Source organism: Dermochelys coriacea, chromosome 2, assembly GCF_009764565.3.
Source record: "Dermochelys coriacea isolate rDerCor1 chromosome 2, rDerCor1.pri.v4, whole genome shotgun sequence".
Classification (NCBI taxonomy): Eukaryota; Metazoa; Chordata; order Testudines; family Dermochelyidae; genus Dermochelys; species Dermochelys coriacea.
The window spans coordinates 251,631,409-251,755,808 of NC_050069.1; the positions used below are offsets into that span (position 1 = coordinate 251,631,409).

Genomic DNA, 124,400 nt, shown 5'->3' on the forward strand with positions numbered 1-124,400 from the left:
TGAGGCATGTTCTGTAAGAAGTTTATTTCTTCATAGTTATTATTTATTTAAATCAACTATATGTCTTCCTAAAAAGAGATGCTCTAGTTGAAGCATAAGCTACTGGGCTAGATGCAAGAATTAGTAGGTGAAATTCTGTGGCCAGGGTTGTGTTCCAGAGATCAAACTGGACCACAGTGTTCCCTTTCTGGCCATACAGATCTTTTAAATTATGTATAAATCAGGATTGGAGCCCCATTGTACTTGGGGCTGTACAACCACAACCTCAAAGGGTTATGTTAGGATATAGATATTCAGGCCCGTCTGTAAAGGCCTATACTCTAAGAATTTAGGTGTATTCTTATCACTTGGCTAGTTATAGAGGTAAAAAAGAAAGAATCAAAATCACTGTCTGCCGGTGTAAGAGCCTTCTCTCACTGTGACAGTCTGAGGCCCTGTGCTTAGGCTAAGGCCTTTGGCTAAGCAGCAGAGGCAGCCATAAGCTGGGAAGCGACCGGTCACCTCCTCACATTCCAAACCAGTCACATTGAAACAAGGTGCTATTGGGCTGTTAGGCATTCCTGTCACCTCAGGGAAAGGGAAGTGACTAGAAGATGTAAAAGGAAAACTTAGTTTGATAGCATCCTGTTTGACAAGAACTCAAGTATCAATAGCTGGGATGTGAAATCCTCACTTCTGTATTGTTTTGTCATTATAGTTCCCACTTGGCTATCGTTTGTCTGTATAATCTCTGTCTGGTTCTGTGATTGTTTCCGTCTGCTGTATAATTAATTTTGCTGGGTGTAAACTAATTAAGGGGGTGGGATATAATTGGTTAAATAATCATGTTACAATATGTTAGGATTGGTTAGTTAAATTTCAGTAAGTTTGGTTAAGGTATCCTAAGCAGAACTCAAGTTTGACTGCAGACTATACAGTAAATCAGGAAGTGGTGGGGGGGGGGAATGGGAACAGGGAATGGGGGTGGGGAATTGGAATCATGTTTTGCTAAGGGGCGGGAGATGGGAACAGGGACACAGGTAAGGCTCTGTGGTGTCAGAGCTGGGAAGGGGGACACTAAGAAAGGAAACTGGAATCATGCTTGCTGGAAGTTCACCCCAATAAACATCAAATTGTTTGCACCTTTGGACTTCAGGTAGTGTTTCTCTGTTCATGCGAGAAGGACCAGGGAAGTAAGTGGGTGAAGGAATAAGCCCCCTAACAGGTTACATTCTAAAGCCCACTGAGAAAACCCCTCTTGACTTCAGTGGGCTTTGACCCAGGCCCTTAGGGGTATCTCTACACAGCCATGGCAGCAAGCCTCTCAGCCTGTGTTGATAGGATGCATGCAGCTCAGCCTAGTGCTCTGAAAGTAGCTGTATAGGCAGCACTTTGAAGTTGCAGCTTGGGCTGGAGATCAGGCTCTGAAGCTCAGGACCCCTCCCTCAGCTTCAGAGCCCAAGCCCACTTCCAAGCACTATCTACACAGCCATTTCTAGAATGCTAGCATGAGCCCAAGTCTGTTGACCCACAAGAGTTCTGTGGACTGTGTTGATGTACCTGAAGTGCCAAAATTCAGTTCATTTAATTAACATCTCCTCGATTCACGCAATTCCCATCAAACATGGCACGGAATGGCACAAAGAGGAAGGGAAGATATTTCATAAGAACAGCCATACTGGTTCAGACCAAAGGTCCATCAAGCTCAGTATCCTGTCCTCTGACAGTGGCCAATGGCAGGTGCCCCAAAGGGAATGAACAGAGAGGTTATCATCAAGAGATCCATGTCCTGTCACCCAATCCCAGTTTTGGCAAACAGAGGCTAGGATAACCATTCCTGCCCATCCTGGTTAATAGCCATTGATGGACCTATCTTCCATGAATCTATCTAGCTCCCTTTTGAACCCCGTTATAGTACTGGCCTTCTACAACACCCTCTGGCAATGAGTTCCAGAGGTTGCCAGTGCATTGCGTGAAAAAATACTTTCTGGTGTTTGTTTTAAACCTGCTGCCTATTAATTTCATTTGATGGGCCCTTGTTCTTGTATTAAGAGAAGGAGTAAATAACATTTTCTTATTTATTTTCTCCACACCACTCATGAGCTTATAGACCTGTATCATATCCCCCCGTAGTCGCCTCTTTTCCAAGCTGAAAAGTCCCAGTCTTATCAATGTCTCCTCATACAGAAGCTGTTCCATAGTTTCGTATCATCTGCAAATTTTGCCACTTCACTGTTTACCCCTTTTTCCAGATCATTTATGAATATGTTAAATAGGACTGGACCCAGACCCCTGGGGGGACACCACTATTTACCTCTCTCCATTCTGAAAATTGACCATTTATTCCTACCTTTCATTTCCTATCTTTTAACCAGTCACCAATTCACGAGAGAACCTTTCCCTATCCCAAGACTGCTTATTTTGCTTAAGAGCCTTTGGTAAGGGACCTTGTCAAAGGCTTTCTGAAAATCTAAATACACTATATCCACTGGATCCCCCTGTCTACATGATTGTTGACCCCCTGAACGAATTCTAGTAGATTGGTGAGGCATGATTTCCCTTTACAAAAACCATGTTGATTATTTCCCAACAAAATTATGACAGGTTTCAGAGTAACAGCTGTGTTAGTCTGTATCCACAAAAAGAAAAGGAGTACTTGTGGCACCTTAGAGACTAAAATTTATTTGAGCATAAGCTTTCGTGAGCTACAGCTCACTTCATCGGATGCATGCAGTGGAAAATACAGTGGGGAGATTTATTTACACAGAGAACATGAAACAATGCGTGTTACCATCACTCGTTACAGTGTGTAAGGTAACACCCATTGTTTCATGTTCTCTGTGTATATAAATCTCCCCACTGTATTTTCCACTGCATGCATCTGATGAAGTGAGCTGTAGCTCACGAAAGCTTATGCTCAGATAAATTTGTTAGTCTCTAAGGTGCCACAAGTACTCCCCTTCCAACAAATGATGTTCATCTAGGTGTCTGACAAATTTGTTCTTTATGATAGTTTCAACCATTGTGCCCGGTAGTGAAGTGAGGCTTACTGGCCTGTAGTTGCCAAGGTTATCTCTGGAGCCCTTTTTAAAAATTGGCATCACATTAGCTATCCTCCAGTCATTTGGTACAGAAGCTGGTTTAAATGATAGGGTACAGATGACAATTAGTAGACCTGCAGTTTCACATTTTAATTCCTTCAGAATTCTTAGGTGAATACCATCAGGTCTTGGAAACTTATTGCTGTTTAGTTTATCAATTTATTCCAAAACCTCCTCTAATGACACCTCAATTTGGGACAGTTCCTCAGATCTGTCACCCAAAAAGAATGGCTCAGGTTTGGAAATCTCTCTCACATCCTGAACCATAGAACCCGATGCAAAGAATTCATTTAGTTTCTCCACAATGGCTTTACTATCCTTGAGTACTCCTTTAGCATCTCAAATCATCAGTGGCCCCACTGGTTGTTTAGCAGGCTTCCTGCTTCTGATTTATTTAAAAAAAAAATTGCTATTACTTTTGGAGTCTTTGGCTAGCTGTTTTTCAAATTCGTTTTTGGTCTAATTATATTTTTACACTTCATTTGACAGAGTTTAAGTTGAGCCTCTATTATGGTGTCTTTAAAAAGTTGCCATGCAGCTTGCAGGAATTTTACCTTTGATACTGTACCTTTTAATTTCTGTTTCACTAACCTCCTCATTTTCATGTAGTTTACCTTTCAGAAATAAAATGCTACAGTGTTGGGCCGCAGTGGAGTTTTCCCCGCCACCGGGATGTTAAATTTAATTATATTATGGTCACTATTACCAAACGGTCCAGCTATAGTCACCTCTGGAACCTGATCCTGTGCTCCATTTAGGGCTAAATCAAGAATTGCCTCTCCTCTTGTGGGTTCCAGGACTAGCTGCTCCAAGAAGCAGTCATTTAAGGTGTAAAGAAACTTTGTCTCAGCATCCCTTCCTGAGAGGATATGTACCCAGTTAATATAGGGATAGTTGAAATCCAACATTATTATTAATTATTGAGTTTTTTATTTTAATAGCCTCTCTAATCTCCCTGAGCATTTCAGAATCACTAACACCATTCTGGTCAGGTGGTCTGTAATATAGCCCTACTGCTATATTCTTATTTTTCAAGCATGGAATTTCTACCCCTAGAGATTCTATAGTACAATTTAGTTCATTTAAGATTTTTACTTCATTTGATTCTATGCTTTCTTTCACATATAGTGCCACTCTCCTCCTCCCCCACATGACCTGTTCTATCTTTCTGACATATTTTGCACCCTGGTATTACTGGGTCCCATTGATTATCCTCATTCCACCAGGTTTCTGTGATACCTATTATATCAAGATCCTCATTTAATACTAGTTCATGTATTTATATTCACCTCCAGAGGTGACTCCAGGTGCTTTAAATGTTTAAAAAACAAACAAATTCAGTTTTATAGAAGAACAATCTCAAATTTACATTTAAAGAAAATGTAAATAAATGTTACCCACACAACAGCATTTAATATTAAATGACTAGTAAAGTGGCCTCTTACTTAGAAACTACATTATTGGATTTTGTTGGCTTTTTTGTTTGTTTTTTTTACACACACTACCATAAGTGTGCGTGATCCTTTACAGAACATAGAAAAAGGACAAGGGATAAATTCTGCTCTCAGCTACATGCATGTAAAAATCAGAAATTTCACTGAAGTCTATGGAGTTACTCTAAATTTAGGGTCAACTCTGCCCTGAAATGTGTGTGCCCCACCAGCATGAATAGGAGTTGTGCACAGATGTAAGAGTAACACCAACACCTAGTTCTTACTACAGGGGTTTTCAGGGTAGAGGAGACAAGTGGTCCATTGGCTAGAGCACTAACCTGGGACTCAGGAGACCTTGGTTCAATTCTCTGCCCTACCACCAGGGAAAATTGCTCTTTGTGCCTCAGTTTCCCATCTGTACATTCAGGATAATGGTACTTTTAAAGGGTGTAGAGTTAAAAAACATTAAAAATTGTGGGGGCCACACAAATACTATAGATAGATCTCCAAGCCTTTTCCCTTTACAAAGGAGGGAAGCATCAACCCTGTGCTACAGGTGGGGAAATGGAGGTCCACTGACATACTCAGCATCACGCAGAAGGATAGTGGCAAAGCCAGGAATAGAATTCTGAGTTCTACAATAGTGCTGTACCTCAGAGGGCAGAATTTAGCCTTGAATGCAAGTGTGATTGGGGGTAGGACTTGTTGAAAAGTTTTTCAGAACAGTTAGATGGAAAATCGTGTCTGCTTTCCATGGAAAAATTTCATTTTTTCAACCAAGTATTTCAGACAAAAATCTTTCAATTTTCAAGCTGTTGCTGAAAACTCAAATTTTCATGGAAAAATCTTGGATCGGTTCTCAATGAGAGCAGAATTTAGTCCAGAAATGGATCACTGAGTCCTTTACACAACAGCAGCATGAAGAAACATGGGTATGGTGAGATCCAAATATCCACGTTTACTAACTATATACACACCACATGCAAGGTCAAGATACAAATATACACAGTGGCTCTGGCTGGCTTCTAAAGAACAGAACATGGTAAACACCGTGAACTTGCAAGGAGCCCACTGAACTCGGTGGGGTTAATCTGCACTGAGCTCACTGTAGGATTGAGGCCTAACTCAGAAACATGTACTGCATGTACCACAGTACTGTCAGCCCCACACGTTCAAGAATCGTTAGCCAGAGCTCTACATTGTAGCATTTTATTTGCTTTCTGGTTTTTGAGCCTGTAGGGTTCATGTTTCCAAGCTTTTCTCTATGAGGGTTAGAAACTCACTTTTAAAAAAAAATTAAAGCTGAGAATTCTCATGTAAAACGTGACTCCAGGTCTCTAAGATAAACACAGAGAGCGCACACGCACGCAACACATCACTGTTGTGAAAATTCAAGTCTGGCCTTTTTTGGCCAACTTGCTCTTTCACAAATGATTTTAAAAGACTGTGAGCAGCTCCTCAGATGTCATGAATGAACATTGCTCCACTGACAAGCTGAGGATCTGGTCCTGATTGTACAAGCTCTGGAGAAGCTGGCTGTCCAGTAGGCCCTTTGGTGGGACAGATTCATTAGAGGATCTTCCCTAGGACCATTCCCACTGCTGCATGAATCTCTTTTGCCATTGGATTGGCATCATGTTCTCACAAAGCGCATGGGGCCTGGGGTCAGACAGCTGTTAGATGGCTCTGTCATTTCTTTGCAAAGTCATCATTCCTCAGAGAAGAGGATTACCTTCCGTAACTGGTGTTCTTCAAGATGTGTTGCTCATGTCTATTCAACTTAGGTGTGTGTGCTTCTTGGAGTGGCATGCACATGCCACGGTATATACGATGCTGCCGGCTCCCCCCACGCTCAGTTTCTTCTTGCTGGAAACTCCAACCGTGGGGAAGGAGGGTGGGTTGTGGACTGGACATGAGCAACACATTTCGAAGAACACCAGTTACAGAAAAAGGTAACTGTCCTTTCTTCAAGTGCTTGCTTATGTCCATTCAACTTAGGTGACTCCCAAGCAGTACACCGAGGAGGTGGGTAGGAGTTTACGGACGTGTAGATTGCAACACAGCGTCTATGGCTTGCTGAGTGATGGCATAATGGGCCATGAACATGTACACAGAGGACCACATCATGACTCAACAGATGTCCTGGATCAGAAAGTGTACCAGGAAGGCTGCTGAAGATGCCTGCGCTCTGGTCGAGTGGGCTCTGACGATCGGTGGCAGAGGGACTCCCGCCTACTCATGGTACTGCAAATGCAAGAGATGATCCAGCTACATAAATCCTCTGCGTGGACACCTGGAGACCTTTCATTCTATCAGCTATAGAGATGAGAAGCTGAGTCAATTTACAGAAAGGCTTTGTCCGATTTAAATAGAAAGCCAGGGCTCTTTTTACATCCAAAGCCTGAAGGCACCAGTCTCATCGGGCTTAGGACAGAAGACAAGAAGGAAGATGTCTTGGCTCATGTGGAAAGTGGGAAGGAAGACCGGATAGGCTGGAGCTGGATCTCATCCTTTTAGAAGACCGTGTACGGTGGTTCTGAGGTCAGGGCTCACAGCTCGGAGACTCGCCTTGCCGACATCACTGCCACCAGAAAAGTTACTTTCCATGATTGGTCTCCTGCTCCCCATCTCACCTAAGTTTCAAAGGGCGGGCCTGTAAGCCTGGTCAGAACCAAGTTGAGGGACCAAACTTGTGGAAAAAGTCTCTCAAGGCCTCTGAGGAACCTGACTGTCATGTCATGGGAGAACACCATCTGTCCCTGGATTGGCGGATGAAAGGTGGAAATGGCTGCCAGATGCACCCTAATAGAGGAGTGTGCCAAGCCCTAGTTCCTCAAATGAAGCAGGTAGTCTAAGAGCGACTGCACGGAGAATGCGAAGGGAAGATGCCCCATTCGGCCGCACCGCAGGAGAACCTTATGCACTTTGCCAGGTACGTCTGCCTAGTCAAGGGCTTTCCACTCTCGAGGAAGACCTTCTGGACCCCTTCCAAACAAACGCGTTCCTCAGGCTTCAGCTACGCAACATCCATGCTGTGAGGTGGAGGGAACGAGAGGTTGGGTTGCAAGAGTCGACTGTGATCCTGTGACAGCAGGTCTGGATGGTTCAGCAGGGGCCACGGGGGGACCACTGCCAGTCTCTACAGCATCCCAAACCGGTACTGGCAAGGCTATGCCGGGGCGATCATGATAACCTGAGCCTGGTCTCTCAATTTTTGCAAGGACCTTGCTGATGAGCGGAATTGGGAGGAACGTGTACATCCTGCTTCCTGCCCACAGCGGGAAGGAAGGCATCAGAGAGGGAACCCTTGCCCAGACCCAATCTGGGGCAAAACCTGTGACACCCCCTTTTCTGCCTGGTGGTGAACAAATTCACTTGGGAAACTCCCCACCTCTGGAAGATCACGCCGGCTACCTCCGGGTGGAGCAGTCACTCAGGTGAGAGGCAAAATCCCTGCTTAGGTGATCTGTTAGTGTGTTCTTGGTATGTGGAAGGTGACATGCTTCTAGATGGATGTGTGGTTGATGCAGAAGTCCCAGAGATGAAGTGCCTTTTGGCAGAGGGCCGAGGATCATTCTCCCCCTCGTCCGATGTAGAACATTGAATCTACGTTGTCAGTCAAGACTCTGACCACTCTGCCTGACAGGTGAGGCAGGAAAACCATGCATGCCCTGTGCACTGCCCTGAGCTCTTCAACATTTATGTGTAGCCTCATTTCCTCTGGGGACCACATACCCCGTGTCTGGAGAGTGCCGAGGTGTGCCCCCTAGCCAAGGTCTGAGGCATCTGAAACCAACTTGAATGAGTGAGGAGTGCTGACAAAGGGAAGTCCTTCCAGGACTTTCCCAGGGTTGGTCCACCATCGCAACGAGGTAAGTACCATCGCGGGGATGGTAACAACCCTTTTCAGATGGTCCCTGGACTGGTAGTAGACTGCTAACCATTGCTGCAGGGGTCGCATCCGGAGCCTGGCGTGGCCCACCACATATGTGCACGCTGCCATATGACCCCTGAGGCTCAGGCAAACCCTGGCCATGGTCAGGGGAAACGTGGAGACTTCCCCGATGAGGTCCATCAGTGCCCTGACTCTCTCCAGTAGCAGGAATGCATCCGATGAAGTGAGCTGTAGCTCACGAAAGCTTATGCTCAAATAAATTTGTTAGTCTCTAAGGTGCCACAAGTACTCCTGTTCTTTTTCCAGTAGCAGGAACATCCTGGCACAGGTTGAGTCGAGCACCACTCCAATGAACTCTATCCTCTGTACCAGAACTAACATAGATTTTGTGTCATTTACCAACAGGCCGGGCGACAGCAAGTTGCTAACAGCTTCGCGACATCCCTTTAGACCTAGAGCTGCCTCTGACTAGCCAGTCGTCGAGGTACAGGTAGATCTGGACACCCTGACATCTGAGGTAAGCAGCCCCTACCGACATGCACTTGGTAAATATCCACAATACTTTCGCTAGGCCAAATGGGAGGACCGCAAATTGATAGTGGTTGGGTCCTACAGTAAACCAGAGGGAGCGTCTGTGTCACATCGCTATCTTCGAGGGAAAGTATGCATCTTTCAGATCAAGGGTGGCATACAAGTCTGCCAGATCCAGGGAGGCGATGATGGAGGTCAGGGAGACCATGCAGAACTTCAGCTTCGCTAGGAAGCGCTTCAAGACTCGCAGGTCTATGATAGATTAGACTGCCATTGGCCGTTGGGATTAAAAAGTAACGGAAATAGAACCCCTTGTTCCTGTACTCCGGAGGAACGATCTCCACTGCAACTAGCTGTATTAACCCCTCTACCTCCTGTGCGAGGAGACTTTTGTGAGAAGGGTCCCGAAAAGAGGGTGGGTAGGAAGAAGGGGTAGAAAGCAACTGAAGGGTGTAACCCTGCGCCACCATACTGAGGACCCATCGGTCCAATGTTATAGATGCCCGTGCAGAGAGGAAAGAAGAAAGGTGGTTGGTGGGCCGAGCTCGACTGAGAAGTCTGCGAAGGCTGTTGGCGAGGACACCACTTGTAGCCTTTGGGGGTCTTATGGGGAAGCTCCTGGCGAGGGTTGCTTCCCGGCCCTGAGGCTGCTGTGGCTTGAACCATTTGCGGGCAGGGCCGGGAACATACAGGCCCAACATTTTTAGGGTCATGTAGGAGTCCTTGATGCCATGGAGTTTATTGTCCATCTGTTCCATAAACAGGGCTTGCCCATTCAACGGAAGGTATTGCATCGACTGCTGAGCCTCTGTGGACAAGCCAGAGAGGAGCAGCCAGGATGCCCGGTGCCGGCTGAGGCCGTGGTTTGAGTGGCAGCATCCGACACTGCCTGGAGCGTTGCTCTGGCCGCAGTCATGCCCTCCTCCATGATTGCCTGGAACTTTTTCCTAGAAGCCTCAGGGAGGGAGCCCTCAAACTTGGCCATGGCTTACCACATGCTAAAGTCATAGCGTTCTGGGAGGGCCTGATGGTTGGCCACCCTCAACTGTAGACTAGAGAATGAATAAACCTTATGCCCAAACAAGTTTAGTCTATTGGAGTCTTAGGGGTAGCCCTGGGTTGTTTCCTGTGCTTAACCGCCTCTATCACTCGGGAGTTGGAAGCAAGGTGGGTGTACAGGTACTCGTGGCCTTTAGATGGCACAAAGTACTTGCACTCAACCCACTTGGAGATGTGGGGGCAGCAAGGAGGGAGTTTGCCACAGGGCATTGGTGATTTTTGAGACCCCTTCATGAAGGGGCAAAGCTACCCTGGCTGTTGCCGTGGAGCAGAAGACATTGAAGAGAGAGTCCGAGGGCTCCTCTAACTCCTCCACCTGAAGACTCAGGTTGGCAGCGACCCTCTTCAGTAGTTCCTCGGGAGTGGGCCCCATTATGGCCTTGTCTGGCAACGACAAGGAGGATGCCAGTGCCGTAGGGTCCTCCACAACCATTCGTGGCCCAGTGGCTTGTTCCCCTATTCCCTTTTGGGCCTGCGGGGTCCTTGTGCCCAAGGCTTCATGCACCGGAGGAGGGCGGGAGAGAGAGGCAGCTGGTCTCTCCAAGGCTCCAGACACTGACCGGGTGGCCTGGGGGGCTGAGTGAACCCCAATGTGTTCCATGGGTGCCACAGGGCCGCTTTCAGTGCTGACAATGTAGCCAGTACCAAGGCTTGTTCCATCAGGGAACCTCACTCCAAACCAGGGCTGGATCTTGAGTGGTTGCTCTTCAGGTGACCAAGACAGAGTGGAACGGTGGCTCTGCCCCGACTGATGCCGGTCACTGCATCTGGAGTCCAATCTGGAATGGGGTCTTGGGGACCAGTGGTGCTCAACGGATCCACTACAGCCTGGAGCTGGCAATCTGTGTCTCATGCTTAATGAATGGTACCGGGCTGAGGAGCGGGACTGGGAGTCTGAATGGACTCGGTGCTGGTAAGTGCCTGCACCTGGTGATGCCCTCCTAGAGGGATTGGTGAGATGCAAGGAATGGTAGCATCGATCCCTTGACGGGTCTCTGGAGCGGTACCATGGTCTTGGAAATACCAGGTGCAAGGACCAGTACTCTGGCTGGGGGGCGCATGCCTCCAGGGGTCTGTGCCCAGTAACTGGCAAGTGGCGTCTTGAGCATCTCTGCCTGTGCCCAAGGTCTAGGGACTGAACGGGGCTGCGTCTGCTTTTCACAGTCAGATGCATGGTGGCTACGGGAGGGCAAGTGCTGGTGGGACATCCCCTACCAAGGGGAACAGTGCCGTTGGGGGTGACTACTGTGGCAGTGTGAATGCGGGTTTACTCAATGTACAGGGAACCTCGGAAGCCAGTGTGGGTGGCACCGGGAGGGACAGGATCTCCTGTGCCACCTGCAGGGCCTCCAGTGTGGATGGTACCCAGAGCTGGCAAAGGCCTCTGCCACTGTCCAAGGTGGTTGGCAGAGAGCTAGCTGGGGCTACACTGCTCAACCAGAGCTTGGGCCCGAGATGACCGAAGAGTTGTCTGGCATGGGACCTTGCTCGCACCATGTCTTATCCTTTCCCTTGTGGGAGGTTGGAGACTGACCTCGCACCGTCTTCTTGGTCTGAGCCACGGATGAGAACCGGCGCTAACCAGTGGACAGTCCTGGTGGGGCATTGTGTACCAAGGTCATGGTGCTTGGTACCGTGTCGGAGTGTTGCTCCAGTGCTGGAGTCAGGACTGACTCCATAAGGAGCGCTCTTAAGCAAATATCGCACTCCTTAGTCCTTGGCTTGAAGGACTTGCAAATCTTGCACTTTTCACTAATGTGCCCTTTGCCCAAGCAACACAGACAGCTGCTGTGTGGGTCATTACTGGGTATGGGCCTCTTGTAGCAATCACAGGGTTTAAAGCCTTGATATGGTCTCCCACAGTATTCTTGCCAGCAAGTTAAAGAAGTATGGGCTGGATAAATGGACTATAAGGTGGATAGAAAACTGGCTAGTTCATCGGGCTCAACATGTCAATGGCTCCATGTCTATTTAGCAGCCGGTATCAAGCAGAGTGCCCCAAGGGTCAGTCCTTGGGCCGGTTTTGTTCAATAACTTCATTAATGATCTGGAGGATGGTGTGGATTGCACCCTCAGCAAGTTTGCAGATGATACTAAACTGGGAGGAGTGGTAGATATACTGAAAGCTAGGGATAGGATACAGAGGGACCTAGACAAATTAGAGGATTGGACCTAAAGAAATCCGATGAGGTTCAACAAGGACAAGTGCAAAGTCCTGCACTGAGGATGGAAGAATCCCATGCACCGCTACAGGCTGAGGACAGAGTGGCTAGGCAGCAGTTCTGCAGAAAAGGACCTAGGGCAGGGGTAGGCAACCTATGGCATGTGTGCCCAAGACAGCACGTGAGCTGATTTTCAGTGGCACTCACACTGCCCCGGTCCTGGTCACCAGTCCAGGGGGCTCTGCATTTTAATTTAATTTTAAATGAAGCTTCTTAAACATTTAAAAAAACATATTTACTTTACATACAACAATAGCTTAGTTTTATATAATAGATTTATAGAAAGAGACCTTCTAAAAATGTTAAAATGTATTACTGGCACACAAAACCTTAAATTAGAGTGAATAAATGAAGTGAAAGGTTGCCGACCCCTGACCTAGGGGTTACAGTGGACAAGAAGCTGGGTATGAGTCAACAGTGTGCCCTTGTTGCTAAGAAGGCTAATGGCATTTTGGCCTGTATAAGTAGGAGCATTGCCGGCTGACCGAGGGACATGATCATTCCCCTCTATTCGACATTGGTGAGGCCTCATCTGGAGTACTGTGTCCAGTTTTGGGCCCCACACTGCAAGAAGGATGTGGAAAAATTGGAAAATGTCCAGCGGAGGGCAACAAAAATGATTAGGGGACTAGAACACACGACTTATGAGGCGAGGCTGAGGGAACTGGGATTGTTTAGTCTGCGGAAGAGAAGAATGAGGGAGGATTTGATAGCCGCTTTCAACTACCTTAAAGGGGGTTCCAAAGAGGATGGATCTAGACTGTTCTCAGTGGTACCAGATGACAGAACAAGGAGTAATGGTCTCAAATTGCAGTGGGGAAGGTTTAGATTGGATATTAGGAAAACCTTTTTCACTAGGAGGGTGATGAAGCACTGGAATGGTTCCTAGGGAAGTGGTGGAATCTCCTTCTTTAGAGGTTGTTAAGGTCAGACTTGACAAAGCCCTGGCTGGGATGATTTAGTTGGGGATTGGTCGTGCTTTGAGCAGGGGATTGGACTCGATGACCTCCTGAGGTCCCTTCCAACCCTGATATTCTATGACCGGGGCATGCTCCATCCCAAGGCAAAGTCCCATTCAGGACCTACAAAGACTAACTATAGCTAAGGGAATTAATAACACTAACAGAAAACTATACACACTATAATACAAGAATTACAGAGTTCGTACAAATGAGAAAGCAACAGCACTAGCTGAAGCAGCAACAGTTCCAGCATCGTCACTGGCAGCAAGAAAGAACTGAGGGTGGGATGGGGGGCGTGGGAGACAGTCCCCTCCGGATACTGCTGAGGGAAAAAACTTCTGGCACCAGTGCAAGTGGCGAGCACACGCTTAAGTTGAAGGACATGAGCAAGCACTTGAAGAACTAGAATTTCCACCCAAAGGATTAGCAAGATCCAGGCCCAATGGCTAATTCCAGGCATTCAATCATGCTTATGGATGTCCTTAGGTATGTGTCCCTCCTCCTCAGCCCAAACTCCGGCTATTAGGCAGGAGCATTCTTCTGGCTGTTCAGCCGCACTCCCTTTGATACAGGAGCAGCAGGTACCCCCTGTGCTCCCTTTCCTGCCCATCACTCTTGGCTTCATGTGCCATGTTGGAACAAGTCCTTAAAACTACAAATGAGGTTTATTTGTCATTTAAAAGTTCTTAATAAAATCTGAATTGTAACCAAAAATACTGCATCTGTGCTATGCTAAACAGCTGTGCCTCCCTCTTTATCACTGGTAATGACATTATTCCAGTAAAGCGCATGCCATGATTGTAAGACACCGACAGCTATTGGTTGCTGCTCTCATAAAGCAAGTTCACTTTGACAACAGGAAGAGTCATTGTTTCCGGCTAGGCAATGTCAGTTGGTAATAGGGGCCAGTCAGAGGAACCGTAATTTTTGTCTCCTAAAATGAAAAATTAAGTTTGTTCACTGAGTAGGATGAATGTTATTGATCAAGGGGAAACCAGAGATCAAAAAGCAAAAGGAATTACGGAATGATATAGGAGACATGCAACGAAAGGTCTGTCAACACTTCCATTGTCCAGGCCCTCCCCCAAACACCTCATTTTTCAGGATCTTTAGCCACCTGTACTTATTCTCCTTAGACAGGAGTCACAATGGGTTAATAGGCTGAACTTTTCATCTCTGGAGGGGGGAGGTCAAACTGCTGCAAAAATGAATTGAATTGTCCCCACCCCATGTCTTCATTTATCAACTCCACAGAGCATTTGGCATGATTGGCAACTTCTACATCAGTGAAACCTAGGGCTGGAAGAGCACGGAGTGCTGAAAATCAGCAATAGGATGTAGTAGCAGAGGTAGAGCAGGAGAAACTTGCATCATACCTGCCTTGGTCTTGTGCAAGTGAGGGGTTAACAAGATTGGCTCTAGCACTGAATTCACTCACATTCAAAATAAAATATAATCCGGACTTGAATTTGGTATACATATGCTTATTCGCCTAGTTAGCCACACACATTTAAATGTGCAAGAAATGCATGCACAAATGTAACCAGCTCTTTGCATATGCAGTCATGGCAAATGTTTTGCCTTTGTGCAATGTGTCTTGCTGAAAGTCTCCCAGAATATCAGGGTAGAGGCAGGAATAGAGCCCAGGTCCAAAGTCTGACATTCCAGTAGGCCATACTACTTCATGCAGCCGTATGTATGGAGTGCATCAGAACGTGTGCACCCTCTCTAAGCATTATGGCCCGCAGCCATGTAAATGCAAAGCATACCTAGAAAACTCTTCCCCGGTTTGAGTTTCTTCCAATTCCTGACCCAGACTATAAGATACCAAGCCAGCTTTAGCCCTTCGGGCAACTCCTTTGATTTTCTGAATTTGACCCTAATATTTTAAATGGGGCTTTAAACTCTAAGATATGCAGGAAAAAAATGAAATCATACATGGGGTAGAACATTTGGAACAGTACTGTAAAGATTAGTGTGCCTTCTCCTAGGGCCAAATCCTGTTCATTTTAGTCAGAGAAATGGGCATAAAGCAAGCCTTTAATAAACAGAGGCAACCTTGCCCACTTTCAGACATGCAAATGGACACATTTTAATTTGAATGACACAGATACTAAGAAAGGTGAATTCTAACTGACTAGGGGCCTTTACCCATGCAGATGGGAAAAGTGGGTGAGGTAGACCATTGTTAAACAATCTTTTATTTAACTTGCTAGCTACGCAGAGCAAAAAATTCACTTAGTAGCATAGGAAGCATCTAGTCAATTTAGCATATTTGTTTCGTAACTGGGGTTGGTTGAATTGCTCCAGCTTTGTCAGCTGACGCACAACAATAAAACATGATACTAGATAGAACATGATACGAGTGAGTCAGTCACATTCCATCCCTTAATGCGACAGAACACACTGGCTGAACAATGTTTTCCTAAGCACTCATGATGGGAAAAAGGCGTTGTTCTGAGGAAAACTTCATCTTGTTGATTTGAGGGGAAGAAAAAACCCAATGTCATCCACCAAAAAAGGCTATACAGGTGTGTATTAATATATTTTCAGCCCAAAATTCAAACCACCATCTTACAACCACAAAATGGAATATTAAATCTGGTGGGTTTTTTTTCCCCTGTTACTCTGTGGAGGTTTCTGAATGTATTAGGCCAGGCTGCACTAGAATTGAAGCCATGCTAGGCAAAACTGTATTTAAAACTAGAGATGGATCAGAAGCAGAACTTCAAACTGAAACACCTTCTGAAAATGGCAGCTCTTAGAATCACCTTTGGGTTTTGGATCTGGATGCCAAATAGACAAATACTTCTGCAATTCAGGAGTGGAAATTAAGCTCAGTCCCTTGGCCCTTCCCCCTGCTTCCATATCTTCCCCACAGACCCTTGCTTTTCTAGGAAACTAGATCTGTAGTCTGGCCACTTCTCCTACAGCCTCTCCAGGGGGTCTGCCAGGTGAAGTAGGCAGCCCTGAAATCCAGTGGGGCAATAGCCAACATACACAGGGGAATGTTATGGCCAGATCACTTCAGTTATTAACTACTAATGTGAGCTGGATAAAAAGGCTACTAAATTGGCCTAATGTTTCTTGGAAGTAACAGCACTACTGTCATTTCTGTACTCATAGCTCAGCAGAAATTCAGAAAGCAATAGCATTGCTTGCTAGTTAGCATTCCAAGTACTGCCTATCTGATGAGACAGCTGCATAAATGGACATTCCAAAAAGGAGGAACAAGTTACCTTTCCAAGGTTTATTAGCACCTGATGGTCCCAGAGGTAGTCCTCATAGTCATAACCCTTTATTTCCTAGGAGCAACCTTGCTGACATTTTTAACATTACTTATTAAAAGAATATTTACTTCGTATGCCTTGTGCTGTGACTGTCAGCTCTCAAGCTAAGCAAGGAGATACTGGGCCAATACCACATGTGAGACATTTAAAGGAACCTTTAGGTGTTGCAGGAAGTCAGTACAGGGTGCTCTGAGTCAGCAGTGAAGGAATACCCAATGTAGCGTTTGAGGAATGGAGAGGGAACAAGGGAAGTGCAAATTGTGTAATGAAGGTATCCGCTTTTGTATGAGATGTGAAAAACCAAAGCTCCTGCTCATTTGTGGTTATGACTGAGTCCAGTGGCATATTTGCAAGGGTTGAGGCATTAGCCAATGCTACAATTTCAGTCTGCTTTCTCAAATTCCCTGGAGCCCCTGTAGTTCCAGTTAGATACACCATTCTTCACTTCCTGTCTCAAATTAGTATGGAGCATTTGTTAAAATGGTCAGTGCTGTTAACAGGTACTGTGCTTATTTGGACAACCTCAAATTCCAACTACAGCATTGGAAAAGCTACATAAATAGCCTACACGGGGGAAATACACAGCTTACAACAGTGGGGAATGTTTCAGTACCTCTAACTGCCCGTTTGTCATTGGAGACACAGGCAGCAAACACCCTGACAATGCAAAAGGGTCCAACCAACCCACCTTTACTGCAGGTTACTTACATCAGTATGCACACCCGACAGCCACATACAGCCAGTTTCTGCTTCTAGTTATATACAACTTTATATAGTATAGAGTGCAGCTGCTTTCAAAGGATAAAAAGCATGGTCTTTAGTAGAGACAAAGTAGGTGAGGTAATGTCTTTCTCACCAGCAGAAGCTGGTCCAATAGAAGATAAGCTTTTGAGCTTATCTAGAGTTCTTCTTCAGGTCTGGGAAGGGAACTCTGTCATGGTTCTTTAGCAAAATACATACGAGTTTCTTCGAAAGGAAACAAAAGGATGAGAGAAATGTTATCTAGTCAGAACTATGCTTCAGGTTGGTGTACAGCACATGCCAAATATATATTGAACCCCACAAAAAACAGTTGATAAACTTATGACTCATCAGGGGCTGCTAAAGCCAGGATCCGTGTCTTGTTTGAGAGTACAAGACAGAGGGCAGGGTGTTCCCATCAAATGTCACAAAGTCCCATATACTTCATGGAACCTAAACTATGCAGCAAGAGGCCCCCCATCCCCACTCCCTTGTGCTCCACTGTGGCTGGCTAGACATTCTGCATCCTCATTTAAAGTTAAACTATTGCAGTTTTCTGAATTAAATAGGAAGAATATATGCAATACAATAGTCCATGTCATTTTGGATACATTTAAAAAAAGCACTTTCAGCTTTGCACATGGCAAAGATTTTCATATTTGCAGAGTCCTAGTGTAGAAATTGGCACAGGGGAAGCAAGAAGTTTTGGCAGTTGGATGGAGACAGCTGAAGCTGTTGGCAGCAGCAGAGGTATGGGAGATAGTTCACGATAAGCACATCTGGAAGAAGTTTCTTCTTAAATGATGATCAGTTAAAAAATTAATGTGGACAGGGACATGTTTGTGATTAGGTTTCAGAGTTAACACTGTTCCCCGAGAGGAATGGAGGCAGTTGGCTCATCTCAATATCATTTCAGGATGTAATAAATATTAAATGAGGAGAGGGTGCTAAAGTCACTGATGACCCAATGGGATACTTTACAAATCTGACATTAAAAAGTTAAAGATTTCTTGTAGAAAAGGGGTTAGAAGAAGAATGAGAAACTGAACTTAGCTCACACAGAACAATTGAATTTGCTGCAGTTTCAGACCTAGGTACTTACTCTTGTACACCTTTTGGGGACTGAGGTGCCCAATTTAAGCAGCCAAATCTAGAAATGTAAACGCAGCTTCCTTTCCTTACCCAGTGACTCCCAAAACTAGACCGACAGGCAGCATGATTAGTGGCCTGAGAATTCCAGTAAGAGCCATGAGTGGAGCTCCTACATTGACTCATGGATGGCCTTGAGAAATCACTTAAAACTGTTTAACTCATCTGTCAGAAAAGGGGGATAATTCAATTTACCTAATCCCCACAACACCGTTTGGAAACTGTAAAGTGGCAGTATTAGTTTGTTCTGTTTTCTGCCCCAATGCAAGAGTCAAAGAGAAGGGAAAAGGTTCAATATAGAGGAAAACATGGAAAGTAAAACTAAAATCGTGCACAAAGCAATGCAATAAAAGATCCTGCAGAGGATTGTGTGTCAAATGATAGCTGCATTTCAGATCTTGGTTCCTATCATACTCATTTAGATTATCTATTTCTCAGATTCAGGAGGATCAGACTGGAGAATTAAAAGTGCAATTAGAGATGTAGAAACATGCTAGGGAGAAAAACACTGGGCATTAAATGTAATAATTAACCAAGTCTCAGACTCCAAGACCAAATGCATGCTCTAATTTGGTATCCTAATTCAGGTATCCTGAAATACATGTTGGAGGGCAGGTGGGTCACAGCAATTGTGAATTTAAGAAATAGTTTTGAAAAAGGCAATGTAGAGCAATCTTCATTTTACGTTACAGGTAGGGGATATACATTGCATGTCTTTAGGTGTCTGACTTCTCCAACAATAGCCTTTTTCATAAGAAAAATGTGAAAGCCGCATCTTTAGAAACACAGTACATTCCGAATCCACAGAAAGGTCACGAACTCTTCCTGCAAAAGGGAAGCAAGGAGGGGAGCCTCTGTAGGGGCTTCCATGGTGACAAAATAAAACTGACTTATTTGAGTCAGTGTAACGAGTCTTCACAACACTCAGCCAATTCAAACAAGTGAACGCACAGCTGAAGGCAGCAACACCGATCACCCAACACGGGAAGTTAACTTGGGAAATATGCCCCTACCTTGTAGCAGAAACATTTGCTGAGACCGTTCTGCTAAGATCAAGTTCTGTCCAATCTCCCAACTGACCGAACATCAAGCAGCCCTTGAAGCAGATGGTGTATTGTTGGCTGGAGTCATGGGATCCCAGTGGCCCGGCACTAGGCAAGAAAACTATTCCTTGGGCTTAGGAAGGGCTGTGGGGTGCAGCAAGTCTTTTCTACTTCGCACTTAAATGCACTCCCCTTTCCTGCACTTGAGTCTACATTTATGCTGAAGCACAGGCAAGAGCTCAGTCCTTTCAGTATTACAGCTAACCACCAAGCACATGCTGTGACGCTCTGTACCTGGGGGGAGCGTGCTGTAGTCCCCATATTCCTCATTTACATATAAACATGATCTTACATATAAAGCATGCTTTGTAAGGTATCAAGGGAAAGGTTACGATCTGCTGAAATTCATTTCTCTATCCGTGTGTATCATTAATGCATATGACGTTATGAGAATTGGGTTGTATGGTTGTCACTAAAGCATGCTGTAAACTGGCAATGACTCACCTGCATGAGGCCACACCAGAGGAATTGCTCAACCTTGCTTGGAGAAACTCAGCAATGCCCTCCAGACATCCCTGGACTTGTGTCTTACAAGAACATGGACTGAGGGTATAAAACGGACCAAGTGGACAAATACTGGGCCCTTTTCCTTCCCCCACCTATGCTGCAAGCAACCAAGACACTGAGAAGAATACAAGACTCCAACACAGGAGATTGGCCTAGGTTTAAGGAACAAACCTGTATATCAAGGACTGCAATATCCAGTGTGGTAAGAAACTCTTTAATCTAGTTGCTGCTCAGTCTAATGGGGTTGAGAGTTTAGACTGTGTACTTATATTTTCTTTTGGTAACCACTCTGACTTGTTATGCTTTGACTTAAAATCTGTTTATTCTACCTGAAGCAGTGTGTTTGGTTTGAAGCATGTCAGACTCCTCCTTGGGAAAAAATGTGTGGTACATGTCAATTTCTTTGTTAAATTGATGAACTCATAAGCTCGCAGCATCCAGCAGGCATAACTGGACACTGCAAGATGGAGGTGCCTAGGGTTGTGTCTGGGACCGGAGATATTGGCTAGTGTCATTCGCTTGCAACTAGCTGGGAGCAGTTTATATGCCAGAGGCTGTGCATGAACAGCCCAGGAGTGGGGGCTCTCACAGCAGAGCAGGGTAAGGCTGGCTACCAGAGTCAAGGATTGGAGTGGCCTAGAAGATCACCGGTCTAGATAACACCAGAGGGGAATGTCACATGTACCATGCAACTTCTTAAGAATGAATATGTATATTTTCTCTCTCTCATACACCCCCACCAACCCACCCATCCTGCAGCCAGCATTTGAAATACTCATGAAAACTTTTAAACAATGATGCAGTAACTATTGTTCTCTTCTTGTCACCCTTCTGTTACTGTAACATACACGTGTAAGTCATTAGTACTCACCATTTAAAAGAATCTCAGTGTGTAGTGCGGAGATTCCCAAAAACAATCTTCAAAATCCCACAGAACAGCTGAATTCAGAGTAATCATGTGGAGTTTATATGAATGCCATGCTTACAGCAGGTGCATTTCCATCAGAATGAACTCTACAATATTTCTAGTTTTAGCAGTATTAACTATTTTAAGTGTAGGGAATCTCTCTGGAAACGATACTCTCAAACTAAAATTAACATTTGTGTTCCCATTGTAGCATGTACAAATATACAGTATATTGTTAATCTTTGCTAAAGAAACCATTCCTTGTGGGTACTTGAATGTCTTGTGAATGTATAGCCTTCATTTTCTTTAATACCCTGATGCTTAATACAGGCATAGCAAACTGATGTCAGAACACAACTATTTTTTTATAGTTAAAAATGACAAAGAATAAAGAGAATTGTCTTTATTTTTAAATATTAGTAACACTGCACAAAACAAGTGGTACTTAAGTGACAAACAAACTGTTCTCAATCTTAAATTTCAGATAAACCTAATTTAAGTACCCTAACAATCTGCATACGGTTATATTTTCCTTATGCAAGCATCATATGCTAAACCATCCAAATATTGTAGATTACCAAGATTTCTTATATTTTAACAGTCATTCTAGAACAGCAGATTTTACTTTTCTCTTTAGCATCTTCCTTACATTGTGTGCATTGCTACTTTTGTAAATACCAAGGATGAGTGAATTTCTCCAGGAAATTTGGGTTTCTAACAGTGCCAGGTTTAAGTCAGTTACATCAACATAATAGCAAAAAGAGCAGAGACAAAAGAACAAAATGAAAACATGTCGGATAACTAGTATTCATAAGTTAAAGAGAAAAGGCAACCCACTGGCAAGGGACATGCAGGGAAGTAGTTAAGACAATAGAAAGATTCTACTTAGTGCTCAGTTAAAAGGTTAGGAGAAGCAGTATGACATGCACATAGAACAATTATGGGAAGCAAGGAAGCAATCTTGCCAGACTCAAAATATTTCTTTTAAAGTGAGGAAAATGTTTCCAAACTTAATAGTTTAGTCCTGCCATATAACTGATGTAAAATATACTTTCCTCATGTGTGACTGACATTCTAGATATATTTCTGCAAAGAATTACTTGCTAGAATCATATGGAACCTGAAAAAAAGTGTTCAGGATCTGAAATCACTCAGCAGAAATCAAGTGTAAATTTAAAGTAAATTAACATTTAGATAATTTGTCTGGAGATACTTTGTAGAAATTGAAAATGATGAAAAATGCAAGGAATGATTTCACTTAGTGACTCACTGGGAGTCTACCATGCATAATGAATCAGTATGAATATTTACACAAGACCAGAATCACACTGGCTTTCTTAAACCACCAGATGTAACTTCAAAATGCAATATAAATGTGACAGCATATTTAAATCATCATAACAAATAATTTTCTGCCCAAGTTAGAAAAAAGTTAACATAAAATGCAATTATGAAGTGTACATACTTATTACTAGATTGTTTCTTAAAGCTAGTTTCTAAAGGCTTAGTCCTACTCTCACTGAAGTCAATGGGAAAGCTCCTATTGATTTCAATAGGAATAGGATCAAGGTTTAACTCAGATATTTTAACAGGCCTGAGGATACCAGAAGGAGTAGACCTAAAGAGACATTGTTACAACCCCTTATATCCTAGAGGAAAACACTAGACTACAGTAGATCTAGTTGCTGGGAAGGAAGTAGTAAGTGATTCTGCAAGATTTTCCAAGTTTCAAACACAATGCACCTCTAACCAAGATCAGCCTACTTTGAAGTCCCCAGTCTGACTGGCAAAAAAGCCACTCTGTGCTGCTAAAGGGTAATACAGTGCAATTTTAGTGTAGTTTTAAACACAAGTCCTCTTCCTTACTAACAGTGTATACAATCAAAAAAAATATACACAAAAAAAAGTGTGCTCAAATGTAACATATGGTATCATTGTAAAGGTACTGAATATCGGAGGAGTCCATTTTAGTGATTCCCTTTGGTTGGCTTCTTCTTCTTCTGTTCCTCTCTCTGCTTCTGCTTCCTCCTCTTGCTGCCTTCTTTGTGTCCTGAGGAGATATGGCTTGTAAAACACAATTCATAATATTCAATTGACTTTTCCTTTATAAACGCACACATTCTCTGAATGGTTTAGATAGTCTTTCAAGAAGTCTTGGTCTAATTTTGTTTCTTTAGTGACCAGTTTCACTAAGTCTAATACAAAGCTAGAAAAGAAAAAGCTTTGGTATCTTTGAAGTTTGGAAAGATGTAAAAACAATCAAAGAACTTCAAAGCCATTCAGGAACAGCCTCAAAAATAAAGAGCTTACAAAATGGACACAACAATAAACAAACCTAGAGTATATGCAGACAGTGCTATTGTCTATTCACAGCATTTGAACTTAGCATAGTACTTGCACTGTCTTCCTCATTCTAAGGATAGAAAATAATCTTAAGAACGATTTGCTATACGTTAACATTTAGTGGAGCCCACTGTGTATGCCGAACATCAGCTAAACTAGGTGGATTTATATTGTACGCCTTGTGCAAGAGAACAAGGATTAGCTAACAGTACTAAGCTACTTATAAACTCAAGTAACTATCTAGCTCCACTTCAGAGGAGCATATGCAAATGAAGTCTGTTTTTGCAGCACCTAATATGCTTTTTCCCTGATTCTCCATCAGCTCATGTGATCACACTGCAAGAGTGGCCCTAGCCATTGTATCAGCAAGGGTAGAAAATTCTTTGGCCCCACTTCCACCAGCCAAGAAAAAAAAAGGGTGGCCAATCAGAGTGGAGCAAAAAGGCCAAGCAGTATGGCACCGCCTAGAAGCTAGCGACTGGGATGACTGCCCTGCTTGCCTACCCCTAGAACTGTCACGGTCACACTATCCCATGCATTTAAGGGAGATATGAAAACCAGAATCATGTATCAGAACCCACCTGCTTCCTCTCAAACTGAGTAAAATGGAACTGTCCACCCAGGCTTTTGTTGTATACAACTCACCATGGGAAACAGAACCATCTCCATTCAAATCTAATGAAATCTATTAATTCTAATCTGAACTAAAGCCAATAGATTTAGACTGATGTTTACAATTCCCTTAAATATTTGCTACACAAAGCTTTAAGAAAAAGAATGTGCTTCTAACTCAGCAATACTGTGTCACTGAGCAGCAGCATGATCTGGTAGACGAGGCAGACAAAACAGTCTCACCACTACATATCAGATATAGGGTTGAAGAGGGAGAATGGGATAAGTAGGATAAAGCACCAGACTGGGAATGTGGAGACCTATTCTGATCCTGATTTTGCTAGTTAACTGCTACGTAATCATGAGCATATCACTTCATTTCTAAATCCATTTCCCTCATCTGTAAAGTGTGAATAATGATACTTCCCTACCTGTGTATGTACTTTGAGGTCAACTGATTAAAAGCACTAAGTAAGAGCTATGTATTTACCATCGTGCTTTACAATCTCTCTTGGGGGCTCTATCCTTAAGTCCTCTTAAAAGTAGAATGCGTATTTAAATCAATGGAAGCTTTGCCCACCGTACAACTGCTGTACTTAAGGGAAAGTTTCCAGCTCTAGGTCAGCAGAACTATACAGTATTCTTTTGGGCCAAATTCACTTCAGGAACAAGCAGACAGCTTTTGAATTTGCTGGAGTTGAACCCATTTATGCCAATGGTGAATTTGTTCCTTGGCTATTATTTCAGCTCCTATACTGTGTACAGCAGCATTATTTCATAATATATGCTTAGTAACCGTAGGATTTAAGAAACTGTGCTCCTTTATTTAATAGTTTGGCTATGTGCTATTAGCCTGGGCAAGTTAAAGAAGAAACCAGTTTTGCTATTTAAAGGATGAGAAAAAACAGTGTCCTGAGTGGAACTTGTGGAGATGCTGACTAAGCTTTTCCTATTCAAACGCACCATACCACCTTGATGTGCACAGATGCTGCCACCAGACAGGTTTTTGAACATGTGCATACTACTAAGAATGAAGCACCATCAACACTTTGCTTCATGTATTAAAGCAGTTCACTCTGAAAAATCAAGCCCCTTCACCAACTGCACTTGACCTACAATTGTAAAAACTCCTTGAGTTGCCTTATATCTGAATGCAACAGACCAGAGGGATCTTATCTCAGAAGGGCACTAGTGGCCCCCTTAGTATAAGGGAGAGAAGACAGTGCAGAATAAGGTGGTCAGGCGAAGAATCTCCTATAAAAAAGAATCAGTTAGCAATAGGCTGAATTCACAGGATTTCCCCTTTTAGTGAGAAAAGCAAAATCAATAGCATAATTAGCCACTCCAAACTAGTCAGTTTAATGACTATGTTAGCAATGATATTCTGAAAGAACCATTACAGCCTAATGATTTACACCCTTATTCTCATTTTCCCTTCACAAAAGAAGGTCAGTAATTCTGAAGGGGCTTTTACATACCGGTGACACTGATTCTACATGGCTTTTAGGAAAAAAGCTCATTCAAACACATAGGAATCCTATATCACTTATATTGGATTGTCTGGTTTCAGAGTAGCAACCATGTTAGTCTGTATTCGCAAAAAGAAAAGGAGTACTTGTGGCACCTTAGAGACTAACAAATTTATTTGAGCATAAGCTTTCGTGAGCTACAGCTCACTTCATCCGATGAATGCATCCGACGAAGTGAGCTGTAGCTCACGAAAGCTTATGCTCAAATAAATTTGTTAGTCTCTAAGGTGCCACAAGTACTCCTTTTCTTATTGGATTGTCTGCATCCTGGTTAAGTTAACTTGTTGTATACGGATACAATATGCTTCATTACGTAAATTGACCTAAACTAGCACTAAATGTCAGAATAGATGGGTACTAAGGAAATGAGAGACTGACAGCAAGATCTCCGACTAGTCTCTGGAATGATCTCTCACAGGAAACAGTGAGATTTAAAATTAGACCGCCAAAACACTACAATAAGGACCATTCCTGGAAAGACAGGACTAATGGGTCTTCTCCATTTCTAAGCTTCTGTGATGAAGAAGTCCTTCTCCCCCTGTCAAAGTGGGCTAGAGTCTCTGCTGGGATAAATCCACGTCACTCCACAGATAGTGGTGCTATGGTCATTTGCACCGCAGAGAATCTGCCCCAAACAGGCTCAGTAATGCCTAATGAGACAAGGTGCTCAGCCCTTTAACTCTTATACGAAGAGTCCCACCGACTTTCCCAACTGAAGTGTATCTAGTAATCTTCAAATGGGATGCAAGATTGCCCCCAAAGTCAATGGAAAATGAAGTTATTTGAATGACCAAGCAGCAGAATTTAACAGCAGGCAGGCAGATTACAAATTGTGGTGAAATAATGACACTGCTGCTTCATTAGTTAATATTTGATTAATCTGAAAAATATTTGTCTCTGGAGAGTCAGAGACAGTCAGTAGCCAACAAGATGAGAAGTCACACAATCAAGATTTGGTGAAATGGGCTCAGTGTTTTTACAGTCTCTCTTCAGTCAAATAGTTTGTTTTGTGGGGGATCAAGGGGGAGGAGAGGAGAGATAAAATTCTCACATCTAGAAGCGACCATGGTACTTTTCTAAAGGTTAGATATTGCAACACAGAGATTACACATGGATAGAGAGGCTGTAAAGGTGGTTTGTCAGAGCTTCACAAAGCCACAATATGTAGAAAATAGGCCTATTTAAAGACAGATGGCAGCCACTAACTTGGTGCTTTCTTGCTTTTGTCAACTCCTGTCAAACAGAGCCAGGTGAAGCAGTCCAGCCAACGTAACCATCGAACTGTGACCCATTTCTAGAACCTGAAACCTTGGTTACACGCCACTATGTCCCACCTGTACCCACTTCTCCACAAAGCTTCCACCTAATGGAAGACTTCAAAAGACTGTGAAAGCAGTTTTATCCTTAAGTAAAGTAAAACTGAAGTAAAACTGAACTTTTCTGACTTCAAACAACCCCCAATCCCCACCCGCACCAGGGATCAACAAATCTGGCAGCCTCTTCATTGGGTCCAAGTCTGCCTCCTACTTTAGTCTTTCCAATGCTCTGGGTCCTCCATTTAAGCGGGCTTCAGAGCACACAATGTTTCTGAATCTCCAGAAGGCATGAGATAGATGTATTTAGTCTAGGGCTTCAAAGCACATCACACCCTTGAGAAGCAACAAGGAGTGACGTATGGACAGAGTGTTTACCTAAATATACTAACGCCCTGCAGAGAGCACTACTACCCAGCTCCCCTGCGGTCCTCTTCATCCTAGAATCAGATGGGGGGAAGAGGCAAAAGGAGGAGGTGCTGAATCCTTTGCTCTGCTAAGACAGCAGAACTGTGGGATGGTGAGAGCAGCCCCATTCCCTTTCCCCTCAGCCTGCAGAGAGGAGAGTAAGCCAAGTAGATTGGCAGGCAGCAATAAGGAACAATACACTCAGCAGGCTGGTTTCACTGCCTGTAACTAGTTCAAAATGCATCCCTAGAGCAGCTTCTCTACCTCTTCCTGCCCCCCCCAACCCATTGTGGTCAGCAGAAAAGAACACCTCCTGATCTTTTTACTTTGGCTTTACCACAGAAAATCTCGGGAAGGCAGGGGATGGATGTGAATAACTTCCCTCAGCTCCAGGTTGGCAGCGTTGCTCCCTGGCTGCTGCTACAATCTGCTTGAAGTATGGTAGCAGCTGCTCTCCTGTGTGGGCAGAGGGTGGGAAGGTTGGCCAATGGATTCAGTCACTGGCTCACTGCCTGTAGTCCCAGAGAGACAGACATTTAAGTACTGCTCTCGGACTCTCATAAGGGTGGAATCCCCCTGCACAAAATCTCCCCATGAAGTGAAACAGCAGTGGCTCAGTTCTGCACATAGGGCTTCTGAGGCCGACATATGACTGTGTATGGGGCTGAGGGGATTGGCCTATAAATATTAAGAAAAATATTTTCTATTATGCTTTAAAATATATTTGATTAAATCCAAACTCAAATGCTAACAAGGTGCGATTTGAAAGTTATTACTTACTTTATTTTGTTCACACCTTCCTATGAGCCATTACAAAGCCCTCACATCTAATTAGTTATACCACAAACAATTTAGGTATGATTTGATTCAGAGACACATTGTAACATCAGGAGGGTGTTTAACCCCCTGCATAACACAGGTCATAGAATTTCACCCACTAATGCTTGCACCAAGTCCATAACTTTGTTGAGCTATAGTGTATTATTTAGGAAGACCATCTTTATTCAAAGACTTCAACTGATGGTGAACGTACTTCATCCCTTGGTAAGTTGTTTCAATTGTTCACTATCCTCACTGCTCAAATGCTGCACCTTATTTGTTACCTGAGTTTACTTAGCTTCATCCTTTGAAGTAACTTAGCTTCACTTAAGTTAAACAGGCTTTTAAGCAAAAAAGCTTTACCCACCAATTTAGGCCTCCCTTTACATTCTTCACCAAGCTACGGGTTACCTATTTTTTATAGTCAGCCTAGCAGAACTGCCATGAAAATGTAATGACCTAAACAAAGTCTACTTGCCTGCCTTTTGCAAAGATACTGCTAATGAAGAAATGATTTTTTTTTTTTTTAAAACTCACCCTGGGCAAGCAGAAGCTTGCAATGCTATGCAGCTTAGGAAGCCCTACACGCACAAGTGACTCACCCACATAGCTCTCCATGGAGGACAATTGTGCAGGGGGATGCCACCCTCATGAGAGCTAGAGAGCAGTGCCTGAAAGCAGCTCCTTCTGAGCTCAGGCCAGGAGGCAGCAAGCCAGCGACTAAATCCACTGGCCAATTTTCCCGCCCTCTGCCCACAGAGGAGTGCAGCTGATACCACATCACATGCAGTCTAGAAGCAGCTAGAGAGAGTATTCATTCAGCTCTACCCCTGCCTTCCAAAGATTCCTTGCGTTAGGTCTCCATTCCTACCTTCTTTCCCTCCCCCACCCTCCCCCCCCCAAAAAACCCCAGCAACTCTGCTCATGCAGCTTGCCAAACATTCTTCCATCCATTGTACAGCTGAATTGAAATAGCTTGGTAAATTAGAGAGTAAGAAGTTGGGGGTAACATTATTCGGTGATTTTACTACTTAGTAACATATTTCATGATATTTGCAAAGAAAGACTGCATTGGGGATACAGTAAATTCTAGGAGCTTGACTTCTCACCTGAGGAATCCATGCCAGAATTAGGTCAAGATTAGTTAAGCTAGGTTTTTTAAAATGGTTTCTTTTTCAATAATGCCAGCAGATGAAAATGGGTGTCAAGTAATGAATGGATTAGGGTTTAAGATATAGGTTAATACAGGATACTTGATCACTCAAAAGGGAAAACACAAACCTTGCAGTATTAATTTACAAGTTAAGAACTTTTAATTTATATGTATTATTTACACACTATTTTCAACAAAAAAACATTTAAACCACTTCACTAGGCAACTCAGCTTTTTAAAGTTCAAACACTGATATACCTGGAGAGTATCTGGACTTCACAAATATCAAATGAGTTTATTCTGGTTACAGAACTGTTTGAGGTAAATGTGGTTTCAACATGGATTTCTGTATTCTAAAAGGCAGCTAAGCCATCTATCCACTAAAAATCATTAGTAATGTGAGAGTTAACACATTTCTATAGGAAGGCAACAAGAAGCTGATAAAAATGTGAGTGCAGATTTGTTCCATCCCAACACCTTTAACCCAAATGATGTTCTGTTTGTGTGACAAATTGTGCCACTGAATGGGAAACTTGCACTTAATTTCTCCCAACCATACTTATCAGGGATATTTTTATTTATTTATTTATTTATTAAATTTGCAACAGTCTTGCATGATGGCCACAAATCTAATCTCACTTATGAAGATTGTTTGAAGTTATTTGGCTTCAACAAAAATAGTTCACTAAATTATTTTACCTTAATCTTATCTCAGGTGGTGTGCTACAGCAGTGGTTCTTAACCTGTGTCCCACTGGTGGCCCATGGACATTTGCTGGTGGTAACATGGTGCTAGCTTCTCCTCCTCATTTCAAAGCTGATTGATGTCAATGGTAAAACTTTCATTGACTTCAATGGGCTTTGGATCAAGCTCTAAAAGATGCCAACAGTACATTAGATAGTTTAACATTTTTCCATCAAAGCAATTTATGTAGTTGCCACAGTGCTGTCTGGGATCCCAGCCAGAATGGAGGTCATCTGCATAATCAAGGATGTGAGGGGCCGCAGGTGCACACAGAGTCCACTTCCAATCATAAAGGCTCATTGTGCAGAGGTTTATAACCTAGCAGTAAGAAAAGCATTCTTGGCTTAAAGCTTCAATTACAAAAAAAAAAAAAGTCCTAATGGAGAAGGGTGGGGTTTTTTTGTTTTTGTTTTTTGAACTTTGAATCCTATCATGTAAACCTACAACCAGCTTCTTCTGCAATCATGGTCTGCCAGGGAAACAAGCAGTAGCTGTAAAATATTTATAGAATGATAGTGAAGTCCTGACCCCACTGAAGTCACTGGCAAAAAACTTACTTTAATCGGTCAGGATTCCCCCCCACCCCAAGTCCTTCCATCTGTTGAATGAATACAAAAAACATGACAAGGGATTATATGAGAGATGAGAAGATTCTGTGCAGCAGTACATTAGTTACGTTTAGGTCTGTGTGCACATATTCTTGGGACTTACTTTAATTACAGCCTCATGGACATAGGGGTGTAAGGAGATTTGCAACTAAAAACTTTATGTAAATGGTGTTAAGGTTGCAACAAGGAAATTCAAATGTTTTGTCAAACTTGGATACTGCTTAGAAAGTGTTCAGTTCCCATTCCAGTTAGAGGAAATGGAATCTGAATTCCCTCAAAGGTCAGATCTAGGGTTTGGGAAGTCCCAGACACAGGGACAGCCACACAATTCAAATCCAGATTCATTTCAGATCTTCAGCTCCAGGGTTTGGTTCAGACTCATCCCTAGAAGAGTTTTTGCTACATCATATATACACATTAAAGGCCCGATTCTGCAGTCCTTACGCAGGCAAAACTCCCAGGGACTACAGGATGCCAGGATCAAGAAAAGGAGGTTTCTCATTCACTCATTTCTGCTGATTTCCCAATCTAAAAGTAATTCTGTGTTTGACATCTCTTGGGCTGCGTGCAAGACAATGTCACAAGCAGAGGATCATAGGTGGAGAAACACAGCAGGAGCTGAGGCACTTAAGATAGGTTTTTTTGTCCATCAGTGTTGATGAGCAGGGAAATCGGATCCATAAATAGAAATATTTCTGCCAATGTCTTTGGTATTTTTAAGGAGTCATCACCTCCTCTACTAGGCCCTGTTCAAGTTCATTTGCTCCTTAAGGCAAAACTCTTGTTGAAAGCTATGGCAGTGGGCCTGCTTCAACACGGCCAAAATTAAGGGTCTTTTTCAGCCACTAAAATCTGCTGACCTTGGGTAGGCAAATCTCCAGCTAACTTTAATAGGGGTTTTGTCTTATATTGTGCTGAGGACTGCAGGGCCAGGTTCTATGCATGGCCAAGGACTTGCTATTCTGACAAACTGAAGTAGTCAAATGGATTTTGTTGTCCTAGCTACCAAACTTATTGTAGCCATAAATATTACAAGAGGCAAGAATACAGGGGGATCTAATCAGATCTAGAATTTGATGGGTGACAGGATCACATGGTCAAAATTATGGCAAAAAGTATCCATGGAAATTGTTGGGCTTCCTTAGTTACCTTTGGAGGCTGCTCAGTTCTCAGCACTAGACATCAAGATGCACAATCCATGCAAAGCACCTTTGGTATATCCATGCTACAACTGGGAGCAAGCCTCCCAGCCTGGGTAGACACACCTGTGCTAGCTTCATTCATGAAAGCATACTAAAAATAGCAGTATGGATGTTGCAGTGCTGGTGGAGACTCAGGCTAGCCACTCAAGCTTAGACCCAGGGAGCTGGAGAGCCCAAGCCACAATGGTCACACTGCTTGCTACTTTTAGCATGCTAGTACAAGTCTACCTGGGCCAGGAGCTGTCTACCTTGCTCCCAGCTGCATTGTAGACTTAGGCCTCAAGGAATTCCCACTTCCAGAAACAATACTCAGTTGCTGAAGTCTGGACTTATTCTCATTTGGGGAAGGAAAACCAAGCAGTTTATTTAAATAAATATGAAAGCACACTGATTAGTTAAGGACTTCCTGGTCTTTAAAGGCAAAAGGCATGGATATTTTTTGAGAGCATTACTTTTTGCTCATTCCTACAGGGTCATACTCACCCCCTTTTGGAGGATGTGCCTTATACAGTCAGGACATTTGTGAATTTAGACTGAAATGCGTGGCACAGTTAGTACAGAATGAAAGCCCATAAGCTGGCATTTGTTACCCGCTGGGGAGCTAGCATTAAGTCAGTATACAGCAATGCTTTCTTTCTTGGGTTTTTGATTCTCTCTTTTGATTAACTGAGTCATTTTCTGTACATTTCTCATTAACCTTTATGTGCACACCTGATGTATAAAAAGGGGTCTCCAAGCTGCTTGTAACCCGAGCTCTATCTTGTTCTTCCACCTCATCGTTATGATAGGCATGTTTGGGGAAAGTGGCAGGCTTGTGGGACTTCGGGAGGCGAATATTGGTAGACTGGAAAGGTAGGGCCTGTTGTCCTCTACGGTTGCACTCCTCAGCAAGAGCTTCCTCATCTGCCACACCTGAAAAGCAGACAAGTCAAGAGAAATGAGCTGGAAGCACATCAAGGCTTTAGCTTAACCTGAAACAACTGGAAATCAGGCTGGAAGTCAGGAACACTAAGTTACACCCTGATATTGACAGACTCAGTCTGTTGCCTTGAGCAAGCCATTTAAACTCTTCATGACTCAGTTTCTCCATGGTAAAGACAGGGAAAACATTACTTTCTACCACCGACCCATGTTACTGTCCTCTGAGCTACTGCACAAAGTCTGGGAATTTCCCCTTCCCCCCTCCACACACAGAATCTTACTACAGTGGACCCACCCTGCCAGATTCTGGTGGACAATCAAAATACTCTAGCCTGAGCAGCAGAGCACACAAGCTGAGCCCCACTGTACTGATCAAGGGCTTTTTCCTGGTTTCCCCTGCTGCAGCTGAAAAAGCCATCCCACTACAGCTCTGATTGAGGCCTCCACAGAATGGGTAAGCACTGCAGCGGAGAGAAGCACAGCCTACTGCCAAGAGGGAAAGAGTCCAGTTAGGCTGACTCCAGGGATGAGGAGAGGGTGAATTTGGCTCTCAGAAAGGAAGGAAGAGAGCTGAGATTCTGAAACTGAAGAAAAAGAGGAAAGAAAGATCAGCAGGAGGTAGGAAATAGGGTTGAAGAGAAAGGGAGAGAGAGAGCATGCGCACATATGAGAAGAGAAGAAACATGATGGAAATAAAATAAAGAGTTCAGGAAAATATATAAGAAAGTCTTTCAGAGTAGCAGCCGTGTTAGTCTGTATTCGCAAAAAGAAAAGCAGTACTTGTGGCACCTTAGAGACTAACAAATTTATTAGAGCATAAGCTTTCGTGAGCTACAGCTCACTTCATGCAAATGCATCCGATGAAGTGAGCTGTAGCTCACGAAAGCTTATGCTCTAATAAATTTGTTAGTCTCTAAGGTGCCACAAGTACTCCTTTTCTTTTTATATAAGTAAGTCGTATCACTATGGGAGTTCAAGCAAATTTGCCTTGCTGCACTAGTTGTGACGTCAATACAATAAAGCAGAGAAGTCAGCCCCTTCTGCTGGAGCTAGCATATCAAAACAACATTAGCAGTAAAAATGCTTACAGGAACACAGTACTGAGGGAAGAAAAAGACCTCAAACAGGAACAGAAGGAAAAAGGCATAGAGAAGCTAAAATCTATAATGGGAAAGAAAGCTGAAGACCTGAACAGTTACACATTAGGAAAAATACTGAAGGAAAAGAGGGAGGTGACTAGGAGACAAAGGAGCTTTTTTTGTTTAACTTTTATCAATCAATTACTTGATCACTTAATATTTGATTAAATGTGACATTTTATATGCATCAAAACTGGCATGTCACATTCTGTAAGTTTTTTTCCCCCACACTATTTCATGCATCAGCTGCATAGGGATGGGTAAGTTGCATTAATTAATGTCTAGAAAATGCTTTGACGATGGAAAAGCACTATGTATGCATTAAGCAACAACAGTAATCCAGGGTCAGTTGTTATCCAGTTACCTAAGCAACTCTCGTGTGCTTTAAAACAGTGCTGGGATACTTTCACGTGGAAGGATTATGGTTTTCTTTTTAAACTTATCATTGCATATGGAGTATTACATTTAGGGATCAGGAAGAGGAGATGGGGTATAATGTTTTACTTCTTCCACAGGACAATTCAGCTCTCAGCCACATGGACCAACTAAAATCCTACATAAGTGGCAGATGTGTTTATCATACTTGTATTTAAATGAATTTAGCTTGCCGGCAGTTTTGAACATACACCGAGATATAGTCAGGAGTATTATAGAGGTGGCAGAATTGATCTATGTTTTGGTTAGGCCTTGGCCTCCTTCGTAGATTTAACAGCCAAACCTCCCCCTATTTGAAAGGCACAAGCAAGAGGGATACACAAAAGAGAAGCTGTGTAAAAAAAAAAAATCAGGTATTTCCACATGGAGGTGCAACCTGGCTGTGCCTGTTATATTGACTTTAAGAGAACACAATTGGCAAGCTGTTCCCTAAAGTTTTACTGTGCTGTCAATAGAAGATCCCTGGCAGTATGGCTTCACCCAACAAATTCAATGGCCTCGATCCCATGTGGAGCAGAGTACCTTCAGCTGCAATTGTGAGCAGCTGAGAGTGCTCTTCACTATGCAGGATCAAAGCCGATGAACAAACATTAATTCAAATCTTTAGCTTCCTGCAGGAGAAACTAGAATCCTTGTGAAGGCTTTCACGTCCACGCTATCATGCGAGATGCTGTCTATGCGGCACTTGGCACAGGCACTTCTTACACATGTATCAATCTCATTACACCAGGTCTGTTAAGAGGAATCCTTTTAAAAAATGGCAAGAATAGAAAATCAAACTCAGTGGAAAAGTCCAATGTACCAATTAAGCTATCATGGCAGATCAAGGGAGTTGATTTCCTAACAAATTACTTTGCAAGCTCAGTAAGAGATTCCTCCCCTCCTACAGGAGCACAGCTCTCTTTGATGTACATCAAAATTCTCCGGTGCACATTTATATCTGAAAGCAGATGCACATATTAGAAACGTGCATTAGCCATTAGTTGTAGGAGTTTTATGTTTGTACCCCTTTCAGGAAAGGCTGCTTCTTACCAGCTGAAATGAAAATGGACACTATTGTAAATACTGGGGTAGGTGTTAAATTACCTACCTATATGCTACACAAACATGGACAAACTGAATTCACTGAACTATTCCAGCTAGGTCTTTGTCACACCCAGAATTCCAGAGTTTTGACTTTTATTCAGCCAATATGAAGGAAGAGTTTGAAAGACCCAGAATTCAGAGTACTGTAATCTCACTACCCAAGCAGCACACTCCTCAGCATGATTTTGTGCGCAGCCTCTTACACCCTAACCCCCTATCCCGTAGTTACCCTCCCTTCTTTCTGCATGTGGGTGTGTCACACAGATACTGCAGCTCACTCCAGGAACTAGCAACAGCACTAAAAAAACGTCTAACAAAGCAGCAGAGAAGTCCAACAAGTCCTCTTGACTCCAGGCTTATAAAATGACATTTCACACACAAAAAAGTTTTAAAATGGACTAAAGTATTCTGAAAGATGACAAATGCCCTCAACTCCCACTGAATTCACTTACATTCTCGGCAAGACATAGGCTACAACTCTCTGGCTTCTACTGAATTCCATGGCAGACCCTCTTCCTATTAGACCTCAGTTGTACCAAGTGCTGAAGGATGGTCTTTAGTTAAAACTGTAGACTTGCATCCAGGAAATCTGGGTTTAATCCTTGGTCGTGCCAGACTGTGACCTTAGGCAAGTCACTTACTTTGTGCCACCATTCCCCATCTGTAAAATGCTCTTTATCCTTATAATTTAGGATAAGCCATTTGGGAAGGACCATCTTCAAAGAGAATACTGCCTAGTCCTTGAAGGTCTTTGGTTAGTTCTTTTAGGTGCTATACTGTGATACAAAACATTAGGAGATTTCTCTGGTACTTATTTAGGCTAGTAATAACTATATAGCCATATCAAGGGCACGTGAGTATGCCACTGCAAACTGCCACAGGCCCACTGAAGCCAGCTGATTTCTCAGCCATGCTAGTTGCTGTGTACCAAAAGTTGCACACAGAAAGCTTCCTAATACCTGATTTGCCAAAATCAAGTCAGCAACACAAGACAGGTTTCACCCTGTCTGGGGCTTATCTGAGTGATGCAGCTGCACCTGAAGCACAAAAAGACTTCGCATGCTGTGGAAAAACAGTATGAAATATTTAGGCATTGTCAGCCAAGAGCAAAGCCGGTAAGGAATGTTTCCAAACTAGCTCAAGCCTCTCTCTTGTCTAGAAGGGGATAGCAATCCACAGTAAAACAGAGTACAGCTCTGTGATATGGAATGCAGCAATACAGTACCTGTTATAGAAATAAATACTTTTATTTATAAGCCCTGCCTACTATCCTGGATTTAAGGTTTCCTCAAGGAATTTTGATTAGCGTCTCATACATTCCCTCCAACAAAGGAGCTACAGCCCTCTAGAAATTGTAATCTTAAACCTAGTTTAGTGAGTGCTTTATTGCAAGAAATTGCATTTTCTTACATACTGCCTAGTGTAAACGCTGAAGGACACAACGTTAAGTAACTGCACAGACATCACATATATACTGAGTTAAAATTGCTAAAGAATACTATGTGAAATATTTACCCTAATTAAAAAAAGTAAAATATACTGCTAGCTGTCTCATTAAGCTACAAACACCTCTCCCCTTCCCTTCCCTCCCCACCCAACCAAACAAACTAAGGATCTCCACAAACTTCTGTGTTCCCTATTTCTAGTACACAAGGATTTAGCTTATCTTCCTCTGAACCAAATGCACTGGAAGTTTCACTCCACTATACATTGAGAAAAACACATTTTCCCCTTCCTAGATTTAGGACATCTGGAAGCATTTGATGTTCCTCACAATTAGCTATACGCAGTAATACTAAGTGTACAGTGCACCAAATATTGTATTGATGACTGTCTGTACTCCAGTTGACTACTTAAGTTTTTGTATTTGTTTCCCATAGTATACTAAAACAGATTAAAGCTTACTTTGCATGTGCATGCTGTATTCTTTTCTACCTACTTTGTTTTTTGCAGTTGTGGATCTTTATTTTGTTTGTAAAAATTCAGACAAGTGGTGAATGCAATACAATAAAAGTACTGTATAAAAACAGCCATTGCAGGACATTTAAAAATCAATATATTTGTATATATACACAAACGAGAGTGTTTTCACAAACATTCAGAAGTTATTTGTCAGCTGCAATGTTTGTACTGAATAAATGAGAGGCACAGTATCCATGTTTTTGTGGGAAAGGGTAATCTGAAAACCGATTATATCTTAGATCCTCAGTCTGCTAAATACTACCAGAAGATTAAACATGCATATTTATTTTGTGAAAACCGATTTTTGGGGGGGTTATGTTTACCAGTAAATGTGAAATATTTAGACCCTTGGAATCAATAACTCATTATTTGCTACCCCTAGTCAAAATACTTTCACAGTTTAAGGCTATACAGGCTGGTATTTATATTTAGAAGCACCAACCTTCAAATAGAACAAGGCTCCTGGCGCTTTGCATATCTGAAAAATCAGAACCACGTTAGAATGTATTTAAAACTAATCTAATTAGGGCCAAATTCTGCCTTCTGTTGCAGGCAGGAAAATGAACTCATTGGGCAGAATATGGTCTTATAATTTGTTAGATCAAGGTGCTGTGCTCTAGAAGGGAAAAAGCCTTAAGTTCATTTAAGCTATCATTAACCAGCAGAGGGCAATATTGCATATCAAAGGGAAAACTCACATCTGTGAACTTAAAAGATAGCTGTAAAGCCTTTCATTTAATAAAAACAGTATTTGCATCCTGTAGGTACTACACACTTAAGACTCTTTCAATGGGGATGCCACCCAGGCAAAAGCTTCATTTGCTCCTGGAAATACCTCTCTTCCCTTGTAACTTTCTTAAAGTGAAAGAAAAAAGTACTTGGTAACCAGCAGTTCTATATGATAGGTAATATTTTATGCAGGTGCATTAGTAATGCCGTACCTTCACGCAGTTCATTTAAAAAAATCATTCATAAGAGTAAGGTTTTTGGAGAGCAAGAATATAAGTTTTCCTGAGTACTTCACTAAAAAGTGAGTGATTATTGCATTTTAGTCTCTTCTGCATTAAGGGGTTTGCAAACAGTTATTTTAACACCTTAATTTAGAAGCCAAGGTAGAATAATTTTGATTAAGGCACAAGACTGGGAGGCATGAAACCTGGGCTTGGCATTGCCACAAGTTTTCCCCATGTCATTCTGGACAAGTCACTCACTGTGCCTCAGTTTCCCCACTGTAAAAGGGGGATAGTGATACTTGCTTACCTCATGTGCATATTGTGAAATTAAGTTTATCTTCACAATGCACATTAAGGTCTTTGGACAGAAGAGGATATGGAAGTGGCAATTTTATTTAAATTTTCTTTGCCCTGTGGATTGCAGTTTAGAACTAGCCCTCATTTAGTAGCCATATCTAAACAGAGAACGGCTATATATTACGACCACAGGTAAATTACACAGAATTATATATTCTCATTTCCTAATTGCAAGCTCTTCCCAGCTCCAATGAACATCTGAATGTTCACACAACGTCCATTATAAGCCTTTTAAAGGGAAGGTTAAATTCTCCTCTACATAGCTACATTTTAAGAAGGCAAGATTAGTATGGGCACTGGCTAAGCATGACGGGCCTTGAAAGCACAACTTTACTGGTACAAAGTGATGTAAATATGCAACACCTGCATTAGCGGGGAAACCTTGAAGACATTGCATCATTTATTTCCTTCTCAGTAGGAAATAATGACACATGGGAAAATTATCTAAGTTGAAAGAGGAGTTTGTTCCAGTAGGGAAGGGTTAGAGAATGCTCGTTATTTTCTTACATTACCAGTAGCGTAATGTCCTGTCTTGAGCAACAATATTACAAACTGGCCTATGCACAGCCCAATGGAAGAAAATTTATTTTTTTTTGAGTATGTGAAAGTACATACCCTTATTGGGAGTACTGTTAAGAATAGGTGCACATTATGACACATGGAGACATAATGCACTAATTCACAACTAAAGTTATGCTGAGGCTCAGAAATTACAAAGTGTCATAAAAGCATCTTAAAATTAAAAGATTTTTTCCCCTCCACCTTACCTAGATTCTTCTAGTAGTGCCCACAATATCTGAGCACCTTTGTTTAACATATATTAAATGTTCCTCAAGAGCTGCTGATACAACATGACACATTAAAAAGAAAACTGTGGAAACAATTCTGCTTCTGTTTGTTTGTAGAGATAGGGTCAAACTGGAACTATTTTATTCAAGCATAGCCCCCTGGAGACTTCATTTGTACCAGTGCGGATGAATGACCAATAAGACTTTGTAAAAGACCTAGAGTAGTCCTAGATTACTGTATACAGAAAAACCCAAGTGGATAAATTTGTTCTCCTGTTCCCCTCTTGAAAGCCACTTATATAAATATATATTTATATATTTAGCAGATGAGGGCATAAGTAGAAAGCAGACTATGTGAAGATTAGAGATATCCTGAAACCTAGAGACACAAAGCAGTATCAAGGCCAACTTTTAAAATTTCTGATTTTGGGTGCTGAATTTAAACCAAATTTTCAGAGTTGCTGCACACCCACAGATTCCATCAACTTCAACTAGAGTTATAGATCCTCAGTTCTGGAAAAAAGAGCAGACCCCAGCTTTTTCTAAAATTTGGAACTCAAAGTGAACCGAACCCCCCGCCCCCCCACCAAAAAAAATTCAGAGGCCACTTTAAGTTTTGAGCATAATATTTCAAATAGAGAAATGGAAAAGTCTGTGCTGAGGGTATGCTACTGCAGACTATATTGTGCAACTTCTTTTGAATAATAATTGCTATGTTTGTTTTTTAAATTCCAGGAAATGCTAATACTGCAGCAAAGCTCAAGATGAAGAGTTATAAAATTCACTTAAGTACGTGCTTTGCAGATTTTTGCCATGCTCAACAGAAGCTAAGTTTTCATTAAATCTTTAGAAAAAAAGGTAGCTCTGTGTTAGGCAGGCAATGAACATGTCTTAAAAAAAGATGCTTGATACGCGATATATTCATATGAAACAGCCAGCTATTTTAAAATCTACTGATAAAAATGCAGTTATAGCTTCTTAGCCAAAAGGGCCTGAAATCACTCAGAAGCTATCCATGGAATGTTAGAGCAGCTGCTAAGTCTGCACCATTTCTCATGGCAGCATTTCCACAAACTGTAAAGGGTGTAGCTTCAACATAGCAGTTTATCTGATAAACTACAAATGAAAGTCTTCAGAGTAGCAGCCGTGTTAGTCTGTATTCGCAAAAAGAAAAGGAGTACCCGTGGCACCTTAGAGACTAACAAATTTATTAGAGCATAAGCTTTCGTGAGCTACAGCTCACTTCCGATGAAGTGAGCTGTAGCTCACGAAAGCTTATGCTCTAATAAATTTGTTAGTCTCTAAGGTGCCACGGGTACTCCTTTTCTTTTTACAAATGAAAGTGTGAACTTCGACTGGTCTCGGATAAACTGGTCACTGACCACTATTCACTACTATGGATTTTCCTTTGGGCATAAGTAACTCCACCTTAGTGCATATATTCACTATCATTGTATACAAGAACAGAGAACTCAAAAATAATGGTTTGCTTGCAAGAACAATGTAATAAGCCTTCCTATCTCCATGGAGATGCTGTTCACCCTCTTTGCTCAGTGGAAAACCCTTCACACACAACACTCTGCAAGTGCACCATTTAATCCATTTCCAGGCATTTCTGTGATGCTCAACAGTTATTGGTCTGGGTAAAGGTATCAGAAGGCTTTACCGTTTCTTGACCGATGTTCTATCCAGAAGCTTGCCCTGGCCTGTCTCATTCCGTCCCTTCTACCAACAGAAGTTGGTCCAATAAAAGGTATTACTTCACCCACCCTGTCTCTCTCCAATCCCTTTTGGAATTGCCACCCTGCTTTTAACCCACACAAAACACTGCCCTAGGAACCTATTCCTATCAAGTCCACTTTCTTCATCCACAGAAAGGGACTTTATGAAGTCCAAACTGGATTTAGAATGGTTAAAGCTGCTCTCTCAAGGTTACCACCTTCTGAGGTTCTGACATGGGGACTCCAGACACTGAATGACACACATTAAATCCTCACCTAAGCGGTAGGAATGCTGCTCAGAAAAAACTCCCACATCCACCAATCTTGTTGTATGTGCAACTTATGGTGTAAGTTGGGGATTTCCCATTAGGGGCATAATGGAACCTTGGTAGCATGGGAATTCCAACAGCAATGTACCCACACTATAGATTGGAGCAGGACTTCAACAACCACTTATGAGCCAAAGGGGGTGGGGGAAGTGGCTAGAGGAATGTTACTTGTAACAGACAGGGAATGGAGAGATCGGCAGTTGTGCGAATAAAACAGTAAGTCAAGAGGAGAATAGCAGGCAATCTGGGACAACGAAAAGGAGTGGAGAGTGATGAAGCAAGCACTACTGTTCTATTTCTGTCATGGAAAGGCCATTGCTTCAGCATGGTTCAATCGCTGGGAAAGGGCAGGGCTCACTGTTTCTTGCTTAACAGAATTAAAGCAATCCTCTTCCCTTCCGGCTCAGAGCTGGCAATGGGCTCAGTCCTTTTATCTCAGACTTCATATCCAGCTACTCCCATACCAGCTCACGCTGTTCCTACAGTCCTGACTTTCTGTAATGGGATGAGGGGCTGGGGAATTCCCATTTTCCCTTTGCTGCCCCTCTCCCATAACTGAGCAACTTACTCTATGACAGGTTTCAGAGTAGAAGCCATGTTAGTCTGTATTCGCAAAAAGAAAAGGAGTACTTGTGGCACCAGACTAACACGGCTGCTACTCTGAAACCTGTCATTATGCAAGGCACTGAATTTAGCCGTATAGAGTGGAAATCTGTCAACTTCATGAAAAAACTCTTACAGATACAGACAGACATCACCTTCCTCTCCAAATGCAAACAGATGGACATCATACCAAAAGGACTGAAGGTAAAAAATCTGTTAGTCTCTAAGATGCCACAAGTACTCTTTTTTTTGCAACTTACTCTAGTTAACTTTGCAGTAAACTCACCCCTTTTCACCAGCTTATTCAGCACCAAAGAACTAAGATAGATAATGCCATAGATTCAAAAGCACTGAGGTAGTGTGTTCACCTTAACACAAACAGCATTTTCTGGACAGACAGGCAAACAAATGCTCCTTAAAGACTAGAATGTGCTCTGTAGTTTAACGTAACATGTGTTAACATGCATGCCACTTTCAGAATGAGAAACTATTTAGAAAAGAGCAGATACCAAAGAACACATTAAAACAAAGTTCCTATTGCTTTATATTATGAAAGTTAATCAGTATGCTGGATATGAGCTGTACAAAAAAAATCAGCACTAATTTAGCATGGTACAGTACTATAAATATGGTGAAAGTTAAGGTTCTGTTCCTGTAATGTTCTCACAGTGAGCAGGTATTAGCAGGATAAGATAAAGGTTGCCTATTTGGTTTGCCTCCAGTGTGTGTTATGGTACTGCTCATGGGTTTTCCATCTCACAGCATTTGATAACATTGAAATAGTGCAGCCTACAGCATAGAAATGCCAGCAGATGAGTGGCAAATGATTCTGAATTTACCCTTCCACTACAAAAGTTTACTCTGAGAGGCAGCTGAAACTTTTCTGCTGAAGCTTTCACAAAGGAAGAGTATTTGGGTCTGACACCCTCAAGCAGCTCTTAAGTTTACTGTGAGCACAAAAAGCAACTAAAACTTGCATTATGAAATGTAGTAACATGATTTTGCTAGGTCTTGGAGAATCACATGCAACTGTCACTCCTATAAGAGCAGTCATAATAGGCCCCAAAGAGGCTATTTTAGCTGTCCTTGTACAGAAGGAAGGTCTCTGAGATGGCACATTAAGAGGGAGACAGAATATAAATCCTAATATCTCCAGTAAGCAAGTACAGAGACCATTCTATTGACAGGCCACTGAGAGTTTAAGGGCTTGTCTACACTGATCCAGTGGGTAGTGGGCAGCAATCAATCCAGTCGGGGTGGGGGGGGGGGGTTCGATTTATCACGTCTAGTATAGATGTGATAAATCAACTGCTGAGCACCCTCCCTTCGACTCCGGTACTCCACCAGAACAAGGAGCGCAAGGTTGATAGCGCAGAGGATGAAAATATTATTGATGCATCTCAAAAGGAGTCTGGAATACACACCTATCACACTTAAAACTTCCTTCACTAAACAAGGCCACTCCACTGGAGAAGCAGACTGCATCATGGAACGGGCCACCCAAGTATCCTGAGAGCCCCTGCATCAATACAGAAAAAATACACCATTGACCACACCCCCCCTAATTGTCACCTACTACCCTCTACCAAAACCTATACAGGATATCAAACAAATTACAACCCAGTCATGAGGGGGAACCATATCCTGAAAGACGCCTCTCCCAAACCTGCAAACAACCCCTCAACCGCACCAAGATCATCAGAAATAAACTCCCCACAGACCAGGACACCACTCAAAGCGGCACCAGACCCTGTCAGACATATCTTCATTGCTATGATGATTAATACCCTCCACAACACACTTTTCAAAGATCCATGAGTCCTACACATCCTTAACACAATGTGTAGTATACCTCATTCAGTGGATCAACTGCCCCAACAACTATGTGGATGAAATCAGTCATTACACTTTAGAATGAAAGTAACAAATGACAAAACACACTGTCATGTTGGAAAACATGTCAAAGTGATCATTTCATATCCTAACTCTCAGTCCTTGTCCTCAAAGGAAACCTGCACAACACTCTCAAAAGATGAGCCTGGGAACTTAAAATCATAAAAAACTAAAAAAACATGGACTTAAGAGACCCCAGTTTTGTGGTTGATTACAACAATTTGTAACATTTTACTGCCTACTCACTCTTAATTGCCCACTTCATTTTAAAATAGTCTTCTACAGTATGTGTGAATCCCTTATTCTTAACCTGTCCCACCTTGTATTTAGCTTGGACACGCTAGTAACCTTGTCCAGATCTGAAGAACAACTCTGAGAAGCCTGAAAGCTTGTCCCTTCCACCATAGAATCATAGAATCATAGAATATCAGGGTTGGAAGGGACCCCAGAAGGTCATCTAGTCCAACCCCCTGCTCAAAGCAGGACCAAGTCCCAGTTAAATCATCCTAGCCAGGGCTTTGTCAAGCCTGACCTTAAAAACCTCTAAGGAAGGAGATTCTACCACCTCCCTAGGTAACGCATTCCAGTGTTTCACCACCCTCTTAGTGAAAAAGTTTTTCCTAATATCCAATCTAAACCTCCCCCATTGCAACTTGAGACCATTACTCCTCGTCCACCAGCAGAAGTTGGTCCAATCAAAGATCTCACCTACCTTGCGTCTCAAATCCTGGGACCAACGCAGCTACAACACTGCAAGCTCTACAAAAAAGCCTTTAAAATGGTTTAAAACAATCTTTTAGGACATTTTTCGTAGAGCTTTTCTGCTCCTCTGTGGCTGTCTAACAGCCACACCAAACACAGGAGGTCCTCCCTCCATTTTGCTTTATGATTTAATGGCAAGTGTATTTCAGGTCACAGTTCCGAGTCTTTATTTTCTGACTCTTACAACTCAGTGGATAAGATCTACTGTTCAAATAGTTCATGCGGATGTTGATCAGCTCCCTTGTGTCCAATTTGCGGCTAATACTTGTTTCTGTATCACTCAGCATTTAACTGATGCGTTGGGCAAACAGGAACTTTGAGTTAATGAATAGAACAGAGGTCCTCTAACTCAGTACAATGCCTCATCTTTGTTCCCACTTTCTTCATGGCAGGCTTTGATTCACCACTCCTATACTAGTTAGAGGTCAGACTGGAAATGGTGGTACTTTCCCCAGGCACTGTCTACAAATCATGCTCCATCCACATGACACTAAAAATGCCATGCCACTCATGAGAGGTGCAGATGTATATATTAATGAGCTGTTGTTGCAAGCTTTCTCCCACAGCACCAAAACAGCTGACACTAACATTTAAATAGTTATTAGGCTTCAGAATTGACACCTGGTGACACCCCCACAGGCAGTTCACACCTCTCAGCTATTTCAGGCAGCCTGCTGACTCAGGCATACACCTCTACAACCATGCAGGCTGAAGAAATTTCTAAAAGTGAAATCTTAGATTTGGGAGCCCAAGGGCTACAAGAATTCAAAACCACTAAATGTCACCAGACACTATAATCTCTACACATCCTCTACAAACTTTTCAAAACTATAGTTCCCTCACACATTTCACCATTATTCACACTACTCATGCATCACTAGTTACATCATACTTTGCATTGTAAGGGTCAACCAACACCCTATTACTGACTCCAACACAACTGACAGTCTCCTAATTTCATGAGCCAACTGCTGTATATTTCATTCACAGAGATTCACTCTTGGTCACGTTCCTTTCGTTTATTTGTACTTTCAAAAGAGCGCTTGCACAGATACATTGCAAGATTAAAATAAAAAACTTCAGGAGAAGCAGATAAAGAGGCTATACATAAACAATATTTCTTAGCTGTCCTACAGGAGAGCTCCTGGCTTTGCCCCTCCCCCCAAGAGAGGGCTAAATCAATGATTTTCAGATCTAGATTAAAGCCTGTTGACTTCAAATTTGTTATAAAATCCCTTTCACTCAGGAGATAAAACTGGTGTTCTACTTCTATCAAGGCATATATTTATACCAGCCTGTTTTTAAAGTTAAAATGTAGAGAAAGTGTCTTTCTTAAAACCGTCTTGGAGACAGAAAATGACAATTGCACTAAGTAAAGCCACCAATATAAAGTGACAGCCTGTAATCTACGAGATTTACTTTTGAACTGATAAAGGAAATTATGAGATGATTTTAGAGCACAATGATTCAGATTCTTAAGAGGTAGTGAAAAACTGATTAAAAACAAAAAGCATTCAATGATAGCTTTAACTTAAGAACTTTATGATTAGCTTCACAAAAGTGTGATGAATACTGGGTTTTAGAGTAATCAGTTTTGCCAACACTAGCACACTAAATTGGCAAATGCCTTAATTTTTCATTTCAGTAAATTGGCTCTTAAATCAGCTGACACCTTACGGAAAGCTTGGAGAAGCAAAGGATTATACTTGCATGTTTTCAAATTCTGTATTGTATTGACCCTGCTTAATTTTCAACAGGTCTTCCAAGTTCAATAACTATTGTCATTTCAGCTTTCCTCATCTGTATGTTGAACTTTCATCATGATGCTGCATTAACAATTGTACACTTAAGAACAAAGTGCCCAATTTTCACCCCAGTTTAATCGGATCTGATGCAATTTCCCTTCTAACCCAGAGGATGTGCTCCTGAGTCACCCAACCCATACTTGAATTTCTCCCAATCCCCATTTCAAATCACTAAGGAGAACCAACTCTAGCCCCACTACCTACAAAATCAGATGTTTATATCTTCTGAACATCCTCTCTTCAAGGGCAATTTAACCTCTAATCTCCATGCATCAACATCTTCTCTAATTCCAGTATAGAAAAACACCTGCTTTAAAAAAAGTATACAATTGTTTGGACCCCCACCAAAAAAAAAAAAATCATACCACCATCCTTTCGGGCAAGTGATTTTATGTTTAGGCTTCAAAGCAAGACCACCACCACCAAGGCACATGAACAAGATTATACCAGTATGATGTACAACTTTTGTATATGAAAAGTCTTCCTCCAGCCAACTGTAAAGAACTTCTGACCCACAAGTATTCGAATTCTGGTGGATAGTTTCCTTGTTAGACTCTTCCTCTAATCGAATCCTCTAACTCAAACATCTTGTACGGTAGAACACATTATTTCCTTTCTTAAAGAAAACCAATTCCACAGCATGTCATAGGCAACTACCAGGAAGACAGACATTTTCATCTCACTTAAGAGAAAAATACTTCGAAGTCTTCAGGGGCAACTGCAGAACAAAGTTACTAAGATTTGCACAGTGACGGGTGCTACAAGGTCAAAGCTAGATTTAAAAATCTAAACTTGACAGACTTGTTACTAGATGCGAATAACCAGCGTAGCAAAACTTGAATTACCACACAAAACAAAATGTGCACCTAGTAGCCAGGAAGAGAAGAGTGTAGCAGGAATTCATTCTTAAATCAGCTAAAAATAAAGTTTGGTAAAAATATGCTCTGGGGCAGTTAAAGCAAGATTATCTATAGAAACCACATGTCAGAACCACATCTCCATTGATTCTGCTTGTACTCTGTCTTCAGTGATGGAGAATAAAGGGTCAGGAAACCAAGAGGACATTGATCTGACATCTCAATGCTTGCACATATCACTCACTCATTTCAAACCACTGTAAAGTCAGACTGGTACCGCACATACTCTGTGTTTCTGCCAGAGTAGCTATATTGGTATAAAAATTCCCCAAGTACAGACAAGCCCATAGGTAAAATAGTTTTAAATTATAAAGTGCCTCAATCCTCTTTCAATTTTGAAGGTTTTCTGATTATATTTTCTTTAACTATGAAATAGTCTCTTCCCTATTGCTCTGCAAGACTCCTCCCTCACCCTCACACACTAGGAGAAACTGACTAAACAAAGAAATGGTCTAGAAATGTTGTCTAATACAGAAAAAGTGAAATTTCTTTAATGTAGCCATTTATTTGCCACAGAAGTTTACCTGCTAGTGTGCGATTTTCAAACGGATGGTGTCCCTCTAAGAGTGACTAGCAAAAGGAGTTTACTGCAAAGCCAGCAATCCATGAAAATATTTATCCTAAGATCTTTTCAGAACATTTTTTTTATACAGAAGTGGAAGTAGCACCATTGTAGTTGAATTCTTAAGTCAGACACTAATGTTAGTGAAGCGTATCAAAGATTATAGTGATGTTCTTTAAACAGGTGTGTTTAGTGTATGGATTTTTTTATATACACAGTTGTATCCATAATGTTATACTGTATTATGGCAGTCATTTGTAGGAAAGTATATTTGCAACACACTGTCAAAAAAAAAAAAAAAAAAAAAGGGCAAGCAGTTGCCCCTCAGGATTAGTTACTTATGGAAACACTAATTTTAACAAGATTCTGGAGTACCGCCTATAGAGATTCACATCTGGGCATCTCTATAATGGAAAAAACCTATGCAGGCAATTAACTCAGAACCAGTTCCAAGCAAGTTTTTTGTTTTTTAAGAAGGTTATTTTTTTTGAAAGGTACGATACAAATTTGATGCGTGTGAACTGAATTGGACGAAGGTAGACAGATATTCAGGCCTAACAGTCAGAGCCAAGCAATGCTTATGTATCCCCCCTGATTTATAGAACTGCAAATTAAAGAATGCCATGACTCTCCATTAACTCCATCCAAGTTTTTCATGAGCAGAGCCTCAAAAGTTTAATCTGATCATTGGGTGGAAAGGAACAAACAAATAGCTATAACAAGATTTGTCCAGCCATTCATAGTGACGCTTGATAGTCAAAAGACTTTTGACATGAACCAAGTAAGTTCAAACCAAACGCTTTGGAGAATCTTTGGCAGTTTTTGATTAAGACAGAGCAAAATGGAAAGCACAGAATCTCTAAAAGCGAATTTGGAAATATCTTGGAAAGAGTTAAGTGTTTCGTTTGTGGGAAATCTTTCAGCTCTACAATCCTGGGGTCATAGTTTTATATGTTTGTGGTTTACAGTTAAAAATTGATAAAAAAAAGTTGGAATGAGAACCAGTCTTACTGTCCAGCATCTCAGCCAAAGTGTCAGAAAGGACACCTGCGATAAAGCTAAGCAATTCTTGAGAGTCCTGTTTGATAATACTGAGACATCAAGGAAAGAGCTGCTAGTGTCTTGCAGATGAATTCCTTCAGGTTGCCACAGTGCCAGATCTCCATTTCATAGGCCCAAGATTACTTTTGACGATACTTTAGCTCTGATTGAAGAGTCTTTATTTAAGTCATAATTTACAGAAACTCCTCAAAGAAAGCCTTTGAAACTGAGCATTGAAAATCCTTTCTGCTTCTCTTTCATTTCTCAGCCATCTCCAACTTAAGCCAAAAAAAGATTCTCATCCATTTTGGTTGCCCATGGCATTTAATCACTATTTTTGCATCACTGAACTGTTCTGCGTGTGCCAATACACTAAGGTGACCAGATATCCTGATTTTATAGGGACAGTCCTGATATTCGGGGCTTTCTTATATAGGCATCTATTACCCTCCCACCCCCATCCCGATTTTTCACTATCTGGTCACCCTACAATAAGCTAGTCAAAAGCTCAATCTGGAGATACAAAGAAGGGCTGTGATTTTTCAGATGTGAGCGCTGTAAACAGATAAATTACCATAATATACATACCGGGAAGGCAATTTTCTGTATGTGTACGCCCTGAGCACAAGTCATAACAGGAACAAGTGGGGTTTAGGAACCAGAGTGTTGTTAATTCCCTCAGTTTCTTCTTTTGTGAAAAGATATTTAATTCTTTCAACTATTATGATCAATGCAAAACAATTTTTACCCATCATTTTCTCTGGCGTGACTACAGCAGAACTGATACTTGCACTCTGGCAGCAAATGCCCAGTCAGGATGAGTATATTATCCAGACTCCTCCCAGAGCGATAATTGATAATGCTGCAATGTGCTAGGTTATACTGCCTATCTTAGGCTACACACCTAGCCAGGATATGCACAACTGGTAGAGAAGTGTTACCTGCTTTTCCATGGCCTGGCAAGAACAGATGTAGTTTTCTAGGGAAGGTCTGCACTAGTACAGATTCTGCATTTGATCAGCATTCAAGGGACTGCACAATTCCTTTCCACCCACTCCTATCCCACCATCCACACTTGCATCATGTCTCAGCAGATTGTACACTGTGGGGGAAGGGCTGCTGTAGGCCTGGGACTTCACTCACCCCCATACTAAACTGGCTTTGACTAGCCTTGGGTGAAACTCCGGGATTTCAACAATAAAATTAAGAAAAATGCTCCACTGCTGCTAAGGCACCCCCACCTCAGGAATGCCCCTAACAGGAGTTATAACACCCAGGGCTATAAAGTAGATACCTACGTGCTGGGAAGTTTAAGGAGGATACAAAGAGACCCAAACAAACAATAAAATAGATAAGATAAGCTCTGACCGGCAAATGTATGCTGACCATCTGCACAAACAAAGGAGGTCATAAATAAGTTACAATTTGAGCAGGAGAGATAACATGTAAAAAAGATTTTAGCAGGGAGGAAGAAACATAGGTGCCAGTACAGGATAGGTAACAAAATTTAACCAAGGGGTATTGAATAATATAGCTGTAGTAAAGCTGAAGGAGGTGGTTTTTCCATTTACATTATATAGCTAAAACAAAGTTCTTTGGGAACCATTTCCAGACTGCAGTTCAACATCAAGCTGCCGGAATTCTGTCCCCGCTGCACGTCATGGTCATGCAGAAGCACGGCCACCCAGATGAGTGGATCCTTACTGGCCATCAGGTGAAGTTTGTACATTGGGAGTAGTGAGCATAAGAGATTTTCTAGTGAGCATAATATGTATTCTGTGCATGTTGCTAATAAATTGATGTTTAGAGCACAGCTGTGTCAGGCTTTCACTGAGAAAAGATCCTGCAAACCTGTAGAGTCTTGAGCCCCATGGGAAAGGGCAGTTACTTAAAACTGACCAGGTTTTTCCTTGAGCCCTGTGGGTAAAGGTGCTTTACAACCCAAGCCCTTGGTAGGGAAAGGGTGGGGATACCTGATCATAATCAGAGGCTGGGGACTACTAAAATATAAATATTGCCAGTGTCTAGGCTGAAGTGAAGAAGGGATTGAGAAGGAAAAAGTGAACGTTATCAAGGATTGTAAATTTGCCATCACTGGAAATTTTTTAAATCACGTTGATATTTTCTTCTCCTCCCCAAAAGAGATTCTAGTTCAAACAGGAAATGAGGAAGTCTTATGGCCTTTGTTATGCAGGTCAGACTAGACCACCACAGTGGTCCTTCTGGCTTTAAAAAACTATGAACAGAGTGACAGAGAAACTGGGGAATGGAGGGAGAAGAAAGAAAAGTCCCTAGACAGGACTAAAGAAGGAGCAAGAGGATTGTGCACATACTCAAACTTCTTTGGTGGGAAAAGAGGATCTCTTGGGGGGGGGGAGGAGGAGAATAGGCTATTTACTTTATTAATTCCATGTATGACTCCTGAAATAAGGTTCTCATGCAGAGAGAAGAAAGCGAACGTGGGGCAACATCCTCCCCTTCAGGGTTCTCTCTGCATGTTTGTGGGAAACACTGTCCTCCATTAGGAGCCCTGAAGCATGATGATCACATGCCTATTTTGATCCTGTTTCTGCAGTCAACTGGCTGCAGCAGCCTTATGTGGAGGTTATCTGGGGCTGCAATAAGAGGATGGCAATCTGGTCCCTTCCTCCATTCTCTTGCCTTACACTTTGAGATTTCCCTCTTTTGTTCCATACCATATCTTTGGTCTAGGCCAGACCAAAGATCACTAAACCTAGGAGACATGGCTGCTTTGTCAAGAGGAAAAAAACAGGTTGGAGAAATAGTAAAACTGGGAACAATTTCTTCATTTGAATTGGTCACCAGATGCCTGAATGACAGGTGAAAGTGACAGTGGCATCCAAGTGATGAAATTATATTAAAATAAACATGAAGCTAGGAGAGCCTAAGTTACGTAGACAGGATTTTCAAGAATGAATTTATATTTTTAGGTATCTGAAGAAGTAGCCTGATTTTTAAAGGTGCTGAGCACCCAGCAGCTCCTATTGAATTCCTGTGTCAATCTAAAAAGAAAAGCAGTACTTGTGGCAGCTTAGAGACTAACAAATTTATTAGAGCATAATGCATCCGATGAAGTGAGCTGTAGCTCACGAAAGCTTATGCTCTAATAAATTGGTTAGTCTCTAAGGTGCCACAAGTACTGCTTTTCTTTTTGCGAATACAGACTAACAAGGCTGCTACTCTGAAATGTGTCAATCTAGGCATTGAAATGGACATGTATTAATTTAACACACACACACACACCCCCCACAACTGACTATTTTAGGACACATCATACAACAGGTTGTGCGCCAATATATTATAGTGGACTTTCTAAACCTTCTTAGACAAACAAGTGTCAGATTTAATATGCAATTGGAATCTATGCTTGAAATAAAGTTTTGCACAATTTCTCTTAATTTGTCCTATTTCTGGATGAAACTTCATTCACATATGAAAAAGGTCATTTATTGTCATTGTCCGGAAACCAGGCTGAGGAGTAAGAAAATTGATTTAGTATTGGTAGACCTCTAGAAGGATCTCAAAATGCTACTTTAGAATCCCTCTTAATTGCAGAAAGACATGCTGGGATTTAAGTATACTTACAAATGTGAAATGCATCTAATTTAGATGATCCATAACTAAAAGTTGTCCTCTAGCTCATTTTTGCACAAGTTACAGAAAAAGTTGTACTAGATTCATGTAGTCAATGTTTTGACCTTAAAGAAGATTCAAAACAATATGAACAGAGAAAACTGACAGTACTGGGTACCTTGCATATGCCTGTTACTCTTTGCCACATCCTGGAGTCTGTACTCCAAAAGAAGAAAAAAAAAACTGAGAACATTTAGTAGTTCTCCCCCTATCTAAGTTTGCAGAGAATTAGATCAGAACCTGGGTACTAACATCAGGGGACATTCCTGAAAGAAAGCCTTGATCAAAACATTGTAAAGAATGTTTTGTTATAGAACTGCTGTTAACCATAATCTAAACATTTAAAACAATCTTGTGTTAACACATTGTCACAACCAGAGCAGGTGCATATTGCAGATTTTTACAGCACATAGGTGTATACATAAAATTACAGCGCTACCTCAGTTCTATCATTAACGAATGACGAAAGTCACCATTAATGAATGTCTCCCTGGGATTATCTTCTATTCAGAAATAGAAAATAATTAGTGCAGAATTAAATACTGCATAATCATTGCAGACCCCAAAAAAACAGATGGAATGAAATTCTCTCTATGCACACACACTTATGTACTGGGTAAATTAAAAACTACAGCTCAAGAACAAAGTAGTGTTAATATCTGAAGCTTCTATCTCAACCTAAAAAAGTTAAGAGTTTATTTTAGTCCCTTTGAAGTTAGGAGACTAGCCAGAAACATCAAGATAATATAAAACTGAAAAAGCGATGCCCCACATTGCGTGTGCGTTATATATCCTACATATAAACTATTTCAAATCCCTCAAATTGGCTGTTTGCCATTAACAGGCCCATACTTCACACTTAAGACAGTAGCAATTTAGGGAATTTTCTTACCACGCCTAGAAAAAACTAGCAATGAACTTGGATCTGGAGTCAGATGCTAATCACTTAACAGTTAAAGTCTGCTATTTACGTACATAGCTGAGAGACGCAAGGCAAAACAATACTTCTTCTGAAATGTCCTTTTATAGTAGGAAAATTTTGTCCAGAAGGAAAAAAAATACAATACACTGAACATCTGAACACCCAGCCACAGTGATTTAGTGCAATAAAATATTACCACCATAGATGTAATCTTATATAAACTTTCCAGGGACAAAGCACACATGTGGAGACAGTAACTCTTCAAGTAGCAAGCAGAGTGCAATCAAACTTTTTTTTTTAAATGGGAAGGCTTAAACATTCTCACATGTAAATATAATCACTCTTCCATCCGATTTTTAATTTATTGTAATGAACACCTAAGATTACTGTAATCTAGAAAACATTAAGTTTATTTAGTGTACTTCACAACACTTTGCTTAGTCTCATTTTCTTTAACAGCTGTGTGAAAGAGCCATACTTGCAAAAAAATAAATTTAGACAAGAAAATGTGATGGTAAAGACCACAAATTATGTTAAGGGGATTCAGGGACAAACAGCACCTAAGAACTTTTAAGTCCCATTAAAAGGTTGACTGTACTTGATCATATCATTTTGATTAGTACTTTCAAGATGGCTCAAAGTCAATAAGAAACAAACCTACTGCTCTAAACATGCAGTGCTTTGGAAACGTGATCTTAACAGTCATGTACAGCACTGAACACAGACAGCATTTAAGTAACATTTCAAAAACCTAGTAGTGAGTCTAACACCTTAACAGAAGCTTAGCTACCTTTAGCTCTCCAGTTCTAAATCTAGTTCAAGCCCCACTACTTAATTTTCTAGATGAAGTGTTGCTTCTTATGCAATCAAAGACTGACAGAAGATAAATCCGTCAATGTACACTACAGCTGTGCTGAGGATGGAAGTTTTTGCTAAGAATTTGGGGATTTCAAGATTTGTTTTCATTCCAGTTTTAAATGAAAACTGAATATTTCTAAGATCACCATGAAAGAAAATGCAACAAAAAAATTTCAGATTTATCGAAGTATTTCATTTCAACAAAGTCTATATTCAACATATTATATAACACAACATTTAAAAAAATATCAAAGAAAAGTAGTTTCAAAATGAAGTCAAATTGTTTCATTCCAAAAAGGACATTTCAACACTCACAACTTGTTCCCTGTCCCCCCCCACAACAAAATTTCTGTGAAAGAGATAGCATTTCCCAAAGAGTTTCAATTTGGGCAGAATGGCATTTTCTGCCAAACATACATTTCAATAAACCTACATTAAATAAAAGTGACCAGCTGTCCTTAAAGCTGGGTCACCAGTTCTGAATCACCGGGAAGCATATGCACATTTTGTATTGATAAAAATTACTGAAATCTCTAAAAATTGTTAACATTAGTTAAGTAATGCAATTGGTATAATGTATTCTCTTTCCTGCAATGTAGACACTCATACTGGAAGAACTGCTTCCACACATGGGAGTTATACCACTTTAACTATAACAGTATAGTTAAGCAGTACAACTTGTGTTTAGACAAGGCCTTATGAACAAATTTAAAGATCTGATTAATGAAGTGTGGATAATGTACTACATGTGAGAAAACTTACGGTAAACTCCACGGTAGAAAGGTTGTATTAGTGTTCCCTAGGCTTTAAAAGGTAGCATTTGTTCCAAAAAAGTTGAACCTGCACAGAAATTATTTATTCAGATTGTATTGCAAAATTCCTGTGGTTTCAAAGGTTTAAGGTTACACACTTTCTGGAAGAAAAAAATAATATGTACATGACTGGTTGAGTGATAGTTCTTAGGCCTTAGAGACTAACAAATTTATTTGAGCATAAGCTTTCATGAGCTACAGCTCACTTCATCGAATGCATCTGGTGGAAAATACAGCGGGGAGATTTATATACACACAGAACATGAAACAATGGGTTTTATCATACACACTATAAGGAGAGTGATCACTTAAGATGAGCCATCACCAGCAGCGGGGGGTGGGGTGGGGGGGGTTTGGGGAGGAAAACCTCTCATGGTGACAAGCAAGGTAGGCTATTTCCAGCAGTTAACAAGAACATCTGAGGAACACTGGGGGGTGGGGTGGGGGGGAGAAACATGGGGAAATAGTTTTACTTTGTGTAATGACTCATCCACTCCCAGTCTCTATTCAAGCCTAAGTTAATTCTATCCAGTTTGCAAATTAATTCCAATTCAGCAGTCTCTCGGAGTCTGTTTTTGAAGTTTTTTGTTGAAGGATAGCCACCCTCAGGTCTGTAATCGCGTGACCGAAGAGACTGAAGTGTTCTCCGACTGGTTTTTGAATGTTATAATTCTTGACGTCTGATTTGTGTCCATTTATTCTTTTATGTAGACACTGTGGGGCAGTATCAGCGGCACTGCGATGGGTACCCGCATGGCCCCACAGTATGCCAACCTTTTTATGGCTGACTTAGAACAACGCTTCCTCAGCTCTCGTCTCCTAATGCCCCTACTCTACTTGCGCTACATTGATGACATCTTCATCGTCTGGACCCATGGAAAAGAAGCCCTTGAGGAATTCCACCATGATTTCAACAAATTCCATCCCATCATCAACCTCAGCCTGGACCAGTCCACACAAGAGATCCACTTCCTGGACACTACGGTGTTAATACGCGATGGTCACAAACACCACCCTATATTGGAAACCTACTGACCACTATTCCTACCTACATGCCTCTAGCTTTCATCCAGATCATACCACACGATCCATTGTCTACAGGCAAGCTCTAAGATATAACCGCATTTGCTCCAACCCCTCAGACAGAGACAAACACCTACAAGATCTCTATCAGAGATTCTTACAACTACAATACCCACCTGCTAAAGTCAAGAAACAGATTGACAGAGCCAGAAGAGTACCCAGAACTCACCTACTACAGGACAGGCCCAACGAAGAAAACAACAGAACGCCACTAGCCATCACCTTCTGCCCCCAACTAAAACCGCTCCAACACATCGTCAAGGATCTACAACCTATCCTGAAGGACGACCCATCACTCTCAGATCTTGGGAGACAGGCCAGTCCTTGCTTACAGACAGCCCCCCAACCTGAAGCAAATACTCACCAGCAACCACACACCACACAACAGAACCACTAACCCAGGAACTTATCCTTGCAACAAAGCCCGTTGCCAACTCTGTCCACATATCTATTCAGGGGACCTCATAGGGCCTAATCACATCAGCCACACTATCAGAGGCTCGTTCACCTGCACATCTACCAATGTGATATATGCCATCATGTGCCAGCAATGCCCCTCTGCCATGTACATTGGCCAAACTGGACAGTCTCTACGTAAAAGAATGAATGGACACAAATCAGACGTCAAGAATTGTAACATTCAAAAACCAGTTGGAGAACACTTCAATCTCTCTGGTCACTCGATCACAGACCTAAGAGTGGCTATCCTTCAACAAAAAAACTTCAAAAACAGACTCCAACGAGAGACGGCTGAATTGGAATTAATTTGCAAACTGGATTCAATTAACTTAGGCTTGAATAGAGACTGGGAATGGATCAGTCATTACACAAAGTAAAACTATTTCCCCATGTTATTTCTCCCCCCACCCCACCCCCCACTGTTCCTCAGATGTTCTTGTTAACTGCTGGAAATAGGTTTTCCTCCTTCCCCCACCTGCTACTGGTAATGATTCAACTTAAGTGATCACTCTCCTTACAGTGTGTATGATGAAACCCATTGTTTCATGGGGGGGGGGGGGGGTGTGTGTGTGTGTGTGTGTGTGTGTGTGTGTGTGTGTGTGTGTGTGTGTGTGTGTGTAAAATCTCCCCACTGTATTTTCCACCAAATGCATCTGATGAAGTGAGCTGTAGCTCACGAAAGCTTATGCTCAAATAAATTTGTTAGTCTCTAAGGTGCCACAAGTATCCCTTTTCTTTTTGTGAATACAGACTAACACGGCTGCTACTCTGAAACCTGTTCTTAGGCCTTGTCTACTCACAAGCTTGTACTGGTTTAGCTAAATGACTGTTTTTAAAAACAAGCCTTTAAAGTAGCGCAAAACCCTGTGGTAAGATAGGTAGGATCAGAGTCTAAAGTTAAAAAAATACTTAGACAAGTTGGATGTCTTCAAGGCACCAGGGCCTGATGAAATACATCCTAGAATACTCAAGGAGCTGATTGAGGAGATCTGAGCCATTAGCGATTATTTTTGAAAAGTCCTGGAAGATGGGAGAGATTCCAGAAAACTGAAAAAGGGCAAATATAGTGCCAGTCTATAAAAAGGGAACTCAGGACAACCCCTGGAATTACAGAGCAGCCAGCTTAACTTCTGTACCCGGAAAGATAATGGAGCAAATAATTAAGCAATCAATTTGCAAACATCTAGACGATAATAAGGTAAGTAACAGTAAGCATGGATTTGTCAATAACAAACCTTGTCAATAGCTTTCTCTGACAGGATAACAAGCCTTGTGGATGGGGGGGGGGGGGGGGGGGGAAGCGGTGGATGTGGTATATCTTGTATTTTTTTGTGAAGCTTTTGATACTGTCTCGCATGACCATCTCAAACAAATGAGGGAAATGCAACCTAGATGGAGCTACTATAAGGTGGGAGCATAACTGGTTGGAAAACTATTCCAAGAGAGTAGTTATCAGTAGTTCAGAGTCCTGCTGGAAGGGCGTAATGAGTGGGGTCCCACAGGGATCAGTTCAGTCCAGTTCTGTTCAATATCTTCATCAATGATTTAGATAACAGCATAGAGAGTACACTTATAAAGTTTGCGGACAATATCAAGCTGGGCTTGCAAGTGCTTTGGAGGATAGCATTAATTCAAAATGACCTAGACAAACTGGAGAAATGGTCTGAAGGAAATAGGATGAAATTCAATAAGGACAAATGCAAAGTACGCCACTTTGGAATGAACAATCAGTTGCTCACATACAAAATGGAAAAATGACTGCCTAGGAAGGAGTACTGTGGAAAGATCTGGGGGTGAGAGTAGACCACAAGCTAAATGTATGTAATACTGTTGCAAAAAAAAAAAAGTGATCATTCTGGGATGCATTAGCACGAGTGTTGTGAGCAGGACACGAGAAGTAATTCTTCCGCTCTACTCTGAGCGGATTAGGCCTCAACTGGAGTATTCAGTCCTGTTTTGGGTGCCACATTTCAGGAAGGATGTGGACAAACTGGAGAAAGTCCAGAGAAGAGCAACAAAAATTATTAAAGGACTAGAAAACATGACCTACGAGGGAAAATTGACAAAATTGGGTTTGTTTAGTCTGGAAAAGAGAAGACTAAACAAAAGGGGACACAGTTTTCAAGTATATAAAACATTACAAGGAGGGAGAAAAGTTGTTCTTAACCACTGAGGATAGGACAAGAAGCAATGGGCTTCAATTGCAGCAAGGGAGGTTTAGGTTGGACATCAAGAAAATCTTTGACAGGATGGTTAAGCACTGGAATAAACTGCATAGGGAGGTTGCCAAATCTCCATCATTGGAGGTTTTTAAAAGCAGGTTAGCCAAACACCTATCAGGGATGGTCTAGATCAGTGGTTCCCAAACTTTAACAGACCGCGAACCCCTTTCACTAAATTGTGAAATCTCATGAACACCCTCCTAAAAATGAGTATTTCAAAGGATTTAAGTTTAAATTTCCTCCGCACTCCATGAGGTTCCTGCTGCTGGACCCTGTTGACTGCCCCGGTCAACTGAGCTCGGGCTGCAGGTCCCGCTGACCGCTGGGGCTCTGGCTGCCAGCCCCAACTGCCTGGGCCCGCTCTCCCTGGGGCTTGGGCTGCCAGCCCCTTGCGGAGTGCTGGGGTTTTTGGCCCCATCTGCCCTGCCCCGCTCTCCCTAGGGCTCAGGCTGCCAGCCCCAACTACCCTGCCCCGCTCTCCCTGGGGCTCAAGCTGTCTGCCCTGCAACCGGGTCCCACCTGCTGCCTCCAATGCCCAGGGGCTTCTGGCTGCCATTAGAGCAATTTTTCTGGTGAACCTCCGGTAACATTCTGCAAACCCCCGTTTGGGAACCACTGGTCTAGATAATACTTTGTCTTGCCATGAGTGCAGGGGACTGGACAAGATGACCTCTCGAGGTCCCTTCCAGTCCTGTGATTCTAAGGTAAAAACCTAAATTAAGTGTCAAAACAGATGAGTCTTATGAAGACAAATCCTGGGAGAGATATCAGAAAAAGAAAGTTATATTTCTGTAATCTTAGAAATATAAAATCCTACCAAAGGTGATTAAAACAATTTGGGACAGGCTATTTAATTGTAACACCACAAAATTTAAAGGTAAGCTTTCAAAGCTTTACTAGAGAAAGCTTTAAGATGTACACACACCAAGGCAGTATCCAAATTAAAATAAATATATATATATATTATATATATATATCAAGTACAACCTCCCAGTCATGATCCTTCTACCACAAAAGCACCACTTGGCAAGAGATCTCTTCACCTCAGTAGTAGTAATGATCTCTTTTCACCCTCTGTAGCTGCAGGGTGCTCCATTGAGGGCTGAGATATGAAGAATACAAGGGCATCAGGTTCTATGAAAAAACCTCTTACAACTACCTTCAAGGTCCTAGGTATACTTTTGGTCCCTTCTCATCACCATTTAGAGTTTTCACCACTTCAGCAACAACCACCACCGCAATGTTTTGTTTGTCCACTGACAAGGAATGGTTGCTTACCTTACAATAAGTGTGGTTCAAGATGTGCTGTCCACATAGATTCCACTTTTGGTGCACATGCGCCTCATGCATGCAACATCAGATCTCTTTTTTCCATTGTGGTTGCATTTGTACTCTAGAGATCCCCTTGGCCCCCCCCCCCCCACACACACACACACACAAAACCTACCTTAGGGCAGAGCGGGAGGAACAGTCCCAATCATCCCTCAGTTTCTTCACACTTACAGAATCCTATAGGGGTAGGACTCCATAGTCACAGAAAAGCAGGAGAGGCCATGGAATGCATGTGGACAACACAGCTGAAAAAAAAATCAGTTACTGTAAAGTAAGTAGCCATTCTGTTTGAGAAATTGTCCACATGGATTCCTCTTGGTGACTAACACACACACACACACACACACACTTGTTTCTTGGGTTCTAGAAGTTGCACTTAAAACAGTGACTTCAGGATGGCCCTGCCAGAATAGGCATCTGATCTGGAAGCCTCTACCAAAGAAGAGTGTCAAGTGTGTGGACGAGCTCCATTGAACTGCCTTACAAGTTTCAGAATTAGGAACTTTAGCTCAGACAGCCTCTGCTGCCTATTTGAAAGTGGAACGACTGGCTAGATGGATCTAACTTTGTTAACTCATAACATGTTCCTATACATTTGGAAACATTCTGATAATTTTTAATATTGCTTGACCCTTTGCTGACAGAGCGAAGGCAATGAACAGATTAGGTGAGTTCCTGATTTGGACCTGTTAAAAGATAGTACGGGGACTGCCAAACAATTTAAAGTGTATGAGATTTAAATTCTCCTGGGGTTGAATGAGGCATGGGGAAGAAAATTGGGAAATAAGTTGTTTCCTACAGAACCCTGAAATAACTTCAGGAAGAAAAATTTAGTTGAGGCTTGAATGTAAACCTCATCTAATAAAAAACACTATACAAGGGACCCATCCCTGAGTACCTCACTCTCCCTTACCCTTTAAGGTAATAAAATGACTAAAAAGGTATTCTTCACTGAGAGATGGTATAAGAAACAGGTTGCTAAGAGCAAATGGAGTCCCAAGAGGGAGGGAGCTCCTAAACTAGGGGAACACAGATAAGGCACTTATGGAATCTAGCTAGTGGGGGAAAAAAAAAAAAATAGTGTGGCCCCGATAGGAAAGTAATGTGCAGATATTGATGCTAGATGGATCCCTATGAATAGAAAGTGCAAATTGTTTCAAGTCTAGTAAATAGCCAGTTTTGCTGAATTGAATGCTGTAAAGAGAAAGATGCTGAGATGCCAAGCTGTAAAAGGTACGTCAGCCTCAACTAGACTTTTTGCTTTGGAGAAAAATATTCTGAACTTCAGCTGAACTGCTTCTCTCTATGGCTATCAGCAAACCAGCATCCAAATGTAACAAAGCTGCATGTGTAGGATCTGGCTATCGTTCTCAGACACTGTCAGGCAAAGTAATCAGAACTGTGTTGAGCCACCAGATTCAAACACGTAAACTGCTTGGCCCAAGCTAGGACTACCATCATCATTGATCCAGCAACTTGCCTCAGTTTCCTCAAGACCCTTAGCGTCATGAGGACTGGGGGGGTAGGGAAGGCATACATAAGACCCAGTGTCCAGGGATCAGAAAAGCCTGAGGGACAGCCTGGAGTGGAACCCACTTTGCAGTAGAACATGACATTTCTTGTTCCGGTCTGTGGCAATCTCCACTTGCAAAACATGCTCTATAACACTGGGTTCTCAGTCAGCACCTCAGGCAGTCCCCAGAACTGTGGTGTGAAGTGATCTGCTAATGTGTTCTGAACACCTGTAAAATGTGGTGCCAGCAGTGTAATCCAGTGACAGATACAGATAGTCCAGAGCCAAATGACCTCCTGACAGTAGAGATGACCTAGCTCCTCCTTGTCTACTGACTTAATGCATAGCTGTGGTGTTGTTTGTCAGCACTTGACATAAGGGCACCTCTTTAAATGCTCCAAGATGCAGACAGACAATTAGCTTCTTGCTTCAACAGTATCTCATGCAGGGTCCCTGAAGAGAAACAGGAACTGTATGCAATATCTGTTGATGAAAAGCTCTTGGTCCCACTTGTCCATGGTGATTTTAGCCCCAAAAAGGCCAATATGATAAACAGGGTAGAGATACTCCCAAAGTTACTCCAGGCTCTGAACTGTGGCAAGAAGCCTGCTATGAAGCGAGTCACAGCAAAGAAAGAGGTCATGGGTTATCTGCACTGGACCTTTGCTTCCTTCAGTGGCTCCAATTCCCTCCGAATTGTAAAAATATGAAGGAGAGGGATGCTGACTGAAGGAGGTTTGTAGTCTGATGTGCTGTCTCCTTTGGTCTGGTGCATACAAGACCAGAGAAGTGGCTCTCAAGTCCTCTCATGAGTGGAGGGCCTCACCTGTATTTGAATTGATCACAAGTCCTCAAATGGAAGATCCAGCTCATCGTTTGCATTCCCCTTAGTATTCCCCATGACTGGAGCCAGGAGGATCTTCACATCTCCACGATATTGCCATGGTGCAGGTGGTTGTAGGAAATGTATCCAAAGCAGCCAGCAAGGAATCCCCAGCTATCGGATGCCCTTCCAGCATGATGGATTTTAATTCTTCCATGCTCCTGCATGAGTCGTTCCATAAATGAACGTGTCCCAGAGGAGAGTGTCATTTTGCCAGAAGCACCTGAAAGCTTGCAATGTTCCTCCTAAGAGTGGCAGAGTAGACTTTTCTGCCAAACATTTAAAGTAGTTTTAATTTTGTTAAATAAACTTTCTTGTACACGTGAAACCGCGTTATACCGAACTTGCTTTGATCCACCGGAGCCCGCAGCCCTGCCCCCTCCCCCCCCCGGAGCGCTGCTTTACTGTGTTCTATCCAAATTCATGTTACATTGGGTCATGTTATGTCTGGGTAGAGGTGTGCTTCCCCCTGCCCCAGGTCAGGATACTCTACAACACAAATCCTGACCTGGAAAAAAAAAGTACACCTCTACCCAGCCATAACGCGACCCAACATAACATGCATTTGGATAGAACACAGTAAAGCAGCGCTCCGGGGGAGGCAGGGCTGCGGGTTCTGGTGGATCAAAGCAAGTTCAATATAATGCAGTTTCGCATATAACGCGGTAAGATTTTTTGGCTCCCGAGGACAGCATTATATCGGGGTAGAGGTGTATTCACTATTTTCAAAATAAAGATTAAAATTAAGAATCTCAAGAAGTGTAAGCTATATAATTAAATGTATATTGATAATTCATGCTAAATTTAGCATAATCCTTCTGGTTCACAGAAAGGACAATAAATGGTGACAAAACACCATGTTTTAATGGTCATATCAGCCAGTGAGAATGAAGCTCTTTAGGAAAACAAAGTACAAATGCAAAATAAGACTAAAACCAGTTCTTTAAATTCAGATTTACTGCTAGCTGATTTAAATCAGTTTTAATCATGATCTAAACCAATTTAAAAATCAATCCACCCTGCTGCAAAGCCACTATTCTCATTTAAATCCCATATGAAACCCACTTTCCCGTTCACAACATCTATAACTAGAAGGGACGTCCACACTTAAAAAGCCGCAGCGATGCAGCTGTTGCGCTTCAGGCCTGGTCTACACTGCATGATTAGGTCAACGCAAGGCAGCTCAAATTGCCCTAGCTCCGGATGCGTGACCACGTAGGCCTGGTCTACACAGTCTAAGTTACGCTAGTTAAGTTAGAGAAGTTGCATAACTTAAGTCGACAGTTTAGACAGACTTCCAGCAGTGTCTACACCACATTGTCAGTGGGAGACACTCCCTTCGACTTATCACATCTTCACCAGACCCACTAAAAAAAAAAAAAAAAAATCTATGCTCGCTGCATCCATCGCAGCAGTCCCGATTTAGCCCATAGTGAAGACAAGCCCTCAAAATTTGACTCCCGCCAAAGAGTGTCCCGCTACACCGACTTAACACAACCTTCCTGAATGCGAAGAGTCAAAGCTGATGCAGTGAGGTCAACACAGAGAGAGTGTAGACACCGCATTACTGACAGACTGTTACTGGCCTCCATGCGCTGTCCCACACTGACTGATCTGGTCACTATTGTGCACACTGCTGCCCAGGGGTCAGGCAGACAGGAAGCCGCCCTTCCCCTTTAAAGCTCCACAAACTTTTTTTAAATTTTTCCAGGTTGGTGAGCACACAGCTGTTTCCCCGTTGAGTGTAACTGCCCAGTTGACCAGGCTGGCTACACACTGCAGACATGCTCCTGCCTGGAGGACACAGGAGATATTGGATCTCCTGGGCCTGAGGGGAGAAGAGGCTGTATGGGCACAGCGCCAATCCAGCCACAGAAATGTGGACATCTATGAGCAAATTGCATGGAATATGCAGAAGGGCTACAAGAGGAATCAGCAGTCGTGTTGCATGAGAGCCATGGAGCTACAGCAGGCGTACCAGAAAGCCAGCGAGGCCAACAATTCATCTGGTGGAGAGCTGCTAGGGGGATCCAGCTACACCACGAGCCAGGACATGTTTGTCTCCTCTGCAGTCCTGCCAGCAGAGCACAACTGAGTCTGATATAGGAGAAAAGCTTCTGATAAGTATGTAGTTTGCTTTGAAATTATAGGGATGGAACTCCCAGAGTAGCAGCTCATCTGTTGATTTACTCCTTTTCACTTGTGCTAGAAGCAGCAGTGGAACTGCTAAGAGCTAGAGTTCCCATCTACTTTTCATTCCCTTCTAGAATTAGTAGAGCAGTTTATGTCCACCAGGATGTTCCACGAATCCTCCATAGAGATCTCAAATGAAACTTTCATAGAGTTACTCTGCAATCCTCTCCCAAAGGTTTCTGTGGAGGGTTGCCTTTTTTTCTGCCACAGCAGGACACTTTCCTACACCACTCAGTAACTACTTCAGCAGGCACTATTGCAGTACAGGCTAGCAGCATACGGGCACAGGTATCATTGGGATGCCAACAGCAGCCTGTGTTACCCTCAGGAGTGAGATCAACTAAAATCATCACTGCCTATGAAAAACTGTGCCAGTATTCAGTTTCCACAGGAAAACTGCCACTTGCTTCTCAACTGTCAGCACGGCTGATTTTGTTGTCCTTGAGCTGGAGCGAGTTCAGCACACAGATCCAGAAACGTGGCCTCGTGCATTCAAAAGTTCTGCAGCCACTGCTAGTCATTCCAAACCTGCATGACAACGTGCTCCCCAGTCTGTGCTTGTTTCTTGGGCCCAGAAGCAGTGCTCTACCATCTCTAGCTACTCCATGAATGCCACCAACCACCTTGAATTCTTTCTTTCTACATACCATAGTAATCGAATCTCCAGTGAATCATCATGTTCCCCACAGCTCCTCTTTCAGCTCTGCAAATACTGCAAGATGGCATGCCCTGCGCTTGCAATGCTCATGACAATAGTGCAGAGCTGTGCAGGCTCCGAGTCTGTCAGATATAGCAAACAGCAAGAAGGGACACGCAGGTTTGTGCAGATTTTGAAAAGGCGCAAAAATACTGTGGATACAGATAAAATTATAGGATGGAGAACACTGTTGACCCCATGCTCCCAGTCACCCCATATGACTCATTTGGGCCCCATCAGGCACTGCAAAAACTTCCCAAAACACCCTGCACTAGACAGTAGTGATTTACAGTCAGATACCTACCCACAGTGTACTGCACATCAATACAAGCACTCCTGGTGAGGACATGTACCACCAAAGAGCAAAGTGTGCACATACACACGCAATGTACTAAACTACAATGGCTGTATGCTGACGTAACTTAGGCAGACAATTTTGTAGTCGAGACATTGCCACAGTGAAGACACTAGCTTTGCTGACAAGAAAGCTTCTCACATTGGCACAGGTAATCCCCCTTCAAGAGGTGGTATCTAGGGCAAAACGGAGAAGCCCTCTTATCACAGTGCTGTCTACACTGGGAGTTCGATGCAGTTATATTGACCTCTCAGGTGTGTGGATTTTCCCCATCCCTGAGCGACGCAGTTATACTGATACATGTTGCTGGTGTAGACTAAGCCTAAATCTTCTATTTATCTTTGTCCATCCTTTGGATGAGCTGTCTCTCCGCACTCCCACCCACCAGCCCGTGTCTTTTTAGACTGGTACTGCCTCAGGAACGGGACAGAGAGAGTCTTCCTCTCTGTGTAAAGAAACCAGCAGCACATTTTGAGCACTACTGCATTTTAAGGGCTGGTTTACGCTGGGGAGGGGGGTGGTGGGAAGAGGGATCAATACAAGTTATGCAACTTCAGCTACCTGAACAACCTCGCTGAAGTCAATGTAATTAAATCTACTTACCGCTGTGTCTCGACAGGAGAGAGTCTCCCATCGATTCCCCTTGCACTTCTCGTTGAGGTGGAGTACCAGAGTCAACACTAGAGCAATTGATTTATCACATCTATACTAGACTTGACAATAGACCCCCGCTGAATCAATCGCTGCCTATCGATCCAGCTGGTAGTGTAGACAAGCCCTAAATATAATAAAAATAGCACAGCTGAGAAGGCAGGAATATTCCCTTTGTATAGTGAAGGCAGGTAACAGAGCAAAGCATCACTGTAAAAAGGTGCCAAACTCAACAGAAGTGCATTGAAGCAATTTGGTCTGTCATTCCCTTTTACTACAAATGGGAGAGGGTTACGAAATCCAAGTTCAGAACAAACAGTAAATCTCACTGTAATTAGAAAAGCCTGAAGATATAATTTATCCTATGTGGACAACCTCACATAATGCATGTGCACTGTACAGGCCTTAACAGCCCAAAGTCTAAGATCTTTCTGGGTTTTAGCAGTAAAGCAATACATGTCTTTATTTGCAAGTAATCTTTAAGAGAAACCCATTTTCTAAGTCTCTTAATATTATTTGAAGGATTTGGGTGGGCCAAGCGAACTGAATGAGGGGGTGAAAACCTTTTACTTGTAGTCACTTCAAACCCAGGGACAAAAAGGAAGCTATATTGTTGGTAGCCTAGAAAGTGAATTTGTCACAATTCAGTTCCGAAGTAAACAAGTCTTGGACAGAATGGGTAGATTCAACTGTCTTTTCCCTTAAAAAAAAAAAGTCTTAAAGTCAGGGTTGCAGCTTGCTGGCAGGATAACTAATACCTATAGTGCATCCATATTGTGGAAAATCTTTTTTTTATTAATTATTTATTATTATTATTATTATTAAAGAAACAGTGCTATGCATTGATGCAAGAGGTGGGTCTTCCCAATACTCAATCTGGGTAATTATTCTTCCATTTAAGTGCAAATTTTACCACCATCAATGGAAGCATAGCTAGGCCAGTTTGCCAAGTGCTTTTTAAAATGCCATCCTATATTTTCTTAAACTACCTTAAACTTCCTTAACTATAAGCATCATACAACCCTGGTATAACCATTTTACTTTGATTACAGTCTTGAAAGTGGGTATTATGCCCATGCTGATGAAGAAACTGAGGCACAGACGTGAATCCACTCAATATGACAACAGGACACAGGAAGACTTAGATACTCAAGTCTCCAAACCTCCTTGACCAAAACTGCTTCCCACAGACAATACCACACACAGAAGCACAACTATACACAAACATTAAGAAGCATCACTTTTACATAAAAGCCACTGTACTTAGCCAGGCAGACACAAACAGGAAAGTTGAATAAGAGCATGAACACAGACAGGAAGGTGTCAAGCTATTACTGACTACTTTTGATAGGTTTCAGAGTAGCAGCCGTGTTAGTCTGTATTCACAAAAAGAAAAAGGAGTACTTGTGGCACCTTAGAGACTAACAAATTTGAGCATAAGCTTTCGTGAGCTACAGCTCACTTCATCGGATGCATCCGATGAAGTGAGCTGTAGCTCACGAAAGCTTATGCTCAAATAAATTTTAGTCTCTAAGGTGCCACAAGTACTCCTTTTCTTTTTACTTTTGATGGAATTTTAAGAAGTTAAAGTTTCATATCAACAGCTTTGCAAACAGTGACAATTTACTGTTACTGTAGGACAACAAACTGCAGCAGGGACAAGTTCTTCTGAAACGTGTAGACATCAATCCCACGGTAAAATGACATTTCATCTATTGACTAGACATAAAAATTTGAATTCAGAGTTATAACTGTAGCCCACACACTACGTTATACAACATATGTGCAGAGCTGTGTTATTTATACCATATAGCTCAGTGTTTTAGATTCCTTATGGATTACAAATTAAGACTGACTACTTCAGTAAACACATTTCAAACAAACAAGATTAACAAAAATAGTATGTTGCCACCTAAATACATTCAAACAAAACCAAAACCATTAGTTTATAAAGCAGTTTGCGACTGTCCTACTGAAAGGATTGAAAACTGGATAATCCAACCCCCCACGTTACATAGTATAACATGCAGTACTTAAATTACTGCCCTGTAAAGAAGAATTGTCTAGGTTTTGCACAGAAGTGCTGAGATGTTTCACCAAGTAAAAGCATTAGTAGAATACCATATGCTACCAATAGACTGAAAATTAAGTATGAAAGTCCAGATCACAGAAAAATGGTTCTAGAAACCTCTACTTTTTCTAAATCTGAAGGAAGCTTTTTTTTAATCTTAGCATATGTCCTGCCCTGCTTTTTCAGATGCCCAATATTTAGCATTTTATTCTCCATCTGCACAAAATCTTATTTAGGCAAAAAGCTTTAGAGGACAAATTTCTGTTTAATCCCATTTTACTCTACATATTTGATAAAGCATTGTACAGATATTTGCTGGAACTGAAAAAGTTTACCAGTTACTAGAAATTTCTATTGGCCATGCAGAAAGGAAAGCTAATGAGTAACCCTTTACTCTTAAGGAGCAGGTCTTGCATGCAAAGAAAGTATTAGTAAGAAAAGTGATGCAAAGTTCTTAAATGCATCCTAAATAAAAGTGGGTTTTCAACAGAGCACAAAATAGTTAGATATTTCTATATTACAGTAGTGAGACAATTCTAACACAGTAAGGCCACCAGAGACATGCAGTCATAGGGTCTCAGGCACAGAAGCCTAACTCACACCCTTGTGTTGCAGGTGCACAATGGATCTATATGGGGGAAGAAGGGATGGAGGTCAGGATTTGATTTTTATATCCAGAATGAACAGCAAGTGACAATTAAAGAGTGAGAAGTATGAATTTAGTCTGAAACAGCACTCTGCATGTTGAAACAATGTGGAGCCTTAAAGTTTTTACACCACTATATGTGGAAATGGGATTGAGAGTCAAGTAATAGAGCTGGGACAAAATCAAAAACAGTTATTTGGTTCGAGGGTCAACTCCCTCAGATGACAGTGTGTAAGTTTGTGTTTTTTAAAAATACTGTGAAGGTCTTTTACTGATTGACTGATTAGAGTGAGTGAACCAACTGGCCAGCTTTTGGGGGGAAGGGGGGCTATTTTCTCTTTTTTACTTGAGTACAATGTTGCCATGGGGCCTACCACTGAAATCAACAATTATGGAAATCTGAAGGCAGAGAGAGCACCATCCAGACTGGATCTTAAGTGAAGTCACCATGTTAAACTCTCACTATGCAATTTACAACTCAGCTTATGCCAAACAGCTAAATGAAGAGCCACATGTATTTCATAGGTAGGAGTTGTAACACACTGAAGTCACGCCAGTAGAAGCGGGAGTGCACTGTGGCTAACATTTTCAAACCTAATGACAAATGTATTTCAAACCATTTTAAGTAACTTCTAGTTTCTCTGTTTAGTCATCTTTTGGGCAACAAGTGCAAGAGAGGAAAATTGATAAGGAAACAATGTAGAGTTGCTAGATTAAGTTTTGAGCTTCTATTACAAGGACTTGGCATATACTTTAAAAACGTACATACCTTTTGATCTCCCAACCTTAAAGTATAACTTTAATATTTCATTCCTTCTCCTACCCTCTTTAATTTGACTATAACATTGAGGGGGAGAAAATTTTAATTTTATAACCTCACAGTGTTAACCTTACTGCAGTCACCAACAATTAACACAATTTGTTAGGTTATTTGTTCTTGGTTTAAGTTGAATCAGTTATCCTGAAGAATACTTTTTCAATTTTTTCCATCCACCTCCTGAACTTTAATTCTTAGACATTCATTAGTGTAACATTACAGACAGTATTCTCTAGAAAGGATTAACTGATCACTTCAAACCATACACTGAAGTCTTGCATAACATTTCTCGATGTTAAACTAGCCTAAATAATTCACAGTAGGCCAGATGTTCAGAGCTAGCTGCATGCATAAAACTGTACATGCATCACTTATACACAAATACCCAGTGCACAAAAATACCTGATGAAAGAGCCTAAATATCTACTGTATAAAGCAGGCATACAGGAGCCTTGCAAACAATTCCTTTTGCCTAGCTTTGAAAAATCTGACCATCTACAAATTAGTACTTCGCCTCACTCCCCATTCCATTAGTGTAAGTAGGCACTTTTCTGCATTTTTAATGTTGGTTAGTAAGTGTGTAAACCAATGGTACTCAAGTCTACGCAGCTAAAGACACCATATTAATAGAGTTTTACAGTTACTCGCTTCCTTGACAACTCAGTTTTGAAGATGGACATTTATGAATCACAATTACTCTTCCTTTTACATCTATTCCAGAACATTAGAAAACACTGCTAATTTAGATATTTTGGGTTTGCTTTTCATTTACTGATGGACATCAATTTTGTGGAAGTTATCTACAGATGGGTATGTTGCCCCATATATGAAGAAAAGGGCTTTTAATGCAGTGTTTTCAGAGATATTGTATACTTGTTAGACATCTTAGTTACAAGACAATAATGCAGAGTATTACTTTCGGACAAGTTGAAATGTATACATTGGGGGAAGTGACAGTTATCCAGCCAGTCCTGGGGAACACACCCTATAAATAGATACTTCACATATAGGTTTGGAAAGGAAACCACAAGCCATGTTTTCAGTCAGTCACATTGAAGAAAACATCTGCAAAGAAAAGCCCCTCAGCCTGAAGCTTGAAGGAAGCAGGTGTTGAAAAGCAAAATATGGTGCCCCACGTGCCCAAATCACACACAGACACAAGAAGGCTACAAATGCCATCCATGAAAGAATGCACCACAAACATCAGCATTTATTCATTTTGAATTTTTTAGCAATTGACAAAAGACCCAGCTCACCAGCTTTACTTTGTTGTTTTCCTAGGCTTAAACATTACATATTTAAACATTGTCAGAACTTACTAAGTTGTTGGCATTCATGCACAACTAGAAAACATCCTTAATTTATTTAAACCAGAAATGCATTACCAGGAACGTATTAACATCTTTCACTACTAAATATTAAAAAAAAAAAAGTTGAAATTACTGAAAAGTTCATCCTTGAAATGTTAACTTCACAGCAGACAAACTACTAGTTGGCTCACATTTCAAACAAAATGGGAAAAGCAAGATTTATGCTAGCGGTTAGTGTACATTTTGCCTAGCACTACTGAAGGATCACGGCTAACCCTGGATCATGTTTAATAAAAAGCAAAGTGCATACAGAAATTTACAACAATTTAAGGACAAAAAATGGTCCTACTGATGTGGTCCCAACAATTAACTCAAAAGTCTATGACAAATATCATGAGCTCCGATGAGCTGTTTATAAATACTTTAGGTTAAGTACAGATACTGAAAGAGTTCATTTGAAATCTTCAAAAAAAAGTTCCTGTTACTCCTCAAATGGTGCTTGTTATAGCTTAAAATTTCTGTTAACACGTGCGTTGAATTACTTGTTATCCAAGCGTAGCAGCTGCTCCTTACCATTTACTGTTAATGACTTTAACTGGCCATCTTCTTCAACTTCCACTCTCTCTTGTCCATTCTCAACAATTCTGTAGGACAAAAATCCATTTAATCATAGTTTTAAAGCATTTTCAATATGATCAAAGTACACCACACATGTAGATATTTAGGTAATGAAATACATTGCCAAGTCTAGGGCCAAAGCTTGGCTGATGCAACTGCAGTAAGCGAGTGATCACATTCAACAGCGGAGAAGCCACAACAATTAACGTCTTTCCCACCCCACTGAAAAGACTTTCTGGAAGTGACTCCTAGTCCTCCAGCGTATTACACTGCTGTCTACAACGCTGCAGTGTAACAGTCACTGCAGCTGAAGTGGCACTCTATTCTCCATAATCACAGTTCTCATCTTTTTCCTTTTTTCCCCACCCTCCCATTCAAAAAGCATCATATGCAATTTAGTTTTGAGTTTCAGTTAAAAGTAGTAGTTAGGAATTGTGGCAGTTCAGGCTTTGACAGCTGTATTCAGCATCGTGCATTTTATGGTGTATATTTTCCCCACAATATTACACTGATATTTTTAACTAGTTAAGCAGGATGAACCACCACAGAGAACATGTGCAACAGCACCAAAATAGTGCTACACAGCATGTGCTTAACATGGCCAAGTTAAGGTTCACAAGCAGGATTAACTTTTGCATCTCTTGATTGGTTTTCAACAGGTAATCTTGATGCATGTAGGGTTTACCTCCCCTTGTTAAAATGTTTTATGTGCAATTCTGGGTTTGAAAAGCAGTCCATTTTATTCCCTTGTCACTGAATTATAATTGCTTGTTCAAAGCACAAATGTAGGCCATATTTAGGGCTGGTTTGTATTACATACTATCCATAAGTAACCTCTGTTTAGAGTACAGAACCATGTAGAAGCTTTTCACTTCATAATCAATTGATAGAATTCGGTTTTGATGATCAGACAGAGGCAGGATCTACTCAGTAAAGAATCAGAGAATAGTTGCTGTGGTTTGGAGAAAGTGATGAACAGGCAGATGCTCTGTTCTCTCCAAAGATTGCTATCTGCTCTCTCTCAATGTTCACTGATCAAGGTTTGCTTGGCTTTTTTTTTTAATTGTATAACTATACCCAAATTTCAGAGAGAAAGTAGTAGTAGTGGCCAGGAATTCTTCGCTTGGTTACAGGTCACAAGATGGTAGTCTTCTTTCAAAAGGATACTATCACCCCTTTTCTCAGAATGCTAGTTATGTTGAGCACAGTACATCTGTGTTCTGTATGTTGCACTGGCTTATCATCGGCTTTGGGGAGCAATTCAGTCTTATTTCTACTAAACTTGAAGATAAAGAGATCCTGCCCATCCTGCACCTTAACATTTGTAACAAGTTTCTGGCTTGTGTTGTTCTAAGCATCGTTTGTTACATGTGGAGAGTTACGACTTCGTTAATCACGTCAGCTAACAGCATTTTGCTCCTAGACTGAAACAATTGTCTGCCTATAAGCAGTCAGCCACACTTGTTTGCTCTGTGGATAGAATCTTCTAATCATGTCTGCATAAAGTAATTAATTTGGCCTGTTCTTCCCAAGTCTACGCAACATGCAACAGGACACGACATGAGGTACTGCCCTGCTTTCTGTTTGAATGTCTTCCGATTCCTTCATGATGCACTATGAAACAGCTATCCAGATTTTCCCAGAACCCACTAGACAATGGTTTGACCATATGAAGTAGCTGTGAGGACTGAAAAGCTGCTGTGTGGACACAAACTGTACCGTGTTACTTTTAAGTGGTTGAGATGACCGCCTCTTAACTGGTTACAAAAGCCATGGGTAAAGTTATGTAATGGATTACAGACACGGAGACAGCCTCCCAATCAACAGCAGAGGCTTTCTACTTAATAGTCCAGATAGGTCAGTTCCTCCAGGCTGACAGAAGGTCCTCTATTCCAGAGGTTCTCAACCTTTTTTCCCTGAGGGCCTCCCCATGCTATAAAAACTCCACAGCCCAGCTGTGCCACAATAATTGGGCCAGCATTAGGAGGTAGCAAACAGGGCAATTGCCTGGGGGTCCCACATCAGGGGGAACTGTGAAACTAAGTTGCTCAGGCTTTGGCTTCAGCTCTGGGTAGTGGGGCTGGGTGCTCTGGGCTGCAGTCCCATGCAGCAGGACTTTGGCTTTCTGCCCTGGGCCCTAGCGAGTCTAACACTGGCCATGCTTGGCGTACACCCCCTGAAACCTGCTCATGGCCTCTCCCTGGTTGAGAGCCACTGCTCTATTCAAATTCTTCCATGCTGGTTTGCCAGGGCTTGATTTTGCTAACTTGCAGGGCATGATGCAAGGCCTATCTAGTTACCCAGGCCTTACCTAAGCATCCTTTTCAATGCAAACTGTAACTCAATGACTGAGGAAGGACTGCAGTTCCCATGTCATGGTATTTGTCCAGTTGACACTGGATAAATACCAAACAGTGGGGTTTTCTGGCACTATCACTAATTCACTTTAATTACAAAAATGTGTCAAGAGGTTTGTTCTAAGGGACACCTCTCCAGTTAATTTATACAGTAGAATCTTGCATTTTTGCTAGTTTACTAATACCACATACTGAATCTTTAAGAAAGTTCATTGGGCTGATATCTCATAAGTACTAACACCACTTTAGTTTGACAACTGTCAATTACATTTGTGATGCATATCCTTAATTTACTGCATGGTATTTTGTCACTACTTCGTATTTGCAGAGGGTTTCCCCATGGACTGGTGTAAAATAGTGAGGAGAGGTTCCGACGTGTATAGTGTTTGAACGTTCACTCACCAGTAGTAAGCAATATGTTTTTCCTGGTGGAGAACCTTAACTCCTGCTCTTAGTCTTGTCAGATCTGTCAGGTAAGCTATTTGCACTTCAAATCCATACGGTCAGTAGGGACACTGAAAGTTCACTTTCACTGATGTTGCTTGGGAAGCCTACTGGGTGGGAGGGTCAACTCTCAAAACAGAGGCTGGGAAAGTTGGAGCATAGAACAGACCATCTGCTACGCTTCTCAAGCTACTTACAACCAGAAAGCTGGGGTTGGAGCAGAACAGTGGCCTCCCAGTCCCCAATCAGTAGCTCCACCGGTGAAGGGAAAGCAAGAGCATAATCCTTCTCTTCCAGAAGCCTAGAGAGGAGGGCTTCAGTTTTCAGACACTTACTAGCTAGAAGCCAATACTAAAAGATGCATCACCCCTGAGCAAGTTCCAATGATAGCAGCATTTTGGGAATCCCAAAATCCACTCCCTGCCCAGCAGCTGACAGGTGGCTGAGCTTCTCAGCAGGTATACCCAAGCATAAAAAGAGATCACATATATTCAGGATATAAAGAGAAAATAAAAGAATTAATGTTGTAACATGGCCTACAGCCCTCAGGCCTGTAAGATATTTAGCTTAGCCAAACAAGGCCTCAGGACTAAAGACACTTGACATAAAGCAACTAACCAGTAAATGACCTAGATCAAAATTTGTCACAAGACAGCAATGACCCTACATCACAAGATATCATAAGATTGTTCCATTATTGCTAAACTTCCTGCTATTTAGGAAATATATATTGTAATGTACGGGTGAAAGCTGGTTATAATATTTTTTGGATTTTGAAGCCATTTCAGTGTGCTAACCACAAGTTATGGTGACTCAGTAAAGTAAATATTAATGGAATAAGGAAAATTAACAAACTGTCCGATTTTTCATAGGCTATTCCAAAGGCAGTGGGAGGTAGAAGTTCAAATAAAGAAAAGGAGGTGGAAACCTTCATAAATATGCATGAACCCCTGTGGACATCAGCCTAACTGTATTCTAATCTACATGCGTTGGGAGATGCCAGGATGACACCCACTGGTGATGGTAACAATGACAATGAAGGTGAGTATATTGACCGACACTGTGGGGATCCCCGCAGAAGATGTGAGTGCTGCCAGTCACAGGGCTAAACACATTACAATCTATCTGCTGTTGTATTTCAGTGTTTGTGGGATTACCTATCTGTTTAGTAGATTTGCTAATAAAAAGGGACTTGTGATAAAACTTCAGAAGATTGTCCTGTACTCCTCAGGTCTCATTCTAAACCACAACATTGGTAATCTTCCTGATGCTGTAGCTGTTCAAGAAACAGAACCCTTATCAACTACTGTGAAAGAAAAGGTTTCAGAGTAGCAGCCGTGTTAGTCTGTATTCGCAAAAAGAAAAGGAGTACTTGTGGCACCTTAGAGACTAACAAATTTATTTGAGCATAAGCTTTCGTGAGCTACAGCTCACTTCATCGGATGCATTTCCGATGAAGTGAGCTGTAGCTCACGAAAGCTTATGCTCAAATAAATTTGTTAGTCTCTAAGGTGCCACAAGTACTCCTTTTCTTTTTGTGAAAGAAAAGAAGTTAATCAATACACCAATCAGGCTACACAGGATACGGCTGTTAAGGATTTTCCCCATTTTTGAATAAATTCTTGGCTACAGGGCATTAGGTACTTTTTGCCCAACCTCTGCATGCTTACACACACTGTAGCAGGGAACCATCCTGTAATGGCAGGGAAAGAAAGAAGAATCAAATAGCTCTATCATTACAATTTATACAGAATTGGATATCTAAGTTATTAGAGTATGGGAAACAAACAGTAAGGGTAAAGAAAGTTATCAGAAAAATACTGACTAATTCTATTAGAACAACTTGCATGGTACCAAGTATCAGATGGGTAGCTGTGTTAGTCTGTACCTACAAAAACAACGAGGAGTCCGGTGCCACCTTAAAGACAAACTGATTTATTTGGGGACAAAAGCTTATCCCAAATCTGTTTGTCTTTAAGGTGGCACCGGACTCCTTGTTTTTGTTACAACATTTATCTTGTTTATATCACTTACCTCTTTGTAGTAATTTTTCTGCCATTAACTATTTTAGTAGAAGTTGATACCGATTTGAAGCTACCCATTCCACCACCACCAAATGACGTAGAGGAAAACGAAGTAAGGCCCCCGTGTCCCAATGAACCAAATGAAGTAAAACCTGGGAGGAAGACATAAGTATTTGACTAAAGCACTGTAAACATAATATCAGAAACCGTTTAACAACTGTTTTACTTTAGGAAGGTCTGCTAGATCATCAAATTTTGATCTATTAATTCTAGCTCCCCAATTTCAAATTCCAAGTTACTCAATTTCAGAGTTGCTAGGTAACTATTACTTCCACTGAGTTTAAGTGGAGTTACGAAAACTAGGCCTTTAACATTCAACTAGGCTCCAATAATTGAGAGCACTTGGAGTTCATAATCTTGTTTAAAGGCGCACACTATTGTAGTCCCTTTTTTGGAGACGTCAAAAACATTGACCACACTCCCTGGTTAGGCAAGTAACATCGATATAGAAACTGATGTACTGAGAGGTTAAGACTTGTCCAGTGTAATGATGTCAGTAAAAAACAAAGAAGCAGAACAGATCCAGTTTCCTTCTAACAGGGCTTACACTCCCTTTTCATGAGATTTTAGCTATATCAAATAATACTCTACAATACCATGGCTCTCTTTAAACTAGGGGCCTCTACAGGGAGATGCAACAGGCTTCAGTGTTGAATCATTTTTTTTTAAAACCGCATTGTACCAATTTACTGTTCCAGAGAAACTCCTTCTCTAGCAATACTAATTTTGGCTTGAAGTTTGCTTTAGAATATTTACCTGTATCAAATGAAGAAAAGCCACTCCCAAATGCAGGAAATCCACTAAATGCAGAGAAAAATGGCCCACCACCTCTGTTTCTGTTCCCACGTTGACCTCGTCTGTTTCCAAATAAGTCATCAAAAGGATCTTCTACAAACAAAAACCAGATTTTAATACAGGAGGTTGAAGTGATCAGTTTTATTCAGTAGTTGCTATACTTAAGTATGAGGACTTCTAGTGGAGAAGGAAGTTTCTTGCACTTTCCTCTGAAGCATCTGGTACTAGTCACTGTCCGACAGAATATCTGAGCACAGATCTGATTCAGTATAGCAATTCTGTGTACCTTTGATACATGTAAGAGACCAATAGACTCACCCCCCCCCCCAACTCATTTTGATCTCCAGAACTTTAAGTACTATTGTTAAAGTAATGGCATGCGGAGAATAAAGTTCTGCTTCCTTAGTGCTGGGCCAGTTTGCAAGTGACTAGTAATCAGGGGAGAACATGCAGAAATTCGCTTTTCAGCAGAGAAATGTGTTCCACACCAGTTATGCTATATAATCAAACTATCATTTATACAATAGCTACGTATGTTCATATGCACACACAAAAATCCATGTTTTATACCAAATTCATGTAGGTTAGATACCAAATCCATGTCAGTTAACATCTGGGTAATTAAGAACGTCGTCGTCTCACATGGCCATTAACTATAAAACACACTTTGCTTTAATTGTACTATCAAGAAATGAGGACTTTTTTTGGTTCCAAGAGGCAACAATCTGCTTGCTATTCATCAGAATGTCAAACATCTGAAATTACAAGAGAAGCCCTTCTTCTCTCTGTAGAATACCTTGTCTGTCAAGCTGCGTTTTGGGGCTTAAACTTGATATTGTTGATGTGATTAAGTTTGATTCAACTCCTAAATATCCAAGACTTCTTGTATAAAATTTCATTCAAGGTTTATCTGAGGACCATGACCACCACCCCCACCAAGACTCTGCTTAAGACAGGCTCAGCATATGCTAGTGTTCCATTAAAACTAAAATTTAAAGGGATTGGAAACAGGGAATTAAAATAGTCATAAGACAACTTTAAGTGATCTGCAAATGTTTTAGTTTAAGTTAACTAGTTGGAGCGTTAGATACTTTAGAGGAAATTCAGACGATAAGAGCTTTATGGGAAGAAAAAAATAAGAGCTGAAGGCAGTGCTTATTTTGTAATGAAAGAGGTCCTGGGGCTCAAGCATTTTTTATTTTTTTAAAATAAAAACCACATGCTTTCATAACTGGTATAACGAGCCCAGAGGTGCTGGAGCTATGAACTGCCAAGTCTCAAGGTGCTGGGACTTGCACAAACTAACTTCAAAAATGTCCTTCAGCCAGTGCATAAACTCAAAAGCCTATAGCTGGATTTAAAAAAATAAACTGGCAGGCCACTAGTTATATTCCATGGCACAAATATGATTTTATGGTTATAAAACACTGGTCAGAGACTAATAAGTAAATATGGAATACCTATATGGAAGTTATTACTTTGTAGAAAGTTAAAGGTGTCCAGATAAAAGGGAAATTCCACTAGAATATTACAAAGAAAGCTGAAGTTTGAGTTTTACATCATACTAGCATAACATCAGCATTTTGCAGGACCATGGTTTACACAACATAATGTACCATTAAAGGTGGAAATCTTAATGCTAAACAAACTATTTTGGATTTCAGTTCCCACGGCAACAGAACTTTACAAGACCTTATATTATACAGCACAGGACACTGGCAACATTAACTCATATTTGTAAAATATTTTGTAATCTACAGAACAACAGTTTTAGGCATGTTAGTGTGACCTGTGATGAAATGATGTTGAAAAATGTAATGTGGCCAAAAAAAAAAATTATAGTTTAAAAGTGAAATGTAACAAGTTATTTTCCAACATACAAGGTCTGTAATAGCATTTATATTTTCTTCAACTATAGAATTTTCCAATTCTAAACCCAAATCTCAGTGTGATGTTTCAGAGAATGGAAGACATTCCCATGCAGGATAAGAGTTAAGCATATGCTTAAGTCCCATTGAAGGCAATATCTAAAGTTAACCAGGTCTTTGCTTTCCGGAATCTGGGCCACTGTCATTTTCAGCTAATTGAGAATAATCACTGTACCAATTAGAATTCCATGTTGATTTTAAGTGACTATCAGAAGCCAAGAGCAGGTTCCCTCCCTCTCTCCCCACGATTAAAATCCAGTTCCCACCTAGGCTGGAAGCCTGATTACTGAGAATCAGTGAAATGACTACATTACAAGTTAAGAAAAACCCACTGAAAGGGAAATGGGATTTTTAGCCACAGTTTAAACCTCTGTTTGGTTTCCTTACACCAACTTAACATGAATGACAAAATTAACACATTTTGAATAAAGGAAGCCTTTATTGGAGAGCCCCAATACCCTTACCCCCATCAAATATGTTAAGAACTCACAATAATCCCCTATACCTCTCACTGGTCCTCCCACAAAACCAAGGAATACAGACCAGACTATAAATTTGTGAGGTAAAATACAGGCATTGTTTTTCTCCTCCAAAATTGCTTTCAGCTTCTCTTTTCCATCAAAAACCTCAAAGATTTGTAAAAACTTCAATGTTTAAAAAAATCTTTTGTAGGTTACCTTTAACGCTATATGTGCATTAGCAAATCTGACAAACTCTTGGAAATATTAAATTCTAATAATATTTTTGTGCCAAGTCATCGTACTCCTGGAGTAGTAATTTCAAAGACAAGCAGATGCGAGTCTCACTCCAGCATATTAGCTAGCAAATAAAGCCACTGCAGTTAACAGTGCTATAGTCCAATTTATTCCTGTTAGAGAATGACTCACTAGTGAGTTATGAAGGTCATTCACTCACGCATACAAGTGATCTATATTATATTACTGCCCACCATTATGGTTTCTATTTATAGTTCAGTTTATCTTCAGTTACCTGGCATTAAAATAAAAAACACTCATGTCAAAGCTATACTACATATTTTTATAATCCACTGCATCATTGGCCACTTACAGGTGACCTGTGCCAGACCCATTATCTCCTTATCCCAGTCACAACAGCAACACATGCTAGGAGGACATGAACGGGATGGACTATGGAAGTCTCCAGGCTCTTGCCATCACTACTTATGAAACATGGGCTTACCCTACATTTAAATTATATCCGCAAAGCTGTGTCAGTCAGGGTGTGAAAATAAAACCAACCCAAAAAACCCCCCCCACCATACACTCAGCTGACAGAGCTACGCCAATAAACCCCAGCGTAGAGAGTAACGTTGACAGGACAATGCTTCAACAGATGTAGCTAACGCTGTCAAGAAAGGTGGTGTTCTGACCCCAAAAGAAGAAACTCCTTCTGCCATAGTTTGCACCTATGCTAGGGGGCTATGCCAACATAGGCTCCATAGGATAGCTGTAGATTTAGACTCCAGGTGGTTCTCCCCCCCCCCCCCCCCGCCTCCATGTCCCTGCCCACTTCTATCATTGCAACCCTGAAGCTGCCCAGACCTCATTCCCTATCTTTAATGCTTAGTCCTCCACTTTCAACCCCGTAGATTACACCATGCACACTTCACCAGTGCCCTACACTCAATTTTAAGTGCCACCCAAAAGACACATTACAGTCTAACACACAGAAGCATTATTTGTAAAAAATGGAACTTGACATGCTTATGCTCACTTGCACATAATATTGCCTTTTCCTCCTCAACCTTAATTGTTTCCTTAGAATTGCAAGCTTAGAGACTTGTTTCCATTGCTTTTGTAGAGAGCCAATGCATGCCTCCATAACATACTGATGGTTGGCTGTAATCAGCATCAAGCTACTGAAATTCAACTGTTTTGGAATTCAGAGACAGTTATTTAATGTATGCATACGTAAGTTGTGGACAGATGTAATTTTATCTTGGTTTCAGACAGTTGTATAGATCAGGGGAGCACCAAGTTACGTACAAGCCCCTCCCCTCATATGTACAATCTAGGTTTTATTCTTCTAAAAAAATAAAATATTTACTGTGATTATATTAGTCATTGGGAAAGTCAACATGGCTTTTGTAAGGGGAAAATTATGCTTCACCAATCTATTAGAATTCACTGAGGGAGTCAAGAAGCACGTGGACAGAGTGGTCCAGTTGATACAACTTACGTGGAATTTCAGAAAGCCTTTGACAAGGTCCCACACCAAAAGCTCTGAAGCAAAGTAAACAGCCATGGGATAAGAGGGAAGGATCCGTCATGGAGCTGATTAGAAGATATTCCTACTTTTGTTTCCTAAATTATCAATTTTCAAAATGGAAAGGGGTAAATAGTTAGGTTCCCCAAGGACCTGTACTGTTCAACCTATTCATAAATGATCTGGAAAAGGGGTTGAACAGTAAGGTGGCAAAATTTGCATGATACAGTTACTTAAGATAATTACAGGTACAGCTGACTGGAGTTACTAGACGATCTCACTAAACAGGGTGACTGGGCAACAAAATGCAGATGAAATTCAATGTGGATAAATGCAAAGTAATGTATACTGGGAAAAAGTCCCAGCTATACATACAAAATGGTGGGGTCTAAATTAGCTGTTGCTGCTCAAGAAAGAAATCTGACTCATTGTATATAGTTTGGGGCAGGGGGAGGCGGGAATCTACTCCATGTGCAGAGGCACTCAGAAAAACCTATGTTAGGAACCATTAGGAAAAGGATAGATATTTTTTCTTACTATCATAATGCCACTATATAAAACCATTGTATACCCAGATCTTGAATAGTATATGCAGTTCCAGTCACCTCATCTAAAAAAAATTGAATTGGAAAAATACAGAGAAGGGCAACAAAAATTAGGAATATGCAACAGCTTCCAAACAAGAAGAGATTAAAAAACGAACATTTCAGCTTAGAAGAGAGGCCTGGCATAGGTCTATAAAATCATGAATGGTGCTGGGAAAAATAAAGTGTTATTTATCCCTTCATATAACAAACAAGAACTAGGGGTCACCCAATGAAATTAAAACAAACCAAAGTACCTCACACAATGCAGTCAATCCCCAAACCTCCTTGCCCATAGGATGTGAAAACCAAAAGCACAAACTAGTTTAGAAAATAAATTAGATAGCTTTGTGGAGGATAGGGTCATCAATGGCAATTAGCCAAGATGGTCAAGGACATAACCACCATGTTCTTGGGTGTCCCTAAACCTCCGACTACTGGAAGCTGGGACCAGATGACAGGAGTGGATCACTTAATTGCCCTGTTTTGTCCATTCCCTCTGAAACACCTTGTACTGGCCACTGTTAGAAGACAGGCTACTGGGCTACACCAGGGGTCCTCAAACTGTGGGTCAGGACCCCAAAATGGGTTCTGACCCCATTTTAATGAAGTCACCAGGGCTGACGTTAGACTTGCTGCGGCCCAGGTCTGAGACCGAAGCCCGAGGGCTTCAGCCCTGGGCAGTTGGGCTACAGTTACATGCCCCCTGCTGAGGGCAGAAGCACTTGGGCTTCAAGCTTTGGCTCTTCCCAGGCCAGGGTAGTGGGGCCATGGGCAGGGTCAGGCTCCAGTCCCTACTCCCAAGGATGTGTAGTAATTTCTGTTGTCAGAAGAGGGTCACAATTTGTTCTCTCAATTATTTGTTCTTGTTCAGAACTTTTTAGTAAACATAGGTGCTCAGATACTTACCCCGGGGGGGGGAAGGGGGAATGGTGTAACCTAATCTAACCAGAAGAGGGCAAAATTTTTCAGCCAAAACACTTCTCTAAATATGCAGATCCCAGTTGACCAAGTCATTTTATGAATGTGTGTTGATTCCGGTCAACTGCTTAAAAAAAAAAAGCAAGCAAATATTTTTCTTTTCGGGCTAGTACCTAGGAACCTACCAACATTTAGGCAGAATGGTGGTGCCCACTTTTTACTCAGTAACCCAGTAGTTAGGGCACTCACCTAGGATAAGAGACATGTGGGCCTGAGTCCCTTCTCCAGAGCAGATACTTGAATCTGGAAATGAGGGAGGCCCAGCTTCAAATCCCTATTCTGGAGAAGGGATTGAGCTCAGGTCTCCCACCCCCAGATAATTATTGGGTTATTGAATAAAAAGTGGGGGAGCGACACCAACCCACCTAAGTTTTGGAGTTAAGCTTGTGTCCCCTTGTGAATATAAACTTTTGATTCCAAATCAAAATGAAGCATCTGAATGGAACAAAACATTGTTTGACCAAACTGAACTATGTCAATTTTGATTCACTGAAATTTCGGGGGGGGAAGAAAGGGGTTGTTTTTTTTGAACTGCCACTGACAGGGGGAGGGGGGGAAATCAGTTATTCACTGCTGTAATGCTGAATCTAATGATAGCTTACTACAGTGCCTCACATGAGGAGCCCTGCCAAGTTGCAAAATTAGATTTAACACTATAAATGTCATCTTCTGTTGTTGAAATTAACAGACGATAATTCATCGTGTGCAATGTTATCCTGTTGGTATATTAGATATTCTAGAGACAAGGTGGCTGAGGTAATCTTATTGGACCAACTTCTGTTGGTGAAAGACAAGCTACAGAGCTCTTCTTCAGGTCTCAGATATTGCTTCACCCACCTTGTGTCTAATCGATCACAAAAGTCTGTTTTACAGCAGTAAAAAAAATACTGCAAGTTTAAGTTAAAAAGAAAAAACCTTGACAATATTGTAGTTCTTTCAAAACACACTGTAGCTTGGAAGTTTGATGTTAAAGCCACATACATGCACCATGCCAAGGTGTGTGTGTGTGTGTGTGTGTCACAAGAAAAAAAATTCTGTAAGCAGATTGTGCCTTAAGTCACTCATAAGAGCCAAGAAAAATACATATTGTATATAGGTGTTAAAGTGGCCTCAGTTGGCAAAGCAGGGATGACCACAGATATAGTTCTGTAGGCCATTCCATCCCTAGTGTTGCACATGCTTGGAAATGGTTCCTCAGTGTTCTCTCATACATTTGATAGAAGCAAAACTAGATGTGGTGGTGTATTTTTTACATTCTTCTTCTGCTGTGTTCAGCTGTCACTATAGGTCTTCCATCAACTAAAACTTCATCCTCTTCCATTCCTGTAATTTTAAATTGGAGATTTACATATTCATACATCTATGTAGTATTGGTGTATGAAAGATGAAGCTAGGTTGACAGAAGAGGCCAATTTATTTTTCAGACATTATGCAGAGAGTCTACCAAAACATGCTCCCAGGTACAAGATAGTCTTTGAATACCCTGTGATTGTATACTACCTACCCCAACCTGAGAAACACAGCTGTTTCACACTTATCTGCAAATGGCTGTTTGCCTACCTGAAAAGTATTCAAAACTACTTGTGATTTTTCTGAACCTCAAATCTTCACCTTCTTATATGCAGAACCCAATTGCTGGTTGTAAGTTTAGCCACAAGTATTCAGATTTTTACAAACTGAGTTAATCTTTTGTTGCTCTTATTCTGATTGACAGCTGAAAAACAAATTGAATCAGAAGGCTGAAGTGCTGATAGTGAAAATATTTGTTACACTTCTTCCCACAATCCATCTTAGTAAAGAAACAATGTAAAGAAGAATCTAAACAAACTCTTAAAAATAAAGTTTATAGTTTTAACTAAGAGCTCTTCAGCAGGGCTCCTCCTCCCGTACTACAGAGGCTTCCCCCTCTAATCTTCTACTAGGCTCCTCCCCTCCATTCTTCTAATCCTACACTGACATCCCTCCCTCCAATATTTCATCAGATTCTTCCTCTGTCTATCCAACTGCAAGTTCTTCCTCCAGCCCCTCTGCCGATCCACCACTGGATTCTTCCTCCAGCCCCTCCGCTGATTCCTCTGCCATTCCTCCACTAGATTCTTCCTCCACAAACCCTTCCTTTGATCCTCCATTAGACTCCTCAGGCAGCCAACTCATGACCACTGAGTAGGAATCTAAAGAAACATGCCCACTGCAATCAGTAAGTTAGTTCACCATTCTTAGCTACTTTGTCACTTACAAGTCAATGAAGTTGCATGTCATCTTAAAAATTTAAGACACTGTACCTATAAACATCTTCCTCCTTTATAAGTTGCCCCATTATCTGGCCACTTAAATAGGAAAGCAGCAATAATAAACGACTTCTATATGCTAACAAAATGGTTTAATATTTGTATTGAACAGTTATTCAAGTTATAGATGCTTTGTTTTAGAAGCTGATCACTAAAATGAAGATCCCATGTATTTAGGCATTTTTACTTTGTTATTTTTCTATATATTATACTGAAATGAAATAGTCTCAGAGTGCAGGGATGCTGCAGTTAGTCATAGGATTCCTTGAACTCAGTTTATGTTTAACTACTTAATTTCATACTCTGAGCAGTTGAGAAATAACCACAACCCTCATCAGTATCCCAGTTGGAAGCAACTCCCTTTTCTCCTGGATCATTAAGTGTTGCCAGTACTAAAGCTGTCATCCTCAGCTTCACTCCTTCACTAGAAGCAGAACACACTTCCTACCCAAAGTGTAGGAAGGGGAATCTGAAGAGCAATTTAAAAAAAAGGTGCTAGCTTCTGAATAGGAAACTAAAATCTTCTGACTCCTTTCCCTTTCCTCTTCATTTCTCCCTCGACCTTCATAAGCCTTTCTTCCTTCCTGCAGGTCAATGGGGCTCATCTCCGAAAGAACTGAAATTTGTTTTTTCATTATCAGAGAATCCAAGCCTCTTACTCCTTAAAAACTAAGGTAAAAGAAATACAAGACCATAAAAAAACCCACCACTTCCCTCTTCTTTAAAAGAATTAGAAAACAAGCTTCCCCCCTTTCCCAGAATTTCTTCATCTTCCCCATTGTGTTTTGCGTATTTTGGTAGACTCTGCACAACCTCTGGGAAATAAACTGGCCTCCTCTGAATCTAGCTTGATCTTTCATATGCTTCCATAGTATTGGCATATATGTAAATAGAAAGGCATGGGGAGAGGAAGGAAAAATGGGTTCTGATTAAGATTGTGAAAAGATGTTGGTGCATACGTGTTAGTTTATGGGACACTTCACTGCTCTCAACACAAATTCATGGTACAAATCTCTCCCCCAGACACTCAATCTTAACTGTACATGTGTACAGTGAACATGTAGTAGACAAGCTTCCTCTGACCCACCAATGCATTTTTTCCAAAGATTCCTATAATAAAGAATTTGTGCTCCTTTCCCATTCTGGAGTTATCATAAAAGTCACCTACTGTTTGCAGTAGTACTGCATTAATTCCTCTTCAGCTCTATGGAATAACCAGGTGGTCTCGTTTCTCACGTCTTGTGTGTAAACAGGCAGAGAATTCTTCTTGCAATCCTCAAGATGTTACTCCTTCTGGTTCCTTTAGGCAGTTCCAGGAGTGAAAGGCTGAACACAGGATGCGTTCCCCTTTTATGGATCAAAAGGGGGAAACCAGCTACACTTGCAGAGATTGAATAAGATCCATAGCAGATTTGCTGAGATCTTTTGTATGGCCGTGGGTGCCTTCACAAGCACACAGTTCATTGACATGATGCTGGCAAGCATAAACTTTTTGTGCAACTAATTATTTTCTTTAACTCCATGGTAGCCAGAGGCTTCGGAAGCTAGTTTCACTATACCTATTGCTTATGCTTTTTTTTGGTGGTGGGGGGGGTGTCATTTTTTCTGACTGTCATGCAGCACCAGACTTAGGAAGAAAGTGTTCTTACATCATACAGACAGCAACCCACATTTACTAAAGCAGAACTGTTGTGTGTGATTTATTAGTTTCTTCTTTTAGAAAGACCATAGCAAACTTGATATACTATTTTTAAACAAACCAGATCTTGATAGAGCAAAAACTGACCACAAAACCCTATGTGCAACAGCAAAAAGCAAGGAGGGAGACAGGTGAAAAAAAGACTTCTTAAAACATCCATCAGTTATAGTTTTCACTCCAATTAAAGTCAAATTACACATCTGTTATGTAGAGATGAATTTTAGCCACTACTCTGATGCACCACTACCCCCCAAAAGCTGCTGACTTACCAAAGAAGTCAAATGAGAAGGGGTCCCTTCCACCAAAAAACTCCCTAAAGACATCTTCTGGGTTACGGAATGTAAATCCATATTCAAATGGGCTGTCAAAATGACTTCCACCTGCAGAAAAAGGTCACATTTCACAACTCTTCACACTACAGAAGCACAAAATATTTAAGCTGTATGTGTTTCTAAAACAGAATTCTAGTTTTTCCCACAATAGTTCATTCCTGGCTCACTGGATAGATTCTCAATATATTCTTCAAACCACATTTAATACTGTTGAGTGAGACTTTCATGTTAAAATTCTCACATTCTGCTAAAAAGATCTACTGTATCTAGAATTACTGTAATCAGTTTTTCTACAGCAAAGGATGTATTCATCTTTTACTAATTGGACAGTCAAAGAGGTCATCTGTAGTTTATTAAACAGTTTCAATTTCTCCTTCCCCTCCAGTCACTTTCCAGATATCCCTAAAGTTAATAGTAGCCTACAAGTTACTTTTATCATTCATGTTCTTCTGCAGATTTCTAGACATCAATATTTCTCATTATACTTAAAGGTACACATTTGACTAAAAATGAAAACTCTTATTATTGTCTGAGTTTAAAAAAAAATCCAAGCTCTTTGTTGGTGTTGAAGTCTGCTGCATCTTTACTTCTGAATCAGTATAATCTTGTGATGGCTTAGTTGATAGTCTCACTTGCCAGCTTTTGATTCAAGTCAGTGGTTTTCAACTTTCGTTCTTGTGCAGACCCTTCAAAAGAAGTTTGAATGGAGGCACGGAGCCCTTTGGAAATCTTAGTCTGCAGACCCCCAGGGGCCTAGTGACTACAGGTTGAAAAATCACTGATTTACATTACACAAAGAATCTCTGACTTACACTTGGCAAATACAAGCTAAAATTACACACTTCAGTTGGTAAGACTATACTTATGATTGTAGAATCTCCTAAAAGAATTTGGGAAGAGTTTCTCCTCCGATTTATTATGCGACTACCTGATCGTCTTTCAAAAAGACGACTTAATTATTTTTTTTTTTTAAACCAACATGACTGAGTAAAAATGAAACTCAGTTTCTGCTTTGCAGGTTAATGTCACATTTGTTTAAAAAGCAACTGATAACTGGAATACATTTTAGAAAAATTGTAGTATCTTCTTTTGGTCTTATGTTTCATAACTTTTCAAAATTTAAATGTTAGGTCAAGTCTCCTCACTTACTTTGACTATACACACTAATTCAGATTTTTTTTTTAATATATATAAATAAAATATTGTTCTGGACTAGACAGGCAAATTCACTGGCTGGAACTAGTCCTATTAGGGTCATGTCAAGTTGCTACTCTATGGTATGTGCTAACACAACATCCCCAGTGGCTCTGTTTCTACATAAATTTAATTGCATTTAAGAATATTTTAGCTCTTATGGCTACAAATGCTTTTCAGAGCATGAACCAATCTGTAACTAAAATGAGTCTGCAGACTGGAACAGTTGTTAAAATCATTCAGATGATATGGAAGAAAAAACATGCCAAGTCTACATACCTCCACCTCCTCCATTTAAGCCTTCTTTTCCATATTTGTCATAGATGTCACGTTTTTTAGCTACAAAAAAAATTACATCAGTTAAGCTGCATTTGGAAACAGCAGAAATGCAGGATGCATCACTAATGTACTCAGCTGAATTTTATCACAGCAAGTTTATTTAAGCCATGTTTGTTGCAGAAAATGCAGAGTACAAATACTTTGCTAATCATCAAAGCACTGCGGGTGAAGAAAAAACTGTTCTTAAGTGTCAATAATTTAGTTCTAGTAGCTACTAATAAAGTGTCATGTTGACCATCTTGTTGACAATTTCCATTGAGAGATGCTTTAATATGCTGAAAGGTAGCTCTTCCTTGGAATGAAGCCTATGGTCTTCATGTTTGTATATTCAGCAAAATAATTGAAGACCTTGTGACAAAACTGATGAGACTTCACCACTGTGATATCAGATTGTGGAACGGTGTCTTTCAAAGACTGCTAGGTATGGATGCAGGATAGAAAAGAGCATAAGTGAAGGAGGGGCCATTTAAACACACAAAAAAGCTGACTGAAATTTATTTATTTGTTTGCCCTGTTCTGGAGTCCATAGATATGGAACTTCATTGTTAGTAATTTTTCCCAGGGCTTTTTTTTTTTTTGGGGAGCGGGGAGAGGAGAGAAATAAATCCAGTCTGCATTATAAGAGTTCAGGCTGCTGTCTCAGTAATAAAAGTTCAGAGTGAAGAGTTCTGCCAGATAGAACATCGGGCTTTTTGCTCCAGCAGCTCAGATACTATTCTGGATGTGAAACCAAGAGACTTGCCAGAGCATTTGACAAAAACTAGACACAGTCTGATCCAACACCTATTGTAGTCTGCTCATTGACTTTGATGGGAGTCTGATCAGGAACTTCAAGACCGTTTTTTTCCCCTGAACAGACAATCACTTTTAACAGTTAACGTATTGGGACACTAAGAATTTAGTAAGAACCCCATATCTAAAGGGATTGTGAATGGTGGCTGGTGCCTATAGAATAGGCACAATCCAAGTCCAAGACAAAATTATCTCGGATATTGAAAGCTCTATGAATTTCTTCTGGCTTCAAGTGCTTCACAAGTTTGCACATTACCTACAACACTACTTTTCAATAGAGTGATTTCCTGAAGAAAAAAACTGAGCATTTTAAATAGCTTGTTAAAAGAGGGAAAGACGACCAATGAAACAAGAAGCTGGGCAGCATAGAAAAAAGCAGCGGGCAAGAAACAGGAAGTCCTGCATGTGGACTGGCAGAACAGAAAGTTTATTTTGAGAACTTCATGTTCTTGAAACTACAGGCACAGTCTCTACAAGTCAAATATTCTTTGCATAGATAATACTTAACAGAACTACTCTTGCCAAAACCCATCTCTGTTCAAAATTGTAATGACAAAATAATGAATAAAATTATAGGAGAATTGATTGTATCTCACAGAAACACAGGGTTGGAAGGGACCTTAGGAGGTCATCTAGTCCAGGGGTCTCAAACATGTGGCTCCGCGGAGCTTTTTGCTGTGGCCCGCCAAGTTCCCCGCAACTGCTGTCCCCCCACCCCCCAGCACGCCTCATCCCTGTTCCTTTATCTACCTCCAGTCACTTCCCAGGGCCAAACAGCTGTTTGGCAGCACTTAGGGGTTTCCGGGGGGGAGCAGCGGGGAGCCACGTGCTCAGGGGAGGAGGTGGGGCAGGGGTGGAAAGAGGAGGGACAGAGCAATGTCAGTGATGCAGCCCTCAGGCCAACGTATTAGTCTTCATGCAGCCCTCCTGGTAATTTAAGTTTGAGATCCCTGATCTAGTCCAACACCCTGCTCAAGAACAGGGCCAATCCCCAACTAAATCAAAAATCTCCAACCACTCTCCTGGGTTAAATTAGCCACATTGAATCAAAGCTACAGTACCCGACGCATGGATATCAACAGTAGGATTTGTACAGACAGGTTATGAAAAATAACCAAGTTTTACATGCTACATTATGCTGAAATAACCATCTTAGTGCAACATGGAAGTAGTCGAACCAGATCAGACCAGATGTCCATCTAGTCCATTATCCTGTCCCTAACAACGATCAGAGGCAAATGTTTCACAGGAAGGTGCAAGAAACCTAGAGGATGACATTTATGAAATAAGTTGCCCACAGAGGAAGTTTCTGCCTAGCCTTTATAAATTAGACACCAGAAACCAAAACAGGATGCAGGGTGAACAAGTCTGTAGCCTGCCAAACCAAGACCTATTTTGAGAGACAGACTAGACAAAGGATGGTGCTGCTCTAGCAGAACTTTTCCCATAGTCACTTGTTACAAGTGAAGTTCACAAGGATATTTCTGGGGAGGAGGTCGTGTTACTCCTCTATTAACCTGAACATTGGAGAGAAGGATAGGTCCATCAATGGCTAGTAGCCAGGATGGGCAGGGATGGTGTCCCTGGCCTCTGTTTCCTAGAAGCTGGGAATGGCAACAGGGGATGGATCACTTAATTACCTGTTCTGTTCATTCTCTCTGAAGCACCTGGCATTGGCCACTGTTGGAAGACAGGATACTGGGCTAGATGGACCCAGTATGGCCATTCTTATGTAAAGCAGACAAGCATATGGAAAAATGGGAGACATTTCTATATTGTACATCTTATACAAATAGTCACATTAAGACTACCAGCAGGAATGAACTTCTTATGACCAACCCATGTGCAATGCATGTGTCTGGCAGGATTAATGTATATGGAATAGGTCAGTGATTCCCAAACTTGTTCCGCTGTTTGTGCGGGGAAAACCCCTGGTGGGCCAGGTCGGTTTGTTTACCTGCCGCATGGGCCGAGGGACGTACTGGCCACTGCTTCCAGCAGCTCCCATTGGCCTGGAGCAGCCAACCGCAGCCACTGGGAGCCACAATCAGTCGAACCTGCAGACGTGGCAGGTAAACAAACTGGCCCGGCCCGCCAGGGGCTTTCCCTGCACAAGCAGCGGAACAAGTTTGGGAACCACTGGAATAGGTGAAGGGGGAAATGCCCGATTGTACCAGTTTATTTTTGGGGGAAGCAGAGAAGGGAGAAGAGTGAAAAAGTGTCGAAGGATGAACTAGATTAGTAGGGGAAATGTTCGATGTGTTTAAATACACACACAGCTAGCTGATAAAGATCCTCCATGGTATAACATCCAGATATACATGCTATTTCTGATCTTTATTAGTATTTTTTAAAACACTTTAAAAAAAATGGTTAACAGCTCCAGTCAGTTATCTAAGGATACAGAATATAAAAGATGCACAAAACCTTTGGTTTATGGTTCAGATTAGCTGCTGACAATGCTCTGACAAAAAAAAAAAAAAAAAAAGCTTCCTTCCAAGTCAAGAATTTACATTGAAGGGAACGAAAGTGACCTCTTGCTTATAGTAGCTCATACTATATACAATGTTGATTCTGACCAATTCTAAGTAAATGTTTCCTACAAGGTTAATCAGTACAATATTAAAACTGATTAGAATTTAAGGCTCCCAACCCCCATAACAAGTAGTTTCAGACAATTCTAAACACTCTGTAAGCCTTATCAGCACTCTTATTATGGAGCCCAAAACAAAGCAAGACAACTGGAATTTCAGCAACTGCTACACTAAGTTTATAAAGTTAACTTTATAAAGACAAGTTAGACATAAATACACCACCCACACATTCTTGTGACAAGCCACTTGCCAGTGAGCCACTTCATGGATTCTTCCATGTACATTACCCACCATGCTAGGTGGGAAGGCTGCATAACCTGTTTAGGAGATTCCCTCATCATGTATCCCCTCTCCCACAAAATTTTGAAAGCTACAAAATTCTTAAAAAGGATACCACCCTTCTGACAGTGTATTAGAAATTAAATGATGTTATATTTAGAGTTACCCTATTGCTTGTTTTGACTACTGCAAGGAGAGAAAGGGAGGCTTTTGGTATTCAGCTCTCTCTTGCTGCATACAGCTGGCTAGTTGATAAAGAAAAATATTTGGACTAGTTATCCCAATTAATAGATCATGAATTAGGAAAAAAAAGGAGAATCAAGTGGCAAGAAGAAACTTTTAGGGGTTTAGGAGGAAGTATGACCACCATGGCTAATTGATTCCAAGGATATATTTCTCAAAATTCCATGCTTTCAAATCTTTATGAACTCCTGTAGAGGATTCATTCTTAATCACAGGTCTCTGTAGACTCAGGATTTAACATATAGGCTTAAACTGTTATATCAACTCAAAGTATTTCTTATGTCACGGAATTTCTCCTCACCTCCCGGCACCACACTGTACAACTATTTCCACTTCTTTCCAAGAGACCAAACTAATTGCTCACCACAAAAAAAAGGGCCATTTGTGGACCAATTTAAGAAAACCCCTTTAAAGCACTATGCTTCAACATTTCCACTACAGCATTCCATAACCAAAGATTACCTGCTGCCAAGATCCCTTTTAAGACACTTACCATCTGACAAAACCTCATATGCTTCAGCTACTTGCTTGAATCTCCTCTCAGCTTCTTCTTTGTTGTCTGGATTTTTATCGGGGTGCCACTTTAAAGCTAGTTTGCGGTATCTGAAATGAAAAGGGAAGATAAATCATACTCTATTTCAGTAAACTGCACTCATAAGCTTCCTCCCTGTTTCTGAAAAAAAGAGATTGGAAACTATGTGTCACTCATTCACTTCAGTCATAAGCACCAGATAGATATACACAAGAAATACAGGTATCAAAATAGGAAATCATGAATTAGGACACTTAGTTGCTCAAATCTTATTTGTAGACCTATTCCAAGAAATTTTGCTGATAACACAGATTATCCTGCAACTTAAGCTATCAGGGTACCCTCCAGTTTTGCTAAAGAAATATTTTACTGGAAATCAATTACTCCTGGGTGCTGCTGACTGATGGAGGACTGTTTGCAGCTAAACTCCTTTAACCACTTGTGATTCCCTCTGTTCTCCCACTAACCTTGCTATATCTGAGTGGATTGGCTGTGACAGAGGCAATTCTTGTAAGAGAAGAAAAGTTAGCCCTACCTCCTCCTTTGCCAATAACTGAGTGGAGAACTGGGTTGGCATGTAGGAAGGTGGAAGTAGGGAGGGTACAAAGAAACCTCTTTGCCCAAGCCAGTAGATCTGGAGGCCACAGACTGTTGCTGCTGCATGCTCTCCTCAGAGAGCTGACAAACATTCAAGTAGGATTTAATGCTATATTGTAGTAGCAACTCTTTGCATGTTTATAAGCAGTTAGTGTGTTTTTGGTGGACAGACAACACTTAGAGGAACTACATTGAAAGATTTGGAGGCTACACCATATGCACAATTCCTAGCCAGAGGAGAGTACCCCAAGAGGAATAATTTGGTGTAAAACAGTTTTACAGTCTTGTGCCCCTCAGTATTTAAACGTACAGATTATATCTGGGGTAGTTTTATGATCGAACACGAGCATAAGCTTGAATGTTTGAGTTAAGTAGTTATCCATACAGGTATGCATACCAAATTAAAGTGCTCATCCACTATCAGGGTTTGATCAGCATAAACCTTCTATACTAGGCTGTGGCAGGAAACTGATACAGCATGTACAAGTTACTGGAAACTAGAAATGCTGCATAATATTTAGCAGCCCGTGAAAGGAAGATGTTCCACAAGGAAAGCTTCCTCCCTGTTTCTGAAAAAAGTAATTGAAAACTATGTGTCACTCATTCACTTCAGCGTTGCTGCCAGACAGCTATTTTATAGCTGCAAGTAATGCACAAAAGTCTAAATTAAAAAAGGTGTATCTGATTTCTCTAAAAAATTTACTAATAAGGTGAACACATTCAAATTTAGGAGATATTCAATCCATTAAGTCAAAGCATGGAAAACTGATCTCATCCAATAAAAACTGTTGAGTTAATTTCCAAAGAAGTTGCTTTATATACTTTTTTTTTTTTTAAATAGAGGAGGAGACTTCATCTTTGTTTGAGGCATTCTGAACATTTTGCAATGGGAAGGAAATGGAGTCAGAACAACTTCAGCTGATTCACACAGCAGATGTTGCCACTACCTGTGCCATCTCAGAAGGGAGCACTTCTAGGTACCATGCAGTTAGAGTACTTCACAGCTTCTTCAGCCTAACAGCTCAAAGTTATTCTTGCCCCATTCAGTGCTCTGTGGAAATCACCTTTAATACTATTTGAAATCTTTACTCCACATTTTGAAGAGGTATCTACAAACTGATTTACAATGATAATCTGAAGCCAGGTAAAAACCTAGTATAAAAGGAAGTTGCATATAGCATGGTAAGCCAATTCTCAAATGGTGGACCATCGTATACTTCCAGGAAGTCCTCAGTCTGGGCACATTTCAGAGTAGCAGCCGTGTTAGTCTATATTTGCAAAAAGAAAAGGAGTACTTGTGGCATCTTAGAGACTAAGAAATTTGTTAGAGCATAAGCTTTCGTGAGCTACAGCTCACTTCATCGGACTATTCCTGAAAATTCCAGAACCTTAAGGGTTTCTAGAAGCTTTCTGCCCAAAATCTAAAAAACAAGCTCCTCTCCACACGCGTTAATGGCTGCATCAGGTCTTTTATTTGTGTTTGTTCCAATCTGATGAAGTTTGGAAGTGGCATCAGTTAATGGACAGATAGTGCACACAGCAGTGCAGCATCAGAATGCAAAATGACTGAAGTAGTGGGTGTTTGCAGGAAGCAAGAGGAGATTTGGTACTGGTAAACATGTAGTCTACACCAAGGGAGAGAAAAGAAAATTGAGAGGCCGAAGCCAAAGAAGCATGAGGGAGCCAAGAAAGGTTCTAACCTGAAATGATCTTCAATAGAAGGATCAGAATCTACAGAGTTAAATAATTTAGTTTAAATGAGACACAAAATTGGCATAAGTACACTAGAATGAACAGCTGATGATCTAATCTAGTGCATTTTACATAGACTGCCTCCTCCATTTCATAAAACCCCTATCTGAAAGTGACTGACAAAAAAGTATAGAAGTTTATCTTTTTTTTTAAAAAAAGAGCTTGGGATCAATTTTTAGAATGGTTAATGTGCTTTATTAGCATTCAAAGGTACCTTATGAAACGTTTCTCCTGATATGTGCACATAAAATGAAAGATGGATTTTCTGGAGCACTGCTGATCTCACTAATAAAGAAACTTTTCTGAATTACTAATTACCAATACCAATAGATTAGAAATTTGATATCTAGAGATCAAGTGTATACATTTATTTATGAGAAGGTGTGCAAGATTTGACTTGAAGAAAATGGTACTTACGCTTTTTTAATGTCTTCTGGTGAGGCATGCCTATGCACTCCTAGAACATCATAATAATCCACCATGTTTTAACAGTTGTCTTGTTAACAGCAAGTCCTGCAATTACAAGAACCTATTACTAAATGGGTACAGTACTACTACTGAGTAACATGATTTCTCTCCCTTTATATGATTTAATAGAACTGATTTTTTTTTTTTAAATCCAACATATCCTACACACAGTAGTACAAGGAGGACTAGTCTGTTCCTATGTTGATAGGAAAATAAGTTATAATGATGCAATTTGGTTTTAGATTCTCCAATTCTGTCATTTAGGTAGATATCTACATTGGACTAGGCAGGGAGTTAAGTCATTTCTCATTAGTGAATATGAAGTACTGACAGTATGTAATTGGACATGACAAATTTTAGCATGCAAGAAAATATATTAGATCTATTGCTATTGTGGTCACTTTTTACGCAGTACGTCTATAATGATAGGCCAGTATGAAGTCTGGCTACCCTATATTTGCAAAAAGGAAAGGAGTACTTGTGGCACCTTAGAGACTAAAATTTGAGCATAAGCTTTCGTGAGCTACAGCTCACTTCATCGGATGCATTTGGTGGAAAATACAGAGGGGAGATTGATATACACTCTGTACCCTATATTTGCGTAGCACCTTCTTCATACCAGAGAACTGCTGCCATTGTAAGGCCTTGTTTACACTACCAGGGTAAGTTGACTTAAGTTACACCACTCCAGCTACGTTAATAACATAGCTGGAGTAGATGTAGCTTAGGTCAACTTACTACTGCGTCCACACTGTGCTGTATCAACAGGAGATGCTCTCCTGTCTACTTGTCTTACTCCTCTCATTCGGGTGGAGGACTGGAGTCGACCGGAGTCGCTCTGTGGTTGATTTAGCAGGTCTTCACTAGACCTCTGCTGCTGTAGCAGCGTTGATCCCTGGTACATGTAGATAAGTCACCCTTCAAGGAGAGCATGCAGAACACAGTTGCCTCAGAAGTCTGCAATGCTGCCAAGTTTTTTTTGGTTTGGTTTGGTTTTTTTTTTTTTTTTTTTTAAAAACACACCCACCCACCCCTAAAGGAACTCGACAGGTGCAATTTCTAGTAGCCATTCATAAGATCCCAAGGAAGCTTCAGAATGGTATTCTTTAAAAAAAAAGTCATAAGTCACTTGAGAACCAATTCAGAAAGTTAAATTTATCTTAACATGTATATCCAAACCCAGCCATGAAGTTACTACAGACAATATTGGTCTATAAAGCATTATTAAATTCAGTTTGCCAGTCATTCATCTCTTTTATTAGGAAAAAGTCAAATGAGAAGGACCGACTAGTCTGGCTCAAATCTAGAAGATAATCAGCCAGCTTGAAAACAAGATTAAGATACCCAAATGGAGTTTATTTTAAGATTAAGATTAGATGTTTAATAGCCAAACAAACAGTTAAGCATCTTATGGTATGTAATTTTAGTGAACACATTTTGACTTATTTGGCCTAGAGCAATAGTCTTGTCCAGTTTAAAAAAAGGGCCATGATATTTTTGGTCACTATTAAGAGACACATATTAGAGAGTGTTCATGTAAATAAACTGAATGGTCTCTGGAGTACGAGTCTTTCTGGAATCCTGCCAGAGACCTCAGCTAGCTTTTACCTCCTTGCTTTATTCTGTAAATAATTTCTACTCCTTTCAGCATTAAAACTACCCCTGCTTATTCCTCCACTTTAAGCTTTCCAGTCAGTCATCTCTGAAACCAATTGTTCTAGTTCTGGTATTTTTTTTAAAAAAAGTTTTAAATCCTGAATGACAATTCAATGGAACATCAAGCCAACATTTAAGAAATCATGAAATACAAAGTCACTCAAGTTAAATGGCAAAACTTCATTAACACAGAGTAAAGGTTGCTCAGTGATAGCTCTTGCCCTTCCAGAATGTTGAGTTCAGCAAAACTAAAATTTCTGAAAACCAGAACACAGAGTTAAGGTAAACATCCATACAACCATGACAGGTTTCAGAGTAGCAGCCGTGTTAGTCTGTATTTGCAAAAAGAAAAGGAGTACTTGTGGCACCTTAGACTAACAAATTTATTAGAGCATAAGCTTTCGTGAGCTATAGCTCACGTCATCGGATGCATTCAGTGGAAAATACAGTGGGGAGATTTATATACACACAGAGAACATGAAACAATGGGTATTACCATACACACTGTAAGGAGCGTGATCAGTTAAGATGAGCTATTACCAGCAGTGGGGGGGGGGGGGGGGAGAAAACCTTTTGTTATAATCAAGGTGTGCCATTTCCAGCAGTTGATAAGAGGACCAGTGGTGGGGAGAAATAGTTTTGCTTTGTGTAATGACCCATCCACTCCCAGTCTTTATTCAAGCCCAAGTTAAATTGTATCCAGTTTGCAAATTAATTCCAATTCAGCAGTCTCTCCTTGGAGTCTGTTTTTGAAGTTTTTTTGTTGAAGAATAGCCACTCAGGTCTGTAATCGAGTGACCGGAGAGACTGAAGTGTTCTCCCACTGGTTTTTGAATGTTATAATTCTTGACGTCTGATTTGTGTCCATTCACTCTTTTACGTAGAGACTGTCCACTTTGACCATGTGCATGGCAGAGGGGCATTGCTGGCACATGATGGCATATATCACATTGGTAGATGTGCAAGTGAACGAGCCTCTGATAGTGTGGCTGATGTGATTAGGCCCTGTGATGGTGTCCCCTGAATAGATGTGGGCAGAGTTGGCAACAGGCTTTGTTGCAAGGATAGGTTCCTGGGTTAGTGGTTCTGTTGTGTAGTATGTGGTTGCTGGTGAGTATTTGCTTCAGGTTGGGGGGCTGTCTGTAAGCAAGGACTGGCCTGTCTCCCAAGATCTGTGAGAGTGATGGGTCGTCCTTCAGGATAGGTTGTAGATCCTTGATGATGCGCTGGAGAGGTTTTAATTGGGGGCTGAAGGTGATGGCTAGTGGCGTTCTGTTATTTTCTTTGTTGGGCCTGTCCTGTAGTAAGTGACTTCTGGGTACTCTGGCTCTGTCAATCTGTTTCTTCACTTCAGCAGGTGGGTACTGTAGTTGTAAGAATGCTTGTAGATCACCTACAAGATCTCTATCAAGCATTCTGTGACAGTGATATGAGATCTGGGTTTCAGTTGTCCCACCAACCAACCTGCGTGCATTACCAAAGGAAAAGAGTACATATGTACCTTGAGGTTCCAGTCTACATCATTTGTATCCTGCACAATTCTGTATTGAGAGTAGTCTGTGGATTTAATGATGGGTGGGGAAAGAATAACTAAGTGTTACCCTCTGTTGGAGTACGAAGGGGCTGTAAGAGGATATAAAGTGGTTGTTAAAATAGAACAACTGCAGAATTCTGTCAGGAGAGCAAGCTCAGTGTTTCTATAGGGCAAATGCAGGAACTGTATTACAGTGAAGTGGAAAAAAGTGTATGTGATATGAACATATTGGTGCATTGCTCAAAGAGGACAAAGTCAAGGCTGTGTGGGTGCTTATCTTACCTCCACTTCCTTGTTTTCAGATGTTTTAGTTTCACTGAACTTTATGTTAAAAAGTACTTTCAGCCTCCTTTATTATGAGGAGTGGCCAAAGGTTACTTGCTTGCAATAAGAGTCCAGATGTGACTATGTCCAACACAGGACCTATGGTCATGGGGGCTCTAAGTACCCATATAGAAGAACGTGAAATACTCATTACCATTGGTGGCCCTCTGTGTCTCCACTTCCTTACATCCCTAATCCACAAACTACTTGTTTGGAGGAAATAATGAATTAGCAACAGGTCTATTTTGAATGTTAGGTCCATTTTCCCAAGGTAAATACTATGATTGGGTGCAGCTGAACTGAATGTGGAACATTCAACTGCAAATGTAGACAAGGACAAACTGTGTACAGTGCCATCTCAAACAAAAAGTAACTTGATCTGTGACAACTTTTTTCTAATTCATTTGAAATTACACTACAGTGGCATAGCTGCAGCAGCACTTGTAATGAAGACACTTATGTCTTATTCTTGAGTCAGATGCATACAGGCTACTAGTGAAAGTTTGCCAGCATATATGGGCCACCTACAGTTAACTTCATTGTTAACTGAATCATCAGTTGAACTGCACCCAAGTACTGACTGGAAGAGAAGAAAATGGATAGTGAATGGATACTAGACATTAAATACACACCACAGAGAACCAAGTATAAATTAAACTGATTCTTTGTGAAATTAGTTGAGAATGTAAAGTTACGAGATAGAGATATTTATTTTCTATAGCCCTAGATATGCATATATGATTAGTGTAGTTGCACTGTAAATATTTTATGCACAAGGAAGAAATATCAAAGTTACCATACCAAACTTAATGTTGACATGTCCTCTCTTTAGAGAGTATTTAGCTGTACAACTAACATTATCTTTGTTTTTGTATGGCATATGTAAATAACTCTAGGAAAGCCAAACCGGGATTAGCTTTTAAAAGGATTTTGCTAGTTTGTATAGCATAATATAAAGTTAAAATGTCTAAGTTACCATATTTTATTCACATTTGTTTAGAGCAATGCTATTTAAAATAGCCAAGGTATGAAACCATGAGGGGAGCATGTGACAAAATGAATTAAAGAACCTGTTCAGTAGTTAGTTCTTCTTTATAGTTTGAAAAAAGTTAGAATTGCAGCAAATGTATGAAAGATTTAAAGTGCTAGTGAAACTGCATTTTCAAAATGAAGTCACCTATTGTTCACAAGTTTAGCAAGTATGGAACAGATTTTACTTCAACTTCTCAGTCATCACAACTGTCAAAAGAAAAAAACAGCACAAACTTTCAGCCCAAGTACAAAGTTCCAAGCTAATGTGACCATAAATAAATAAATAAAATAAAATCCTACTGTTCGTGGGGGCAAGTGAATGACATTGCATATTAGAAATGAGGATGAACACTATGGAGCATCATTAATGTAAAAAAAAAAAATGGGCAGGGTGAAGTGATTTGAATCACCACTTCATCTTGTTTTGCACTTTACTTCACTCATGTTCCTAGAGAAAAAGTTGATTCTCATTGGCTGGCATGATCTGGTATTTTTTCTAACCAGAAGGATGCACTCTATACACATTTATTTAAGCAATTACACAGCTTTACATACACATCTTTGGATTTTTTACATTTTTATTACACTAGAAAATGGTGAATGATGCATTTCTTATTTACTAAATAATCTGCATGTGACTGTCAAGCTGCATTTGGATGGAAATTGAAACTGAATTAAAATGCACAAAGACACCACTTTACAATTTGATTTAACTATTCAATGTTACTGTAATTGTGCTGGCCACAATAAGTTTAAAATGGTTTGCATTTAAAAACGGATTAAAAAGTATTATCTGTAATTAATCAAGCTAATTGTTCCCAGTCATCATATCCTTTGAGGTTTTAGAATTGGAAGATCTAATCCTTTTAAATCTAAACGTTATTCACAGATTGAACAGATTTTTAACTTCCTATCAGTTTCTCAACTTTGAATGAGCAATTAGTCACTGAACTGAACTAGCTGAATAAACTAAAAAGAAAGTTCTTTACACCTGCAGAAAGGACTACGCTACAAAAAGCTGGTTTAGCACTTCAAACTAGTTCCAGGTGACTGGCCAGTGACATCCACTAGTTCAGTGGTGAAATTTAGGCCTTAATATAGGTTGCCATACTTCCCAATGTTTAGAAGCCATTTAAGATTTATACCAAAAATCCAATTTTAAAGGAGTTGTTTAAAATTTTTATCCACCCCGATAATGGGTTATGTTATTTAACATGTAGAAACTAAAATTGAAAGTACATTTGAGTATTTCTCAGAAATGGTTCACATGCTTTACTAGATATGCCAGTACATCTAATTAGAGTTCCAAAGTCCTCGCAAACATCTTCTTACAGAAAGGATATACAGCAGAAGTAACAAAAGCAATCCTAACTAATGACTGCTGTGTCCTACAGTAGTCATAACTCCAGTTTAAGGTTATATAATCTAGAAATAAGCAACTATAGGGAAAACAAGAAAAGCAGGATGATTGTATGACAAGCTAGGTCAAAGGATTCTATGATTAACTTTTCATACCAGTAGGAATTGTGCCTTTCAGAGAACAGCTGACCTTTTCTAGAAATAGGAACTAGTCCTCATTTTTAAAAACACAGATTTAACTTAAGTCTTATTTGTCATTGGGTGGTAATGACTATTTAAAGTCCCCTCAAGGAGCAACTATGGTTCATCAGTAAATTGAACAAGTACTAGAAGTCAACTACAACTGAGAAAAATTTCTTCACCTTTATTTCTTTTGTACTATCATCAATCAATCATGTTAGCTCAATTGACTGATGTAACATGACTGAAAAAAGTCCCTCATTAGATCATGCATCTGATGAAGTGAGCTGTAGCTCACGAAAGCTTATGCTCAAATAAATTTGTTAGTCTCCAAGGTGCCACAAGTCCTCCTTTTCTTTTTGAAAAAAATCCTGTTTAAGACGCCAGCTAACAAATCTGAAGTTGAGTTAGCTGGTTCCCCTCGAGACTAAAATGCAGCCAGTGAGGGTAAGGTAACTTGAGTGAGCTAACAACTGAAACGCACCACCTTTCTGCTTGTCAAGAAAGGCCCTATGACAGAGGGTTACTGAAAGGCCATGAACTGCCTGAAATTGTGGGAACTGGAGTATCAATACCATGCCTAGTACTGCCCCAGATGTTGTTAACCTAAAATGCAGCTACTTTGTTCTGGGCTACGTTTGAGAGAAATCTTTAGGGGATTTAGTAATATCCTAGGGACGTTAGGGGTGTTTTTATTTTAATATATTTAGTGTTGGCTGGAGAAAAGCCTACAAAAAACTTCATATAATTGACATTTTCCCCATGGTACATTTCCATCAAGACAGAGGCCCTGTATTAAGCACAGCTTGGTCTACAATTTCCCTGAGACCTGGGAAGTCTGTCCTTTTATTAGAACATTTAAATGTATGTCCAACACTTATGGCAGCATGTACAGAAACTGCACCCCCAGCTAGCACGGGTATAAATAGCAGTGGACACAGTGAGTCATGGATTAGGCAAGTAGAGTGCCCTACAGTGCCTGAACCCCCTAGAGAGTACACCCTACACAGCACCTCAGACATGTACACTGCTATTTTTAGTACTGTTGTATCCCACTGCCTTCCCTTGCTGGAGCCTTTCCTCACTGCATGTAGCTACACATAAGCAACAAATGTGGACACAGCCTGCCTTTCACGGCAGCGTATAGCTACATGTGTTGTGCCTGTACTCTGTACATAGCTGTAAATCTTAGGTGGCAAGAAGAGACCTGTGAGGCTTAGTCTTTAACATAACCTGCTTGTTTTGTAACTACAAATTGTCTTGTCTTCACTGGGATTTCACTTCAAGTTAGCTAACTGGAGTTACGGATACATCTTTTTTTCCTTGGGAAGACAGCTATAATGATGCTGAAGAGGAGTAGACATGTCTGGGGGTTTGGATTATAAAAGAGCGAAAGTTTATAAAAAAGTATTTTGTCAGTTGGAAGTGTAAATTAAGCTCCTAAGGCTTCTGGCATTTAATGCAGTAAAGCAGATTTAATTGGATTTACAAGCACTCTAGAGTAAAGGATAGAAATTCTTTTCTTTTCTTTTTTTAAAATGTGGACAAGGCCTAAGGGGAAAGTTCTTAGGCAGTAGCTCTGTATCTTTGGAACCAAGATACACCCATAGAAGTGTGCACGAGGTCCTATATCCACTATTTTAACTTAATGCATCTGTTTTGTAAAGACTGCAATTTAAGCTTTTTATTACCCCCCAATTCAGCAGTTTACTCAGCCCAGTACTGACAGGAGCTGGGAATAAAGCCTGCAAGCTAATTATTTAAAGATTATAGGTGAAACTTTGTTAGTTCTCTTTTTGTGTGGGCTGCACATTTCTTTATGTGACCCTGTCAGTCTGAGTCGAAACTGGAATGGAGAATGCGAGAGAGACCAGAGTCCAGTCAATGCATCAAGGGGCAAGCAAACTGCTGGTGCATGGACCCTTTCCAATTAGCCTTCCCATATATGGCTGTTAGGTTTGTTTACTAGCTTTGGCATCCAAATATTGTTGCTTCACTAAAAAAAAAAGGCTCAGTGAGTTGACTGCCCTTTACAGAAGGAGCCTGGGTGTGAAAAGTGCCCTCCATACTATCATGCTAGGTCAAGAAAAAGAAGAATCGCTGTATAGCTCAATTCTCAGGTGCAGAAGAGACCCACAACTCAGACAAAATCCATTTGAATGCATTTTCAGCTAGCATGAATCCAGATGTTTTTATTTAAGTAGTATCCACGATATGGTAGGTGTTCACATTGTTAGGAGGAATTATGTATTGATTTCAAGGTGTTTTCTCTTCCTAATACATTTACTCAGAAGTGCTGTTGAAAAACCAAACCAACAGACCTCCCACCCTAGAAACAATGTTGAGAATATCCAAGTGGATCCCTAACCTTCCAAACATATACACCTCTACCCAGATACAACATGGTCCTCAGGAGCCCCCCCCCAAAAAAAAAATCACAAAAAATACCTATTTACTCTCTTATAGGTGAGACCGCATTATATCAGGGTAGGGAGAGGAACTGCTCCCCACCCCAGCTCACTTCCACTCTGCCTCCGCCTCCTCCCCTGAGCACACCACCATCCCTCCGCTTCTCCCTCCCTCCCAGGCTTGCCACACCAATCAGCTGTTTGGCACAGGAAGCCTGGAAAGAAGGGAGAGAGGGAAAAAAAGCAGAGCAGCAGCGTGCTCAGGGAGGAGGTGGAGTCGAGCTGGGGCGGGGAGTGATTCCTCTGCGCCCTCCCTCCTTACTTGCTGCGCCCCCCCCCATGCTCCAGCTCACCTCTGCTCTGCCTCCTCCCACGAGCACACAGAAACTCTGCTTCTCCTCCCTCCCAGGCTTGCCACACCAAGCTGATTGCGTGGCAAGCCTGGGAGGGAGGAGGCATGCTCGTGGGAGGCAGCGGAGCAGAAATGAGCTGGGGTGGGGGGGCTGCAGCAAGTAGGGGGGGGGTAAAAGAACTGCTTGCAGTAACATGAATTCAGATACATGATAAAGCAGCCCCGCTCCTCAGAGCGATGCTTTACAGTGTTATATCCAAATTCGCGTTCTATCGGACCACGTTATATTGGGGTAGAGGTGTAGTATAAATGAAAGTTTACAACACCACCACATTTGCCAAATAGAACGAAATCTGCTCCTGCATTGATGCCAGGACACAGGAATGCAGCAGAAAAAACTTTTCTAAAGATTTATCCAACTAGTGACATGTTGCTTAAATGTTGCCATCATCTTCAGAAATCAATTGTGTTAACTCTGTGACCAATGGACAAGTATGCAGATTAAAATATAGACTGGGATATCTTCCAATTCAAGTAATTTCAATGCTATCTGACCACTGAGCTTGGAGATACTACGCCTAACATAGGTTAGCACACATACATCTGTGAAACTCAGCTTCAGATTCACATGGAAAGAAAAATTTTAAAGTAACGTTATTAAACATTATCAAAGATAACTGAATACCTAGGCCGGGATGGCCAACCTGTGGCTCCGGAGCCACATGGGCTCTTCAGAAGTTAATATGCAGCTCCTTGCATAGGCACCAACTCTGGGGCTAGAGCTACAGGTGCCAACTTTCCAGTGTGCCAGGGGTGCTCACTGCTCAACCCCTGGCTCTGCCACAGGCCCTGCCCCCACTCCACCCCTTCTGACCCCCACTCCTGAGCCTGCCATGCCCTAGCTCCTTTGCCTTCAGGATGTACATGGAGGGAGGGCTGGGCTGATTGGCAGGGCTGCCGGTGGGTGGGAGGCGCACGCGATACTGACATATTAGAGTGGCTCTTTGGAAATGTACATTGGTAAATTCTGGCTCCTTCTCAGGCTCAGGTTGGCCACCACTAGCCTAGACACAAACTAAATCAAAGCTATGTCTACATGACTTGTGTCATTCAGAGGTGTGACTATTCCACCTGCGAGTGACATATGTTACACAGAGGCAAGTGCTTGTGTGCACAGTACTATATCAGCAGGAGAGCTTCTCCCATAGAAGATAGACAGGGAACCCCAAACTTTTTACGTCACGCCTCCCCCACCCCACCTGTAATGGAATCTGTCCATGCCCCCCGGAGCTGTGCTGAAGTCAGAGCTGGGGGCTGGGGCTGCAGGCAAGACCAGAGCAGAGCTGGGGGTAGTATGGGACTGTGTGGCACTCCTTCCCCACCCCCTGAAACATTCCTCCTTGCACCCTAAGGGGCGCACCCCACAGTTTGGGGACCACTGGCATAAAGCGTCTTCACTAGAGGCACTGCTGCATCAGTGCAGTGGTGTCGCTGATGTGCTGTATATACAAGTCAAAACAAACTATACACAAACTAAAAGAAATTTTGGAAGTATGATACTTACTTCTACATTTATATACTTCTACATCCCTTCCATACAACATAGCTCTGTGTCAAAAAATAAAAACAGCAACATATTTGAGTAAATAAATGTGTGGAATAAGCTCAACAGGATGATCACTTGCCTTCTAATTCTGCTTCTCCAAAATAATGCCAACTTTGCTGTACTCTCATTTTCAGAACAAGATGCTCAAAGGAGGCCCCAAATGAAAATGAGTACAAGACTAAACTGGCAGCAACTGCAGGCCACAGCCAACACTGAGAACAGGAAAGCATGCGGTAAAATACACAAGTCTGTAGAAGGCATTACAACTAAGAAAAACTCACATAAAAATCAGCCAACTTAAAAGTGAGAAAAAATGGGACAGGAGTGAAATCCTCTACCCTGGAACCAAGGATAACAGAGGGAAATTCTGGAAAGGCACAGTAATGTAGAGCCCACACCTCAAATACTCTTGGCTATTATCCTACCCATTAATTACTTCTTATCCATAAGCTAGCTAAATCAGAGTTACTAAAAAGGGACTGTGTTCAAATTAGGGACTGAGCCCAATGTCCATCCCAGGACCACTAAAGAACTTTCATAAAAGTCAACAAAAAGGTATTTCAACAGGTATTGAAAGACTTATCTGGTATTTAAATCAAGCTTTTAAAAAAATATCCCAATCATCTGGCAGAGACCAGACCTGAAAATGTCATCCAGAAAGTCATATGTAATTGAAAAAGATACTTTAGAAGGAAAATACTTAGGGAACCTACATATTCATCTATAGTAGGTTTCTGTAGCTACAGCATTCTATTTCACAAATTGGTCTTATTAAAAAGTTAGTTTTAGATTAAGGTACATCTGAAGGTTTTTGGGTTTTGTTTTTTTTAAAATGGAGATTTATTTTTGCAGATTAGCAATGAATTTTGAAGACAAAGATGAGGTTTCCACACTACGAAAGGTCATATATACAAGAACTTCAGCAAATAGTGACATATATTACATGTTCTGTTAACAGTAAGCTTGGAGCAGAGTTGGCAAATTCCTGAGAAAAGAGTAGTTTAGGACAGGTACTGGTAAATACAGTCTTAAATCAGGTTTACACTGGGAAAAATAATTGCATCCGTGTCCAGCAAACAGAACAAATCTTGCAAAATTTTAGCTACATCTGTTCAAAAGTGAGGAATGTGAGTAACGTAGCTGGAGTCAACATAGGTTAGGTCAACTTACTGTGGTGTCTACACCCCGCTGTGTTGATGGGAAGATGTTTTCCTGTCAACTTACCTTACTCCTCTCATTCCAATGAAGAAAGAGTCTACCAGAGAGCGCTCTGCGATTGATTTAGCAGGTCTTCACTAGATCCGCTAAATCAACCCCCACTGCATCGATCACAGCAGCATCGAACCCCAGCAAGTGTAGACATGGCCTACGTTTTTCTAAACAGTGACTTAGTTGCAGGAGAATCACAGAAAAGCTTTTATTTAGTTAAAACTATGAAGCTAACTGACATTGCACTCCATATGTTTTATGGTAATATGTTTATAAGTGTGAATATAATATAACAGGAATATGCTTTAAGCAAAAGGTCTCTTGTAAGGTATCATTACAAAGGTTATAACCTACTGAATATTTTTATCCTATTTGTATTTAAAACTAGGAATGTGAAGTACAACTCTGAAGTCCTATTGTAATTATGCAAAATGTGGGCCATTAATGGTGGTTTAGAATCTTGATGGCTCCCACTGACCAGGACAATTAGTTGTAAGTGGTTTATTTACCTGAAAGACTTCCTGTATGTGCACGCCGGCCCCTGGGTAATGGAAAAATGAGGTCTTACAGTGACATGTGACCATGTCACCGGATATTGGAATCCATCTTAAACCTGGGGCTTTTCCGTTTAGAAGGATCGGTGGGGATCCAGAGAGATGAAGTATTCCTGCCTTGTGCCAAAACTATAAAAGGGGGTGGAGCAAGACAAGGGTGGTCCCAGTCATGAGAAAGCCCTTGCTTTTCACTTAAGATGCCTGCTAGAACTAACAAGGACTGTACCGGGGAAAGGATCAGGCCCAGACTAGGAAGGAGTCTAGTCTGTGAAAGAAGTGTATTGGAACATCTGAGGGAGAGATTTACTTGTAATCAGTTTCTTAATGTATTGTGCTTAGACTTGAATGTTTTGTTTTATTTTACTTGGTAACTTACTTTATTCTGTCTACTGCTACTTGAAGCCATTTAAATCCTATTTTATACTTAATAAAAATCACTCGTTTATTGATAAACCCAGAGTAAGTGATTAATACATGGGGGAGCAAACAGCTGTACATCTCTCTCCATCAGTGTTCCAGAAGGCCAACAACTTATGGAGTTTACCCTGTATAAGCTTTATACAGGAGTAAAATGGATTTATTTGGGGTTTGGATCCCATTGGGAACTGGGCTAGGTGCTGCAGATAAGAGACCTGCTGAGCAGTTTTTGGTTAAAGTCTGCAGCTTTAAGGGCCTGGCCCAGACGTGGGTCTGTGCTATAGCAGGCTAGCGTCTCTGGCTCAACAAGACAGTGTCCTGGAGTCTGAAGCTGGCAGGGAAAACAGGCTCAGAGGTAATCTCAGCACATCAGGTGACAGTCCCAAGGGGATCTCTGTGACCAAATCCATCACACTAACATACCCCTGTAAGTAAATGGTTTAAGTGATCCAAGCTCTACATTCCTGTAATTAACTTTCTCAAATTGTTTTAATAAAAAATTGCACACAGTTTAAGTGAACAACAAATTTAGAGTATGCAGCCTCTATGGCCAGTTTTATAAAGCTGAGGTTTCGTTTATATGAAGCAGACACCATAAACCTAAATACTAGGGCTGTCGATCAATCATATTTAACTCATGTGATTAACTCAAAAAATTTAATTGTGATTAATTGCAGTTTTAATCCTACTGTTAAACAATAGGATACCAATTGAAATTTAAATATTTTTGGATTTTCTTCTACATTTTTGAATATATTGATTTTATTACAATACAAAGTGTACACTGCTCACTTATTTTTGATTACAAATTTGCAGTGTAAAAACAAAATATTTTTCAGTTCACCTCATACAAGTACTGTAGTGCAATCTATTTATCGTGAAAGTGCAATTTACAAATGTAGATTGTTACAAGTCCACTCAGTCCTACTTCTTGCTCAGCCAATTGCCAAGACAAACAACTTTGTTTACATTTACAAGAGATAGTTCTGCATCCTTTTCACCTATTGGGGACATTGTAAATAAGAACAGGCGTTCGCATTGGAATTTTGTAGCCGGCATTGCAAGGTATTTATGTGCCAGATATGCTAAACATTCATATGCCCCTTCATGCTTCGGCCACCAATCCAGAGGACAGCTCCCATGCTGACTACACTTTTTTTTAAAAAAAAACAAGACCTAATTAAATTTGTGACTAAACTCGGGGGGCGGGAGGAGGATTGTATTCATCCAGCTCTGTTTTACCTGCATTCTGCTATATATTTCATGTTATAGATGTCTCAGATGATTACTCATCATGTTTAAGAACACTTTCACAGCAAATTTAACACACAAAGAAGGTACCAATGTGAAATTTCTAAAGATCACTTTAGCACTCAAAGGTTTAAGAATATGAAGTGCCTTCCAAAATTTGAGGGGGACAAAGTATGGACCATGCTCTTGGAAGTCTTAAAAGAGCAACACTCCGATGCAGAAACTACAGAACCAGAACCGGAACCACCAAAAAAGAAAGTCAACCTTCTGATCGGGGCATCTGACTCAGAGGATGAAAATGAATGTGCATCAGCCCACACCGCTTTAGATCCTCTGGAATGATGGTTGAAGCATGGAGACATTTAGAACATCTGGCATGTAAATATCTTGCGACGCTGGCTACAACAGTGCTATGCAAACCCCTGTTCTCACTTTCAGGTGACATTGAGAACACGAAGTGGGCAGCACTAGCTCCTGCAAATGTAACCAAACTTGTTTGTCTGAGCGATTGGCTAAACCAGAAATAGGACTGAGTGGACTTGTAGGCTCTAAAGTTTTACATTGTTTTATTTTTGAATGCGGGGGGGGGGGTTTGTACATAATTCAACATTTGTAAGTTCAACTTTCATGACAAAGAGATTGCACTATAGTACTTGAAAAATACTATTTGTTTTTTATAGTGCAAATATTTAATCAGAAACAACAGAGTGAGCACTGTACACTTTGTATTCTGTATTGTAACTGAAATCAATACATTTGAAAATGTATTCAAATATATTTAAATAAATATTATTCTATTGTGCAACAGTGCAATTCATTTTTTTAATCACAAATGCTGGGGGGAGGGGATAAAACTATATTGATGCAAACATTTTTTCTTCTTGCCAGAGAAATCCCCAAAACTTAAAACTTGTTAACATTATGCAGCTTCTTTTTTAACCAATGAAATATTTTATCTATTGTCCACCCCCCAAAAAAAACCAAAAAAACAAAACAGGTAAGCCAAACATCCAAGCCAAGCACAAAACTCATAGGATCCAGTGAGCAGTTTCTCTGGCAAACTGTAAGATCAGTAGGCGGAAGGGGCTCCTGTACTGGGACAGCTACTACTGCCACTTGTCAGACACCTTCACTTGAACTTAAGCTCCTTCAGGCAGGGGGTCCATCTTTTTGCCGAGTTTGTACAATGCCTTGCACAATGGGGTGCTAGTCCCTGACTAGTGCTCATAAGCACTATAATAATACAAAGTTAATATTACTACAATCCTCACTTTTCTTTTCCCTGCATTGCCCCATTACTATTAGGAACTGGAACTTCTTGGGAATTGGGATGGAAGTGTGACACTGTACTCCATATTCTTTACAATGACATTCAATATGATTATGACATATTATGATGTATTTTATGCAAGTCAGTGAGATGTCATTGGGAAGTTTATGATTTGCTGAATGATTATCCTTTTTTGTATCTGAAATTATGAATATTGACTATCTATTTCACATGTAGCTATTCCTGGGCAATGCCCACTAGGCAAAGGCTCTAAGTCTAGAATGGGTCCTTACCAGCCAGCCATCAAGCTAATTAGCCATGAGAGAGAACAATAAGCCTCAGGGGAAGCTTATCTCCACCTGGGGAGCCTTCCTGAGGATGCTACAGACAGCCTCCGATAAAGGCTACTGTTACACAACAGGGACATGTGACCGGTCACCTGGTGCTGGACTTCATCTTGGGAGGTTTATTTTTCCACTGACTTGCGTGGGAACCAAGTGTTTGAAACAGTGTTCCCACCATGTGCAAAAGCTATAAGAGGCAGGGGAGCGACATCATCTGGGTCCTTCAATGACTCCCCAACCAAGGAGGCTCCTGCAAACACGTAAGGAACAAAGACTGAACTAGGGGGAAGTGCTAGACCCAGGCTAAAGGGATTTTTAGCTTGTGAATGGAACACCTGGGGATTCCCAGCTGTAAGAAAGTGCATCTTGCCCCTTAAGAATCTGCAGTCTGCTTGTATCATTACTTAGCATGAGAATTTGCTATTCATAGCCCATCTATGTCGTATATTAAGCTTAATTTGCAGGTAATCTGTTTTGATCAGTTTGCTATCCCTTATAATCACTTAAAATCTTTTATAGTTAATACGCTTGTTTCTGCTTTATCTAAAACCAGTTTGTGGGAGTTGTAACTCAGGGCAGAAAGCGGTTGTATATTACTATCCACACTGAGGGAGGGGATGAATTGCATGAGCTTATACTGAACAGTTTCCTATGCAGCACAAGATTGTATAATTTTGGGTTTATACGCCACAGCGGGTGCGTGCCTTAGGAACTGGGAGCCCTAGCTGAAGCCTTACCATGCAGGGGCTGGTTAAAAAGCCTGCATGCATGTACTGCAGCTAAGTGTGTCCTACCTGTGTGCATGCTGGTGGAAGTGCAGGCTGGAACCTGGAGAGGGCTTGGTAGCTTGTCACAGCAGTACAGTGTCAAGATTCCTTCCCCACTCTGCTCTCTAGGGTACAGATGTGGGGACCTGCATGAAAGACTCCCCTAAGCTTATTCTACCAGCTTAAGTTAAAAACTTCAAGGTACAAACTTTGCCTTGCCCTTGAACCCTATGCTGCCACCACTAAGCATGTTAAACAAAGAACAGGGAAAGAGCCCACTTGGAGACGTCTTCCCCCAAAATATCGCCCCACATCCTACACCCCCTTTCCTGGGGAGGGCTTGATTAAAAAAACCAATTTGCATACGTGAACACAGCCCCAAACCCTTGTATCTTAAGAACAATGAAAAAGCAATCAGGTTCTTAAAAGAAGAATTTTAGTCAGAGAAAAAGTAAAAGAATCACCTCTGTAAAATCAGGAGAGTAAATACCTTACAGGGTAATCAGATTCAAAACAGAGAATCCCTCTAGGCAAAACCTTAAGTTACAAAAATATACATTCTTGTTCAGCTTATTTACCAGCCATTTAAACAAAAGGAAATCAACTCATTTCTAGCTAGATTACTTACTAACAAGTTTTAATACTTGATTCCTGTTCTGTTCCCAGCAAAAGCAACACAGACAGACAGACCCTTTGTGTCCGTCCCCCTCTCCCCCCGCAGCTTTGAAAGTATCTTGTTTCCTCATTGGTCATTTTAGTCAGGTGCCAGCGAGGTTATCTTAGCTTCTTAACCTTTACAGGTGAAGGGATTTTGCCTCAGGCCAGGAGAGATTTTATAGTTCTGTATACAAAAAGGTGGTTACCCTTCCCTTTATATTTATGACAAGGATGTAAAAGGGAGCCCAGCCTGGTGGGTCAAGGGGACTCAGTGGTACCCCAGTTCCAGGTGGCACCCCAGGGGGAACCCACCACAGGGAGAGTTGAACTTGATGTCTCTTCGCCATGCACATTCCATCTACATCCCTGTTGCTGATAGGGCATGGTGGGTGGAGAAAGTGAGAAAGGTACAGTTACAGCCAAAGTTAACTAAGCAGCAGAAAATACAGTTTCTACATCTGGTGAACTGTGATGTCATGCTCAGAACTCCCAGAACTGTGAGCCACTGTTTTATCACTCCGACTTCGCAAGAGTGAGAGCTTTGCTGCTGCTAAACTCCATGTCAGCTCACTAACACAACAGCCTGTCTGCCTTGTCAGCAAACTCTTCAAGATTCTGTCAGTCTAAACTTTGCCTAACAGGTAACAAATCAGTGAATCAGAGTTCCCAAGTTCACTTAAGACATCTCCCTGCAGCATGCAGTCCACCTCACTGGATACTCAGAAATTAGGTTCTCTGCGTCCCAAAAGGCAGAGCATGCATCTGTTAGGTGAGCTGAAAACTTACCCTTTACACCGAGATGGTTTTGTAATAATCAAGATTAAATGTATTAACAAAGAACAGATTTAAAAGTGATTCTAAGTAAGGAGAAAAGACATATGGTTACAAACAAGACAAGTTTTCTAGCAATTAACACTTAATTTTAGCAAGTTACAATCTCTCTCTAAGCAGATATGTCACTTTACTCCTGGGGGAATTCTGCACCACTGCATGCATAATTCATGGGCCATGCATTTTGTGTTTCCCTGCAGAAAATAACTTCTGGCTGAAAGATGCTGGAGTTCTACCTATCGCCCACCAGAGGCTTTTGTGGCACTAGAACAGAGCAGCTGCTCCTGGCCAGGCCCAGGTACCATATGGAAGAGAAAGAGCCTGCAGTGACTTTGTCACAGCACCTGGCGGGCCAGGTCAGAACACAGGGGATATGGAGAGACAGACAGCATGGGGCACATGAGGGGTCACATACAGGGGTTCATAAGGGCTAGTAGGGGAGGACAGACTTAGGCAGGGGCTGAATGGGAGTGGAGGCACAGGGCCACATGGGGAAGGGGATGCAGAGCCACATGGGGAAGGGTGTGCTGGCTGATGGGGGTGGAAGGAAACAGGGACAGGGGTGCAGGGACACGTGCCTGACTGAATGGGAGAAGCTAGGGATCAGCCAGGGGAAGCTCCCTAACATTCCCTCCCGGGTCCCCCAAAAATCTGTTCCATACTTTTCCCACCCATACCCAAGAGCCCTCCAAGTTCAGACCCAGGTTCCTTCCCAGCAATTTACTTTCCTCTCCCTCAGCTCATCCACTCCCCTGGATTCCCCCAAGCCTTTGCCCTGCTTCTGAGGGGTTCCGAAAATACGGTTCCATACTGTAGTTTAAATGAATTACTCAGAGTTCTGTATTAATATGCCTAGTAAGAAATTTGTCAAAAAACATTTCATGAATCTTTTGTTTTCTGTATTGTTACAGACATACTTGCTGACAGCATTTTGAAATAAATTACCAAAATAACTGAAACTGGAGTGATTGTACTATTATTTTGACATATAAAATATGCAGAATTTGAAAATATTGTGCACAGAATTTTTTTGGTACAGAATTTCCCCAGGAGTATTACTTACATCAAGTTACCAGCCCACCAGATATGGGGATCCCATATTCACAGAATCAGAGGATGCTTTATTCCCCAACCAACAGTTAACTAGAAAGTCTTTTTCTCCTTTTATATTTTCCTAATTCCATTGTCTTTGCCTCAAGACCCAGGAAGACCTTCTGGGGGTACAAACTTTAGTGTAAAAAAACAGTTGAATATGTTTTGCATTTAAATGAACCGATTTATTAAACAATGGTAGTATTATCTGTAGTTAGTGAACTGAGGTGATTGTACATAGATTTGGGCCACGGTGACTGGAAACAAAGGTATTTAGGCTCTTAACTTTTGCTGAATTCAGCGGAAGTCACACTAAACACTTCTGTGGACACCATGTCCGTCAAAAATTTAAGAACTAGTAGAGCTCATCCTCTTACAGCTAGTTTTTATTATTTCTAAATTAGAAGAGGAAGACTAGCTTTCCTGCTTTTTCAACTTCCAATTGGTTTCTTAACTTTGCACGATCCATTGAACTGAACTAGTTAAACTGAAAAGAAAATATTCTCTATGCATCAGCAAAGAAGCAACTGGTTTTAGGCCTTCAACAGACTGATTCCAGGTGCTTAACCAATGACTTTCACAAGTTGTGGTTTGACTTCTTCAATTTTTTTTTTTTTAATTTTGTTTAAATGATTTCAATATGTTAAGTTTGGGGACTTAACACAGACTGACAATTTCCAATTTAATTTGAAATAGATGTTTTTAAAACACTGTATTAAAATTTAAAATATTCTGAAGTGTTATCCATGATGGAAGGCATCATTGGAAAACAATTAACTTGTGGAAACCAAAAGTAACTGAGGCAGAAAAATATGTTACGCCGAATAAAGGCAATTACTTGTGTGTGAAGCTGGTTGAAATTGATTTTTTGATGAACGCAAACTGTTTGAAAAAAAAAAATGGAGTTTTTAGGATTTTCCTTCACTCTTCTTCTCTGCATTTGTTCACATTTTACTTCCCTTCCTTCCCCCACAACCGGGAATTTCCCCACGATGACAAAATAAAACATTTCAAACTTTCAAAAGTTTTCTTCCAGAGTTTGTTTAAAAAGATATTGTTTGATGAAATTTGGGGGGTGGGGGGGAGGAGGTTTTGAGAAAATTGACCTTGGGTTTCTTTTTGATGTATTATAGTGCTCTGAAATTATGCTAATTTGTGTATGATGTTTTGATTTTGCTGTAACTAGTTGTTTAGCTACCACAAGTCAAAAACCCTGCTGTTCTCACTTCTAGATTTCATGTTTTCACAGGACATTAGTGATAATTTTCTTGTGGCAACATATAAACAATTCCACAGTCCACTAACAAACTGAATTCAGTCTCAGAAATTGGAAAGAGGATTTAAACAAAAAATTATGTAAAGATCTGATAAGAAGGGCTCTGTGGTCATAGCTAGAGCTAACACAAGGACTATCTATAGGGCTCAAATGAATGTTATAACTAACTTATAAAGCCAACCTTTATGTAATTTGATCATTTTTTGTTCTGCACATTTAAAAAAAAAAATCACAAGTGTCCTGGTAAGCATAAAGAAAAGGAAAGGTTTCAGAGAAGCAGCCGTCTTAGTCTGTATTCGCAAAAAGAAAAGGAGTACTTGTGGCACCTTAGAGACTAACCAATTTATTTGAGCATAAGCTTTCGTGAGCTACAGCTCACTTCATTGGATGCATATTTGCCCATTGCCTTACACATACTTCAGCTGAGTATTTCGTCAGCCCAGTAAGGTAACAACTACAGCTTAACTTAACTGCCAAGTTCTTACACCTCCCCATCTGGAGACACACATCTTTTCCAACTGGAGTTACATGATACCTCATATCCCAAAAACTGAAGAATCCAGACCTATATGATTATGCACCCCTCACAACTACACAGCAACTGCCAAAGGACCATATAATCAGAGCATGGAACTAACAGAGCCCAAGGCCATTCCAATCACTCATATTAGGCTAAAACCATGGGGTTTTTTTTATGATATTCTATAGAAGACCAGAGTGGATTTGATTTAAATCACAAGTCAGACAGACAATTTAATCATGGATTTCTACATAAAAGTGCATTCTTGTGGGTTATAACCTTAATACATATTCTTCACAACTCGAGATAGATGTAGGTTTCATTTTTAGAAGGTACACACTATACATTTTTAAAGTGGTTTATTTTGAAAACTTTTCAGATTAGTTTTACAGCTATATCAGAAAATGAATGATTGTTTGGTTATTTCATTTACCAAAGGTAATACAAGCAGATATTTATGAAGTCACTGGGAGGTGAACTATTAATATTTGGAGGATTTTCTTGACATGATGCATTAAGAGACCACCACCAGACAGACCTTTAAATTGTTTTATTTAACTAACAAACAACAACAATGTTAAGTATTCTGGATTTTTTTCTTCGATAGCAAACATTTTAACAAAAGAGAATATGAATTTTTGAATTTAGTTCAACATTCAAGTTTTTTAAAATCAGGTTTGTTTGTTAAAATTGTTTAAATTAGTTAAATGAAATATTAAAAAAATTGAAATTGACTGTCAGCCAGGTCAACACGAAAAACTTAATATTGGTTTTTGCAGCTAACTCAGTCATCTTCACCTTCATTTTCCTGTTTGTTTATACTCCTGTTTCACTTTGTTTCTACTGCCTGTCTCTCCCTTCTCACACTTATCTCCAGACTTCTTCTTCTTGTCCAGATCTATTCCGCCCCCAACAATCTTTTTTTTCATTGAACTTTTCGAAACTTTACACTTTGAGAGAGATAAGGGATTGACTCCAAGTATGCAAATTTGCAGAGGGACAATAAGGTTGAGGTCTATTATTAACAGCAAAAATGTTTTTAAATATTTAAAGAGAAATAAGTACATTATCTCTGGAGACACAAATCCAGTTTGAGAACTGCAAAACTAAGCATCTGTGATGGTATCTGCTAGACTGAGCACTATTGGGTAGATGGAAAGATTAACCTTAAAAAAAGCCACTATACAGAAGCCCCTGGAATCCCATAAAACTGGGTCCCTAAATCCATGAACTATTGGAACTTATTTACAAAACTTTTCTTAAAGATTACATGAATATATAGTCTCATACTATAGAATTAGAACGTCTAATCCCTATTCCATGAGGAGATATATTTAAGCTATAAAGGTATCTTAATTAAAACTAACTTTAGGTAGATTTTTCCCCCCCTCAAAAAGGGAAATCATTTTTCCCCCAATTTAAATTAAAAAATTGGTTTTATTTATTATGTTTTTAAATAAATCCCTGATTTTTATCCACCCAGCACAAGACTGACAACTAAATTGCTATGCCAGGTCACAAGCTTGACCATATACATTTAAAACCTTGTTATAAAAATTTAGGTTCTATAATGTCATCTTGGCCCAGTTAGAACAATGCTCTATGCTAAACACACCAATTTTTATCTATTGTTATAAAGTTACTAATTAAAACATAATGAGAAAGGGCTTCAATTATCTTAATGTCTTGAATACTTTGTTCCATGTTCTTCCTGCCTCAAAGAGGAAACCAGTTTTGCAGACAACTTCAAATCACATTAGCTGCGACCACCCTAGTTTAAAGTTTTATTGCCAGCAGGAAGACCAGAGACTCCACTTGCCCACTCACTACCATCCCAAAAAACCTGCAAATAGCGACGACATGAACCATCCGCCTCACCTTCACAGGGACACTGCGCGTGGGAAACTTGGCAACTTCAAACACAAAACATCCAAGGGCCCTTCGCCTTTGCAAACACACTAGGCTGCTACCATTGCTCTTTCTTACTGAAGAAGGGAACTCACAGATGCGTCGAAGTTTTCCAGTGGTACCATGGGGCTGCTTCCCTTGCTTGCTTTTTAAGGAAAAAACTAGCACACAGAGCCACCCCCCAAAACGTGAAGCGGACTCACAGCGAAGAGGCGGCTGCACACCGGCCTTGTGAGTCACCTCTTCGTTACCTGCGAGCGTCCCGGGGGTGCTCTAAGCTCCCTCGCCACCCCATCCCCGAGCGGCGTCAGATTCCCCCGGAGCTTTGGCGCGATCTGAGTTTGCCTCATTGCGAGGCATCAACACGGGCCTTGTCCTCGCTCAGCGCTGCGACGTATCTCCCCGGCACCCAGCGGCCGCTCAGAGTAACCGAGCCGCCGGGGGCCTCCCAAAAGCCGGGAGCCTATCGCCGCACCCGCTCCCTTCCCACGGCGACCGACGCCTGGGGCGCGCTCCGCGCCAGCCCCGCCTCGCCCCGGAACTGGGGCCAGGGCTCACCACAGGCCCGCCCGGAACCGGGGCCCAGCACCCAGAAGCGCCCTCACAGCGGCTCGGGCGCAAACACCAGCGGAAGCCTCGGCTCACCCCGCTCCCGCTCTGCCGCCAGCGGGGGATGGGGGAGGGGGAAGCTCCATCACCAACAACACTGTTGCTGAGGGCGACAGCCCGCCTCGTATTCCACCCCCCCCCCCGGCCCGGCCCGGCCCGGCCATCGCCGCCCCGGCAGGAACAGCATAAACCACCCCGCACCCCTCCCCCACGAGCTCACCCTGCCCAGGCCCGCACGGCGGACGCGCTCCCGTCTTTCCCAGCAGCAGCGAGCGCAGCAGCTTCGGCCGGCCACGCACAAACAGAAATTGCGTCGCACTCCGGAACGTCACTTCCGCTCACGCCCCCTATTTCCGGAAGTTTCTGGAACGACCTCGCCCTCTTCCCTCGAAGCGGAAGTGGGGGGGGGGGGAGGGCGAGACAGGGAGAGCGAGCTGCGGCGCCACCTGCTGGCCGTTGGCGGCGCGCCGAGCGGCTTGGGTGCGGCGGGCGGCCTCGCGGCCGACGGGGGAGCCAGTGCGGGAGGGGGAGGAGGCCTGGGCGAGGCCGCCACGGCACGTCGCAGCGCGCCAGGCACCCGCCCCCCGAGTCTCCCGCCTGTTGTGGGCCCCCACCCCGAGGGCATGAACCATGGTCCCAGATGACCCTCGGGGGGGACGGGGGGGGAAGGCATCGCACGCCCCCGGGGGCACCCCAAGAGACGGCGGTAGCCCCGTGCCAGGCTGGCCCCGTCGAGAACTGAAGGCTTCCGAGCTACACCGGGCCTGGGTGCCCTGTGCTGAGCCCCGTAGGGCAGCCCGCGGGGCCAAGGTGCATTGCACCTTGCTGACCTCAGCAGCCACACTTAGATCCCCAGGGGCCTGGGCAACGCTGTGGCTGCCCTAGGGTGACCAGATAGCACGTGTGAAAAATTTGGGATGGGGTTGGGGGTAAAAGGAGCCCATGTAAAACAAAGTCCCAAATATTGGGACTGTCCCTATAACATCGGGACATCTGGTCACGCTAGGCTGCCCAGATCTCAACCCTGGGTGGCGTGGTATAGAATCAGCTTGACGTGACCTCCTACTGCAAGTAATGCATCGGATGAAGTGAGCTGGAGCTCACCAAAGCTTATGCTCTAATAAATTGGTTAGTCTCTAAGGTGCCACAAGTCCTCCTTTTCTTTTTGCGAATACAGACTAACACGGCTGCTACTCTGATACTGCAAGGCTGTGACCAATTGGACTAATGCCATCCTGAGAGGCATAATTATTGTAGGGTTGCCATGCCACTTTTCTAACGGCTGTTAAACAGACCCTGGAGTTGGCAGCCCCACCCCTGTCCCACCTCTTCCCCCAAGGCTCCACCCCTTGCCCCATTCTCTACCTCATCCCCACAAGGCCCCACCCCTGTTGCTCTCTCTTCCCTCCCCCCACCCAGTTGTCACCTCTCAGGTATATCTGCCCACACATCCTGGGTAGTAAGCATAATTTGCATACACATAGGGGGAGGTTCATTTACATGCACTCATTTGAACTTCTCCATTTTCACACACACAGTGGGGGTGGTTTGCTTCATTAGCACACTAGTTCTTGGAGCAGAAGAAGGGAGCTCTTCCTTTTGCATGAACAGCGGGGGTGAAAGGGAAGACTCTTCCCCCCCCCCCCACCTTTGAATGCATATCCAGACTGGGAGAGAGACTCCCCTTATTTTCACAAGTACATAAGAAGAAAGTACCATCCACATGCACACACAGTGGGAGTGTTGAAGGAAGAAAAACAGGTGCTCCCCCATTCGCAGCACATCGACCTGAGACAGGAGAGAAGGGAAGCACCTCGCCCCCATCCCCCATTTGTTGCACACCCACCTAGTTCCTACATCCCACCAAACTTTCTGAACTTTCCCCAGTTGGGTAGTCCGGAGTCGGTGGGGCAGGCAGTGTTCCGGCTGTATTTGGCTGGGTTCTGTCCCCGTCCTCACAAGGGTGGTGAGTGTTCGCTGGGTAAGCATCTGTCAGTGGGTTAAATTCAAATTAGGAGCAAGCGGTTTCCACAGATTAAAAAAAAAACAGACATCCGGGCTTATAAAATGGCACCCAGACACAAAAAACAAAACCCAGACTGTCTGGATGAAAACCAAATGGGTGCCAACCCTAATCATAGGAATCTTGAGTAGGAGAAGAGAGGTTATTTTACCTCTGTATTTGGCAATGGTGTGACTTTTGGTGTAATACAATGTCTGGTTGTGGTGGCCACAATTCAAGAAGACTGTAGATAAATTTGAGCAGTTTCAGAAAAGAGCCCCAAGAATGATTAAAGGATTAGAAAATGTGCCTTATAGTGATAGACCCCAATCTCTTTAGCTTTACAAAGAGAAGGTGAAGGGGTGACTTGATCACAGTCTATAAGTAACTACATCAGAAACAAATATTTGCTAATTGGCTCTTTGGTCAAGTAGAGAAAGGTATAACATGATACAATAGCTGAAAGTTGAAGCTGGACAACTTCAGACTAGAAATAAGATGTACATTTTTAACAGGGAGGGTAATTAACCATTGGAACAATTTGCTAAGGGTTATGGTGGATTCTCTATCTCAGGCAATATTTAGGTTGTGATTGAATGTTTTCTAAAAGATATGCTCTAGGAATTATTTTGGAGGAGTTCTAGGATCTATGTAATACAGAAGAGCAGACTAGATGATCACAGTGGTTGCTTCTGGACTTGGGATCTATGAAATCTCTGATTTAAACTATAAGAGCCTGCTGTCTATCTAAGTCATGGATGATACTTTTTATTGCAAGTCTCACACCTGTTAGTTTTTCTTTCTTTTTCTCAGCTTTCATTTAAAAATAAAAGGAAGGTTCTTGCCCTGATAGTTGTGAAGAAAAGCTTGAAAAGGTGAATCTGAAGTCTCAGAAACTGGAAGGCAAATGAAAAGAATTCCCAATTTTTTTTTAAATATCTTAATTTTTATACGAGTCAAAATTTTTTAGAGGCGTGACTTATGGTTTTTGAACTACTGTCTATCCCGGTTCTTATGTGGTCATTATCACCATCATATCTGAGTGTGTAACTTGTTGACATTATCATTCTGAGCATTGTTTCTTGTTCACAACAGATTAATTCTTTCTAGCTATTATGCTTCCTAATTTCAGATGATCCTGCTCACTGTAAATTCTCTAGGCAAACCCCAGACTAGCATGGTCTGATCTGAGAACAAGATCAGTTATTTCCCTCTCCATAAGTTTTTATAGAGTCAGGTGCAGGCTTTCAAAGGGGCCAAACAGAGTTAGATGCCCACTGCGCAATGAATTTCTATGGGGACTATTAACTCCCTTAATCCTTTTTAGAAAATCCCAACCTCAGTAGAGAAAGTACATTAATTCATTTATTTTAATTGTTATGCCAGATTTTATCAGAGTCCAATGCTTTGACAGCTCTGGAACATAAAGTCCTCTGTTTATTCACCACATAAGAATAGCACAGGCAGCAGAAAAAAAATTAATCTCAGCACTATCCGAGAGGGAACTAGTGCAGTCAAAAGCACAGCTCTTTTTACGTCCATTCGGTCCTTGGTGTTTCTTTTGAGGCTGCCAACGATACCATCTGTGATAGAGAGACAAGGTGGGTGAGATAATATCTTCTATTGGATCAACTTCTGTTTGTGAGAGAGATGAGTTTTGAGTTTACACGGAGCTCTTCTTCAGCTTTGGGAAACTTACTGAAAGCAGCTCTACACTTAAAGTGCTGCATCTGTGCCACTGTAGCACTTAAGTGAAGACCCTCCTATGCCAATAGGAGAGCTTCTTCTATCAGCATAGATAATCCACCTCCCCGAGAGGAAGGAGTTGGAGAAACTCTCACATCAACAGCACTGTCTACATGAGGGATTAGGTCAGTATAAGTATGTTGCTCAGGCATGTGGATTTTTTACATCCCTGAGCAATGTAATGATGCTGATATATGTCTGTACTGTAGTCCTGGGCTCAGAATGCCACTGGTGGAACAGATTATTTAGCATAAGTAGTTACTCCTGGGGGAATTCTGCACCAAAATTCTAAAAATTCTGGGATGATATTTTAAAATTCTGCAAAATTCAGCATATTTTATTTGTCAAAATAACACAATATAATCATGCCAGTTTCAATTATTTTGGTAATTTATTTCAAAATATCTCTCAGTAAGTATGTCTGTAACAATACAGATCCCGAAAAAATGATTTTTTTTTACAAATAGATTCTATACTAGGCATATTAATACAGAATTTTGAATAAATCATTTAAATTAAAATACAGAACTCTATTTCCTGCACCCATCAGAAGCAGTGCAAAGGATTGGGAGTGTCAAGGGTAATGGAGAAACTGAGGGAGAGGGAAGGAGCCTGGAGTGAACCAGGAGGGTTGTTGGGTGTGGGTGGGAGAGGAGAAGTATGGAACAAGTTTTTTTTGTGGGGACGGGCAGTATTGTTAAGGAGACCCTGGCTGATCCCAAGCCTCTCCCATTCAGTCAGGCACATCTGCCCCTATCCCTGCATCCTCCTGCCAATCTTGATGGATCCCTGCAGCCTCCTCTGTATGCACCTCCACTTCCATTCAGCTCCTGGCTCAACGCTGTCACCTCACTAGCTCCTGAGCCCATGCCCCAATCTTCCTCCCCCACTGACCATTCTGACCTTCCCCCCCCCATGTGCCCCACTCTGTCCTAACCTGGCTCTGCAGCAGGGTGCAGTGATGAACTCCTGGGGGGATTCTGTGCCACTGCGTGCACACAGAATTTT

General features: G+C 41.4%; 1 protein-coding gene across 6 annotated transcripts; it reads right to left on the reverse strand.

Annotated features, from left to right (window-relative positions):
• Positions 1–21,267: 21,267 nt before the first annotated feature.
• Positions 21,268–120,033, reverse strand: DNAJB6 (DnaJ heat shock protein family (Hsp40) member B6). 6 transcript variants are annotated; one of them, XM_038388622.2, is made up of 10 exons: positions 119,865–120,033; positions 96,438–96,533; positions 93,633–93,742; positions 89,172–89,231; positions 87,636–87,746; positions 77,622–77,753; positions 76,816–76,957; positions 71,936–72,006; positions 32,322–32,522; positions 21,268–22,929 (listed from the first exon to the last, which is right to left on the reverse strand). In XM_038388622.2, the coding sequence occupies exons 2-10, from the start codon at positions 96,500–96,502 to the stop codon at positions 22,847–22,849; spliced, it is 975 nt and encodes a 324-aa protein (XP_038244550.1). In that variant the 5' UTR covers positions 96,503–96,533; positions 119,865–120,033; the 3' UTR covers positions 21,268–22,846. The 6 variants fall into 6 exon arrangements, with proteins under 6 accessions (XP_038244550.1, XP_043365576.1, XP_038244551.1 ...); XM_043509641.1 differs by lacking the exon at positions 119,865–120,033 and adding an exon at positions 119,287–119,735; XM_038388623.2 differs by lacking the exon at positions 119,865–120,033 and adding an exon at positions 119,006–119,174.
• Positions 120,034–124,400: the final 4,367 nt, after the last annotated feature.

What these genes read in the sequence shown, in the direction of transcription:
- DNAJB6 (XM_038388622.2), bottom strand. Translation starts at nt 96,502, where the DNA reads ATGGTGGATTATTATGATGTTCTAGGAGTGCATAGGCATGCCTCACCA. An exon ending in CCAGAAGACATTAAAAAAGC is followed by an intron (nt 93,743 to 96,437) that starts GTAAGTACCATT and finishes TTTTCATTTCAG; the next exon opens with ATACCGCAAACTAGCTTTAA. An exon ending in GACCCCTTTTTATACATCAG is followed by an intron (nt 22,930 to 32,321) that starts GTGTGCACATAA and finishes ATATCTCCTCAG; the next exon opens with GACACAAAGAAGGCAGCAAG.